Here is a 140,546-nt window from a genome sequence, read left to right on the forward strand (position 1 = left end):
CTTCTCTTGGGTCTCAATCTTGTGGACTACAGATTTAAGGATTTGTCAGCTCCTGTGATCATATGAGGCAATTATTTTCTCATCCTCCATCTTTTCCTCTCCTGCTCCTTTTGTCTCTTGAGGAGCTGTCTTGGTATGCAGGCACAAAGACAGGAAAGAGGTCCGAAGTAGATTAATGTATGCTTCACTTGACATTTAAGATGGTCAACATCTGGGTTAACCTCTCTTAGGCATTTGTTAGAGTAATGAAAACTTAGTGACGTTGGAGAACACCTCTGGGCCCTAGTATGGCACTACTCCTCATGAAGATCACGTGGCCATATTACTGACCAGTTGACTATAGTGGGTTGCCTTTTATTCTGGAGGGGACAGTGGTCCCTTCTCACAGTGGTAATCACCTGTTCTGAGTATTGATTTTCTTTTCCTACTCACAGATCTTCGAAGAACTGTTGCTGTAACACTTGGTATATTTGGAACTTATAGCATACACAATCCACAAAGCATAGGATACTGTGAAGCAGATTTTTGCTTTAGAATAAAAAAAGCTGTGATACAAGAGTTGGGCCCATGGAATCCACTGATGGTGCTACACGATGCAGGAGCCTTGCCTCATAGAGAGCTAGAGTGATTTTATTATGGTCAAAGTGAAGGGCTGCTCAGAGGTAACTCTGAAAGAATTTGGGATGTGTAATACATATTATGATCCCACTGAGACATGGAGACATGCCTGCTGACCAAAGACTGGACTTACCTTTCCTAACAGTGACCCACTATTCCAATATCTCAAATCTGGGATTGGCAGGACCGGTCCTCCTCCTAATTAGGAAACACGGCAAGTATCCAGTTGAGCTACAAGCAGTGCTGGGCCATTCTAAACTTCTTAAGTCCAGAGACTGGTTAGTAAAAAGAGGTACCAGTATCATGACAGAAGTAATTGACTCTGAGCAGTATGAGCACATAGGCCTGCTCAAAGCCCAGGAGATACATTGAAATGTCTCCTATTATTCCTATGGCCCATTGTAACTTAGGGAACACATGGAAAAATATCTGAGCAGAGAAGATTGGATTTGTTAAGATTTGGATCATATCACCACCTACTTCATCAAGACCTGCTGAGATGATACTAAGGATAAGGGGAATCTAGGGTGGGTCACACATGCTGGGCAGTGGTGGCACATGTCTTCAATCCCAGCATTTGGTAGGCAGAAGCAGGAGGATCTCTGTGAGTTCAAGGCCAACCTGGTCTTTAGTATAACTAGGGCTAAACAGAGAAACCCTGTCTCTAAAAACCAAAACAAAAAAGCAAAAACAAAACAAAACAAAACAAATCAACCAAAAAACCAAAAACCAAACAAAAAACTCAAAAAAAGAAAGAAAGAAAGAACGAATGAACAAAAGAACGAAAGGAAGGAAGAAGGAAGGAAGGAGGAAGGAAGGAAGGAAGGAAGGAAGGAAGGAAGGAAGGAAGGAAGGAAGGAAGGAAAGAAAAAGAAAGAAAGAAAGAAAGAAAGAAAGAAAGAAAGAAAGAAAGAAAGAAAGAAAGAAAGAAAGAGAAAGAAAGAAAGAGAAAGAGTGGGTCACAGAGAGAAAAACAGTTGTGTCCTCTGAGATCAATTGTTATAGTTAATACTATGCCAACTTTGCTCTAGAAGTTTCTGTCTTAAAAGAATAACCTATGAGAACCATGGAAATGTCTCTCAAAACCTGTGTGGAGTAGATCTGTGGATAGAGACTGTGGTGTTTATGAATATAGTTCTTTAAGATGCCTAGTGTGGGGTCATAGGTCACAGGTTATTTACCCAGAGGCTCGCTCGCTTGCAGAGTCCACTGTGTTTGCAATTGAGATAATACTTCCTATGAGTTATTACACTAGCCAATGACCAAGCATGCTAGAGTATAATGCAGACTCGTTGTTGTAAGACTTAGGACCCAACTAGTGTTCTGATTTGCTTAGGGTGGTTAGAAGGGTGTTTGAAGAAAGTGATAGCAATTTCTGTATTTTAATGTATTATGTTATTGTTTCTTTGAGAATTTTCTGAAATATATTTTTGATCACATTCAACCCTGTCCCTCCTCCAACTCCTCTTTGGTCCATCCCCTTTCCCCATTCTCCCAGACTCATGGCTTTTTTTTTTTTTTTCCTTTTTAATAACTCACCTAGTCCAATCTGCGATGCTAATATGCTCACAGATGAAAGGGCCTCTACTGCAGCATGGTCAGCCTACCCCAGAAGCATCAACTGTCAATAGCTCCTCAGCCAAAGGCAGGGGCTCATGGGCTCTTCCTCCCTCCTAAGAGCAGCAAGTTTAATGCACATAAAATAAAGGAAGTAGGGCCAGCCAGAAGGCTCAGTGAGTGCAAGCTCTTGCCAGGCAAGCCAGATGACCAGAGTTTGATCCTCAGGGCCTACAGTGGGAAAAGAGAACTGACTCCCCTAAGACATTCTCTGTCCTACACATACTCTGTAGCATGGGCCACTCACTCATAAACACACACAATAATAATAAATAAAAACATTTTTAAAAAACCAGAAACCAATGAAATAGAAAAACACAAACATTTATTTATTAAATATCTGAGAGAAAAACAAAAGCCAAAGCTTAACAATCTAAGATACTAAGGAATAAGAATAAACTACGAAGACTGGTCAAGAGAAAATGAAAAAATTTACTAATATCAGCAATAAACGAAGTGACATCACTATAGGTCCTATAGACGTTAAAACCTACAAGGATATTATAGATAACTTTGTGTCGATTTGACAATTCACACAGAATGAGAAATGTATTACAAAACAAAACTTATCAGGACTGACACCAGAATAAACAGAAAATCTTATATTCTAAAAGAACTGAATTCATAATTTAAACCATCCTACAAAGAAAACTCCAGATGGCTTCACTGGTGAATTCTTTCCAACATATACCCTGCTTTTAGAAAGACATAAAAGACATATTCACACTTTGTGATGCTTGTATATTACTCTATCTGTGCCCCACAGCTCCCATTCCCAGGCGTCTTTTATTGAGCACATCTATGGTCAGGGCTTAATTATGGTAAGCACTTTTAGAATCATTGGCGAACATGGGTCTTAGGGAGGGATGGGAGGAAGATCTTGTTTGCAGAAGTAGATACATAAATGCAATGGAGTAAGTGCTAATAAAGATATGTATAAAGCACTATGACAGATGGAGATGAAATCCAGGGAAGGCTTTGCAGGGTGGAGGAGGGACAGAATGGACGACAATATGTCTTGTGGTACAGGCATTAAAAATCTGGAAAATAGATGTTTCTTTAAGTTTTTTGTCCTCCACCTTTGCCCCTTACCCCTAACCATAAAAAAAAATTTTTTTTAAACTTTCAAAAATCTGTCCTTAGTTTCCATGTTTTATACATTCTTTCTAAATGGTTTAATCCATTCGCACGTAGGCTTTGTCTTGTGCAGAACCTATGCTTGCAACCTCTCCCTGTCTGCGGAGCATGCACCTGCTTGAGGACTGGCCCTCCTCTCACATCAGCAGCATTTCCTCCCTCCCTTGGTGGCCTGGGCCCTCCCTTGGTGGCTGTGCCAGTTTGCACACGGTGGTTTCTCTGCTTCCCTTCACAGAGTGAATGCCTCCCTTCCTTTCTGCTGTGTTGATTGTTCTTGTCCAGGCCACAAGTTGTCTTCATGCTGTCTACCCCGTTCTCATTTACTTGACATAAACAGCAGCTGGCGTGATGGCCACGTCTTTCTTAAACGACCTCCTTGTCTTCCATTGTCCTTTGATTTTCTCCTCATCTTACTAGCCACTCTTTCCCAAATTCTTCACTAGATCCCGACTTTTCCCGTAACTTTTAAGAATTTGGAATGTTCTAGTCTTCTGCTCTTGAACTAACACTTATTTTTTTAAAGCCTTATTTATGTGTACTTATGTGTGTGTGATGATTGTTTGCACCACACATGTGCTTGGTGGCTGTGGAGGTCCAAAGAGAACATCAGATGCTCTGGAACTGGAGTTGCAGATGACTGTGAGCCCCAAGCTCCATGCTGAGAACTGAACCTGGGTTCTCTGCAAAAGCAGCCAGTGCTTCTAATCAATGAGCCATTCATCTCTCCAGCCCAATACTTAATTTTTATGTTTATTTCCCAGAAAAATATCATTTATAGGTGATTGAGAGATGGTGCAGTAGTTAAGAGTATGCTCTCGCAGAAGATCCGTTTGGTTCTAGGACCCCTGTCCAGAGACCTATAATGTCCTGAAGCTCCAGCTCCGAGGGATCCAGTGTCATCTTCTTAACTTCTGAGTCACCTGCACCCACGTGTGTGTGGCCACACACATGATCAAAAATAGCAACAAACCAAGAGTGGTAATATATGCCCTTAGTGCCAGCATTTGGGAGGCAGAGACAGGTAGATATCTGTGAGTTCAAGGCCAGCCTGATATACATAGAAAGTTCCAGACTAGCCAGGGCTATATACATCAAGACCCCATCTCAAAAATAAATCAATGAAAATAAGGTAGGTGTGGTGGCACATAGTTTTAATTCTGGTACTTAAGAGGCAGAGGCAGCTGGATTTCTGCAATTATGAGGCCACCTTGTCTACAAAGTGATTTTTAAAAGGCTATCTGGAACTGCACATTGAGACCCTGCCTAACAGAGAATCATTTATATGTCATTGATTCTAAGAGTGTGTGTCTCCAACCTCAGCCTTTCCCTTGAAACTCCACTCATCTTTACTGTTCATGGTCATCCTGAGCATGCCAAACTCAAGATTTCCAAGACTGAATTTTGGGGGCTAGAGGGATGGCTCAGCAGTTGAGAGCTCTTGTTGCTTTTGCAGAGGAAAGACACCCAGCACCTACATTCGGTGGTTCCTACCTTCCTGTAACTCCAGCTCCAGGGGATCCAAATGTTCTTTTCTCTCCCAGGAAGCAGAGACAGATGGAGCTGGTGCTGACTTCCTTAGGCATCTGCATGTAGGTGCACACGCACGTACACCCACAAAAATATATATAAATAAATAACGTATTCTTAAACCCTGAGCTCCGATCTCCTGCTGCTCAAACCTTCTTCCCTTGCTCATCTCTTACCTCAGTGATGGTGATGCTCACTAGTCATTGTGAAGTTGACTGGATTTAGAAAGGCCTGGGAGACGCCCTCATGGTATGTCTGAAAGGAAAGGTGGCTGAGCAGTAACCGTCATCTGTCTTTGTTTCCTGGCGATGGACACAAGGTGAATAGCCACCTCATGCTCCTGACACCATGCTACAGCCACTCCTGTCTCCATCTATTTCCTACTGTCTCTATTCCTACTGCCCTCATCATGAGTCCAACCTGAGCCATCACGCCCCTTCAGTTAGGTTTCTTATTTTAAAAAAAAGGTGTGTGCGCGCATGCATGCGAGGGTGGGTGCACTCACCTGTGTAGACATGTGTAAAGCCAGAATGTCTTCTTTTTGTTTAAGAAATAGTTTTTGTTTTTAAGATTTATTTATTTTACAAATGAGTATGCTACCTGCATGTACAACTGCATGCCAGAAGAGGGCACTGGAAGTGGGAATTGAATTCTTGGAACTGAACTCAGGACCTCTGAAAGAGCAGCCAGTGCTCTTTGCTGTTGAGCCATCTCTCCAGTCCCTCAGAATGCCATTGTTGTTGATTGTCGTCCTTCTCCTTCTTCCTCCTCTTCCTCTTTCCCTCCTCCTCCCCCTCGCCCCCTGCTCTCTTCTTCTTCTAGATTTATTTATTATGTATACAGCATTCTGCCTGCATGTATGCCTCCAGACCAGAAGAGGGCACCAAATCTCACTACAGATGGTTATGAGCCACCATGTGATTGCTAGGAATTGAACTCAGGACTTCTGGAATAGCAGCCAGTGCTCTTAATCTCTCCAGCCCCAAGTACAAAAATTCAAGAACAAAGCCTGGGCTTCATTACTTTCAAGATAATGACTTAACTGTCCTTTGATGATGGCTCATTCATAGTGAATATCTAGCAGCAATTTGATAAACATTGCAATCTACTAAAAAGTAATCTAGCAGGCTAGAGAGATGGCTCAGCAGTTAAGAGCACTGGTGGCTCTTCCAGAGGTCCTGAGTTCAAGTACCAGCAACCACATGGTGGCTCACAACCATCTGTAAAGGGGTCTGATGCCCTTTTCTGACACTGGTGTTACATGCAGACAGAGCACTCATATACATAAGATAAATAAATCCTAAAAAAAAAAAAGAAAGAAAGAAAAGCAAGCTGTAGCTAAGAAAGATGGCCCCACCCAAGCAGTGGTAATTCAACAACGAAAGTTACATAGAAGAAAAGGTGGGTGCTTATTCTGAAGATAATGCAGGGTTCACTGTAAATAATAAAGACGAGATGAAAGGTTCTGCTATCACTGGTCCAGTTGCAAAGGAATGTGCAGGAGTGTGCAGACCTGTGGCCCAGGATTGCATCCAATGCAGGCAGCATTGCAGAACTCTCCAGTGAATTTGTTAAATATATTCATTAAAAAGTCTTCACGGGGGGCGGGGCGGGAGGGAAGCATAGTCTTACCCTACATATGCACTTACTGGATACAGGATATGACTACTAGAAGTGAGCGGCACATAACTAAGTTCTGCTTGCTCTATCTCTCAAATTTTTCTTTAGCCATCTCCTCTCCATTCCCACAATCTCCACCTCAGTTCAGTTATGATCACTTGCTTGGACTACTTTGGTACTCTATCCCTGAACCCCCACCACTGCTACAATGTAATAGCATTCTGGCTGATGTCTGTTTATATTTGTTCTTTACATAAAACTGTTTTGTGAGGGACCCCTGTCTTTGCATATTATGCAAAAAGAGGCCTCTCTTTCCACAGTATGCAAACCATTTCTAACAGAATCGTCTATTGTCTTAGTTAGGGTTTCTATTGCTGTGAAGAGACACCATGACTACGACAACCCTTAAAAAAGATAACATTTCACTGGGGCTGGCTTACAGTTTCTGAGGTTTAGTCCATTATCATCATGGCAGGAGCATGGCAGTATGCAGGCAGACATATTACTGGAGAAGGAGCTGAGAGTTCTACTTCCGCAGGCATCAAGAAGAAAGATCGCCACACTGGTGGCTTGAGCATTTGAACCCTCAAAGCCCACCCCCAGTGACACACTTCCTCTAACAAGGCCACACCTCCTAATAGTGCCACTCCCTGTGAGACTAAGGGGCCATTTTCTTTTTTCCTTTTTCTTTTTTCTTTTGGTTTTTCGAGACAGGGTTTCTCTGTGTATCCCTGGCTGTCCTGGAACTCACTCTGTAGACGAGGCTGGCCTCAAACTCAGAAATCCGCCTGCTTCTGCCTCCCAAGTGCTGGGATTAAAGGCATGCGCCACCACTGCCCGGCTGTGGGGCCATTTTCTTTCCAATCACCACACTCATTCAGCACCTCCTTCCTCTATTCTCCAGGGATGCCCAAGGTTTGTATCTTTTCTGTTTCTTGCCTCTATCCCTGGACATGCTCCTGCCTCTACTTCTGTTCCCTTTCCTGGCTCACAGAAATATAAATATTTTCCCCCTCTGGTGATACTTCTATTGCAGTTTTCATACTGTACTAATTTTTTTTTCAGGGGAGAGGTTACAAATATATGAATTCCTGAAAAGGAGAAGCCTTCTCTATACTCACAGAGCAGCTCTTATTCCATAGTTAAGTGGAGATAGGAAGATGGTACAGAGCATTCAAAGAATAAGGAGCTGTATAGATGGATGCTGTGAGGCAGGCACAGGGGAGCTTGACACGATGGTGAAGTAGAGAGGTCAGTTGTGTCTGTAGCCTGGTAAACCCAAGGGGAAACCACAGAATGAACTGGAAAGACTGGGTTGAAATCACAGGAGTCTTGTTGAAAGATTTTTTTATGTAAGACAATATCAAGATAACAATTCCTTTAAAATGCCATTATCAGATAAGTCAGGAGCAGGGATAGAATGGTGACTCCAAAGTGAAGAGCACTGGCTTCTCTTACAGGTGACCTGGGTGGGGTTTTCAGCACATATGGGAATTCACAACCATCTGTAACCCCAGTTCCAGGAACCGGCGTGCATGGTCACTGGGCACACACAATGCACACATGCACAGACGTACATACAGGGAAAGCATCCACACACACATTTTTTTAAAATATCATGTTTTTGGTGTGGTGGTGTACATCAGTAAGTAAATGCAAGAGGATCCAGTGTTCAAGGTCCTCTTCAGCTACCTATCCAACTGAGCCACAGGAGACTATCCCAACCCAACAAAACAGACAGGCAGGTGGTCCTCATAGGTTTAGTGACTTGAACATGGGAATCTCAGCAGGTGGGAGGCTGAGATGAGAGAATGCTATGAGGCCTTACATAGCAAGTTCTAGGCCAGCCAGGCAAGGCTCTGTCTCAAAGCACACACTACACAGGGCCAGCAAGGTGGCTCAGCAGATAAAGGCTCTTGCCAAGAAGCCCGACCACCTGACTTGGGTGCCTGGTAATTATACAGTGGGAGGAGAAAAACAACTACACAAAGTTTTTCTCTGACCTCCAAACATATACCTATCATATACATGTCCCCACAAATATAAATATATATGAATAAAATTTAATGAATAAATAATAAACAATAAAGTAAAATATCCATAAATGTAAAATTAAATTCACACTAATCACGATGGCTACTATGTAAAAAAGGACTAAAGGGATATAAGAATGACTGGGAAGCCCAGACAGCCGTTACTGTAGTAGTCCCAATAAGAGGTAATAATATACAAGACCCTAGGTTTTATCTCTAGGTAAATCGAGTGTATCCAGGGCTGTGGATATAGCTCAGAGATAGATTACTAGTCCTGGGTTCATCCCTCAACACTGTGCAGGGAACAGCAGGTAAAGATATAAGCCAAGACTGATATGGGCCACTGAGGAGGGTATCCTGGGAAATGAGGCCAGCACAGAGAAAAGCCAAGTGGAAAGAGAAAGACAAAAATAGAGAGGCAGAGAAATAGGCAGAGAGCCACACAGAGACAGAGAATCGGGATCTGATGGTGTAATTCGAGCTCTTAGACACAGCCATGATGAAAACACTTGGATTCTTCAGTTATACGAGGCAATACATCGCTTTCTTTGCTGAAGCTTGTTTAAGTTGAGAGTCTGCATTGACAGAATTTCGATGAGTTCACTTGGTGTTTTGATGCAAGCAGCTTTGAGGCTACCATAGAAGAGAGGGAGGGGGAGGAATGAGAATCCACATGCAGTAACTTCACTGACTTTTTAAAAATGTTACAAATTCTGCACATTTAACTAAATAAAACAGCAAAAGCAGGCTAAAGAAAACCTCACAATCCCTTTCAAAACAAGAAAGAAAAAGAAAAAGAGAAGTTCGCTCTACTGGTTATGACACATCTTAGAGTACAATATGGAACGGAGCAGGGCAATGTTTCTTTTAATTTAATTTTTATGTGTTATTTGTTATCATTATTATTATTCTGTGTGTATATGATGTAGGTGTGTGCACATACCACAGCATGTATGTGGTGGTCAGAGGACAGCTTTGTGGAGACAGTCCTCTCCCTTCACATTTGTGTGGGTCCCAGGGATTGAACTCAGATCATTAGACTTGCTTAGCAAGCCTTTTCTGGCCCCCAGGATAAAGTGTCTAATCCTAATAGCACTTCCTATTTTTATAACTGACCTCAACATTCCCTCACACTTAAAGTCATCTTTGATTTCCTCCCTCATGGAGTAGCTGGAATGCTATTACTGATGCTCCTGTTTTAGTCTCCTGCAAAACCAAAGCACCGGGCTTCATCCAGCTATATTCCACATGTCCAGCATTTATGCTTTTAAAACTAAAAACTAAATATTACTTAGCACATTGAAAGCAGACATCGTGAGTCTGGCATGGTGCTGCATGCAAACAATCCCTGCCCTTGAGAGTGAAGACAGGAAGGACGGTTGAGAATACAAGATGGCACTCAATTACATGAGACCCTGTCCCCTAACACACGCAAAAAAAAAAAAAAAAAAAAAAAAAAAAATCCGAAAACGTTAACAAAACAAGCTTTACAAACACGTTTAGAAAATACTCTCTGGCTGCTGCTAGCTCTGCTGTTTTCTAAATGGCCACCTTTTCCAGGCCAGCTCCCTTCCTCAGACTCCCCACCATGTTTGTCTCTGACATAGCTAGTGGAAGAGCTTCCAGACCTTGCTCCCAAGTGGAGCTCCCTATGGGACTCCAGGGGTACTGTCTCTGGCTGAAATGATATCTCAAATCTAAGATAGAGAGCCACAACTACTGACTGACACCTCTCCAGTCCCTGCAGATAGATTTCTTACTTTGAATCCTCCTTCAGCCGGGACCTTACTGGCTTGAATTGCGGGTGTGTGTGTGTGTGTGTGTGTGTGTGTGTAAGGGGAGGAGCAGGAGCGTAGTGGAGGAGGGGGGTGACTTTGGAAGAGGTGGGGAGCTAGTAGGAGCTGGAAGGAATGAGAGAGTGATGGGGGCTTCTAGGGAGTTCCTGTGAAAAAGGGTAGAGGGAAAGAGTGTGAGTGAAGGAAGCTGCTGGCCACTGTGTTAAATGATGGCATCGCACTACAAAATAACCAAACCTCAGTGCTTAAAAATAGCACAGTGTATCAGAAAGCTGACATGGAGAAATGCTGACATGCAAACATGACTGCATCCCTGATCTGCAGGCAGCGTGGCCTCGGAATCGTGCTAGTTTCCCTTCTGCTTTCTGAAAGAGTCTTGGTCTCAGCCTTGGCGGGCTCTGGCTCTGTGTTAGGGAAGGAAAGGCATTTGCTTAGCTCATACTGCAGCCGGATTAGCATTGCCGACTCAACTTGGCTGTTTCTTGCTAGATTTTAGGCACCAAGCTCTATATATGTTGTGTTATTTAACCTTCACAATAGCTGTTTGTAGTGAATAATATCGTCAGTCTCATTCTGGAGATTAGAAAAGTGCTTAGAAAAGTTACAGCTCTTGAAAGCAGATCTGAACATCAGATCTAGTTTAGTGACTGGATCTCTTAGAGCGCTTCAGCCTAGAGCCAGCTTCCCCCACCCCCCCCTCATGTTACATAATACATGTTCTGCTCAAAAATTAACAGAAGGCCAAGGCTCACTGATTTGAGGCCCATCTGGGTTACATAGTAAGAGTCCATCTCAAAACAAGCCAAGCAACCCCGAGTAGTCAATAAAACCTAGGAGTTTCTCATTCAGCGCTGTTACCCTTGAAGAAGTATAGCAAAATTCGAGGCTTTTGGGCCCAGGCTTGGGAGTGTAGCCTTTGTGGCTTAGTGCTCCAGGTGCTGGTCATAAAACAGATAGCAACATTCCTTCCTCCACCCACCTGCTTCCTGGGTTCAATTCAAAGAATGGCACCCTGACCATTACTGGAACCTACAATGCAAATGTGCTATCTTTAGGGGCTCTTAGATTGTTAGGGGCTCTTAGAAACTGTCTTGAGAGATAACCTGACACTTGTGACTTTATACTTCCTTGTGACTCTTAACTGGTATTTTTGGTATTTTCCAACAACGCCCTCCCCACCTCCTTGAGTTGTGGTTTCTTCCTTTAAATACCCCCTTACTCAGCTACTCGGGGCGCCATGGTCCTCTACCCCTGCGTGGTGTATGACCATGGGCCCAAGAACGCTCTCGAATAAAAATCCTCTTGCACCCTCAAGTACCATTCAAACCTTATCACTTAGCACTTGACTTTCCATACATCTCATTTCCAAGGCAAAGGTAGGTGTTCCCCCATCCTCAGTATACCTTACCTCATACTTCATGCCTTTGTCTACATAAGAATGTAGACAGGTGGTGGTGGTGCACGCCTTTAATCCCAGCACCTGGGAGGCAGAGGCAGGCAGATTTCTGAGTTTGAGGCCAGCCTGGTCTTCAAAGTGAGTTCCAGGACAGCCAGGGCTACACAGAGAAACCTTGTCTCAAAAAAAACAAAATAAATAAATAAAAAGTTTTCTCTTTCTCAGCTCAGACTACAATGGAAATACTTAAATCATGGCTTCCTACAACTATGGTCATGATTTTCATTACAGTGGGGGCCCAGGGAGAGAGCTCAGCTGGTAAAGGCATTTGTTGTTCAAGCCTGAAAAGTGGCCCCCATACACTCGGCTCCCCACTTCAGGCACAAATAATAAATAAAACTCTTAAAAGGTGTTTACTACATTAAGTACTGGTTTTCATTCTTGTATAGATATGGTTCTTAAACTATTTTTTTTTTCTGAAGTATGTATAAAGAATGGTTCAGGACTTTTAAAATGTATTAGATTTTTTTGTTGTAATTTTGTTTTGTTTTACAAATTATTCATAAGTGCAAATCTTACACAAGTAGGATTCCTGATGATAAAAGATATTTTGTCCAAAATAAGCCTTCTTTTTTTTTATTGTGAGACCTGTTAGCTTGTTAGGCATGTAGTCCAAGCTGACCTCAAATTCATGATTTTCTTGCTTTAAACTCTCAAGTACTAAAATTACAGGCATTTATCACTCTGATCAACCCAAGAGGCCTTTATGTTTCCTGGTTACCTAAATTTAAAGAGAGAGAGAGAGAGAGAGAGAGAGAGAGAGAGAGAGAGAGACTAACAGGCAGAAATTTGACACGGGATTCATCTCTTTTTCTAATTGCATGTGCCTCTACTCCTAACAGGCAGGCATGAACTTCTGCTGGAATATCTGTTATGGGGTAATTTCGTAGGTTTAATGAAAAGATAACAACTTGGTGGCATGTACCTGTACTGTGAGCTACTGGGGAGGCTGAGGTAGAACGATCACTTCGGCCCAGAGGTTTGAGACCAGCCTGGGCAGTAAAGATAGACTCTGTCTCACCAAGCAAACTACTAGAGAAATGTAAATGGAAGTCACAACTAGACAGCCACATGCATTTTAGAATGGTTAAAATCTCAAGTAAGGGGCTGGAGAGATGGCTCAGCAGCTGAGAGCACTGACTGCTCTTCCAGAGGATCTGAGTTCAATTCCCAGCAACCACATGGTGGCTCATAACCATCTGTAATGGGATCCACTGCCCTCTTCTGGTGTCTGAAGACAGAGACAATATACTCACATACATAAAATAAATAAATATTTAAAAAAAAAAAAACTCAAGTAAGGAATCCTACTGAGTTCTGAAGCATACATTGCTAACAGTGGGAATTAGTGGAGCCATTGTGGAAAGGGTTTAGTTGTCTAACATAAAGTTAAACTTACATCTACATATGACCTAGAAATCCCATTTCTGCCTATTTGTCTTAGACATAGGGATTTGCAGGCATACAAAAACACATGGATGTCTGCAGAGGTTCTACAAAAAAGAACAAGGGAAATGGCAGCAACCAAACGCACTCTCTTCAGGTGAATGGATAAACACATCATGATGCAGCATATTAAGTAGAATGGAATACTGTTCAGTAACAAAAACCTGGCACATTGACAATGTGAAGGAATAACAGAAGCACTATGCCGAATGAAAGAGGCCAGGCACAAAATGGTCATACTATGTACTTCTATTTGAAATCTATTTCAACAGTTCATTTCAATAAGATTAATCTACATAATTTCAAATTCTAGGAAAAGCAAATTTGATTTTTTTTGGAGTGAAGACTTTTTTTAATCTTTTTTTTTTATTGGATATCTTCATTTACATTTCAAATGCTATCCCAAAAGTCCCCTATACCCTCCCTGCCTCCCTCCCCCCAGTGAAGACTTTTTAATGAATATATTTAACAAATTCACTGGAGAATTCTGCAATGCTGCCTGCATTGGATGCAATCCTGGGCCACAGTTCTGCACACTCCTGCACATTCTTTGCAACTGGACCAGTGATGGCAGAACCTTTCATCTCGTCTTTATTATTTACAGTGAACCCTGCATTATCTTCAGAATAAGCACCCACCTTTTCTACTATATAACTTTCATTGTTGAATTACCACTGCTTGGGTGGGGCCATCTTTCTTAGCTACAGCTTGCTTTTCTTTCTTTCTTTTTTTAGGATCTATTTATCTTATGTATATGAGTGCTCTGTCTGCATGTAACACCAGTGTCAGAAAAGGGCATCAGACCCCTTTACAGATGGTTGTGAGCCACCATGTGGTTGCTGGTACTTGAACTCAGGACCTCTGGAAGAGCCACCAGTGCTCTTAACTGCTGAGCCATCTCTCTAGCCTGCTAGATTACTTTTTAGTAGATTGCAATGTTTATCAAATTGCTGCTAGATATTCACTATGAATGAGCCATCATCAAAGGACAGTTAAGTCATTATCTTGAAAGTAATGAAGCCCAGGCTTTGTACTTGAATTTTGTGGGCCAGACAGATGGTTCAGCAAGGAAAGGCACTTGCCACCAAGCCCGATGACCAAGTTTTATTCCTAGGACCTACATGGTAGAAGGGAGAACTAATTCCCTGCAAGTGGTCCTCTGACTGCCATACAGATATGTCACAAACACACCCAAACATGAATGAACATTAAAAACTTTTTAAAAATAACATTACAATAATATAATTTAGAAAAAAATAGAGTCTTTCAATGACTTTATGCTCCATAAAATTTAAATCTGCCTCATGGGATAGAAAAATACAAGTTTTTGCAAAATCTTTGTTTCAGGTTACTTTAAAAATTGTCTATGTGCCTGTTGTGAGAGTCTATTGTTTCCTTCAGCTGTGGACTCCAGGAATCGAACTCAGATCATCATGCTTGACTGGCAAATGTTTTTACTCCCTTGAACCATCTTGTCAGCCCTGGTTATACAACTAGGGTATGTGTTTGAACATACACACACACACACACACACACACACTGTTGAATACTCACTGCTGTGTAAAAAACATATACAAGAAGATGGGTACATCTGTAAAAGGAGTGTGTTTGAAGAGTGGACTTTGGAAACAAACACTCATGAATAAGCAAGTAGGAAAATACTCTGCTCGTTTGTGGTGAATTCTCTACAGCTAAAATGAAAAAACAAAAAACAACCTCCTCCCAAAAAACTAAAGCTATATGTATCAGGACAGATGATTGTCACAAAATAAAAGCAAGTCAAAAAACCATCATATTAATAGAATAAAGTTTAAAACAATTTGAAAAAATTATGGTGTAATGTCTATGTACTTCTCCTAGGTACAGTATAATGGGGGGGGGTTGGTACAGAAGACAGATGAGCAATGAACTTGAGGCAAACAAGGCTGGTCAGTAGATGCTGGTAATATGTATTATTTATTGTTCTTCTTCTTATTATTATTATTAATATTATTTGGTTTTTCAAGATAGGATTTCTCTGTGTCTGTCTGTCCTGATCTGGAACTCACCAGGCTGGCTCAAACTCAGAGATCAGCCTATCTCTGCCTCCCAAGTGCTGGAATTAAAGGTGTGTCCCACCACCGACTAGCAACAATATATATTATTTCATATCTGTGTGGCTTGGGTGTATACACCTCAGTACAGAAATGACTGTAGAACAGGAATCTAAGACAGCAGAATAACTTTTAAAAGATGTATTATTGATCTTTACTTTATGTATGTGAGTGTTTGCCTGCGGCGTGTGTGTGTGCATCTGATGTGTAAGTCTGGGGACCAGGGGCCAAATGGGGCCATGAATAGCCTAGAACTGGAATTGCAGATGTGTGTGAGTTGCCATCTGAGTTCCAGGAACCAAACCCTGGTTTTCTGAGAAAGCAATGTTCCTAACTGCTGAACCATTTCTCCTGTCCCCATGATTTATTACAGGCATATCTGTGGACTCAGCAATTCCTTATTCAGCCCAAATTTGCATGTAACTCCATGGCAGAAGTTTCCTTCAATTCCAGCCTTAGCTGGTTGCCTCCCCACACACTCATGGCCAGGTTTGGGAAGACATTTATCCAATAGCTGGATTGTATAAATAACAGCGGAACGTTTAATCAAAAAGCATTGGTTTTGAAATGCTGGAAGCATAGTGGCAGATCATCAAAGAAATGACTTTGATGGACCAGAGTTAAGAGCAAAGAAGGAAGGCTGGTTCCCTCCTGGGCCCGCCCATTGGCTCATTCAGCTTCTTTGGGTAAATGAAGTCATCTTTAATTACGTAGATTTCCACTCCTTGTAAACCTAATGTGTAATACTAACAACTGCTCACTTCCGGCTACTGCAGAATACTTTTCGAAAACGAGGCCCATTCAAAGTCAATCAAAACGCAACTCTGCCTAGTTTTCAATACAAACGCTAATCTCCACTCCCACGGTTCCTCGGAGACTTCATTCTCATTTAAATAGTGTTGGCGGTTAAAAGGAGATCGAATTCTTACTTTTTAAAGGTTGATAACTTTAAAACTCATTAACATCCAAACGCTGTTTGTTGTTAAAAAGTAAAACCCTGTCTGATGCGAAGTAAAAGTTCAGTTCTTTGTCTGTTCTGGCTGGTGGAGCACCGTTATTACAGCAGCAGGAGCACTAAGGATGCCTTAGGTAAATCTTGTGTGTGCTCGAGTCACTACGGTATGTATAGAAGAAAACCCTTCCACAGAACCCAGGAAAATCGGGAAAGCTGCACTAGAGCCCACGCATCCCGTGTAGGTTCCTGACCTTGGTCGTGGCGTTGAAGCAGCTGGGCTGTTCTAGTGGGGACCCATCCTGGAAGCTTCTGGCAAAAACCCCGGAACCTTCTGGCAGCCCGACGGCTAGCAGGCTCCACAGGTCCCTTTAAGGCGCCCTACGCGCGGAAAAAGGGGAGAGCAAGGGGCGGGAGCAGGGTTCGCGATCGCACGCCACGTGACTCGGCTGCCAAGTCCGCCAGCGAGTTTGACAGAAGTTTGAATCGGACTCGGGGGTTTTCTGCAGCCGGCGGGGCAGCGCGGCGGACAGAGCCTCCGAGAGCGCGAGCAGCAGCGCCCCCACGACCCAGCCCGCCAGCCTGGAGCCCGGCCTGCCCACGGCCTCGAGCCCGCCGCCCCCAGCGCCCCCGCGCGCCCCGCAGCCTCCCGGCCAGGGAGTCGAACCCTTGCACTGCGCCCCGACGCGCCAGCATGTCCTCGACGGAGAGCCCCGGTCGCACCTCGGACAAGTCTCCGCGGCAGCAGGTAAGCCCCGAGTGCCAGGCCTGTGGATTCTCATTAGTCCCTGTCCACCTAGATGTCCCGAATGTGTCCGATTCCGTCTCTCCCGCCCCCACAATGTGAGTAGACGGGGACCCACGCTTTCCCTCCGGGCCGGCCCGCCTTAACCGTCTGCTGGTTTTGTCTCTGCAGGTGGACCGCCTGCTCCTGGGGCTGCGCTGGCAGCGCCTGGAGGAGCCGCTGGGCTTCATCAAAGTTCTCCAGTGGGTGAGTCGGCCCTAACCCCGGGCTATTTCGGGAGCCTGGATTGTGACGCGGACCCGAAGCAATGTGGCCCCAGAGGAGGCTGGGGAGATGCAGCGGGCCCAGCCACCGCGGAAGGGTGGGGGGTGGCGACAGGTGGGCGGGGGAGGGGAGAATCCGGGTTGCTGCTCCAGCGCTCGTTGGAAGGAGGGAGAGGAGCCAGGCCTGCGGAGTCCCGGATTCGGACCTTCTATGTGCAAGGCGCCTTTGCCCAGGGCGCTCACATTTCACTCGGACGAGAAGACCCGGGTGTAACCTTTCCAGAACTCTGATCCTGCACATACCACTCCACTCTTCAGTGGCGGGAGGGGAGAGGAGGACAAGGAGAGTAAGGTCCACTTTGCAGTGAGAACAAAGCTACTACTGAAGGCACCAGGGAAGGAAATGGGTTACAGAAACCATCCTGCCTGGAACCTTCTAGGACCTGGATGATCCCTGGGGTGGACTCAGGGGACAGACTCCCAGCTGAAGTCACTGGAGCAATTTGGGAAACTGTAACCGAGTAAAGAAATGGATGGATGAATGAACAGTTTCCCAATCCAATGATTAAATAAAAAAAAAAAAAAAAAACAATTAAGACAGAAGAAAATGCGACAGCTAGCATAACAGAACATTGAGCCGGGAAGGAGGGATGGTAGGCTGCAGGCCTAGAGCTATCTGTCTCAGCTCTGTGACCTTGGACAAGTCACTTCTCTGGACACTAGTTTCCAACATTAGTCAAACATGGATCAAACCTGTCACCATTCTAGAGTATAGCTCAATATTAGATTTACCCTATGACCTTGAAACATTCACCGGCCCATGGCCTCAGTTTCCCCTTCTCTGGTCTAGTGGGAATACTGGCTTGTTTCACTGGTCCTTGAGATGCAGCCAGCGTTTCAAATCATAAAGATTTGGAGAACATTTTGTGCATTCTTGCAGAAAAGGTTTTGTTAGACAAGCCATATGCCAGATTCTATATGAAGTTATTACTGTGCCCTCAAGCACTGGATTCAGCTAGGGACCAATTTACCCTTCATACCCAAGAGAACCAAGTTCTAAAGACCTTTGAATTCACAGGAGATAGGACTTAGCACGATGTCACCAAATCCTAAGTAATTGTGGTTTGGATGGAAATCATCAAATCTGGAGGGCTTTTGGGATTGTCTCTGGGTATCTGAGATCCTAATGGGCTGCAGGCCAGCCTGGGAGTCCTCAGAGTAAATAAACTCTGAGACTTTCCGCTTTCTCTGCTGCCTCAAGAGTGGGGCCAATGTTGCCTGAACTCTTTCACCTCCTGACCTTCCCTGTTCTGACTTGAGTACCAGAGGGGACCGAGTAGGAAAGGTAAGGTTTCAAAGGACCTGGGATTCAGAAGCAGGGAGGCACTGAGAGATCCTGAGGAACAAGACGTATGTACTATCTAAACCAGACAAGTAGATCTAATGGAAAGTGACAGGTTGTCAGGGGGTGGGAAACAGTAGGAAAGACCATGGACTTATCCCCCCTGGGAAGATTCTAGAAAGCTTCCTTCTGTAATCCTGCCACTCTCCTCACTCTACTTCCTACAACACCCCTGAACACAGTGACTCCCTGGCTCAATGGTCCAGTCTTCTTCCAAAGTCATCATTGATTCCCTAAGAATTAAGACCGTTCTGACTTTTATGATCTCCAACTTTATTGGGAAGGAATTGTACAAAACAGGATCGATCTATTTTGCCCTCGTACCACTAAATCAGGTCTTTGGAGGATAAACTTCATTCATAGCAGTGCTCTCCGCCTGTGGGCTGAGACCCTTTTGGAGTTAAATGAGCCTGTAATAGAATTAGTCATGTAGTAGCATCAAAAATAATGCTATGGTTGGGTCACCACAACATGAGGAACCGTATCACAGGGTCACAGCCGTAGGCCGGTTGAGAAGCACTGCTTCACATAGTAACATTTTAAGAAGCCATGGCTTGCTTTTGGTGCTCTCTCAGGTAGCCTAGACTCAGGGTGTGGGTTTGGCTTGCTCAAATCTTTGCAGATGAACAGAAAAGTGCACAGTATCCGGTGTGAGAAATAGTCCTCACCAGAGGAGAAACAGAAAGCACAGATCTTGTAGTTACTATAATGGCAATTGAAAACTTTTATTATCACCCAATGGCAAGGGTTTTACTGGAATCCTTGTGAGAAGAAAGTGATGTAGTCAGGACTTAGAGTGTCTTTAAGAATTAGAAAAGAAGCCGGGCGTGGTGGTGCACGCCTTTAATCCCAGCACTCGGGAGGCAGAGGCAGGCGGATTTCTGAGTTCGAGGCCAGCCTGGTCTACAAAGTGAGTGCCAGGACAGCCAGGGCTACACAGAGAAACCCTGTCTCGAAAAACCAAAAAAAAAAAAAAAAGAATTAGAAAAGAGGCTGGCTATAGTGGCACACACCTTTAATCTCAACCGTCGGGAGGCAAAGGCAGGCGGATCTCAGCCTGGTTTGCCAAATCAACCAAACTAAGATTCAGAAATGAATCTTACTTCTGTTTCAATTCAAGAATTTTATCATGTCTATATCAAACTAGCCAGATAGCATGCTCTATCTAGCTGTCTGTCTGTCTGTCTGCCTATCTATCTATCTATCTATCTATCTATCTATCTAACCATCTATTTTAGGGTTTTTTTGAGACAGGGTCTTTCTGTATAGCCCTGGTTGTCTGGAACTCACAGGATTAGGCTGGTCTCCAGCTCCTAGAGACCTGCTTGCCTCCGCCTCCTGAGTGCAGCCACATAACTCCTATTATATAGACACATTATTGAAGTAGGGTTTTTAAAGCTTTTATATTATCATTAGTGTGTGTGTGTGTGTGTGTGTGTGTGTGTATGTGTGTGTGCATGAGAGAGAGGAGGGAGAGAGAGGGAGGGAGGGAGGGAGAGAGGGGAGGGAGAGTGGGAGAGAGAGAGAGGGAGGGAAGGAAGGAGAGAGAGGGAGGGAAGGAAGGAGAGAGAGGGAGGGAAGGAGAGAGAGGGAGGGAGGGAGAGAGAGAGAGAGAGAGAGAGAGAGAGAGAATGAGGTATGTGCACAAGTGGAGGGTCAAAGGAGTTTGATGTTTTTTTTTTGTTTTATTTTGTTTTGTTTTGTTTTTTGTTTTTTTACTCTTAATTAGATTTTGGAGATGGAACTCCTCACCAGAGCTACATGTGTCTTTGCTCACTGAGCCATCTTATTGGTCCCAAAAACCAGCTTTAAAAGAAAAGGAAGTCAAAGATTAGATGAAGATTAGATGGACTTTTACTTAAATTCAATCTCTGCTTTTTATCCCTCAAAGCTCAGATAAGGGGTGAAATCTTTTCGGGCTTCATTTTCCTCATTTGAGGCTAAGCCATGTCCTCTGGGCTTACTGAGAGGATTATGGGTAATAATGTCCACAAAGCATAGAGCATTCCTGAAGATCACAGTGAGAACTTTCATAAACCTGGGCTCCATCCGTTCTGTCTTATTCCCAAACCTTCCCTAACTTTCTTCCTTATGGAGACTGTCCTGCGTGACTTGCCTTCCAGTGAGATTGCTCAAATGTCACAGCCAACTCTTCAGTTCCAGTGGACAGTGCAAAGGAATCCAGGTGACTCAGTCATATGGGATTCCAGTTTCTTACAAATAATAGATCCCATTAACTTTAGCCAAGCACACCCTCCCAGTGGTTGCTGATGATCTTTGTGGGGAGGGGCATTCAGAGGTCTGTGATACAAGAGAGCTATCTCATTGGTGGGATTTGTTTTTATTTGCTTGCTGCATTTTTTTTTTCCTGCTGGAGATTTTGAATGGATACTGTCAGAGTCCATAGAACCAATAGACAGTGAGGCCTTGAAATCCCTGATGGTTAGTGCCCTTAGGGTTGACACAAGTGAATACAGTAAGCCAGCTGGCATCAAAGTGGAGCACCAACCTTAAGTGGAACCTGGGCAGGTTATTCTGTCTCTTCAAAGAGATGCAAAGGCAGGAGGAAGAAGAGGCAGAGGTGGGCAAAGTATGGCCATCACCATTTCCAGCATCTGAGCTCCGGAAATACTCTTGCTCTCAGGGACTCCATATTTATTCTTTATGGCCAATGTGCTATCTCATAGCCTGGATGTTAGACAAGGGTTTCAAGTTCTTCTCTTCTTGTTCCTGCGGATTATTTAATTCCCTTCATGGTCATGGCCGGAAGCAAATCTAGTACAGAGAAGTTGGAAGCTGTGAATGGTCTGGACAGGTATCCTGCTCTTGCAGCTTGGGGCAGAACACCTGCCTCTCTCCTTGTAACATGCACAGGAAAGACCTTCTCTTCAGCCTTAGGGACCATAGTGCAGTCTTACTCACCTCCATATCAATAGCATCAGGGCACAAGGTAGATGCTTAATTTCAAATGAATGAATGAATGAATGAATGAATGGAGCTCAGAACAGTGACTCAGAAGATGTGAACTTGAAGGCCAGCTCTCCCATTAGCTAAATGTGACTTTGAGAATGTTACTTTATCGGAGGAAAGAGGGCTTCTTCTGTTTCCAGAACTGGAATGAGACTTAGAATTTTAATAGACAGTGGAAAGGTTCTGCAATCCATGCTGGCCAGTAGAGAAGTGCTTGGCCATGCGTGGCTATCGAGCGCTTGCTTTGTGGCTGGTATGGCTGAGCAGCTTTTGTTTTATTTTATTTGAAGTAACCCAAATAGCCATGGTTGTTTGGCCGCAACATGATGGACAGTATAACTCTAAGGCATAAACGCCACGAGGACAGTGCCCCTCCCCCACCCCGCACCCCTCCCCCGCCTCCCGTGTGTGTGTTTCTCTCTCTCTCTCTCTCACACACACACATACCCACACCCACCCACACTGTCTCTCACTGTTAAAGTGCCTGCTACAGGCACATACTCGAGAAGTGTCTTTTTTTTTTGGGGGGGGGTAGATGTTCAACAGTGCCCAGGGTAGAAGAGGTTCCATATTGCCCCGAGTTAGGACTCTTTCCATGCACTTTTATACTCACCGACCAACAGCCAGTGAATAAAAACACGCCAATCCAACTGTGCTGCCCTTCCTCAATGGGACACCCTCAAGCAAAGAGGAATAAAGTCTTCTGGGGGAATTGGAGACCCGCAGAGTAAAAGAAGAAGAGACAGTCCCTCAGAGGAACAGCTAGTAGAGGGTCACTGCTCTGTGTGAGAGGCCAACTTTAGGTATGTTAAGGGTGATGATCCAGAGGCTTCTAGTGACGTCCCTCTGACACTGTCAGGAAGGTGGGCCAACAGTCCTCTACTGCAGCTTTCAGAGCTTAGTTTGGATGTGGAGGCTATGTAGCCATTGCAGGTAGATCACACTGTTTTCTTTCCTGGGTATCTTTACCTCCATAGATAATTATCACTCATTTGGAACAAGTCTACTGAAAATAGGGGCACATATGACCTTTAGAGAGCAGTCAATGGCTCCAGCACGGAGTTCTGCCAGGCCAGGCCATGCAAGGCAGGGCGGTAGCACTAGATACCACCCAGGGGCAGAACACAGCTGTTGCTAAACCCAGCCAAGAGCATGCTCTGCTGATACCATTAACTTCAGAGGGTGGAAGAATTCCAAAGCTGGACACAGCCTTTAAATTACCCTCAAGTCCTTCATTTTACAAATGAGGAAACTAGGACTCAGAGAGCCAAGTCACCTAGCGAATAAGTTACAGGGCCAAGACTGGGACCAGGGTTTCTTGATTCCTAATCTAGATCTCTCTTCACTCCAATCAGCAGTAGAAAAATAATGTACAATGCTATTCCTGCCTGGATGCAAGTCTGGAGTAGAGATTACTGTCTTCTTGCTTAATGTCCAAAACACTGATTGAGCCACAGATTAACTGATAGAAACAAACAATTAACAGAGTGTTTAATAAGAATACTTGTGTCATGACAAAGGTAAGTGCATAGAAAACGGGCTATGGGGCTGGAGAGGTGGCTCAGCAGTTCAAAGCACTGACTGCTTTTCTAAAGGTTCTGAGTTCAATTCCCAGCAACCACATGGTGGCTCACAACCATCTGTAATAAGATCCCATGCCCTCTTCTGGTGTGTCTGAAGACAGCCACAGTGTACTCATATATATAAAATAAATAATACTTAAAAAAAAAAAAGAAGAAGAAGAAAGGAAAGAAAGCAGGCTGGATGGACAACATGGTAGAGCAGGAGAATGCAGCTTCTTACTTTCGGTTTTAATTAATGTGTGTTCCCCAGGAAAGAAACGTGAGAGGCATAAGATGGGGACTTTTCAGATCACTCAAAACAGAGGTGTAGTCAGCTATGATGCAAGATGGAAAGGAAAAATAATTCAAGTGTTCTGACACACCCCTGCTCCCTACCACTGGGAAAGGACAGCAGCAGCAGATTACAAAGAGGAGCAGGCAGCAGTAGGAGAGAGTAGAGCTGATAAGGCAAGTGGAGGGTACTTTTCTCTGAGCTTGAGCCAGGTCTGTCAACATCTACCCAGCCAGCACTGTTTCTAAAGGGAAGAAAAGTCAAGCTGGCAGTACCATGAGATGGCTCAGTATCCTGGCTCCATGGCTCCGGTGAGGCAGGAAACTATTGCAAGTTAGCAATAAGGTAAGGGCAAGAATCTATGACTGCTCAAGGAGGAATGAAAATGAAATTAGCTGGGCGTTGGTGGCGCACGCCTTTAATCCCAGCACTCGGGAGGCAGAGGCAGGTGGATTTCTGAGTTCGAGGCCAGCCTGGTCTACAGAGTGAGTTCCAGGACAGCCAGGGCTACACAGAGAAACCCTGTCTGGAAAAACCAATAATAATAAAAAAAAAATAAAAAAAAAAGAAAATGAAATTAAATGAACAATGTCCCTTGTACACCTGATCTGGCTTGATAAAAGGGAATCTATTGGCCAGGTGTGGTGGCACATGCGTTTAATCCTAGCACTCGGGAGGCAGAGGCAGGCAAATCTCTGAGTTCAAGGCTAGCCTAGGCTACCCAGAGAAATTCTGTCTTGAAAAAAAAAAAATGTCTATTTCTGAACTCTCATTTGGAGAAAAAAAAAGTAAGTATAGCTTTGAAACAGACATTTCCATAGCCAGAATTATAGAGGTTTTATATTAGCCATTATCTTAAGAGGCCATGTGTGCTCAATAGAGAGATCTGGAAACCCTTTTTTCCCTCTGAGGAAGCACTCAGAGTCTACCTCCTTCACTTGGCTACTTGGTCCAATACTTTGTTCAGAGAACACAATCTCTGCAGTTGAAAGAAGAATGGCAGCGAGGGTCCCTACCAGGAAGAACTCAATGAAAGGAATTGTTACTCTGTGTCCACTGTGCACCTGCATTCCCTGGAGTCAAAGGGTGGTTCTTTGAGAGACCTTCAGATTCTCAAAGGGGCTTCACTTTCTCTCAGCTCTTTGCTATTTTCGCCTTCGGGTCCTGCGGCTCTTACAGCGGGGAGACGGGAGCCTTGGTTCTCTGCAACAACGAAGCCAAGGACGTGAGCTCCATCATTGTTTTGTTCGGCTATCCCTTCAGGTGAGTCGGGATTGGTTCTGACCCAGTGCCCTTTCTTTTATTACATTAGCAGGGCTTTCTCACGCCTCTGCTCCTACCAACCTCTCATTTATTTCTACTCAGAGGACACACAATCTAAAGACCATTTATTGTGTGCTGTTCTAGATTAAAATAAAACAAGACCTGGGTCATTCTGTCCATTAGCCATTTTTCAGACACTCTGACCAGAGTGAAACATGGTTATATCATTGTTATGGTGGTCCAGTCCAAACTCAAGCAATGGCAGCTCACCACAGCTTAGACGGAGGGAAGCCAGTCATTGGGAGGAAGGGTGGAAGGGGTCTGGGCCAGTTGGGCAGCTCTGCACATTCCTCTGTGCATATCTGACCCTCTGCATATTCCTCTGTGCCTTGAAGGAAGGAAGCTTATTAGAGTTTAGTTACTAAACAAGAGACATGGGACGCTCACATGATGACACCCAAACGTAAGGATGTAGAAGAGGGAGGTCTGCCCTGACCAGGAAGTAGAAGAGAATACTAATCTCTCAACGTCTGAAACTCTGGTTGGGAGAAATGACTCTTCAGAAAAGGATGGAGGCAGAACACATCTTTTCAGAGTGTCTGAAACCACTTCACTGTCCAACTTAGATTAAGTATCCCTTGTTCACAACAAGCTGTATTTTTTTCACTTTATTTTGTCCAATGTGCCCACATCAGGGAGGCCTAAATCAAGTCTGTGAATGGGTAACTTAAATTTGGCCACTGCTTAATATGGGTCTGTGTGTTCCCAAGGGCAGACTGAATCTGATTTGTCTAATGGCTTAGCTACCAGAAATAGTTGGACTGCATATATGTTACGACTTAAAGATCTGGAGTGGCTACTGAGGGGAACATGGGGTTTGGATGCAATCTTGGAAGAGGACTGTGGCCTAGTGGTTAAAGCACTTACCCAACATGTGTGAGATCCCAAGTTCAATCCTCAGTACTGCCAGAAACAAATGAGCAGAATCTTGAAGTATCACCTCTCTTAACTGCAAGATTCCCTCAGGAGTTCCTATCTACAGGACTCCTTTCCCAGGGTGAGCCCCAGACAGGAGCCCCTATTGGGCAGAGTAGGAGAGGCTAGCCCTATCTCAGCATGGCTTCCCTTGCCATCTGTAGGTTGTACCAGGTCCAGTATGAAATGCCCCTCTGTGATCAGGACTCCACCTCCAAAACCATGAACCTCATGGGAGACTTCTCTGCCCCCGCCGAGTTCTTTGTGACCCTTGGCATCTTTTCCTTCTTCTATACAATGGCTGCCCTGGTCATCTACCTGCGCTTCCACAAACTCTACACGGAGAACAAACGCTTTCCATTGGTGGTGAGTGAGCATGGCCCAGAGGGATGGGGACAATAAATGTCAGAGATGGTGGGGCGATCAAAAGTAATAGCTTCCCTGAGTCCTTGATACCTATGTGTGGAATAGAACGACCTCTCAGTGGTTTGTTTGCAGTCAGAGGAAGAAAAATAGTGTCTTTATAAAGCAGGCTCTAGAGCTGACCTAACAGGTTTAAATCACAGCACTTGCTCTCAGTAACTGTGTGACATTAGACAAGTTGCTCGGCCTCTCTGCCTTAATTTTCTTGGCTATAAAATAAAGGTGAAGTAATAAATACTTGTGTTCGTGTTTTGGGAGGATAGAATGAGTATGCATGTACAGTACCTAACATGCAGTTATTCTCTGAGCGCTATCTATTATTAGTATCATTTCATTTACTTCTTCTGTATTCTAGGCATTCAAGGTGGGAAGTGTACTTTAGAAACCTCAATTCTCTCCTGAATGTGTCTTTTTCATTCCTTACAGTTTGAACGATGGTGATTAAAAGGGAGTTGGGAGGAGAGAGTGAGGAGTTGAGGTAACTTGGGTTGCAAGGAAGGAAGGTTCCCAGCAGATTGATAATGTGGCAGGCAACTCATTGCCTGACCTTAATTCTTTAGGAAGGAATACGGTAGTCTGGGTGGCAGCATTCCTTTGGTGGCACTGAACAGAGTCCTCAGGTAGGATGGGAGTTAGGTAACGGTAGGATGAGAAGAGACAGCTTACTCAGGACCTCGGGATTCTTGTGTGAATTGGAAGAAGGAAAGGTAATCGATGATCACTGGGCCCCTCTGAATGTCTTCCTCCTTCTGCTCCTCCTAGGATTTCTGTGTGACTGTCTCTTTCACCTTCTTTTGGCTGGTTGCTGCCGCTGCCTGGGGCAAGGGCTTGACTGACGTCAAAGGGGCCACCCGGCCATCCAGCCTGACTGCAGCCATGTCTGTGTGCCATGGAGAGGAGGCAGTGTGCAGCGCCGGGGCCACGCCCTCTATGGGGCTGGCAAACCTCTCTGTGGTGAGATTTGTGACTATGGAGGGGTCTGGGAATGGTTCACTAGCCCAGCTGTCCAGCTAGCTAACTGGTTCTGAGAGGAACAGGGAAAGTGTGCCCAGAGACAAGATGCTCTGAACCTAGACTAGTAACCCCTGCATCTCATGGTGACCCGAGAAGATATTTTGGATGAAACGAATCTGAGTCACTCCTTCACCATCTTTTCTTTCTACATTTAGGGGCCCTGGTGGTTACCCTTTCCTGTCTGTTCAACCACGTGTTACGTGGGAGCATGCGTAGAAGGGGTTCATGGCTGTAGCTGGGCTCAGAGCTGTGAGTGGATTAGTATGAGAGAGACACTACCCCTTGTCGTTTAGCTTTCTCTACTGGAATGGTTTGGCAGGCAGTGATGGGCTCAGCTGGCAGGCAATCCAAGCTTTAGTCATCCAGTTGTAGCGTTGAGCTACTGTAGGACCCCCGAAGGGAGACCCTCACTCAAGTCTCAGGGATCTCGAGCCCAGAAAGCCACAACAGTCAAGCTTGCTGCAAACACACGAGGTTTTAATGGCACACAAACCAGCATGCTGAGGTCGAGACCCATACACCAGGCAGGGGTAGAGTAGTCTGACCCCAACCCTATTTTCCAGCAGGCTTATAAAGGCAAAAACCAGAACCTAGGGGGAGGATCGGAGAGGAAATAGGGGAAGTCTAGGAGCGGATATTTACTTCAAGGCACCTGGGACATTGAAACATTTTGTGGTTGTTTTTCCCAAAAGTTCTGGGGAATTAGGCCATCTGGCTGGCGGCCGGAGCCCATGTTCTCAGGGCAGTCATTATTTTATTTTTTTACTCTTCACTATATCTATATAAGCTTGTAAATTAACATAGCATTAAACTTCTCAAACGTCCCGTCATCTCAGCCGTCCCGGAACAACTCAGAAAATGTCGCAGGCCTCCCAATGGCCCACAATTGAAATGCCTGATGGCTAGTGCACCAGTGAGCCTTCTGGAACCCTGCAGAGGGGCTTTTTTCTTTCATATATATATATATATATATATATATATATATATACACACATATGCATATACTTGTGTATATGTTAGCTGTCTTCAGACACACCAGAAGAGTTCATCAGATCCCGTTACAGGTGGTTCACTATGTGGTTCCTGGGAACTGAACTCAGGACCTCTGGAAGAGCAGTCAGTGCTCTTAACTTCTGAGCCATCTCTCCAGCTCCTCCAATTTTTAATTATGAAAATTTTCATATATATCCAGAAAAGTTGAAAAACATTTACAGGAAAGGCCCACATAGTCACTTTCTAAAGTACAACCGTTCAACACACTTGGTTTATATCTATTTATCTATCTTTCCTTGTCTATTGTTTTTACTTGATTTTTGAGAGACAGGTTCTTTGTATATTACCCAAGTTGTCTTTGAACTCACTATAGAATCCAAGCTGCCTTTGAATTCACGATTCTTTTTTAAAATTTATGTATTTTATTTATATGAGTACACCATACACTGTAGCTGTCTTCAAATCCTATTACAGATGGCTGTGAGCCACCATGTGGTTGCTGGGAATTGAACTCAGGACCTCTGGAAGAGCAGTCAATGCCCTTAACTGCTGAGCCATCTCTCCAGCCCCAAATTCACGGTTATTTTGCCTCAGCCTTCTGTGTACTGGGATTACTGATTTGTGCCACTACACTCAGCTTTTCTGTTCAAATTGTGTTGTGAGAACCCAGACTAGTCTTCAGTTCAGTCCTCCTTCCTTAATCGCCTACGTGCTACAATACACAGGTGTAAGCCACCATACCTAGTTCATTGACCCCATTATTATTATTATGGATTGTTATTATTATTATTAAAGGCATGTGCCACAACACCCTTCTTTCTATATTGTCAGTTTTTCAAAATATTTTAATAAAGTTGGTGTGGCACACATCTGTAATACCAACAGCCTATCTGACAGAGGCAGAAGGGTTAAGGGTCCTGGAACAGGCTAGGTGCACAGAGAAAACAAAAGAATAATAACAAAAACAATAGATATTTGAATAAAGCCTTTGCTTAGTCTTTAGCCCTGGGGGAGTACCTTGGACAGCTCCAGCCACACTTACCTCAGGAAGGCAAGCACGCGTTCCTTGATTTACTTAGCATTCCCGGGGCCAGATTAGAGTAGTGACCCAGCTACACTGTGAATGAGTCCTCTGGACAGAGTTTAGACACTTTCACTAGAAAATCTGTTAGTAGACAGTGGCTTTGAGCCCTGTCTCTCTACCAAGTTCTCTGTGCTTCTCCTCCTCCCATTTCTCACGTAGCACTTTCCTGACTATTCTCACAGACTCTCCTGATTTCTTTTGTAGCTCTTTGGCTTTATCAACTTCTTCCTGTGGGCTGGAAACTGTTGGTTTGTGTTCAAAGAGACCCCGTGGCACGGCCAAGGCCAGGACCAGGGCCAGGGCCCCAGCCAGGAGAGTGCAGCGGAACAGGGGGCAGTGGAGAAGCAGTAAGCAGCCTTCATCTGCCTACTCCCCAACTGGACGGCACCTTGTCATCTCCTCCAGCTTCTACAGGACCTCCTCCTCCTCCTCCTCCTCTTCCTCCTCCTCCTCCTCCTCCTCCTCCTCCTCCTCCTCCTCCTCCTCCTCCCTTCCCCATCGTTCTGGACTTTAAGATTTGAGAGAATGGATGGGTGGGCATCAGCTGTTGGTAACCTCCACTGGCTTCCTATCCCTCATCCTGCTGGGGCAGCAAATGGCAGGATCTCAGCACTTCTTGTCTGCTGCCTGGACTGAAGCATCTTACTTGGGGAAGTTGACTGGCAACCTTGCCCTGAGTTCTGTGTGGAGGGCCCACCAGTGATTTTGTGGCATCCCTCAATAGCTGGCATCTAATCTGTATCCTATCTCTAGCCCTCCCAGAGCCCAGTGTGCTCCCACCATGTGTGAAGCAGGGAGACCCATTATCCTATCAGAGGTCCCTCTAAGGATCCACATGAGGCCCGGACCCAATGGGAGCAGAGAGAGTTGCAAGTGCATTGCAGCACCAAGGAAGAAAATGAGGAAAGTTGCTGGCAGATTAAGTTTTCTGTTCCCTCAGTCCTTCCTTTCCCTCAGCTGGAACACTTTCGGTAGCACCCTCTATGCCACTTACTCATGAAACCCCTTACTCCCTTCTCCTTCTCGGCCTTGGTTTTGTGGGCTTTGGGAGGGCCTGAAGGACCATCGTGACATGAGATGCCCAGGAGTCCCGGGACATGGATACATGGGCCCACCTGTCCCTTACTGTCTGTTCATTTTCTCAAGCCAGCACCTTTTCTAGTTCTTTCAAACCTTTCTGTCCCCATCTTTACAAAGAGGGTTATCTGTGCTTGTCTCTCACCTCCATGCAGTAGCCAGGCCCCATCCTTCCCCAGTCCTGGGCAGCCCGATGCTATTGGTGCTTCTTCATTTCGGGACCCAGTTCCATATTTGTCTTTGGTGTGTCTCCTCTCCCTGATTCCTCCTGTCATCCCTCTTTGGGCCCAAGGCCAGAGGGTACCAACTGGGCAAATGCCATCTGCCTTTTACCCAGATCAAAACCCCGTGATCTACCCTGGCAGTAGGGTTGCTTAGGGAAAGATGATAAAGAAGGAAGAAACCAGCCATTTCCCAATTTAGTGGCAATTGTCCCACTTAGCACCCCAAAGATGAATGTGCCTTATGCCAACCTGTCCTCAAGACATGGTCGACCCTCTCCAACCCCCTTGCCTTCCTCAACACTACCCACATCAAGATGTATTTCTTGAGGGCCCAGGGCTTAGAATCCTTAACTTTGGGCTGTTCATTTCTTCTTTGGGTTACAATTCCCCCACTCGTCAAAGGAAGTGGGGTATTTACACACTTCCACATGCTCCCGAGCCCTTCAGTAAAATAATCTGGAATTTTTGTTTTCTGCTTAAGATTTTAGGGAAAAGATTTAAGGAGGGGAAAATTGGATGAGGGTGAGAATGATCCTAAATCTGAAACTCTCTATGCTAAGTTATCCCCATGGTTACTTAAGGACAAGGGAGACAGTTTTGCCTCCAGCTCCAGAGGTACAAAGAACAAAAGAGTGACCACCATTTTTCTTCAAGCAAGTCCCTGTGGGGATCTGGGAGCAGCTTCGACTCAAACTGTGTTTGGATTCTGCGTCTATATTTATAATTTATTTGAACTGTGACGGATAAAGTGTTCTCATTTGGGGCCTAAGTTAGCAACTGGCCCATCAACTACTTTAGAAAAGGAGTTCTCCACTCCCACTGAGCATTCTTACTCCAGAGCTCGCTCTAGGGTTGAAAAGGCTCTTCCTCGGCCAGAGTCTGGGTATGGCCAAGAGAGTCTTGATTTAGGCTATGGTCTTTCCATGGCCGCCAGAAGAGGAAAGACCAGTTCACCTCATTACCTCCAGGGGGCTGGGCAGCAGTAAGTGCCAAGGGCAGCTCTGTCCTCATGAGATTCATGTCCTCTCCGACCAGGGCTGGCACCGCCACTTTGCCTAGTCAGGCCTGAAGTAGGAGAGGTGTCTGGTTTCCCTAGCTATTGCAGGAGGCCAACAAGCAGGGAACTTGCCCTTTGCCCTGGTAGACTTTACCATGTGGAGACGCCTATCCAGGACCTTTCTTAGACACGAGTCCCCTTCAACATCCTGACCATGGGTCTCCTGTTTCTGGGATTGCAGATCGAGGATGTGGGGAGAATGTTGCATGTTGTTCTGTGGTGCTTCTTACTACGCATTTGAATAAACAGTGCTGCGAACATTTGCCAAGAAGAAGCCAAGACCAGAGGACTTCTGGGGATTTTCCCCCCCTCTCCTTTTCCCTCGCTCTATGTTCTTGGACAAATTTCAGCATTTGTACCAAGACACTTTTCCTTGCACCTCTGAACCCCAGGCAATAGAGTCTGCTGGCTAGGCAACTGCTCCTGGCAAGCCCCAGTCTAGTGACATCGACTCTTTGGGCGGCACCCAATTAGTCCAAAGAAACCAAGACTCATTAGCAAACTTGGACCAAACTCAAAAGGCAAAAGACAGTGGTTTCCACAATGCTGCCTCCGTTTGCTCTCCTACCATCTGTGACCCAAAGGACGAATCGAGGGCCATATGCTTCCCTCTCCTCACTCTAGGGTTCACGCTGCACAAACTCGCACCTATCCATCTCCTCAGACAGTCACATGTCACATTTACATTCTCTAGAAAAATGTACTTGGGCACAGTTTTACATTTAATCTCATCAGGTTTCTCGGCCTCTTAGGGACTACCTCTGGATGGGTCTTAGGTTTAGAACTTCTGCCCTCAGATGTTATTCTTTATGTAGTTAAACTGCTCTTATATGGGAGGCAGAAAGTCACAGGCCTTGACTTATTTGCTCCCAAACTTGGCTTCATTTTAGGCAAAGGGATGCAATATGGCGTGATGGGTGAGGTAGTCAAAGAAAAAGAGGATTAATATTTAATTTCCAATGAGAATGGGGACGGAGATGAAGGTAGATTTTTGTCTCTTCTGTGAGGGTGGGAAGAAATATTATCAGCTGAGAAGGTGGGTGATTAAGGTACTTTCTGGGCCTTAGCAGAAAGAAAGAAAGAGAGAGAGAGAGAGAGAGAGAGAGAGAGAGAGAGAGAGAGAGAGAGAGAGAGAAACAAAATAAAGATAGATATGAGAAACCTCCCTATGCCAAGGCTTCAATAGCGGCTTTTCCAGCGGTGAAAAGATTCACTTGAAAAATAAGCCAAAATGATGAATGGAGTCAGGGTCCAGCCAGGATTTGGGAAGAGGCGGTGCAGGTTATCGATTGTAGTTCCCAGGAGGAGACAATCAGCAGAGACACTGCAAACACCAGCAGCCTTGGGGCTACCCTAGTTCTGGGGCTGGTTCTGGATCGGCGATAGCCTTCTGTCATACTGACAGGTGATCTTAGCAAGCTCAGCCAGGTCCTCCCAAACCTAAGACAACAGTACTCCAAACCTCCGTTCTGCATTAAGGCAGCGTGCGTTTCCCATAGAGGAACAGCACAGGAGCTGTGGCCCTCCCCCACCCCAAGCCCTGTGTCCTTCAGCACGTCCTGCACACTCCCTCCCCTTGCCCTTCTGATTCACTGCGCCCACCTCCTTGCACCTACCCTATTCGATCTATAGGGGTGCAGAGGCGCTTCGTGGCCGCCAGCCCTGGAAGGGGCGCCAGCCAGCTGGCGGATGCACGGCTTTAGAAGAGTATCTTGGGCAGAAAGAGGTTTGGGGCTCGGGTATGCGCAGTAAGTTTGGAAGAGTGAACTAGTGGCACAAAGGATGTGTACGGAGGGGTTGAAAGAGGATATCCCGAGGCTTTGATCTCTCCTTCCCCGCGTGCGATTGTGCATTTCGGAAGGGATCCCTCGGCTAGCTCCGTAAGCATCGCCACCCCTCCGCAACTACACTTCCCAGAAAGCTGTGTTGAGAGTGAGGTAGTGGCAGGAGGCACGAGCTGCGCTTGCGCAGAGAGTGAACTGGCAAGGTAGGGGGAGAGGGAGGCGTGCCCCCGGTCGGAGGGTGGGGGGAGGGGGCCGCGCGGCGGCGGCGCCGGGGCGGGCGCGCGTCCGCGGCGGTGATGGCGGTGCGTGAACGCGCGGTGGCAGCAATGGCCGCTCTGGAGCGGCGAGTGCCGAGTCTCGATGACTTCGCGGGACAGAGCTGGAGCTCGTGGGTGGAGCGGGCCGACCTGCCTGCGGCAGACGGTGAGTACAGACACATTAGAATCCGGGGACCCCATCACTATCTCCCCTCCCCCCCAGGGCCCCCTCTAGCTGAGGGGAGCCGCCGACTAGAGCCGCCGTCCGGCTCCCCGGCCCCCCAAACAAAGGACCCGCCGGGTCCTAGTGCCCGCCTGCTCAGACACCTTCGCGCCTCCGGGTCCTAGCGCCGGCGTATCGCTCGCAGCCCACCCTGCCCACCTCTGTCTCTGCGGGTGTACAGTACCTGCTCCCCACTTTACTTGCCTTTATCTTTCTTCTCGTGAGCCGTCCTCCAGCTTTTTTCGGTTCTGCACCTGCTCCGGCTCTACCCATCTGCAACAGTCCTCTCCACGTGTTTCCCACGCACCCCACTTCTGTGACCCCCTCCCCACCCACTTGATTCTTCGCCTTTTGCCCCGCACCTTAGCTTCTTTCAACGCCTCCCTGTCTGCTCAGTTTTCCCGAACCCCCGCCCCCTCTGCTTTAGTTCATCCATCCTCCATCCATCCATCCATCCATCCTCCGGACCTCCCTCTATCTGTCCATCCATACATGACTCCAAGCCTCCATCCTTTCCTGGGCCTCTTGTCCTGCCCCTTGGCTCTCTTCCTTGACCCCTATTTTCTGTAGGCCCTTGAGTGTCTTTGGTGAGCAGGCCTGCAGCCCCTTCTGATCTTTGTCTCCTGGGCCCCAGGGAGCACCTGGCCTCGTGGCCTTTCGGGGTGACAACAAGCATCACACCCCTGAAGAAGTTTGCAAGTGAGAAGAGGTGGAGGAGGAGATCTCACGGAGCGGTCTCTAATGCCACTTGTTCTCTTTTGAGACATCTGACTTCCAGCTCTGTTCTGTCATTCCCCACACTTGAATTTAAGGGACTTAAAATGAGTGGGAGCTGCCCCTTATCTTTTGCATGCCTAACCCACTACCACTTACATCTGGGTATTATGATTGCCAATAATCTTCTCATCCTAGAAAGGGGCCACTCTGTTAGTGAGCATTAGAGAGCCATCGTAGATGGGCGTACAGGCCACCCTTGGACTGCCCCCATGCTGAGTGGGCTAAGATGGGGCCCTCGTTGGGTCTAGGTGCACTGAGAACTGGAAACGGACTCAGATTTGGTGACTCAGAATTGATCCCCCACCCCCACCCCAAGGGACAGGGAGGGGGCTTAGAGGAGGGGGGCGAGGAGTAAGGTAGGGGGATGGGGAAAGAGCTGCTTTGCACAGCTAAGATGTTTTTGTCATTAACCCAGAAACTGAGGTACAAGGGCAACCCCTGGACAAAGCCCCCCTAAGAAGGGGAGGGGCTTGCGTAGCTGATCAAGGAGACTTTGAAGATGCCAAAGGGTCCAAAGACAACAGTTTCTCTACTCTATGGCCATCCTATCAGTGCAGGACCTGAGAAGCTGAGTGTAACTTTGATGATACTATGGTAACTTGGGTGGAGCAAAATGAGTTTATGGGGGTGGGGATCTGGGAGGGCATTTGTCTGGGATGCCACAGAGTAGAAGAAAGGACCCATGCAAGCAGTCTCAAAAGGGACCCGTAGAACAATTTTAGAACCATTTCCCTTTTAAATGGGGGAAGCAAGGCCCAGAAAAGAGACATTTACCCATAGTGGCCCATCTAGTCAGCCTTGGAACTAACTCTGTACTGTACCCGGGAGTGAAGGGTCACTGTGATCCTTAATGGGGTCATCATAGGCATTTGTGAGTGACCCGTGGAAAGTGTCTTCAGGAATTCTGAGTGCTTGTCTGGGAATGTGGGCTTCATACCATTGGGCTGCAGGCCCTGCTGGGTTCTGGAACTTGGGTGGGCATCCTCAACTGTGCTTCTCCTCCAGGGGCTGAACTAGAGGAGAGCAGCAAAAACACGAAGAAGCTGGATGCCATGACCCTCATTAAAGAAGGTGAGAGTCCCGCACAGAGGGCTGGGTGTTGGGAACGTGGACCAAGCTTTCCCTCTCCCACTGGAGGAAGGAGCTTGAAGCAGCAGCGGGACTGCTGGGGGAAGAAGCCTCCTTTTGATAAGTCTGAGTCAGTCAGTTGTCCTGGCCCCTGGGACCTGTTGGTGGTGATCCTAATCACGTGTGGTTGGTGCCCACACACAGGAAAGCCCATACACTTTGGATCTGGTCAGATTGGACGGGGGAGGCTGGGAGCGTCCAGCAGAACTATCAGTTGGAAGGCTGAGCGTCCTCTAAGTGGTGGCGTGAGAGTGTTCCTTGAGCTAGGAAAATCCGGAGAATTTGACCTGAGTGATAAAGGGTTCTGTCGTTGCAGACATGTCCATCTTCGGGCACTGCCCTGCCCATGATGACTTCTATTTGGTTGTATGTAACCACTGCAGCCAGGTGGTGAAGCCCCAAGCCTTCCAGAAACATTGCGGTGAGGGGCGCCCTAGGGAGGCCATAAGGGGGTGGGCAGGCGGGCGGGATGGTAGAACATGGACCTCTTAGGACAGTGTCAGTCTGGAGGTCATGTGGGCTAAAGGAAGATGGTGCTGGGGACAGCTTGAGTGTTGGAGGTGTCGGGATTATTGTTGGAACAAGCTTCTAGCATCAAGTGGAGTTAAGAGGTTCAAGAAGCTTGGTCTAGCATTTTGACTCTTGAAAGGCTCAATCTTAAATGGGAAGGAGAGAAACTCACAACCCAAGCGCTAGGGATTGGCGGGCTGGTTAGGAGATGGGGAAGGAGGCACTCAATACCACTCACCTCAGTTACTCTCTCCACCTCCTGGTGACAGAAAGAAGACATGGGCCCCTCAGCAAGCTTTATGCCCGGGCCCCACCCCCACCTCCAGCCCCTGCCAGCTCTCAGAAATGCCATGTAGTGAATGGGCAGGGCCCAGCTTGTAGAGCCCCAGGTTCCACCAAAACCTCCTCCAGGGAGAAGGGCCAGGGGTCCCGGAGCCGTGGCCATCAGCCTCCTGAGAAGACCCAGAAGGACAGCCTCTGGTAAGAAGAAGCTGGAAACCCCTAAAACTAGCCCTGACCCTGACCCAAGAAAGGGTTGACACTTAGCCCTGGTTGCAGGATACTGCTCACAGCCAAGAAATAGCTAACCCCATCTGCAGCTCCTTTCCATATATTCCAGGGAACATGGGCTCCCCCTTTTTTTCCACGCCTCTCTTGGAGTTCACCCAAGCTCCAGAGCTAGGGAGGAGATGGCTCTGGGCTAGAGTCCAGACCCCAGTCCCAGCCTCCCCGCCTCCCAGCCCATACCCTCTCTCCACGTGTAGCCTTTTCGTGCCTGTGGTGAATCTGGAGAAGATGTCCAGTCTCCCGAAGCCTGATGGACATGGAATCAGGGTGGCCCCACCCTCTGCTTTCCTCAGTCAGCCAGGAGGCCTCCCCAAGGACTCCCCTGGAAAAGTCCCCACGGCCCCCTCTGCTAAAGAACCTCCTGGCAGAGAGAACATCGAGCTTGTCCCTGGTGAGGGCTCCAGTCACCGCGCCGAAGGCAGCCCCCCGGAGAAGGAGGCCAGTGGAGCCAGGCTTCCTCCTAAAACCCACCGAAAGATGGCTCGTGAGTAGTTATGGACGTGGGACTCAGAAAGGCGGAGTGGAGACCTCACTGGGCTTCTCGGTTCTTGGGTCAGGAAGGAGTGAACCTGTCCAGGTCTGACCATTACCGCTTGGAGGGTGTGGCAGCCCCATTACCTCCTGTCCTGCTTGTTCCCAGGAAGCCTTGCTGGTCCAGGTCTCTGAGGTAGTCTGAGAGAACACGAGGCTAAGCCAGCAGAGTCACTCACACCTGCCTTGACCATTCTCTCCTTCCCCACATCCTACAGCTGTTCTTCCTGGCATCTAAGATGTGGGTAGCCGCTTTTGCTTCTTGGTACCGACTGCCCTGCTTTGGGCTTCCAGTCTTCCAAGAGTGCCTGGGCCAGGCATAGGGCTGAGTTGGTTTAAACCCAAGGGTGGGTCTAAACCCTGTCTTAGTCCTACTGCTTCTTGGGCCCTTGGCAGGAAGAGGCCAGATTCTTCCTTGGCTCCTCCCCCAAATGGACTTGCGATTCATTGGAACCTCTTTCCCCCACAGGAAAGGAGTTCGACCTCAACAGGCAGTGCGGGGTCATAAATCCAGAGACCAAGAAGATCTGTACACGCCTGTTGACTTGCAAGGTAACCCCGTCTCTCTGCATGATGATGGGAGGCAGGTTCAGCCCAGACATGCAACCTTGGAGAGGAGAGTCCAGAAGTTACTGTGAACGCAGTTGAAGGGATGGAGCTGGGCCTCTACCAGGGAAGGAGAGAAGAGGCTACTTATAGTGGGCACAGGGTAGACGCAGTAGACAGGGAGTACCTTCCAGATCCCCTTACCCAGAGGAGAGTTTTCGTCTCCTGAGAGTAAAATGAACACACAACCGCCCCTCACCCACAGCACACTCTGTGTGTGTCAAAGAAGACCGATCCCTTTCCCTCCTGCTCAGATCACACCTCTGTACTGCTCTGCTGTGTTCTAGATCCACTCAGTGCACCAGCGCAGGGAGGTCCCAGGCAGGGCCAAGGACTTTGATGTGCTAGTGGCCGAACTGAAGGCCAGCTCCCGAAAAGGAGAGTCTCCCAAGGAGAAGAGCCCAGCACACAAAGAGCCAGTTCTGGAGCGCCCATCCCAGGAGCCTCCCACTGCAGTCCAGGGTGTGGCAGCGGTAGCTGCCCCCAACACCACCTTCTCTTCTCTGTCTAAGCAGACCTATCCGTACTGTGCACTTCCCAGGTACGTACAGAATCTTCAGTCCACCTAACAAGGGGATATTCAGCCCCTAAGGTACCAGGAAGTCTTGGAGACAGGCCCAGGGAACGTCCTGACGATGGACTCACTTGCCCTAAGCACCCAAGCACGCTGTGGCACTGCAGCCCCCGTGAGGTGTGCCAGACCACAGCACCCAGGGTGTGAACGTCTTTCTCGCTCCTCCATGGGTTAGCGCTTATCATCAGAGAGCTAAACGGGCCAGGGTCCTGGGTGAAGCAGTGTCACTGTGCAGTCATCCACTGGTCCCTTTGTGTGCAGAGGCTGCCCTGGGCTGTGGGAAAGCCTGCTCCTGTGCACTTCCGCAGGGGGTAGGCGTGAAACACAGGCTCAGCTCCCAGGCAGGCTCCCAGGAGTATGTGACGGAGAGAGTTGACTAGGCTGACCAGCGCTGGGTGTAGTTAAGCTGGGAAGGTTTTTCTGGAGGAAGGAAATCTGAAGCAGATTGTCTGCTTAAAAAGACAAAGCCTAGGAAGGGGCTAAAGAGAGAATCTCTTGGAGGCTGTGGCCCTTGGTTCTGCCTCACTCTGTGAGCTATATATAGTACTTTCTTGTCTTTTCGCCCTTCCCTCTCATCTGAGTCCCCAGAAGGGTGTGTCTGCCCTGGCTGTTTGAGCGAGCTCGGACACCCTCCCTCTACCCCGAATCACTCACATCATCCTTCCATCTCCCTTGGCCCTTTAGGTCCCATGCCTCCTCTGAGAGTGAGGTGGATGACGAAGGTCCCTGTGGTGGTGATGGGGATCCAGGCCTATTCCCCTTCCCTCTGCCCCGGGGTGGAGCCCAGGCCTCCAGTGAGGAGAGTGAGGAGGAGGGGACATCTGATGACCTCCACCTTTCCCCTGACTGCCATTACGCAACTCGGCCCCCCAGGCCACAGGCGGTAAGCGGGCAGGACAGGGAGCTGGGGTGGAAGGTGGCTAAATCTTGTATCTCAGGCCCTCCCAACCACATTCGTCCTTTCTTCTGCCTCCAGTTTTGCACATTTGGAAGCCGGCTGGTGAGCCCAGGATGCTATGTGTTTAGCCGCCGGCTGGACCGGTTTTGCTCAGCACTCAGCTCCATGCTGGAACGGCATCTCAGCTCTCACATGTGGAAGTAAGTTTCATGTTCTCAGAACTTCCTTCCTCGGGCTCAAGTGTACTTGGGCTTCAGAAACCCCAGTCTGGTATACCAAGGCTGATTGCTAAAAACCCAAATGGGGTGTGGCCTGAAGGAGTGAGACTCAGTAACCTGGAGGAGGGCATGAGTGGGTGATCTGGGTGAACCTCGAGGCCTGCCCATCATTTCCAGTACCTGTTAGGTAATGTAGGACAGGGAGGGCCCAAACTGAGACCAAAAATCAGGTGGTTAATGTGTCTACATGTAGCTCTGGCTTGTTCTGATACAATGACCATTCCTCCTCTTGTGCCTTCCTCCGCTTAGTTCCAGTGTTTCCCAGCAGGGGGCAGCAGTCTGGGCTTTGCTGGCCATTTGAAGGTGCAGAGACTGGTGTATATTAGGGCAGCCCTGGTGTTTGCTCAGTATCACAGTGGGCCTTTCTCTTTGCTACAGGAAGATCCCACCAGCAGCCGAGCCTCCATCCCATCTTGTCAGTCCATCTTTATCTGATCCCTTGAGTCCATCCCCTATGAGCAGCTGCCCCCGACTTCCAGGCCCACCCCCCCGACCTGCCTGTCCAGCCTCCATACCCCCCGTCAAGGACAGCCTTGTCCCTAGCTATCCTGCAGGCTCCCCCAGTGTAGCAGCTGCCTGCAGCCAGGCAGAGTGCATGGGCGGTAGCCAGGCTATTACCTCACCGCTGCCTGCCAACACTCCATCTCCGTCCTTCAGCAAGCTGCCACCTTCCAAGGCCAGCAAGTCATCCAAAGGCAAGGAGGGGGTGGAGATGGAGGCCCCTTCTCGAAAGCGGAAGTTATCCCCTGGCCCCACAACCTTCAAACGGACCTGCATCCTGGAGCCTGCTGGAAAGGGCAAACCCTCTAGCTGTCGGGGTCTCTCAACCAAGACTAAAACAGCCCTGAACTTGGGGCTTAATGGAACAGTGGGGCCACGAGTGAAACGGGCCGGTCCCCTGGACTGTCGGGGTTCCCCTCATCCATCCCCCATACCCGTCAAGGCTTCTCAGCTAGAAAACCGGGGAGTGGCCGGACACCCAGCTAAGGTCCTGCCAACCACCTGCCTCTCCGAGGAGGAGGTAGCCAAGAAGCGGAAAAACCTGGCCACTTACTGCCGGCCAGTCAAGGCCAAGCACTGTCAGGCTGGTGTCCCTCCTGATGGGACCTGCTCTGTGCGTCGCAAGAAGCCAGGTCCAGCCCTGCCCTTTGAGGAGAAGTGCTCTACACTGAAGGTACCAATCCAGCTTCCTGAAGACCATAGGCAGAGAGGGGTTGGGAGGGCTGAGGCTGGGGAGCACAGTAGGTACACGACATGGAGAAGGTGCTAAGGATGCTAAGGGGGGAAGAGAAGGGGAACTGAGAGAGCTCCTGGGCTACCTACTTTGGGGAGAGGTTGGTCAGTTCTTTCCAGGGTGACCCCAGCTCTTTCCTGAGGGAACTTTCCTATGCCCAGTCTTTTCCTTTGGGCCTAGGACATGCTGTCTCCTCCTATCTTTGCTTTAATGAAAGGACCACTTCTTTTTGAACTGGCTGTGACCCTCCCTCGAGGACTTGGAGCTACTTTTCCTTACGGGGAAAGGCCCCAGCATGTAGAGTAGCCGGGTGGGTGGGCTGCTCTAGTTCTCTGGTTCTCCCACTGGCATTAGGACATTGAAAAACAAGTCCACAACTTCGGGTCCACCGAGTCATTTCAGATTGCAGCAGGTTCTCCAGGTTCTGGCAAAGCTTGCAGCTAGGTTTATTTACCTTTCCTGTTGAAGCCTGCTTTGCTTTGACCCTGTGACCTCTCTAAGGAGGGACTTCTGGGAGGCTAGGCAGGGTAATATTCTTCTGGGTTAGGCATGGCTTACGTGCTGCCAGCTTTCCTGGCACCTGTAAGGGAAACCTGATAGTTACTGACAGGCCTGCTTGTGTGTGTACAGGTGTGTGCATGTGTGTTCTCCAGCTTCATTACCCAGTCCTCTGTTAGGCTGCCATTCCTTTTCCCTTACTCGGTTGTATTTATTAGGCCAGCTGAAGGAATCCAAGGGTTAGTCCAGATGTTCAGTGGGAAGGATAACAGGTAGGCCCCTAGCCTGACCCTGTCTCTTACCTCTTGTCTCCCTGCAGTCAAAAGCTCATTAACGAGAAAGTGCCTGCCCACTGCAACGGAGCCGCCAGCACCTCCTCCCCTCCAGATCTGGGCCCCAGGCTGCTGCCGCTTTTTATAACTTTATATTATTTTTTTTAAGAAAAAAAAAAACTCTTTAAAATACCTCAAGACTGTCTCCCTGTTCTGTTGCTGCTAAGAAAATATAAAAAACCAGAAACATAGAAAAGGATGGAAACTGATGTAGCCAAATGAGTGAGTGTCCTTACTCTCTGCAACCGCAGCCCCAACCCAAGAGGCTGGGATGACAGGCAGTGTACACCCCAGCACACACACACTGCACACAGAAACCTGGAGCTGCTATCCCTGGGAATCTTCTCAGAGAGGATGATAAGGCATATGACACTGAGTGAGCAAGGCACCCCAGAGGCTTAAGAGAGACAACTGTGGTTCCACTGGGAAAGAACTGAGAGGGAAGGGGGTCTCACACTTGACGCCATCCTTGGGTTTTTGTCCTGAGGGTTTGTGGGAGTTAGCTTATGGCCCCTTTCTGGTTTTCTAGCTACTCTGGGCTTCCATCCCTCAACAAATGGCTGCTCTTGCCCTTCCCATTTCTTAAAACCAGCCTTAGTTCCTCAGCCATGCAGAGGTTGAGCTTGGCGATCACTGCTCTAGAAGTGCTGGACAGCTTTTTTTTTTTTTTTTTTAAATTATGGTGTCTGTGTGTGGGTATGTGCATGTGATGCCTGCGGAGGCAAGACGTGTGGGATCCCCCGTAGCTAGTTACAGTCAGCTGTAAGCCCCCTGATGTGAGTGTTCAGGCCCTGTGCAAGAGGAATATGCACTCTTAACCACAGAGCCATTTCCCTACCCACTGGACAGCTCATTCTGGTCTCTTCTGTGAGTTTGCCCTGAACGGAGTAAAGCTTCTCCCAGATAGAACTCTTTAGGTTGCGTCATACCTTTCTGGAGGTAATAGTGTGGCAGAACTTGGGGTTTTGGGAAGCTCTGGTTCTTCTAGACCAAGGCTGTGCAGCTACTGTAGTGGCAGCAAAGGCTGAAAGTGCCCTATGGCTCTGGAATATTTTGAGGGAGGGGATGGGGAGCAACTACGCCTGTAAGCAGGGATGAGATGGCTTCTTTTGCTTTTCATACCTGAAGTCATCAGATTAGATCACTAGGTTTTGGCTTTTCATTTATGTTAACACAGGGAGAGATCTTGTCTCTTGAACAAGCCAGAAATGTCTGAGCAGTAAGCAGTCCGGGGAATCCAGTACTTCTAGAAAGCTGCTCAGAACACTGGTTTCACGCTCTTGGGTCAGAGAATCAAGTGTGTGATTTGGGGTTTCGCTGGTATCAGTTGCTACCGATGTAATTTTCACAGGCCTCTTGAGATACCCTTATAGACACAAAGATAGAATGAAGGTGGGTTGGGAGCTCGATTAGGTCAGTGGAGGTTTCCGGGAGCCGCCCTTTGGGGCCGAGGCGCTTCCCCCCCACTCTCCAGAGGGCGCTGTGGGCACCTCCGCCACACGGCCCCGCAGCTTCCCCGGGGAGGAGCCTCTCCTGTAGCCGCCGCCGCCTCCGCGATCGCAAACCCGGAAGAAGCCTCTGGTAGCTGGGTTGTGCCGGCCGGCCTGGCACTGCCATGCATCCCATGGAGGTAGGTCTGGTTCCCGCTCCAGCGAGGGAGCCGAGACTGACCCGCTGGCTGCGGAGAGGCAGTGGGATCTTGGCGCACCTGATAGCTTTGGGCTTCACCATCTTTCTGACTGTGCTGTCCCGGCCCGGAACCAGTGAGTGTGCGAGGCGAGGTGGGGCGGGGCCAGAGAAGGGGGCGGAGCCTAGGCGCTGGAGGGGCCGCTTTGGGCGCACTGGGAGACTTGAAACCCGGACCCTCAGCTGAGGAGGGGCGGGTCCTGGAGTGGTTGTAAAAGCGTAGTAGGCGGGTTCCCGGAACTCCAGGGAGGGTGGGGCTTGAAAAGACAGAACTGATACTTCCTTAGAAGGAGGCCCCACATGGAAAAGCATTAGGGGGTCCTGGGCAGGCTAAGGTACTCTAGGGACTGGGCTGCAGCAAGTGCAACCCCCAGGCCAAGGTGGTGTAAGGGCCCCTTGACTCCTCCCTTTGTGGTGAGTTCCTGATTCTTGTTTAGGTTTAAGATGATATGCTGACCTTGTGGCCAGGTCTTTGTCGTTTACAAACCACGGGACAGTATCAGTCAGCCCAGCCGTCAGCCTATTCTCTTTGATTCTTACTTAGGTCTTTTCTCCTGGCACCCTGTGTTCATGGCCTTGGCGGTGAGTTCTGATATTCTTAGATTAACTCTTGGGGAGGCATTCAGTTTTTCAGCCCAAGGGTCAGAGAGGTGGGTTTTAAGAGGGCTTCATCTTTCCCTAAAACCTATAGGATTGGGGAAAGTGGAGTAAAGTGTCAGGTGGCTGAGAAGGTCAGGGAAAGGGGAAACAGAAGATATTTCTCCTCTGGTGCCTAAAAGGAAGACGCAAGAAGGATGTTTATCAGGCTTTGTCCTCAGAACTCAGTAGAAAGTTCAATGTTTGCTGTTCTGTGGTCCAGAAAGGATGTGTGTGAAGCTGCAAGTCCGTTAGCTTCCCCATGTCCTTTTGGATGTGTGAGAAGACCTCCTTTTCCTTGGGCTCCATGTAGACTAGAGGCTCACTGGCCTTTTCCTGTGATTACAGTTCTGTCTCTGCATGGCTGAAGCTATCCTACTCTTCTCACCTGAACACTCCCTGTTCTTCTTCTGCTCCCGAAAAACCCGGATTCGACTCCACTGGGCAGGGCAGACCATGGCCGTCCTCTGTGCTGTCCTAGGCTTGGGCTTCATCATTTCCAGCAAGATCCGAAGTGAGACGTCCCATTTGGTGTCCTGGCACAGCTGGATAGGAGCCTTGACACTGTTAGCCACTGGAGGACAGGCACTGTGTGGGCTCTGCCTCCTCTGTCCACGAGCAGCCGGGGTCTCAAGGGTGGCTCGCCTCAAGCTCTACCATCTGACGTGTGGCCTGGTTGTCTACCTGATGGCTACAGTAACGGTGCTCTTGGGCATGTACTCGGTGTGGTTCCAGGCCCAGATCAAAGGTGCAGCCTGGTACCTGTGCCTGGGACTACCATTGTACCCAGCCCTGGTGATCATGCACCAGATCTCCAGCTCCTACTTGCCAAGGAAGAAGGTGGAGATATGAATGCCTCCAAACTCTGAATCTAGGTGGGAGTCTTGCCTTGGATTTCAACAGTTCCTTGGTGATCTTCACAGGACCCACTTCAGAAGTAGATGAATTTTTGCACTTAATGGCTGAGCCACAATGTGCAGAAACCCTAGCTGCTACTGTTGAGGCATGATACAGTGGGCTCAAAGGGGGAGATGCCCTACTGTGTACAAGTGGAAGGTTTGGGAGAACCTGAAACCTCACTCTTGGTGGGAGACAGAAGTATTAGGTGGTGGTAGTGGTGATGGTGATGGTGATGGTGGTGATTTCTTGCGTGCCTGATGAAGCGTTCTCGTAGGTTATGAATGACAGCCACAGATGCTGGGGTCCCTGTTGAGAAAGCAGTGCTATGGAGAGCCTGTAACCTCTCAGGCAATGACAAGTTCCATATCTCAGGACCTCACTTTCTGTCAGCTGAAGGTCCCTTATCTTTAACATTGGTGTCTGACAGATTGATGTCGCTGATACCCTCTTAGCTCCGGACCACGTGGGCAGCTCAGGATGTAATTCTCTCATCCATTTTCCCTCTACTCCCCTAAAAGGACCCTTCAGAAATCATGCCAACTTGGTTCCTGAACCAAGAAACAAGGGCCACGCACAAACTGTGGAAAGAAGGGACCCAGGGGAGGTCTCCTGGACAATAAGGTAGTAAAGGCACTGAAGTCACTTTAAAGTTCTTTAGAGGAACTGAAGGCAGTACCTTACCAAGCCCTTGCCTCCTGGGCTCCTTAGCTGAGCTTAGGACTTCCTTCAGGCTACCTCTGGGTATGCTCCTGCCATTCATTCTCAGGGCAGAGTGGTCCTGGGCATCTTACTCGGCACGTTGCTCCATGGAACTATTCTTAAGCTTTTAGAACAAAATAAAAACCAAGGAGTAGGCCCCTCTTGACCTAAGGAAGACTCTCTCCCTGTTGCCCATCTTTCCTTGTCGTTTCCTAAGCTTTCCTTAGTTGCTGTCTCCGGCCAGCTGGGCCTAAGAGTAGGATGATGTCGATAACTGTGCTCTTCCCTGCCGATATACCTCCTTGATCTGGGTTCCCCAGCACATCCTTGGTTGTGAGGGCTACATGTTAGATTAGTAAGCTGTGGTGTAGGTCAGTCTAGGAGATGGGCTCTCTATAGATCCTAATAAGACTGAAGACTGCTGAACCAGGAAAGGTATCCACGCAGCTTTCTACCTCGGAGATAGAGCCAAACACTCTGGGAGGCCTGCAGTATAGGGGCTGGAGCACCAGTTTCAGAGACAAGGTGTCTCTGCTTGCCTATCTCAGATCCTCTGAAAATTTAAGGCCTCTTCTCCCAATGGCTCAGAAACAAGGCAGGTGGGATTCAGTAGAGGAATGGGGACTAGGGGGCACAAGTATTCTCAGTGGACCTCCCCTGGGCTTTCCTCAGGGAGCTAGCATGACTCTCTAAATACAGCTTGATGAACAGAGGCCCCTGCAGTGCAAAGGGGAACTAACTGTTCTTGTCTTTTTCAAAGCCCTTTCTCTGGCTCAAGCCATCCAGTGTGCTGTGAACTTGGAGGGGCATGGTTACCCGGCCACATGAAAGAGACCCTCTTACTAGGGTCACTTTGATAAAGGGCGCCCATCTCCTTCCCTCCTTAAGGCCAGTGCTGGGGGCTCCCTAGGGTGGGCCAGGTAAGGTTCAGCAGCTTGTTCTCAGAGCACAGAGGCGATGCCAGAAAGCCTGAGCCTGCCTGAGGTGTTGCCTCCTCCCAGGTGGTGCGGGGGCTGGTGGGCGGGCAGGCAGGCGTGCTGACAGCCGGCAGTTTGCGTGGGCTGTGCCATCTGATGTCTATTCGCAGCCCCGGGAGGAAGGGGAGTCATTTATATTCTGCAGGAAGAAAGGCCCCAGCTGTCGCTTCCTCTGACCAGTGGGCCTGGAGGGCATCGGTGCAGGGCACAGAGGAAGAGTACAGGTAGTGGTGGTCTCCTGCCTAGGGATCTGACCGCAGTGTAGGGGGCAGGGCACCAGGAGGAGCCCTTCTTCCTGTTAGGCCAGATTGGGGCGGGGCTTCCCTCCCTCCCGTCTTTCCATCCTAGGGCAGCAGCTGGACAGCCATTAGTCCTCAGTGCCAGGGTGCGCGTCCTCCAGCTGGGATCTGTGGCTGCCGGCTGCGGATGCCTCCTGGCTGTGTGCTCCCTCTTCCGCACACCTGCCCCCTTTTGTATCTTCTAATGTCAGAATACTACCCGGGCTTCTCAGTAGCAAGGAAGGGGCCTTAGCAGGAACACAAATGGCTGTCCTTTGGCCATGTTCCTTGACTAGGGAAAGCTAGTAGTAGTCAGCCTGTTTTGCTTTTTTTTCAAGGGGACACTCAGGATATTCAAGATTTAAAAAAAAATTGCCAATCATTTGCACAAATTTCCATATCATGCTAAGTTCTGATTCCATATTTGATGGTGTTCCAAGCTTGACTATATTCAGACTCAACCTTGAGGGCATTAGAAAGATAGTTTTATATCAACCCCAAGTGGGCACACTATCTGTGGAGTCCTCTCAGGAGCCCCTTTGTCCCTGTATCCTCCCATTGGGGTTGGGGTGGCAGTGAACGAATGACAGGAGCTCTGCATCTGAGAACTCTTGCTTCCCTCTGGCTGTCGCCCCATCCACGATAGGCTGCTATCAGTTGCCAGCCTATTCTTGCTTTCCCCTTCAAAGCAGGCCACCCTCGGCCCATGACACTGGCGTGCCCCATCTCTCAGTGTCCCCACCTTTTCCACTCCCATGCATGGCTGCTGTGGGTCTTGTTTTTTAAACCTCGCTGTGGGAGATCCAGGCATCCTCCCTGAGCCAGCTGGCTGCCGTGCCAAGGCCTGTTCAGAGTTAATAATAATCATTAGTTGAATGGTGCTGGGGCCTTTCAGCTCCAGATCTCTAAGCACTTGCAGGCTGAGTCAGCCAGTCACCTTCCCCCTCTTCCTGGGCTTTGGAGTGTAACAGCATGGGAAGACACTGTGGGAGAGGAGGGGATCAGGATTCTTGCTGCCTGGCTATACCAGAGGCTTTTCTCCTCTGAGAGGAAGCAGTCAGGCCAAGATACACAGAGAATACAGTGTGCTCAGCTGAGATGGCTGTGGCTGTGGCAGCTGATAACCCCAAGCCTCTAGTGCTCCTGTGTACTTGCCTTGGCTTCTGGGGGCACCCCACCCAAATGCCCTTAAGCAAGTCTTGAGAGCAAGAAAGTGTCTGAGTTTGTACCCCCGAAATGCCCTGGTCTGTGGCTGGAACAAAGAACCTGTGTGTTCTGAACCGGAAGGTTTATCAGCCTGGAAAAGCTACTTAATGAGTGTCTCGGCTCCTAACACTGGGTGGCACAGGCCAACTATTTGCTTCTTATCTTACCTCACAGGGATGTTGTGAGGATTTCACAAGAGAACAAGGCTCAAAGCATTAAACAGATGGAAAACAGATGCTATGCTCTGTCCTTTTCTCTCCGACTCTGGCTCTGGCCTTTATGCTTCCTACAGAGGCAATAAACTGTGAGAAATGATGCTGAGGAGGACCCAAGTCTCAGAGGGGCTTTGGGAGCCACATAATGGTCACAGTTTTTACTTTTGGATGTAAGGTCATCTTTTATCGCTCCCTGCAAGAGATGCCACCAAGGTCATGGCTACTGAAGTTTGTCTTATGTGTTGCTTACCTCGTGTGGTCAAGCCACAACGGGGGTGATGGGAGGTCTGAGTCAGTATAGCTTCCTCCAGGTCAAATCTGGAGGGTCAGGTAATTTATCTAAATCTCTCATGCCTAACTCTGCCCTTCTAAGGAAAGAATGGGCACAAAGAAAGGGAGGATCAGTATTAGTGATCATGGTACTGCCACCCTGACCCTGTGTTTCCTCTCTGTAGCTTCAGGCCTATGGTGCTACGATGAAGGGCATGGCTTCTGGCTTCCAGGGGTCCACAGCTTAAAGTTCCCTTTGCTGTTTCAGGTCTCTCCTTTCTTCCTGAACTACCACACACAAACAAGTGAGCATACACACACATGTCCGCACGCACACACGCACGCGCACACGCACACACACACACACACACACACACACACACACACAAGCAATTCTGTGTAAACTTTCAGTTAAGAGGAAGGATACTTTCCATTCCATTTGTCTGAGGGCAGGCAGCATTTGGCCCAGAGTGGGTGAAGGCAAGCAGAACCAACGGCAGCATGCAGGCTTGAACATTTGTCTCTCTTTATCTTAATTGCTTTTTCTGTCCCGGGATCCAGGAATGTAATGCTAGTCTAGTCTCAGCCATTCTTGCTGGAATGGCACAAAGAAAACAGAAGCTAGAGGTGGGGGTGGGGGGGCAGTGGCCCAGAATTGCCGTGGAGAGGGGTTGGAAGTAGATGGTCAGCACTGGGCTGGGCAGGGCTTAATACAGATTACCTCTGGTGGAATGGCCTTAGCCCAGATGTGGTCAGAGAACAGCAGCCAGTTATTAATTGGCCAGCTATTGTCAGAATTTCCCCAAGAGTTTTTTTGTTTTATTTTTTGTTTTTTTTTTGTTTTTGTTTTGGTTTTTTGAGACAGGGTTTCTCTGTATAGGCTCTGGCTGTCCTGGAACTCACTTTGTAGACCAGGCTGGCCTCGAACTCTCAGAAATCCACCTGCCTCTGCCTCCCAAGTGCTGGGATTAAAGGCGTGTGCCACCAACACCCAGCCCCAAAGAGTTTTTTAACCTGTCTTTGAAGCAGGTGAAGGAACCATTTCAGGCTGTGGAATCTGGGGGTTGACTTTGTGTTACTGGTGACATAAGTGGCTCCAGGACCCTATCTTTTAAAAAGTTCTCAGTTATCTCCCAATGTGTCCTAGCAGTGATGCTTAGACCACACCTAAAGTAACCGCACCAAAAGAGGGAGCAGGTGGAGGGGAGGGGAGGGGAGGGGAGGGGAGGGGAGGGGAGGGGAGGGGAAAGAAGTATCAGTTCTACCTAGACACAGTCCTCCACAACCTTTTTGCACATTATCTATGCCAGTGCAGAAGGACACCCAGAAGTCGCCTGGTAGGATTGCATGTCCTGGTTCACCAAGGATGGCTCTCAGGCCATAGTTCTATGCCCTCTGTGCTCCAGGGACAGTAATGAGGCTGACACACACCAGAAGGCTTCAGGTGCATCTAAGGATCCCAGCCATTTGCTATCTTCTACCTGTCAGTGTCTGAGCTTGATGAGCATGCTTGATTGGCGGCTTTAGCCTTCTTTTTCAAAGCCCTGGGAGAGGAAGCCACGAGCATAGACTCCATGCGGCCTGACCAAAAAAGCCAACTGTCCTTACTGCAGGGCCTGAGCTTTTTTTGCCATGTGGGTGGGGAAAATACAGCATCACCACTGGTTGCCTAGGAGACAAGATAAGTGGTACAAATACAGAAAAGGGAGGAGTTGAAAGGCCAGGTGGAAGAAAGACTGGGCTAGCCCATGCACTGCACCCTTACCCTGTCACATCAGGCTTCTGTTTCCCTCAAGTGCTGCCCGAGAGGAATGATGGAAAGTCTTGTCAAGACCCAGCAGACAAACTGCATAGCTTGTCCACGATCCAGGGAGCTTGTGGCTTGGGAGTGGGGGGGCACAAACAGCAGAAGAGATACAGCCTCAGAGAACTCCAAGCAGTCTGCTCGGCCTGTTCTCTACCAGGCAGTCACCCCAGCAGAGGCAACTTTGTAAAGATGAGGAAATCCAGATGCGGACTGTGGGAGAGCTCTGACCTCACTCAGCATCTGCCTTTCCCTGACTGGTCTGATAGGCCTGGCAGTGAAGTGAGACAGGCAACTTCCCAGACAGAACAGGGCTACAGCAGCTCAACTCCATACACATAAGGGCTATGGTAATTACATAGTCTCCCTCTTTGGTCTCTCGTTCAAGTACACACCAGGACGGACCCCACTCACTTAGCTTCTGAGATCAGTTGAGATCTCACACATAGGATGGTACAGGCCTAGGCCTCATCCTCTTGGGACAGTCCTTTCCAGAAGCCTCAAGAACCTAGCCAGACTTCACAGTCTAGTCCAGTTTCTGGAAGGGTTATGTCTATAAGAGAAAGTAAAGATTCTGCTTTTTTTTTTTCTTTCCATTCCACAGACTACTTAGTGCACATGAAACAGTCACTGAGTATTAACATACCCATGAGATGAATATGCTTTTAGCTCAAGATGAAAATATCCTGGTAATAATCAAAATTTTATGAAAGTGAGCTGTTTCCCACCATTAAGGAGAAAAAAAAAAAAGCAACCTTCCAACCCAAGCGTTTTGCCACTGTACCATTAGAAAGCTTGATCTAGCCTTTTAAGAGAACCCTGTAGGAGACAACCCTTCTCCTCGGGGACCTAGCAGATCATCATTATGTGCAAGCCCTGGCCCAGGCACCTTGTCTCTCCCTTGCTATAGGCACTGTGATGCTGCTTTTAAGGCTATCTCAGAAGTTAGAAAACTCGTCTGTTGGGCAGATCAGCCCCTGCCCGATTTTGTGTGTTCTGAAAGAATAATAGCTTTTACTTTTTTAACGGGTTGAAACAAAACTGAAAAGACATTAACATTTTAGTGCCCACAGGTACATTTTCATTGGATACTCTGTGTTGGCAGGGATTTGAATATATACCTCAAAAGATTCATGTCCTAGAAGCTTGGACCTCAGCGTGACACAGCTGAGGGGTTCTGTAACCTTTAAGACATAAGGTCTAATGAGAGATAGTTAGGTCACGGGGGCATAGTCCTCTGAAGACAGTAATGTAGTTACCAGGCCCTGGTTTGTTCTCACAAGAACAAGTTGTTATAAAAAGGACAAACAGACCATGGAGCTGGTCTTTCACCCTGTCTCTTTACATGATCCCTTCTGCATTTCCTCCATTATTATGACACACACCATGGCCCTCACGACATGAACAACCAGTGGGACCACCGGATATTCAACTTCCATCCTTCAAAACTGTGAGCTACGCAAACCTCTTCTTCCTTATAAAACGCTCTGCCTTGGGCATTTCCCTCCCGCAAACAGACTGCTATACTGAGACAGAACCATGGTGATTCATCTGTACACTGTCTGTGGATGTTTGCCTGCTACGGCAGTGCAGTGGAGGTCTAATAGATGGTGAATCCTCTATGGCCCAAAATATTTACTGTCTGGCTTGAGAGAAAAAGTTTGCCATTCTCTTCTCTAATCTTAGTGCCTGGATGATTCAGATTTTTTACTTAGTTTCCTAGATGATGCAGATAACAACACTTAGAAGAGACTCTCTTCTAATTTGATTTGATGTCACACCCTTTTTAAGTATACAGAACCCACCCACATGCTAAGGTAAATAAACCAACCACAAACTGTGCCAGAGCAGAGACTCAAGCCAGGTTTAATGGTCATTGTCTAGTTATAGAGCCCATGGGCTCTGAGGTTTGCCAGCCTGGTGTACACAGTGGGGGGAAGAGTCCTAGACACAGAAAAAAAAAAAAGAATTACAAGGCAGGAACAAACACAAACCCGGAAAATTGGCTTTGTTCTCCTCAGACAGGTCTACCCTTTCCTGGCCTCTTTCAGGGGCCCCATAGATAACAGCAAAGGAAAAAAAACCACAGGTAATTACACAAACCGCAGAGCCCTGTCACATCCTGTCTCCAGAGAATCCTGCTTTTCCTTTCTGGGTGATACAGTTTATGGGTACAGATGAGGTGAAGGCTATCCTTTCTTTCTATCTACACGTGGCTGTTTTCTTCCCAAGGTCTAATGGGATCATATATGCGGAATACGGATACACACATACACCCCACCTACACCTACAAGGACAAAGCTACCATTGGGTTATAAGAACTGAAATCACAAGGAGAGACCAATCAGTTAAATGGTTTTTTGGTGGAGCATCCAGACATGTCCTGCAGGTGTCTTGAACTAGGGTCCAAGTTAGTGGATGTAGTAGGGAGAGTTAGGCTGCGGAGTAGGACTTAAAAACAAAATGACCCTCCTGGTCCTCGGGAGCTCAGCTAGAATGCCTCAGAAGGCAAACTTCATTTGACCTCCATTTTAAAGTCTCACAGCCCGCGATGGTGTCAGGCGAGGATTCTGCCACCTAGAAGATTTTCTTATTCCCTGAGGAGTTTGAGGGTGGAGGTCTGGTTCTTTAACCTCTGGTGACAAAGTCCCCAGAAGTCTTTGGAATACAACCGGTTCCTCTCCAACCCTTGTCTATTAAGACACAGGAAGAACAACTCAGAGCTGCTTAGCCTCTGCCAGCATCCTTTGGAGTCCTCATTACTCTGGCCCTAGCCCCCTGTCTTATAAGAATGTAGGTTTGTAGGAGGGTTTCGGAGGAGTCTGATGAACTAGCTAGTACCTCACCCCCCTTCTCCCAAAGGCTCCAGCGTGTGGTCCCCCTAACTCCACATCTGCAGAAAAGTGGTTCAGCTCCATGGAGATATGGGCAAAACAGTTCAGGGTGTTCGGAAATTAAAACTACAAGAGATTGTGCATTTGAGGAGCCTGGCATGGTCACTGTCTCTCCTGCAGTGCAAGAAAACTGTGTGTGAGAGGTTGTGCGCTGGGGTGGAGGCCGTTCTAGAACCGGTGGCATCAGAGGGGGCCGCAGACTCACTGTCCTGGTGGAGTTCAAGGTGCTGGCGTGCATGCATACCTACGACGAGCATGCATACCTACGACGAGCATGCAACTACTTAAGGGGAATCGCTGCACCTCTCTCTTGACAAAACTAGGTTACTAATAAAGGATGGACAGCAGCCTTGAGATCCCAGGAGCAGACAGGGGACAATGTTTACTTCCGTTCCTCTTCCCCAGTCCTTATAAGCAGCCTGACAGGCCCTCCTAACACTAGGCAGCCCTCACCCACAGGTAAACAACACCCCCTTAAGAACCCCAAAAGCAGGTCAGGAAACTGGAGGACCTGGATGACTTCCAACCACAGGAAACAAGGGAAAGAAAAGACACCGGAAAAGACCAACACTGGGGAACATGTTCACCTCTGCCCTGCCCACCCCTCTTCCAAAGCTCAGAACAGCTGCCTCTGGGGCCTGCAGTATGCTCACAGGATGCAGGGCACGGGCATCTCTGTACCCAAAACATTTTTCGAGCCTGGATGGAAGCTAAGGCTGGGTTTGTTTTTAAGTGCCTCTGCTCTGACAGCTACAACTGCCCTGATGTCCGACTGACTTTTCAAAGTGTAGTGCCCCTTCTGCCTTCCAGTCTGGTGGGGGAGCACAGAACTCTAAGCCACACTCTGTATCGCCATTCTGGGACAGAGACCACTAGGTTCCAACCCTTCAGATGACAAAACCCCCACACTCTGCAGGAGTGAGGCAGCCTTGTTAGCACAGAGAAGATAAATGTGAGGTCCTGTGTATCTCCAGACCTATTCTAACAGAGCAGGACCAGGCTTTTCCGACTTCTCCTTTGCAGAGCAGCCTTCTATGGAAGGCACAGAACCCCACCTGAGCTGATTAGAAGGTTGACAGAAGGGATAGCCTACATGGAAAATCAGGTAGGTCTGGCTGGCTGCTACATCAAAGAGGCTGGTTTCCCCGTTTTTCCAGCAAGTGTGGCAGCCCTTGTGCCACAGTGGTGGCAGGCATCACAATGCTCCTTCCTCAGTATCCCTGACTCTTGTCCTGACAGACAGACACTGGAAGTCAAATACTAATTAAAGCTTTCCCCCAGCCAGGGAATTAGCCTACCTGGAATTTATGCCCTATCTACAAGTTGTATGCTATGACAGGGACCTATTAATTCATTCTGTACCCATCTGTGCCACCTGCCCCAGGACAAGGCACAGACACAGTGTCCTACATTGCTGCCATAACTAACAGGCGAGAGGCCAGGCTCCTGCAGAGATCCACCCACTCAGGACTCCCAGGGAAAGAAGACAGCTCTAGTGAGAAGTCTCCCAGCAGCTTTAGGGAGTGTTATTGATCCAGGTCTCAGCCTTTTCCTGACTCATTTCCCAAAGGTTTCCAGTTCTCTAGCTATGACTTCCCAACCAGAGAAGACACTGCAGCTTCCCAGCATGGCTCCCGTGGAGGCTCCCCCAAACACACACAACCTCACAGGTGTGGGTGGGCAGAGACAGAAAAAAAAAACATTGTTTTTCAAATGGTTTTCTCTTAAGGAGCTAGGGATGACCTCAAAAAAGTTTAGGGAATCTGCTCCTCCCCTCAGCCCTTTCCTCGTTCCTGTCCCCGTCTCCCACACTGAGAATAGCCAGGGCTTTGGGTAGGGGTGTGGCATCTGCCTGAGGATATCCATAGGTGAAACTCGCAGCATCCACGCCCTCACTGGGGTCTCGCCTCCTCGGGCGCCCGTGACCGATTCCCTGGTGGTCAGGAGGAACCCACTCCCTTGGGCATCCAGCCCTCTCCTCCACCCCGTCATATCCCTCAGGGGTACACTACCTCTCCTGGGGCAGAACCTCCCCATCAGCCTACGCTGCTCACACCACAATGGGTGTATCAGAAAAGACCGAGCTGACCGACTCTGGATCGGACATCCTCCGTTGGCCCTTGCCTGTAGCTTCGGGCACCGGCAGAGTGTTGCCTGGCTTGAGTTTGCCATTTTGACCCTGCCCGGGTCCAGCAGGTTCCAGGAAGGCCACCCGCCGGTCAAAACCATCATCTTTGTCCCCACCAGCCATAGGGTCGTGGTTGGGTGTGGTACTGAGCATAGAAGAGCTGAGGCTATCTCCTTGGTGGCTGGAAGGTTTCTCCACACCCCGACACCAGCAGCGGCAAGGGGTGAGGTACAAGTATATGAGGACCAGAACCACACTGAGGATACAGCCCACCAGGGTAGTGTAGGCTGTGTTGAGGGTGTCATGGTGTCCGTGCAAGGTGAAGTTATACACTTTCAACTCCACAGACAGCGTCTCGTTGAAAGTCTCCCCCATGGCGTAACAGGTATACACACCCCCATCCTCGACCTGCACCTTTTTAAAAAAAAGGTCGCCATTCCTCACGCTCACCGAGCCATTGGACCCCTGACTTAGCACCTGTTCATTGCTTGGGGACACCCACACTTTGGTCATCCCTTGCTGTTTGGTGTCACACCTGATGGTCAAGGTGTCTCCCAGGTGAGCCTCCCAGGCACTTTCCTTGTACTCGCTGCAATTGAAGAAATCCAGGCTGAAGACATTGTGCAGCTTCTTGGAGTGCATGCAGTACAGGTCCTCCTGGAAGTCCATCACAGAGCTCAGCTGACGGTACTGCCAGTGCGAAAAGAGCTGGTAGAGCTTGCAGTCGCACTCCAGGGGGTTATTATGCAGGTATAGCCCATTCTTGACCCAGGCTGGCAATTTCTGCAGGTCAGTCAGGGGCAACTTCTTCAGCTTGTTGGAGGACAGATCCAAGAGCATCAGTTTGGGTAATTTGTTCCCATCCTTGATCAGTTCCACAGGAAAGCGAGAGATCTGATTCTGGCTTAAGTAGAGTTTCTGCAGCTGGGCCATGTCCTCAAAGGCATTCCGGTCCACCACCACAATGTGGTTATTGTAGAGCAACAGCACTTCCAGCGCCTGCAGGTCGCTGAACAGGAACTCATCCAGCGTGTGAAGATGGTTGGAGGAGAGGTCCAAGTACCTAAGGTTGGGTACGGGGACGAAGGCCTCGGAGGAGATGAAGTTCAGGTGGTTGTGGCTCAGCAGCAGGGAGTGCAGGTTGGTCAGACGGGTGGGGGTCCACTCGGCCCGCAGCCGGCTCAAGTTGTTGTGGCTGAGGTCCAGCAGTGCTGTGTAGCTGGGCAAAGATTGGGGCACATTGGGCAGCTGCTGCTTGGAGCAGCTGAGGATGTTGCTGGCGCACAGGCAGTTGGCGGGACAACTAACCACAGATCGGCCGGCCCTGGCTACCTCAAAGAGAAGCAGGAACAAGGAGAGCAGCAGGAGCCAGAGGCCTCGCAGGTCACGCTGGGGTTGCATAGTGTCACTGGGATGAGCGAGGAAGGCCACAGGATCTGGGAGGGAGTCACCCCGGCATGTTCTGGTGGAGTATGGAAGGGTCACTTTCACTACAGGCTTGGGAGAAAGAGGATGGGTATGTAGTCACCAAGACTCAGGAGGAAAAGACCACCACTCCCACTTTCCTCTCCCACCCTTTGGTGAGCAGAGAGGGGAAGCTATCCCGGGTAGTTCCCAGGCACAGTGAGGCAGGCTGTGGGCTCAAAATACTAGGACATCAGAGGCACTGGCGCAAAGGCCCAGTGGGCTAGGGTCGCGGGTCTAGAGTGAGGGTGTGCACAGCGTGTCCCCTGTGGTAGCAGTGGTGGGGTGTCACCGGGGATTGCACGCTCGGGGTTTGGAGGCGGGGTCATCAGGGCCTTTCCCGAGGAACCCAGGGAAGGTCAACAGGGTACTAGGCTGAGAAGGGCCGAAGGTTCCCGGGGCCTGTGGCGCGGGTCCCCTCCCTAGACCCTCGGGTCACTGCACCTGCTCCGCGAGGATGCGTCTCAGCCCATGGCCAGTCCGGGAGCTCCGTCGCGGCCTCCCCCGTCCGCGCCTCCCCGGCCGGCCTGTCACGGCGCCCGGCGTACGCAGGGGCCCGCGCCCGGCGACATCGCCTGCGAGGAACTTGCTGGGTTCCGCGCTGTCCACCCGCGCCGCCGCCTCGCCCGGACCGCCGCGCCCGTCCACCCGAGCCCACCTGGCACGACTGCCGCCTCCGGAGCCACGGGCCAGGCGAGAAGCAGTGCGGCGAGCGGGAGACGCCGCGATCCCAGCCGAGGGAGCAGCGTGGGGGCAGCGAGCACCGCGCGCGCGCCCGCCCGCCCGTCGCCGCCGCCGCCGGAGCCTCGGGGCGCGTGCGCGCGGCGGGGGCGGGGCGCACGTGCGTGTGTTTGTCTCCGGCTCCCGGCGGACGCGCAGGCTGCGGGCTGCAGTCGGGGTCATTTCCTCTGCCATCCCGGGCTGGGCCCAGAGCTAGCGAGCTTGGCCCCTCAAAGCGCCTCTCTTCCCTAGCCTCCCTTTCTCCATTCTCTTCATGCCCCAGTACCGTTCCTCCTACCCAAACCCCCTGTCCGGAAAAGTAAGTCTAAGAGTAGTGAGTTCGCTGAAACCAGTGAACTGACTCCGGGGCAAGAAGCGGCACGCGTCTTTTAATTTTCCAAATTAAAGAAATCTGGCTCGTCTCCCGCTGTCAGTGTTGGCGGGAAATTCATTAGTCACGTTTTTTTTTTTTTTTAACGTTCCTTCTGCTTTCTCTGCGGAGCTGTGAAGTCACTAAAATTTGGGAGAAGAGCTTTATTTTGCTTTTTTGTTTTTGTTTTTGTTCTTCCCTCTCTATTTTTGATGCCACTGGTCTATACTTCTTGGAGTACCATTGAAGAACACAGCTGCTTAGCCTGCAAGCTTGCTAGTCACGACTGGACTTGGGAGGCGTGTCCTTCCACAGACAACCTACTTTGCCTCCCCACTTCCCGTCCTATCCAGCTCTCCCATTTATCTTCTTCCCGAAACAGTACCTGCACTTCCTGGTTGTCAGATCTTGATACTTTCTCTATTAATTCTCAAAGGTGAAGACCAGTGGTGGGCGTTGAGGTGTTTTCTGTAAGATGGCCTCCCTAAGCACAAAGAAGCTGGTAATCAAAGTATGAAAATTGATGATTGGGGGCAAGGCCCAGGAATGACCAAGACCATGTCATCCAAGAATTCATTCTTGAGATAGTGGGCACAGAGGGAGAAATTAGCAAGTTTTTCTTTCCAGTCTTTTACAGTAGCAAGACCACACCTGAAATTAACCTCTCAACAAATTAGCTTGCTAAGAGTTTAAAAAAGAAAAAAGCTAGATTTCTCCCATGAGAAATCTGTGAATTTAAGTGACTGTATTATCTCTTCTAGGGGTATTAGCACATTAAACTTATGCAAGATCTGAAAAGATTTTTTTCCCCCTTTCCTGTTTATTCCGGGCATGGTGAAAAGTCGAGAAGGGTGGGTAGTCCTTTTTGGAGGAGAAGGAAAGAGGAATCAGGAAATCAATGGCTGTGAAACACAATTTCTGTTGGCCAGAGATACCAGAGACGCATGCTAGGGTATTTCTCAGTTGCAGGTACATGCCATGTGGAAGCTCGTCATCAGAAAACTTGACTGGGACCGGAGGGTCAGCTTTCACAGAGGGTCACATGAGTCCCTCAGATGGTTGGCCGTTGTTGTCAAGAAACTCTCCAGGTCAGGTCTCAAGACTACTTAAGTGCCCTAATGGGACAGCTTCTGGCAGGTGAGAGATTCAAGAGACTGCAAGACAGAAGTCACAATGACCCAGCTCTTTCAAGTCTTGCTGCCATCTCCACTTTGTTCACAAAGACAGATCCTGATGGAAAGAGATCACACAAGGGCATAAATTCCAGTAGAAGAGGATTGCTGAGGGACCTCTTGAAGCTGTTATCATACACATGGTCTCTGAAGTTGCATCTTTCTTTCTTTCTTTCTTTCTTTCTTTCTTTCTTTCTTTCCTTTGGGTTTTTTTTCGAGACAGGGTTTCTCTATGTAGGCTGTCCTGGAATTCACTCTGTAGACCATGCTGGCCTTGAACTCAGAAATCCATCTGCCTCTGCCTCCCAAATGCTGGGATTAAAGATGTGCGCCACCACTGCCCAACGCATTATTTATTTATTTTTTGGTTTTTCGAGACAGGGTTTCTCTGTGTAGCCCTGGCTGTCCTGGCACTCACTTTGTAGACCAGGCTGGCTTCGAAATCAGAAATCCGCCTGCCTCTGCCTCCCGAGTGCTGGGATTAAAGGCGTGCGCCACCACGCCCGGCTGCATCTATTTTTTAATTTTGAAAAATTTTCAATCATACTGAAAGTATGCAATGAACGCCTATAAATCCACTATCCTTATTCAATAGCTGACAAGGAAATACTATCATTGTATTTTATGCAAATATCCCTGGAAAAATACATGTTCCTCCTACTCTGTTTTGCCCTCCCCTACACTTCCTTCAGACTCCAGCATTCTAGGCCCTCATCTATCCGTCTATCCTTCTATCTGTCTATCCGTCTATCCCATTCCTCTTTCTACTGTGTTTGAAGGTAGGGAAAACAAGGTAACAAAAAAGAAAAGGGCCCTTTGAGCTGGACATCAGTTTTAAGGGTTGGTACCTAAGCCAGGTGGTTGTGGTACACCCTTTTAATCATAATAGTTGGCAGAGGCAGAGGCAGAGAGGCAGAGAGGCAGAGGCAGAGAGGCAGAGGCAGGTGATCTCTGAATTCTAGGCCAGCCTGGTCTACAGAGAGAGTTCTAAGACAGCCAGGACTACACAAAGAAACTCTGTCTTGAAAAACAAACAAATAAACAAACAAACAACAAAAGAGTTGGTATCTGTAATTTGGATAGCTCTTCAGTCTCTTTTAATCTCAAGTACACATAAATTTTCAAAAATATGCATACAAACCACTGAGGACTCTTGTTAATAGTGAGATTCTGAATCACTAGTCCAGAGAGGGGCCCAGTAGCCTGTGTTTCTAACATGCGAGATATTAGTGCTTTGGATCCACAGACCATGTGTTGAGTCACAAGAGGCACAGCCATTACTCAGCACATTTGACTATTGGAATTAATTACAAATAAATAGCATTAGAAACCACATCTTCGGTTTTCCTAGCCACGCTGAAAATAGCAGTGACATGTGGCCAGCTACCCAGTGGAACAAGGCATTGTCCCAGGAAGTCCTTTGGGTGGCACTGTATAGAGAATTGACTCATAATAACTCTCCCACAGCTGCTTTTGAGGCCAAACAACTATCTATTAATTCACAACAAAAGACAACCTGTGCAGGATAAATAGCAACAGGTTATTTATAGTCTGCATTTATTTCCTCTTGCTGGAATAGATCAACTCAGTGTTGCTAACTACAATTTCAAAGGTTATTTGTCTAGCTCAGGGCTTGAACAAAAGAGGCCGCATGCATCTACTAGCTTATGAGACTGGATGGATTGAGTCCCTCCACACTAGGAGTATTTTTTCTTCTGTTGGACTGACTGATATTGACCATTGGAATCAAAGTAGAGAATGGTGGGGAAAGACACCCTTTAAGGATGCTAACTTTTGGGTCTGGAGAACACAAAAATTTGGGGTTGGGGATATATTTAGTTGGTAGAGTGCTTGCCTAACATTCAAGACACCTCAGTTTGATAAGGACCAGCATGGGTTATATAAAGTCCCACCTTAAAAATTAAAATTAAAAATAATAAGCAAGAATCCAAAATCTAGTTTGTGTGTGTGTGTGTGTGTGTGTGTGTGTGTGTGTGTAGGGGGGTGTACCATGTGTGTAGGTGCCCTTGAGGGTGTTGGATCCTGTGGAGCTGGAGTTTGTGAATGTCTGATGTGGATGCTGGGAACTTAGCTCCTCTCTGCAAGAGCAGTAGATGCTCTTAACTGCTGAGAGTCTCTCCAGTCCCAGTGGGTGCTTTTTTTTTTTTTTTTTTTTAGATATATTTATTTTATGTATATGATTATACTGTGGCTGTCTTCAGACAAACCAGAAGAGGACATCAGATCCCATTACAGATGGTTGTGAGCCACCATGTGGTTGCTGGGAATTGAACTCAGGGCCTCTGGAAGAGCTTAATCAGTGCTCTTAACCACCGAGCCATCTCTCCAGCCCCTAAACTGGATATTTTAAGTGTTTTTTTTTTTTCATTTTGTAGAGTAATAGCTGTAACATTTGTGTTCTTACAGCATCTCCAGAAAGCAGGACTTATAAAAATTTGAGGTTATCTTGGAACAGTCAACTAAAAGGACATAGGTCAAGAATTGCTTAAAGGGATGGGCGGTGGTGGTGCATGCCTTTAATCCCAGCACTTGGGAGGCAGAGGCAGGTGGATTTCTGAATTCGAGGCCAGCCTGGTCTACAAAGTGAGTTCCACGACAGCCAGGGCTATACAGAGAAACCCTGTCTCGAAAAAAAACAAAACAACAACAACAACAAAAAAGAATTGTTTAAAGGGATAAAAGTTTAGCGCTCACTGTTGGTGTGCACTCTTCTTATATCAAGAAGTTCACATGCATTTTGCATTTCCCGTTTTGTTTCATTTCTGATGGCTCTTTTTATAAGGGAATTTCTGCGACCACTTCCCACCTTATAAATTATCACTTGTTTTTTTTGTTCTGTACCTTACTCGGTTCTGAACATACTCATACATTGATGTCTTTCCCATCCTAGGGGTGAGTAATTCCTTCTTTTTAGACAGTTGGTGTCACACTCCCTTTTTGTCATTCACACTTGCCCTTGTCACCTCAACCATTCACACTTCCTGAAAGCTCTGGGTGGTCTGCAGAAACCACAAGGATGAGCAAGTTAACTGGAGGCTGAAAATGGATGGATGATGTGGGCCAGAGGAGGTACCATAGACAGTGTACAGTGCTCTGGGCTCCTTGGATTTATCAAACCTATCCAACAGTGTTTCGTTTAATCTATAGCTGCCCTGACTTATGGAATGATTGTTCCAGGCAGCTAAATGATGAACATTGTCTTGACTTTTGATACTCACATAGTCCTGCACTGAGTCACCAAATGGACGTTTCTTGGAAATATATCTGACAACTTCATAGTCCAAACTGTTATTTCATCCTTGAAGGACAGGATTCTGCTACCACAGTCTCCCTGTACCTGACCAGGATCATTTCTGAGGCATGGTTACAAACAAGAATCCCCTGCAGCTCCCTCCCCAAGTGCGATCTTTTTAAGGGGATTTGGCTTTTTTTTTTAAGTTTTTTGTCATGAACCTGAACATATTTTCTTTTCCTGTTCATGCAACCCTCTCTTTTGATTTTTAAAGGCTTTTAAGTCTAAAATTAAATTTTAGCTAACTCTGAGACTTCTCAGCTAATTTTCATACCATACAGATTCTTGACTAGTTTGCATTGTATCTGGAGAGCTTAATATTACAGTTTAGAACGTTATGGTTTTCCCACTTACAGACGAAAAATTGTTAAATGAGTAGCTAAGGATTTCTCTCTCTGATCTGTGGCCGCTTGACTAACTCTTGGGGTGAACAGGTCTTTCTCCTCTATCCTTTCTTTCTTTTTGTTTTTTGTTTGTTTGTTTTATTTTTCTTGGTTGGTTTTTTTTTTGTTGTTTTTTTTTTGTTTGTTTTGTTTTGTTTTTTGTTTTTTGTTTTTTTTGAGACAGGCTTTCTCTACATAACCTTGGCTATCCTGGAACTCATTATATATAGATCAGGATATCTTCAAACACACAGAAACCCACCTATTTCTGCCTCCCAAGTGCTGAAATTAAAATCATGTGTCACCATGCCCAGTGTTATTATGCTTTCTGCATCCAGTTCAATTAGGTTTGAGGAATTTCAGGCATTTATACTGTTCTTAATTAGTTATGTTAATTATAATTTTGGCTGATCTGGCCCTTACCTATAATAAGAGAGCATCAAACTGCCTGTGTTATAAGAGACGTTAACAGCCAAGTTCACAAGCTAGCTGGAAGAGCAAAACAGGGCTAGGGAAGAGAGTGTCCTTTTGTGGTTTAGAGTGCAGCCTCTGCAACCAGGCTTCCTGTCCTTGCTCTCCCTCACTGTGACAGAGGCAGGTTACTTAACTTACACTGCAGAGACAATAAGAATACCTGCCTAATTGGGTGCTGAGACTTTAGCTAGCTTATCCATTCCAATAGAGTGTCTTAACAGGCAGTAAGCAGTGCACACATAGGAAGTAGGAGCAGACTGTCTGCGTCTTTGGTTGATACACTTTTCTTAAATTTATTTTTATTCTTTCCCAGTCTCATACATGTGCACAATGAATTGCAGTCACTCTCACACACCCCATTACTCTCTTTCACCACCATGCTTCCCACTGAAATCCTTCTTCATAGCAACTTGCCTCCCCCCAAGCCTCCCGTGTGTGTGTGTGTGTGTGTGTTCAAGTTTAATCAAGCCTTCCTGCACAAATATAAGTGGGGGCTTATTTAGTGGTGTACGGGAAGTTTATGAAAGGCCACATCACTAAAGAAAGCCAAATCTCTCATCCCAGCCACAATTAACTGTCCATTGTCCCTCAGACAAGGGTGGGGCCTTGTGAGCTCTTTCCCTGTCCATAATAGAATGCTGATGGACCTAATGTCCTTCAGATAACCACAGCTTCATTGAATCTCCGTAAGACTTTTGGGGACAAGTCCAAACACACAGAATAGGGGGAAGCTGTGATCTGCGGTCTGTTCCAGAGCCCAGTGCAGCTTATGAGTAGAACAGAGTTGTAATTGTTAAAGAATGGGAGGCTAGGGGCTGGAGAGATGGCTTGGAGCTTAAGAGCATTGACTATTCTTCCAGAGGACCCAGGTTTGATTCCCAGAATTACACAGAGGTTCACAACCTTTTGGAATGCCAGTTCAAGGGGATCTGACACCTTCTGGCTTCCACACTGATTGGGAAGTCATGAGGAAGCCAAAATAAATGCTGAACTAGCAAGAAGGACCAGGTATCAGTAGCCCGTCCTGCCAGCTCCTAAGAGGGCTCATGTCATTCCAACAGGTCTGGACCCCAGCACAGGCAGCAGTTCCTTTAAGATTGCAGGAGCTCTGCTGTACACAGTTTGGGTCAGACCATAGCTGCAGTATCCAGATCAGTTCTGGGAAGCTCGTTTACAGCCTGGAGCACAGCCAGAGGTCGCTGATGGAGCTGTGCACAGTCCAGTAATCATATTATATGCATTTGCTCACAAACATCTGTTGAGTCCCTAGGGCAGAGCACTATGTTACAGGCTTCAGGGTGAGGCTGGGTAAAGTGGAATGTAAATATCCTTTGGAAATAGTTCTTCCCCTGTGTGGGGCCTAGAAAGTAAGATATGTACTTTAGCAAGCACCTATCAACTGCCTACGTTCAGGAGTCCCTGTATGGTATGACTTTGGGGTCTAATAGGAAGATCACTGGAGTGATTCCAAGGCAGCTGGACTCTAGTTCTGCCCCTGTCAACCAGGTGTGAGACTATGGAGACATTACCCCAAGTCTCAGTTTTCTCATGTAGAAAGTAGAAGTTATAAGATCTTCTTTATTAACAATTCACACTGGGGAGGGAGGAATGGCTCAGTGGTTCAAACAACTGGCTGCCCTTGCAGAAGGTCCAGGTTCCATTTCTAGCACCCACATAGAGGTTCATAACCATCTGTGGCTTCAGTTCTAGTGCCCCCTTCTGGTCTCCATGGGCATGGCATGCATATGGTACACATACCTACTTTCAGACAAAACACCCAGATACATAAAATAATAAAAGTAATTACTTAAAAATCGCAAATTGCAGAGCTGCAGACCTACTGAATCAGAATCTTGTTTTTTTTTTTTTAAGATTTATTTATTTATTACATGTAAGTACACTGTAGCTGTCTTCAGACACTCCAGAAGAGGGCGCCAGATCTCGTTACGGATGGTTGTGAGCCACCATGTGGTTGCTGGGATTAGAACTCTGGACCTTCGGAAGAGCAGTCGGGTGCTCTTACCCACTGAGCCATCTCTCCAGCCCCCCAGAATCTTGTTAACTAAGATCCTGAGAGGCTCTTGGACCAGGGAAGTTGGGGAACACTATCTGAGGTGGTTTGAATAGGTTTGGCTTCCGTAGACTCATGTGTTTGAATGCTTGGCCTATAAGGAGTGGCACTATTAGGAGGTGTGGCCTTGCTGAAGGAAGTGTGTCACTATGGGGTGAGCTTTGAGCTTTCTTACCCTTGAGCTATGCCCAGTTTGGCACACTGGCTCCTTCTACTGCCTGCCTATCAAGATGTAGACCTCTCAGCTCCTCCAGCACCATGTCTGCCTGAACACGGCCATGCTTCCCACCATGACAATAATGGACTGGACCTCTGAAACTGTAAGCCAGCACCAATGAAATGTTTTCCTTTGTAAGAGTTGCTGTGGGGCCGGAGAGATGGCTCAGTGGTTAAGAGCACTGATTGCTCTTTCAGAGGTCCTGAGTTCAACTCCCAGCAACCACATGGTGGCTCACAACCATCTGTAATGGGATCTGATGCCCTCTTCTGGTGTGTCTGAGGACAGCTACAGTGTACTCATATAAATAAAGCAAGTAAATTTTTTAAAAAGTTGCTGTGGTCATGCTGTCTCTTCACAGCAATAAAACCTTAACTAAAACACTGCTCTTCAGGACAATGTTCTCCAGATGTGGGCTCCACACTGACGCCATCAAAACGTCAAAAGAACTTGGAAAGAAGATTCCAAAGCCCATCTCCAGACTTACTTAGAATGCTGGGGTTTAGGGCCTGTACATCTTTATTTGATGTGATTCTAGCTGATTCTTTGTATCCTTAGATTTAAAAGCCATTATTATAGAATTTGGCAGGATTAAGTGAGGACTTTTGGGGAAATGTTGGTAGCTCATGCACAAAGGATGATGGAGCATGAGAAGATGTCATCATAAGCACTTTTGAACAATGTAGAGTGTTTGAAATCTGCAGAGAATCAAACAAGAGTCTTATGTAGTCTGGGTGTGGCAGTGCACGCCTTTAAACCCAGCACTTGGGATGCAGAGGCAGGCGGAGCTATGAGAATCTGTGGCTTCTGTGATCTACATAGTAAACTCCAGGCCAGCCAGCCAGAGATGCATAGTGAGACGGTCTTGTCTCCTTCCACCCCTCCTCCTCCCCCTCCTTCTCCCCCTCCTCTCCCCCCTCCTCCTCTTCTTCTTCCTCCTCCTCTTCCTCTTCTTCCTCCTCCTCCTCACCATCACCACTATCATCATCATCAAAACAACAACAACAATAACAATAATCTTAGATAGCAGGCTTTGAGGAGAGATTTGCTGTAAGACCCCAAAAAGGTACTAGCTGCAGAAACCGTGGGCCCAGAGCCTCCACAGTTTAGAGAATTGCAACAGTGTTGTGAAATGCTAACGAGAGGCTTTGGGGGGGGGGGCTGGAGAATTGGCTCAGTGGTAAGGGGCACTTGTTGCTCTTGCAGAGGATCAGGGTTTGATTATCTCCACCCATGAGGAGGCTCACCGTTTTCTCAGGTACCAGACATGCATGTGGTGCCCAGACATGCATGCAAGTTGGGCTCTCATATGGATAAAACATTTTTTAAATCTTAAAAATAAAAAGAGGCTTATAATCCAAGAGTCACTTACTTTTGTTGTTGTTTCTACAAGGGCATACTTACAGGTCTTGAATAAGTCAAATTGCTACCATCCAGTATATGAAGAACTCTTGTAGAATTTTTATCAAGTGCTTTCCCTTGGCACCCCAAACCATTCATATTTAATTTTAGTATGTTGACCAATCTCCATTTAATCGTGTTGATTAGTGGAACAATTTTGTTCATAATGACTGGATACATAATACTTGGAGTCTGCTTTCTTTTTAGAAAAGTAAGCAGGGAAAAAAACTTAAAGTAAGCATAGGGCTGACAAGATGGCTCTGCAGTTAAGAGCAGATTCTGTGCTTTCCAAAGGCACTCCTTCAGTTCCCAGTGCCCACACCAGGCAGCTCACAACCACCTATACCTACAGCTCCAGGGAATCCATAGTCTCTTCTGGCCTCTGTGGACCCCGCACTCATGGGCCCAACTCCTTCCCACTCCCATACACATAATTTTTAAAATGTTATTATTTATTCACTATACATCCTGTGATGGTTTGTATATCCTTAGACCAGGGAGTGGCACAATCTGAAGGTGTGGCCTTGTTGGAATAGGTGTGACCTGGTTGGAATGGGTGTGTCACTGTGGGTGTGTGTATAAGATCCTCACCCTAGTTGCCTGGAAGTCAGTCTTCCACTGGCAGCCTTTGGATGAAGACATAGAACTCTCAGCTCCTCCTGCGCCATGCCTGCCTGGATACTGCCATGCTCCCACCTTGATGATAATGGACTGAACCTCTGAACTGTAAGCCAGCCCCAATTTAATGTTGTTGTTTTTTTTTTTTAATAAGACTTGCCTTGGTCATGGTGTCTGTTCACAGCAGTAAAACCCTAACTAAGACACATCCCAATATCAGACCCCACATAATTTAAAATAAACAATAAAATCTGGTTGGGGAAGCAAGTCCTTTATTTGTCTAGAATAGACGTTTATGAAAAACAGGAAAGAAAGAAATGAAGTGTGTTTCAGAAATTTGGTAGTTCTATCCCTTTTGTGAAACTAGAGATTCCCTCCTGCTAAGCACATGGGCAGGCATACATGCAGCTTCATGGTCATTTCCTAGAGGTATAGACTCCACGCATTGCTAGATTGGGAACATCTATTCTTCTGGGCCTTTAAATGATGAAACTTCACTATTGGGTAGCAAGGGTCAAAGAAACAGATTTCTACTCCATGTTCAGAAATATCCTTTTGTCGTTTCAGTGACGCATCATCTCCATCATGGGTTGTGTGCATCCCATCCTAGGAGGCAATCATGTGCGTGACCGGTGTGCACAGATGTCCATTCATTTAGTGTTTTCATTCACTCTTTCATACACACCCTCACTCACACACAGTAAGAACTCTTGTGAGTGTTTAGGAGGGGTACCAGAGCGGAATACAAAAGTACACACAGGAGTAACTCTCTTCTCAGTGTTACCACTCAGTAAAGGAAACCAAGATACATGCTGCCATCGGACATGGTGGTATAAAAGGCTTAGAGAGTCAGGGAAGAGAAAGACATCTACAGATGGGTCCTGCCCAGCATCAGAGAGTGAACCGATGGCCTCTAGTCTCATTACAACTCTGTCCAGTGCAGCAACAGGGCCAATGGCTAACTGGCGTTGGAGAGGGCTTCAGCCATGTCCTTCCAGACAGATGTATTGTTAAAGCAACAATGCAAGTTCTTTACTAAGAAACTTCAGGACAAACCTTCTATCCCTACCTCCTGCCTTTCAACCAACTGGCAACCTCTTAGCCTGTCCTATGTGGAAATTCTGGAACCACCATTGACCCTAAGTCCTGAGCCCATCCCCATGATTAGTATTGGGATGGAACATCTTCAATTTGCTGTTGAGGTGGAAGCCAGAGAGGACCTGTGAGCACGGACTGGTGAGGATGCTGAAGTGGACAGAGGAGAGTGTGCGGAGCACAGATTGGCTATGCCCAAACCCGGGACCAGCTCCCCATAATTGTTCCAACAACTCTAAGGTTGAAAGCATTTCCTTCCCTGCAGGTTTTCTTCATTTTCTGTGCCTGCTTCCACAGACAGTACACCCGCCCTTCCTCCCTCCCACCAAGGTCACCACTCAGCAGGCTTTGATAAATGTCATCTTTTTTTTTTTTTGAAAGTCCCTTGGAAAAAGGCAATTTGACTGCAGTGAGGCAGAACAGGGAGCTGAACACCAGCAGCCCTTTATCGACCAGAGCCCAGCCTAAGAACAAAATGAAGAAGAGCATGGCAGGCCGTGGCCCTGAGCTCCTGGTGAAGCTTGGACTGGCTCTCCCCAGGGACCTGTGTGCTGAGCAGAAAGCCTTGCCGAGGAGCTGGAGCCTGGGGGTCCAGGTCTCCTCCTCCCCCCTGTCCCTCTCTCGAGCCCTTTGTCTTCTGCTGCTTGTTTTCTGGCTAGTAACTAGAGGTCCCCGAGACCCCCCCCCCCCCATAGCTCTGGAGGCGGGAGCCCTTTCCACTGTGCAAGCAGTGGGCCGCTGATTAGTGCGGGAATAAATAACAGCAAGCTAATTATCTCCCTGATTGCGGCTTGCCTCACTAACAAGGCTGGGCTGGAGTGGTGATGCGGCAGTTGATACTATTCCAAGCTTGCTTCTGGGCTCGGGGAAATTTCCATGCCTTTCCAGTCTGTTGCTGCACTCCCTTCCCAGAGGCCCTGGAGCTCTAAGTGGAAATGTTCACTCTTCTGCTTCACCTTGGAATTGAGAGACTCACCCCAGACAGACTGTTTATGTTATTCCCTAGTGGGTGCTGGAGCCGGCTTCTCACTGAAGCCGGCAAAGGCTTTCAGAGGGAGGCTAGAGGTTGGCCAAGGGCATGGAGGGATGGGTCCTTAGGGACCACATACTCCAGTACTTAGTATCCTAATTACATCTGTTACTCTGACTCCTAAAACTGAGTGGTTTCCATTAGGCTCCCAGATAAAAGAAGGAAAATGTAAAGAAGGGTCTTGGTCCGGACTCTGGCTGGACCATGACTACCTCTTCGACCTTAGATGTGCTCCATAACCACTCTGGTCCCTCTTTCTTCTTTATGAATGAAGTATGACGACTTTGGAACTTTGTTTCAGTCTGGAAACACAGTTTTGTGATTATTCCTCTGAAATCTGATTGCAGTGTTGTCTTGGAGCTCCACACTGGAGAAGCTGCCTGTGCCTCTGATGGCCACATCCCCAGTAGGAGATCCCCTTCTGTGCTGCTAACTTAGCCCTTCCTCTCCAGCGGATCTTGAACACAAAGGATGAGCGGCACCTGACTTCAGGAAGAGTTTCTTTTCAAGGTTTATTTTTATTATTTTGTAATTCTATGTACATATGTGTGTGTCAGGGGTATATGCACAGGAATGAGGGCCCCCGAAGAGTCTGGAAGAAAGTTGCCGATGCCCTGCAGTTGGAGTTAGGCGTAGTTGTGAACCTCCAGGTGTGGGTGAGCTGGACGCCTCTGCAAAATGCTCTTAACTGCTGACCCATCTCTCCAGCCCCACAAGAGTCCCAGCAGCCTATACTGTGCTAACTTTGCAGAGCCTGCAGTAGTTACCAGTCTGCAAAAAAGATGTGGAGGTGCCTTCTATTGGAACAGAACTGTTTCTGGACTACTGTGGACAGAAGAAAAAAAATCAGTTTGCCTCCTAGGCATTTTGGACCATCCCTGGTGGGATGGGCCTATTAGCACCTTCACACCAACTGCAAAACCCACGTAGGAAACTGAAGGCCCATCCACTTCCCCACAACAAAGTGTGTGTGTGTGTGGGGGGGAGTAGGGGGTTGAGAGTTGGGGGCAGGGTAAAGGGATGATGGGTGAGAGAGGTCCGAGATGCTAAGACTATCTCTACTGGAGGGCAGATGTTACACAAGCCAGATGCTTTCATCTTCTGAAGATTAATCTAGAGACAGCAAACCTGGGGAAAGGATGAAGAATGACATGTGGGTCATACACCCCCTTCAAAGGGAAAGGAGAAAGGGGGAGAACTGGTGTTATACTTGGACCAAAGAGAAATGTGCGTTTGGGGATAGCCCCAGGTACCAAGTCTGTACTACCTGGCCTGACCTGGTGGGGATGCTAGACTTCAGCACTTCTTATGTTGTATCTGGATAATTTGCTGACTTCTGAATTGGGTAATCATAACCAGCTTATCATAGCCCCCAGCATCTCTGGCTTATCTCAGCAGAAGGTGCAGTGTAAGTGTACGGTGACTGCTCTACCTGGTGACACTGGGAAGCTGCACTGTCTATCAGAAGTCCTGTTCACTGTACCTGCTTTAGAAGTCTCTCCTGGACCTTCTGCCTTCAGTTGGCAGGAAGAAACAGGGAGCGTGCCTGATTATATGGAAGGTTTTAGAAGTCAAGCTCGCAACTGGCGTTCATCATTTCTGCCACATTTCCCTGTCTAAGATATGAGTACCTCTGACCAAAGGGGACCTTGGGAAATGTAGCCAAGCTATGTACACAGGAGGCAAAGAAGAAACTATTTGGCAAACAACAAGTCAGTCCTTGGAAGACATAGCTTGAGCTTCTGTTTCCGTGTGGCAAGGAGCCTATATTTTGTCATCTGAGCGGGTAAGACATGAAGCAGGAGAGGATGGTGACCTTCAAAAATGGGGAGCAGAGAGACAAGCGTGTGTTTCTCAGATCAACATATAATTAACCAGTCTAAACCCTGGTCTACAGAGCAAATGCCAGGCCAGCCTGGGCTGCATAGTGAGACCTTGTCTCATTTTTTTTCCTTTAAATTGATCTAGCATTAACATTAAAATTACTGGCTCTATTAGAACCATTAGAGCTCTCTGTGGTTGGAATGCATTTATTTGAACTAGAGAACGTGTGTTGGAATGATGGAGGGACTGAATTCATGCTGTGATGGAAATAAACTCTCCGATACATTCAACTCTTAAATTGTAGAACTTGTCCTTCTTCTCGCCTTGCCCTTGTTCTGAATGGAAGACTCAACCAGCGCAGCTGGCGGGGCCAGTGTGCCTGGGATTGTGATTTGGCTGCCTCAAACTGGATACTGGAAGAGCCTGGGGCAGAGATGGTAGCTGGCGTGGTCAGTAGATGGCCTTGATCAATGAGATTGAATAAACAAATGATTTATTGATTTATGCGAACAGTGTTTCTCCTGTAGTAATCTTGGAGTTATAGATGTGAGAAGCCACATATGTAGGTGCATTGGTAAGAAGGAGGGGATTCATTTCCCCTTCGTGTTTGCAATAGGTGTCGCTATATGTGTATATATGCAATCCTATCTCTTTTATCTATGGTGTAGGTGCGGTAATGTGTGTGCTCATATCTGTTCATTTGCTTGTGGAGGCCAGAGGCAAATCGTGTGTCTTCTTCAATTGCTCACCAATCGAGCAATTGAGACAGGGTCCTCTCTGGACCTGGAGCTCACTGACTCAGCTACAGTGACTGGGCAGTGCGGTCCAGGGATTCTCCAGGCTCTGTTTAGGGATCACAGGTAGCAACTACCAAGCCTGGGTTTTATGTGGGTTCCCAGGATCCAGACTGAGGTCCTCATGCTTGTGTGGCAAACTTTATTGGCTAAGCCACCTCCTCAACACAGTACAATTATTTTTCTATTGTAATCTAAGAATTCACTTATGTGCCTTGAAAGATATGAAAAGCACTAGCAGCAAGCACCACAGCCACCCAGATCTTGGCTTCTATCATTTCACACACACACACACACACACACACAGCTGATGAACCTAGAGATTATTCATAAACCTAGGATATCTTACAATAGAAATGAAGAAATATCAAAGAATGATGTTCACTTCTCGAGAGGATAGGAAGTTCAACCTTAAGGGGTGCTCATAGGTCAAATCTGAGACAAGTTCTACAGCAAGACAAATCATTTTGGTATTAGTTTATAACCCATTGAGTAAAATATGAATGGATTGGTCCATGCATTAATAAATAAAAGGGAAGTGTTCATCTTACAACAAAATGCCAATATGAAAAAGGAAAAAGTTAGAAAACTCACCACTTGGCAACAACCGGCATAGTAATAAATAATTTAGGTGAGACTTATCTTTGGATGTTAAAACCGCTGGGTAAAACTTTGATGAAGAATTAGATGTTTGCACAACCTCAAAATGTCTCCCTACAAATACTTGCTAATTGATAAGTACATAATACCTATTGACTTTATAGTGGAAAAACTTGGCTGACCTCAACCCAACCAAGTGACAAAAACTAATATCCCAGATAACAGGACAGATGAACACAGTCACCTCTGTGTGAAATAAACTGAGAACAATAATGAACACCATTGCTTCTGTAATATTCCTGTCAAAGCCATAGAACCTAAGCCCACTCACTAAGGCTGCATCAGTCAAACCCAAACTGAGAGATATTCTACAAGGTAACACATTCTTAAGAAAAAAGAACGTGTTGGCGCACGCCTTTGATCCCAGCACTTGGCAGGCAGAGGCAGGGGGAATCTCCTTGAGGTTGATGCAGCCTGGTCGAGAGAGAGAAAGAGAGAGAGAGAGAGAGAGAGAGAGAGAGAGAGAGAGAGAGAGAGAGAGAGAGAGAGAGAGTTAGTTCTAGGATAGCCAGGACTACACAGAGAAATCCTGTCTCGAAAAACAAACAAACAAACAAACAAATTAACAAACAGACAACAACAAAACCCAAAAAAGAATGTGTGTATATGTGTTTGTGTGTATACACAGACATCTATATTGTTCCATATTGGAAGAGATTAAAGGACAATTCTAAATGCCACACACATCATTCTGGATCTGATCTGTAAGCAATGTCATTAGGACAATAGAGGAAATTTGAACTGAACATTGTTCTGCATCAAGGTTAGTTTCCCAGCTGCAATGCTGTACTGTGGTAATGTTGGAGAACATCTGGGTATTTTTTATTAAGTATATACTGAAATATTAAATGATAAAAGGATATTATATCTGCAATTTACTGTCCAACGTATCAGAAAATGTACATACATATGCATACACACACACACACATATACACACAAAGAGAGAGAAAGAAATACAGGGGCACAGAGAGAATAGAAAAACTGAGATGAGCCGGGCGTGGTGGTGCACGCCTTTATTCCCAGCACTTGGGAGGCAGAGGCAGGCAGATTTCTGAGTTCAAGGCCAGTCTGGTCTACAGAGTGAGTTCCAGGACAGCCAGGACTATACAGAGAAACCCTGTCTCAAAAAACCAAAAACAACAACAATAAACTGAGCTGTAAAACAAACCAAGGAAACTGATTGAAAAGGTCATTAATGCAGGAGTTCTTTGAAACTTTTCTACAAATTCAAAACTATTTCAAAATAAAAAGTTGGAGCTGGAGAGGTGGCTCTGTGGCTAAGAGTCTTTTTGCTCTTCCAGAGGACCCAGGTTCAGTTTCTTGAGCCCACATGATGCTGACAACTTTCCTGTAACTCCAGTTCCAGAGGATTCCGTATCATCTTCTGACCTCCCGGGCACACATGCACATAGCACACAGACATACTTGCAGGCAAAACACTCTTATACATAAAATGAAAATAAATAGAATTGCAAAATAATAAAGTAAAAATAAAAAACTGCACACAGTGAGCAGAATGCTTTTGGACTCTGGCAAGAGAGACACTTAAGAGGTAGGGTTAAGTAGTGTGGTGGTGGTGCTCCTCTTTAATCCCAGCACTTGGGAGGCAGGGGCTGGTGAATTTCTGAGTTCGAGGCCAGCCTGGTCTACAAAGTGAGAGAAACCCTGTCTCAAAAAAACAAAAAAACAAAAAACAAAAAAAACAAAAAAGAGAGAGAGAGAGGTAGGGTTAACAGCAGTGAGGAGGAGGTAGTAATGTCAGGGAGTGAATAGACTTGGGTTTGATGAGCTAGATTGGGTTCTGATCTTGCCTTTTGCCAGTCAGGGGATCTGGAAGAAACCATTTATTTTGCCTCCCTGAGCCTCAGCTGACAGGACAGAGCCCCTCACGAGTACCAGGCAGCATTAAATATTAACATAATAATATATGTGGCAGAACTCTGTGAGCCATGAAATGTGGCAGCAGGCATATCACAGATACTTTGTTTCTCTCAGGAAGCTACAGCGCGCTGCCCCTCCCCCCAGGCCTCTCAGCTTCTCACCTGGGACTCTCCTTGTGGTCACTCTCATGGGGATGGTCTCTCTTATGGACAGAAAACTAAGGACACCTGGCCCCCAGAAAGAGGTGGCTGTTGGTACAGCCACCAGAGCTTGGCAGTGGTGCATATATTTGTGTTCATGTGTGCAGCTGTGTAAGTGCACATGTCTTGGTTTCTGACACTCTCTGTGTAAGCAGAGATGCTGTGGGGACTGACGTATGTCGTTACAGATTCATAAACATCTGCTTGAGTGGCCTGGGTAGTCCCTCCTTTCAGTAGGAAAGCCCTCTGCTTTTGTCCCATGTGACAGAAATCCTCGGGCGCACAGTGTTGTATACTATCCAGCTACTCTGACAGCTAAGGAAGCAGCTAAGGTTCTAATGCTGCCTCCCACCCACTGGCAGACAGATTGAAAATCACTGCTGAGGTCTGAACCCTTGTAAAAGCCTTTCCCCCACATTCCTTCATGTAAGCCTCAAGGCCATGGTGGCGGACTTCTTACAGATCAGAACTTGCCCTGATCTGGTCTAGGATTGGCCATAGGCCACCAAGGGAACAAACTGGGAACTTTAGCCATGTTCCTCCCCACAGGCATCCTTGTCTCCCTTTGTTCACCTTCCTGGACTCCTTCTCTACTTGGAGAGGGGGCTCTCTCTGGTGTCCCTGATTCTCAGCGCTCTGTTTTTCAATCACAAGACTTCCACTGCTAGATCTTAGTCCCTGAAATACCCTGCTCTGGGGCTCCCGCTCCAGCTGTTCCAGCCATCCCTTGCTCCCCAGCCCTCATCTTCCAGCTAGAACCACAGGGATTTAACATCTAAGTCCCTGATGCTGAGGCTGTCACTCCCTCCCTCCCTGTTCTGAATCCAAGAGAAGAAAACAGAGATTAACATCCTGTGCACACAGGAAACAAAGATGCCAGTGGCCCCAGGAAGCCCCACTTATGTGCCCCCTGCTTCCCGGTCCTGTTGCTATGTCAGCATCTATCTCCTGTAGACAACCCCTTCTCTCCCAATGTTAGAAGGAAGAGCAACCCTGGTTTCTAGTCTATTCCTGTGTGCCTGGCTAGAGAGAGTTCAGCTGAGGCAAAGTTATCCCCAGACTCTGTCTGCCCTGAGCACTGCTTGACTGCAGACAGACAGATGGCTCGCTGTTAGAGTGGAACCCAGTGGTCTCTGCTAAGCCTTTTAGGTAGTCACTGCTCCTTTCCATTACTGAAGTTCATCTGATAGATGACTCTGGTGGTATGACCAACATGCCCGTGACAGTCCTAGATCTCATCACTGTTCTAAGAGCCCTGAGCAGAGGTTGGGGACTGGGAGCAAGGGTTAGGGGTGGGGATGAGGGTAGGGGGTGTTTTATGGTTTGGTGGAGAAGATCTCAGAGCTAGGCCATGTGGTGAAACCTACCAATACGGACCCAGTTGGAGTCTGGAAATCTGATCCACATTCAGGCTGTGGCCATCCTTGAGCAAAGCCTCTTCCCAGGGACACAGCCTCCTCATCTGTAACACACATTCCCAGTGCCCTTCCCTTCCATGTGCTTCTACTTAGAGCCAAGTGCCGGTTTCTAAGGGCTGGAGCTCAGCCTGGATAGAGCTCAAGTCTAGAATTCAGACCACTGTCTGTCTGTGCTTCATTCACGACTGACTCTTCAGGGGCTGTCCTAGCAGTCCGGAGAGCAGAGGAGGCTGTATGTAGCTGGCCTCTGTTCACAGGGGCAGGGCCGCTGTCTGGCACTGCAGCAGCTGGGGCTCTGAGAGGCCTAGGGACTCTCGCGATTTCTCATGGCCATGCTGTGTGGGAAGAAACAGGTCCTCTCCTCTCCCACCTCTGCCAGAAACTCGAGGACATGAGCCTGGGAGACTTCAGGGCTCCATGAAAACTCAATGTGGGATGCTTGCGAGGGGTGGCTGAGGCCCGGAAGGAGCATCTGACAGAAGACGACTCAGGCAGGCACAGCAGAGCTCAACACTCAGCCCCACCATCTCTCACTAAATCAAATGAGAGAGAAGCCCATGATTTTTCAGAGGTTCCCCCCCCCCAGGTTTGACACTTTAAGACTCTGAAAGTAAAGAGTCAGTTTACTAAGCAATTCTGGGCTCCCTAGAACTCCTGGGGTCAGGTAGCTTGCCTCAGGTGTCACCCAGCTGAGCCTCAGGCCAGGGACGGGGTGTGGGGGGCAGGGGAGAGCTGTCATCTCTTCCCTCCAGCCTTCCATCACCCCTATTCCCTAAGGATCAGAAGAGCTGTCATTTCCCCATCTCACAGGAAACCAAACCCAACTGAGCCCAGGGGCACACTGAAGTGGCCAGGGGCCAAGAGAAACAGCTGCCTTGGGTGTCATCTTGCTGCAGGAGTGGAGAGGACCTGGACTTTTAAGGTCCCCTTTGAGACTGGGTAGGTAATACGAGTCTTTCCCCTCCCATTGCCCTGGGAGAGAAGGTTGGAATGATCCCCAGAACTGGGCCAGCACTGGCCCCAAAGTGTGTCTATCTCACCAAGCTCCCAGATGGTTAGAGCTGGGTTTCCATGTGTGAACTCGAAGCTTGTGCGCAGGAGGCAGCCTTTGAGAGAAACACAGTCCAGAGAGCCAGGGGAGGCAGCCACCAAGCTGTTTCCCCCACACACAGACAGGGTATTGATCCTGCTCGCTCACCCCCCCCCCCCCCGCCTTTTCTCCACTTCATGGCGCAGCTAATGGCCTGGAAAAGACTGGCCAGCTGTTCCCCAGCTGTGACATAATGAGCCCAGGGACGATCAATGCCGTTCCGGTCTCTAATTAGGCCGGGAACTGGCTGGGGTGAAAGTGTGGCCTGTTTCCTGAGGGTGCAGCTTCCACTCCAGTCCCCAGCTGCATTTTGCTGGCAGCCACCTGGGCCCCTACATCTGCACCCTGGAGGAATAGACAGGGCCCTCCAGTGGCTGTTGGGAGGGTTTCTGGCCCAGAATTCTGTCTAGGGAGGCAGAAGTAGAGGCTACAGAATCTATCTCTCTCTCTCTCTCTCTCTCTCTCTCTCTCTCGTGTGTGTGTGTGTGTGTGTGTGTGTGTGAGAGAGAGAGAGAGAGAGAGAGAGAGAGAGAGAGAAATGGCTTCCCCTTGCTTGCTGTCATATCCTATTCTCTGCTTGCAGTCACTTGGTGCAGTGGTCTTCAACCCTGGTCCCCTCCAGCTCCTTAGGCCTGAGGCTCTGTCGAGGACTCTCTCAGACACAGGTCCCAGATGCCCAAGCCAGAGGCTAAAGGCAAGTCTGGCCGCTGGCCCAGCCTTCCTCTGCTATTCCTACCCTCGTCCAGGGTGGCAGGGACCAGCACTTCAGTGTGCTCAGTGCAGGGGAGGAAGAAAAAGGTGTACATTCAAGCAGAGACAGGAGGAGAGTGGAGAGCTGACCCAAAGCCTGGAGCCAGAGAGGAGGAGGGAGGGAGGAGGGAAACAAAAGAGCCAAACAAGAAAGGCAGAAAAGGCGAGAAAATGGGGCAGTCAATCGAAAGAAGCGGGAGCTTAGGGAAAAGAACCAGGCCACGCCTTGTGCTCTGTGCTCGGAGGGTCAGGCCCCAAGCGCCGGATCAGATGCCCCACCAGGGAAGCTGAGGTGCCACAGAGACTCTCCAGGGGCCTGGTGTGTAATTTCAGGACCAGGAAGAGAATGGTTGGGGTCAGAAGGGCACAAGGCAAGAGCAGGGGTGTGTGGGCGAGGCTGCCTTGAGGGCTGAACAGGCCAGTGAGCTGTGCTCTCTAAGTAATGGGGGCGCTGAGAGCAAAGTCAGAAGAATAGAGGAGGAGTTATTTTAGGATCCCCAAGAAGGCTCTGGAGGGAGGGGGCCTGGGATTTCTGCAGCCTCTAATTCAGAGCAAGTCAATATGGCCCCGTGGTTTTTAGGGGTAGCCTGGGTTGAAGAGTATACATTGCCAGCCCTAGCACCATTTGAAACTTCAAACATAAACCGATCAGACCCAATTGATTATGGTTATCCCTTTCTTGGGCCATCCCCGACTCCTGGGCACTCTTTCTGTCTGGCTGTGATTCCAAGAAGAGACCCATTTGGAGAGACCAAAGTGTCCAGTTTCGATCATCTTCTATCCCACCTGCCCAGGCAGTGAGCCTTTGAAGCTGTCAGGGCCACGGATGGAGCCCGCCAGGAGCTACCCAAAGACCATAGCTGTTGGCTCAGATCAAAATGCACACAGGAAACGACATTCCCCGGCCAGCAGTCTCGATTCAACTATTCATCAGAAGCCGAGGCTTAGGGAAGGTAACCTGTCCACACAGGGAGCTGCGGGGACATCAGTTCATCAAACCCACCACAGCCTTTTCTCTTGGGTGATCTGTCCTTCCCGTCCACCCTTCACAGCCGAGACTGCAGCCATGTGGAAAGGTGCCCGAGAGACCACAAGCCCGCAGGATAAAGAAAGCAGGTGTGGGGTTGGCAAAGAGAAGCTGTGTAGCAAGACACTGCAGTAACTCTTCAGAGCTCTGTGGCCAACACTGCCCTCCTGTGGCTAAAATGTACCAGTGCAGGCGGAGGGCCCTGAAACCTCGCAGATTGGTTGGTTCTCTTTTCCCATTTTGAGCCTTCTTATCCAGGGTCCCCCTGCCTCAGTATGAAGCTGTAGATGCTCTTTAGATTATTCCTGAAAGCCAAACTGTAAGAAAGACAGATTCCACATAGCACTCTTTATCACGCACTCTGAGGGGGCACTCGCAAGACATCTCTCAATCCCAAAGGAGTCGGTCAGAGTTAACGGTCTCTGAGTGTGGTCAGATGGGCATGAGAGCCAAGTAAGGCATGGTTCTTTCTGATCGTGGGTATTCCAGAAGTACAGGGAGAGAACTAGGACGAACGAAGAGTTGCTAAGGAGAAAGACCATGAGGTGGTGGCCAGCTTGGAGAGGGAAGAAATAGGTTTCCCTTGTGCACACCCGGGCCTGGCTGGGTTGGGCTAACCACAAGACACTTGAACAGTTTCCCCCCAGAGACACAGAGCAGAAGTGGCTCCAAGATGACACCCAGGGCTGGTTTCCTTCTCTCCAGAGGGGAAATCAGCCCAGCTCTTCGTTCATAGGCCACGGCTAAAGTTGGTCTTCAGTCGGGCATCGGAAGCTGGCCTTGGGTGCCACACCCCCATGGGTCAGCCTGGGCACCGTTTTAGGACATCAGGAATCTAAATGGGGGATTTCTGGTATCCAAACTGCTCCTGTGTCCCTGTTCATTTCCTCCCCAAAGATCAGACTTGCAACCTGCACACATTGCCTGGCCTAAGTTCTAAAGACTCCACTGGAAATCAGAGGAGCACTGATCTCCGCGTCTGCTCCCCTCTGGCCTGGCCTGTTCTCTGTGTTTCCTCTGGCCTTCCTTTTCCATCGGTCCCACATCCTAGCTCCTTCATGACATACACACTTTATGCTCCTCTCTCTGGTCTCAAAACACAAGGAAAAGCCAAAGTGTCTAGTTTAGCTCCCTTTTCTCTGGAACTTGTAGGTTCAGACATATTTAACCATTGACTCTCAAAGATCACTGGGGATAGACCCTGGTTTCCCTGACCACAACATTTTGCTGTGTTGTTGTCCAAGTCTGATCCCTCAGCCAGGCTCACAAGACCCCTGCAACCCCATAGAGCTGCCTGTCTATTCTCCCTTCTTTCTTACATGCGAATTATTTTCCTGTCAAGTGAACAACTCAAGATGGATATCTTGATAATTCCTTTTCTTCATCTTCCTTCCTTCCTTCCTTCCTTCCTTCCTTCCTTCCTTCCTTCCTTCCTTCCTTCTCTGTCTCTCTCTCTCTGTCTCTCTGTCTCTGTCTCTCTGTCTCTCTCTTGCTGTGTGTGTATGCATGTGTGTGTGTGTGTGTGTGTGTGTGCGTGCGTGCGTGCGTGTCCCTGCATCTGTGTGTGAGCGGTCATGGATGACTAGGGCATGTGCATATGTCTGTGAACGCATGTGGAGGCCACAGAGCAAGCGTGGGTGTCATCTTTGGAAACGCCTTATGTCTCTCTTGAGACAGGGTCTCCATGGACTAAGAACTTAGCCTTTAGGCTGGACTAGCTGCTCCAAAAAGCCCTGGGAACCCTGTCTCTGCCTCCCTGTACTAGGGGTGCATGCACCTGCTATCACTACTGCTATCTTTATGTGAACTCTGGGGATCAGGCTCACATCCTCTTGCCTGCACCATAAGCGCTTTAACCCCAGCCATTGTCTCAGATCTTTCCTTTCTTTGAGACAGTCTCAAATGTAGCGTTAACTAACCTTGAATTCATGATCCTCCTGCCTCAGCCTCTTGAATGCTAAGATTACAAGGGTGTATATCCATTCAGGGTTCCTGATATTTTTTTTCTTTATTGAAAATACATTTGTTTTTAATACAATTCATCCTGATTACAGTTTCCCTTCCCTCTACTCCTCCCAGTTCATCCCCACATCCCCTCATCTGGTTCTATCCTCTTTCTGTCTCTCATTAGAAAACAATATGTAATATATATATATATATATATATATATATATATATATATATATAATACAATATAATACAATATAATCAAACACATCAGAATAGGACAAAACAAACAAACTAAAGGAATGAATCCAAGAAAACTCATAAAAAATAGATACAGATGTGGAGACCCACTTACACACTCAGGAATCCCTTAAAAACACCAAACTGGTAGCCACAGAAGATACGCAAAGGACCTGTAGGTGAGAGGAAGAGACAGAGAGACAGAGAAGTTTAAGAAACAAAAATCTCTGACATTACATTATGGAACAAGAGACCACCAAAGCTGCTGCTGAATTTGTTCTCTGCTGGCCAGTACTGCTGGACACACAGCTTGCCCTTAAGCGTAGTTTGTTCCCCCAGGGAGACTCCCTTGGAGGAAATTAAATTTTCATTTGCAAGTAATTATCACTTGGAGATAGCCAACCCACATCTGACACTGTTTGGGGGACCAAGAACCTGAGACTAGATGGCTTAGGGGCCTAAGGTAAAGCCAAGTGCTACTGCTCTATTAAAAGAATGTAGCAAAAACTCCCAATGACATTCTGCTCTGCTCATAGATCATCAGAGAAGGTTACAGGAACAAATTCAGAGACACACGGCCAGACAATATGCAGAGAGTGAGGTACCTTGAAATACTCAGCCTGCAACAGAAGTCTCCATCAAATCTCTTCCCTCGGGACTCAGGGAATCCTGGGAGCAGAAAGAATGTAAGAAGGAGAGGGGATGGAAGACCCCAAGGAATAAAGATCTTCTACACAACAGAGTCGATGCTCATGTGAACTCAAGGCAGCGAATGAGGCAGCATGCAAAGGTTTGGGGTTTTTTGTTTTGTTTTTGTTTTTGTTTTTTTGAGACAGGGTTTCTCTTTGTAGCCCTGGTGTTGTGGAACTTGCTCTGTGGACCTGGCTGGCCACAAACTCACAGAGATTCACCTGCCTCTGCCTCCAGAGTGCTGGGATTAAAGGTATGTACCATCATTGCCCAGACTTGATATGTGTGTGTGTGTACATATATATGTATGTATTACGTATATGAGTGCTCTTTCTGCATATACACCTGCATGCCAGAAGAGGGCATCAGAGCCCAGCATAGATGGCTGTGAGCCACCATGTGGTTGCTTGGAATTGAACTCAGGACCTCTGGAAGCACAGAAACCACTGAGCCATCTCTCCAGCCCCCCTGATATGTTTTTAGACTCAGCGTTCTCCATGATTTGCTAAGCCTGTGCCTTTCTCTTGAACCACCCACTCCTCCTCAGCTTCCTTCTATCACTCACAGTCAGCATCACTTCCAGAAGGAGCTTCTAATTTCCTACAGCACAGCATGGCCACTGTGGTCAGAAACTAATGGACTCTTCCAAGAATAACCCGCAGAATTGAGCATGGAGATTGAAGTCTGCAATCCTGGTTCTTGGGAAACTGAACTACAAGGATTAGGAGTTCAAAATCAGCCTGAGCTACATAAGGATCTGTAGCTCACAACTATCCTTTACTTTAGTTCCAGGGGGTCAGATACTTACTTCTGACCTCCATAGGTACCAGGCATTCATGTGCTATACAAGCATAAACACAGACAAAGCACCCATATACATCCAGACAGTGGTGGCGCATGCCTTTAATCCCAGCACTCGGGAAGCAGTGGCAGGCTGTTCTCTGAGTTCGAGGCCAGCCTGGACTACAGAGTGAGTTCCAGGACAGCCAGGGCTACATAGAGAAACCATGTCTCGAAAAAACAGACAATCCCGCCCCCCAACAACAACAAAATATCCTACTTATATACATAAAGTAAAAAGATGTAAAAGAAATAAGTGATACAAGTGTGAAGTGATGTTAATTACTCTGATCCAGCAACACATTGCATACAATTGTGCCTCGTGAAAACATACAATTATTATGTGAGAATTGAGGATGGAGACAGCTCAGGTAGTAAGAAGCTTGCTGTGTGTGAAGGAGTGAGTCTGATTCATAGAATCTTCACTAAAAAAAAAAAAAAAAAAAAAAAAAGCAAGGATAAGCTGGGTGTGATGGTGCATACATTTAATCATAACATTTGGGAGGCAGAGGCAGGAGGATCTCTGTGAGTTCAAGGCCAGCCTGGTCTACACAGTGAATTCTAGGGCAGCTAGAGCTAAATAGTGGATCACTGTCTCAAAAATCAGAAACAAACAAAAGCATACAGGCTTGCTGCATGTGCCTGACCTCAGGAGTGGGAGGTGGAAAAGGTAGATCCCTGTGGCTTACTGTCCAGCCAACGCCACAGCACGTTCTAGTTCCCGGGCAGAGACCAGTCTCAAACCCACCCAACCACAACAAACACCAGATACGCGAGAAACAAAGTGGGACTGGACCAGGCCAATCAAAGGTTGTCCTCCCCCCCCCCGCCCCCACTATCTAACTCTCCCTCCTTCTCTCCCCCTTTCTCACATATACAAACACAAAGAAAATAAATGTGTTTAAAAAAATCAAAACAAAATGGGGAGTCAGATGGCTCAGTGGGTAAACTCTTGCCACACAAACCTGACAACTTCAGTTTGATCCCTGGAACCCATACAAAGGTGGAGGGAGAGAACCAACTCCACAAACGGTCTTCTCGTGTCCGCATGTGCAGTGTGGCATGTGAGTGCCCACACATACACGTCGCATGAGCATATGCATGAGCTCACGCACACACATGCACACACTCACATGAACACATACACAAGCATGCACACACATGCATATACTGACATGCACACATACACATGCATATACTCACATGCACACATACACATGCATATACTCACATGCACACATACACACACACACACACATGCACACATACACACGCATACACACACATGTGCACATGCATGAATGCTTTATGTGCATATGAATTGTTGGATGCTCTGTCTCAGGGACTACACTCCACCCATGGCCAACTAATGCGTGCATGCATGTGTGCATTCATACATGTGTGCATGTGTATGTGTGCAGCCTGCGGCATATATGTTCCCCTCTGGGCCTATTCACCTATAAGATTGGAGCTGGACGTCCAGGACTCTTTCAACTCTGTCAGCTTGCTCCCCAGGCCTCAACACCCAGGGGGCACGGGTGGGGCTTGTGTGTGATGTGTGTCCTGGATAAGCTGTGGTCCAGCTTGGAGGAGGCAGACATGGAGGCAACACCCTGATTCATAGCAAGCAGGGGCAACTGGAAAGGCCCCAGGGAGGAGTTTTGGATGGCCCCCCTCCCTTTTCCTCTACTGTTCTTCCTGTCCTCTTCCATCCCCATTCCCCATCGGAGTGATGCTGAATCCATGTAACTCAACTATGCTGCTTGGGAAAAGCCACTTAACCCCTCCCTCCGGGCCTCCGTTCTGCTTTTGGAGATTATCAACACTGACCCAGAAGACAGGGTGAGTGAGGAAAGTGCATGTCCGAAAGGCCCAGCATTGTGCCTGTTTCCTGGCTGGGGAAGAACAACTGGTACTTCTTTTCCCCCAGGTCCCAGGCAAAATGGTCAGTGATACTCAGCACTGAGCTCTGGCATGGGGTGAGGCTAGGGGTGGGGTGGGGGCAGGGAGGCCGATGAGGGTGGTGGATGGGAGCTCCTGATAGAGAAGTGAGGCTCGAGCTGTTCCTGATTGCCACCGAGATGGCCACTCAGCCTATAAACCTGTGTGTTGTGTTGTGAGGGAACCTGACGCTGTCTGTGTGTTTTCTTCGGGGGTCCAGGGCTGAGACTGGCTGCTGGGTAGGAAGCAGTCAGCATGGCCAGGCCTGCTCATTCACTGTGGATGCTCCTGCCGCTCTTTCAAGCCTGGTTCATCCGAGGCCCCCAGTTTCTAATCTGGTTGGGAAGGATTTATTTTTGGGTCCCTGTAACCTAGCAATGGGCTCACATGACCAGTGGCAGCTGCAGGCTGAATATACTGTTGGATCTCAGCTCCTGGCAGGGGGTGTGGGCCAGACTTGTGGGGGGGCAGGAAAGGAATGAAAGGCTCTCACCTCTGTCTTTCTTCCAGCCCCTCAGCCCAGCCCACTCAGATGGGGACAGGGGAGGTGGATGCTTCAGGAGCAGGTGCCCCGTACTGATGCTCCTGGAATCTGGACAGCTAGGGCCTGAGTCACAGTGGAGAGGCCCCAGCTGAAGAGCCTGCTGTTTAGGAGTCTGTGTGGGGTGGAATGGTTGGGGGTCCAGTGGATGGACATAGAAAGGACCCAGTGGTGGCGTGCTGGGGGGAGGCCAGATGAGAAGCAGGCAGCTTAATGGGCCCTCGGTATGTAATAATGAGATGTCAGGGACATTCCTGGTCATTGCTGTAGTCTTAACATTTTGCTCCTTCCCTTTGTTTCCTGTTCAATTGTTAGTATTCCTCAGAGAGAGAGAGCACGTGAAGCTACTCTCAGCCTGCACAGATTGATCAAGTCCTTTCCTGGGCTCTGACAGAAAGCAGAGGGGCAGGGAAGGAAGACAGGGATACCACTACGCAGAGGAGGTGCTTCAGGAGGTGGGAGACGACATCCGGAAAGCCACTCAAAGAAGGAAAAGAATCCTGCTAAGCTTCTTCATCCTGGGCAGAAAGGGTGGATGGGATGGAAAAAGCCTATCGGGGGTGGGCAAAGATGGGGTGGGGCTCTTGAGGAGTTAGGGCAGAGCAAGCCGTTCTTAGCACTCGACCTGACCCTAAAGAGAGACATAGCCCTTTGAGAAAGGGGATCTTCCCCCAGTTCTGTGGCACACTGGACCAAGGAGAGGCATGGCACTGTGGGGGGGGAGGTCTTCCTCCCCCCATCCTGTGAACACTGGACCAAGGGTTGTTGGTGGGGTCTGAGAGGTCACATCCAGCGTCTCTTCCTTGGTTTTCTCACATCCCCCATTGTGCTGGAGGAATTGATCTGGCTGCAGTGGCTCTGACCTGTAACCTCAACACCTAGAAGGCTGAGGCAGGAAGATCACACACACACGGTTAGCCTAGGTTACACTGCCAGATATTTTCTCAAAAAAAAAACACCCCACAAAACAAACAAACAAACAAACAAACAAACAGGGCTGGAGAGATGACTTAGTGGTTAAGAGCACTGAATGCTCTTTCAGAGGTCCTGAGTTCAATTCCTAGCAGCCACATGGTGGCTCACAAACCATCTGTAATGGGATCTGATGCCCTCTTCTGGTATGTATGAAGACAGCTAGCTATACCTTATATTACTCATATAAACAAACAAACAAACAAACAAACAACAGCCTACATAAGCAAATGGATTATAGTTGGGGTGTAATATTGACAGCTACTCTGAATTCGCGCAGAACAGAGGCAATAGCAGCCCCTTTGCTGTCACCAGCATTGTTCTAGCCTTAAGCACACAGCCCCCTCCCCTGCCCACAGGTCTCTTTCTCTCTTCCCTGAGCCAAGACAGCTTCCAGAACCTGAGAAGATGAGCTAGAACCTGCAATCTCCCTCATACCCTTTTCCCAATAGTTTTTTAGTAGAAGGCTCATGACCTTGCCTTTGGCCCCACTCCAGCTTATTGGCCAGCCATGATAGCTGTCCTAGCTCCCTAGGAAGCAGACTCTGTTCTAGAGACTCTGTATCACGCTGGGGAGTGAGGAAGTTTGACTTTTGCATCTATGGAAGAACTAATGCACATTGATCTCAGAAGCTGAGGTCTTCCTTTCGACCGGCGAGCACACCCCAAGCTGAACCCAGTCTAGTGCTTTCTGTCTGTAGTTTTGTTAGAACAATGGTGTCTGCTCTATCTCTCTCTGAATCCCTGGAAGGGGTTCTAGGTCCTATATCAATCTGTGCTATTGTCCCGAGTGCCACATCAGGGCCCCAGAAAGGCATGGGACCAGGAAAGATCCTATATTCAAAACACCTTATATTCAAACTGAATGGGGTTCACATATTGGCTCTGGCTGTATTTGATCTGGAGAAGGTCACATCACCTTGTGCCCTCTTTTCCCTAGAGATGCTGCTTTAAACACTGATGTGAGGATGGAAGATGTATGTCATGTCTGCCGCTCGTTAAGAATTCAGAGATGGTGATTGCTGGAGTCAGTCTCCAGCTGTAGGCTAATCAGTTCTCATGGTTGTTGGCTTGGGGCCTAAAGAAGCCAGCCTATTCTGAGTTCTCTGGGCAAGTCACTGGTTTTATGGCTCTTTGTCTGGATCTAGTAAACAATTCTACAATTCCCTTTTGGAGCCAGAAGGAGTTGTTGACTATGCAGGTCAGTCCCCCACAAGGCTGTGGTGTCAGCTCTAGATCTGATCTAAATTCTCTGTTCAGGCTCATGGCTCGGCTATGTGGGGCTACGGACTTTGAGCAATGTCTTGACCTTAAGAATACAGGTACCAGCAAGGTAGTAGTGGCTCCTGCCTTTAATTCCAGCACTTGAGAGAGAGGCAGGCATGAGATCATGGCTACAGCCATGGTTACAAAGAGAAACCCTGTCTTGAAAAACCTTTAAAAAAGGAAGAAGAAAAGAAGGAGAGAAGGAAGGAAGGGAGGGAGGGAGGGAGGGAGGGAGGGAGGGAGGAAGGAAGGAAGGAAGGAAGGAAGGAAGGAAGGAAGGAAGGAAGGAAGGAAGGAAGGAAGGAAGATGGCTACCTTGGAGCTGGAGAGTCAGCTCAGCATTTGTGTCTCTTGCAGAGGACCCAGGTTTGGTTCCCAGCACACATATGGTAACTCACTTCCATCCATAACTCCAGTTTCAGGGACCTAACATCTTCTGACCTCCGTGGCCAGCACACAGGCAATACACATACATATATGCAGGCAAAGTACCCATACACATACATACATGCAGGCAAAACGCCCATACACATAGAACAAACTTAAAAGATAGAAGATAGAGTCCATGGTGTGTGGAAATTTTAAGCTGCTGTTTTAGGATCCTATCCTTGGTATCAGTCACTGACAAGGCTTTTGATAGCCAACAGGAGGCCAGACCCCTTCTCTCCCTTCTAAAGGTTTGTCATATGGTGGTGACATTCGGAGTGATGTTCCCAGCTCTGTCTAGCCCTACAAATGCAGACCAACCTGAGCCTTCCAGAGAATCTGGTTTCTACTCTGCCTTCAGGGAGCAGAGGTGTGGCTGTGTGGAAGGTCGTTCAGGAGATATTAGATACCCCTGTCTCCATAAGCCCCCAGAGCTTCATTCCAAATAAACATACAGTTTAAGCAAATAATAGTGATGTGTTTTGGGCAGCAACAAGTGCCAGGTCAAGATAGGGCCTTTGACTCCTCTTCAGATCCCACTGCTACCCATTAAGCTGTCTGCTATACAAATGTGTTGCTTTCTTAAGGGGGCCAAATCATGGATCGGCTTCTGGAACCTCAGCTTTTCCCAGGTCTAATCTTGGAAGTTCTGGCTGTGCACTGATCTGACTACTACAAAAGTACCTTGGTTCTGGTATCGTACAGAACCAGGCAATAAACAATAAAGCTGCCAGAAATCTTGGGAGGTCATCTACCCTGTAATCCTATTGAACATATAAGAAACAAAGGCCAAATGGAAATGATTTGCCCAAGGTAACTCAGCTATTAAGTGCCCAAGGGCTTTTTCTTTAACCAGGCTGACTGGGAGGGTTTCCCCTGCCTCCTTGCTGTCAGCTGGCTCCTGGAAGCTTGAGATGCAGCCCAGAATCCTGAAAGAAGTATGAGGAGCTGGGCTTTCTGGACACTCTTGTCTGGGAGCCCCAAGGCCCAGCTGTATGCTCCAGAAGTGGCTCAAAGGGGCTGGCAGATAGCAGGAGGCCACTAGGACCCAGAAGCTCTCAGAGCATCCTGCTCTGCTGGCTGCCTCTCTCCGCTCACTGCAGTGGTTCAGGCTTCAGCAGCCTTGGAGAGGCATCAGCTGAGAAGAGCTATCACATAGGCGCTGGGAGCTGCTCAGCAAAGGTAGGAGTTGCCGACTAGGCCAGGGATGCGGGGCAGACCCAGGGCCTGGTGGTGACTGCTGTCTCAGCTTACAGAAGGGTGGCATTCCAAGGGGCAGCCCACCCTGTCCTGTGGTGGGCAGTTCTGTCACAGGATGGCTCTCGGGTGTCCCAAAGGTAGTATTGGCATGTGGGCATCTCTAAATCCAAGAAATGGGAGATTGATCATCTTCTGCTGGCCAGAGCAACTACATCCTGCAACAGACAGCATTCTCTGTCTGCCTCGCTCAGTCTCATAGAGATAGGTCCCCACATCCCTGGATAGGCCTTTCGGCATTCCAGGATGATGGGTATCTAAGTCCTGGGCGTGGGCAGCTCTGCTAGGAAGAGGTGTTAAAGGTCCCTGGAAATCTCCCCTGGCCTAAGAGGCCCGTGTTCTTGCCTCAAGGCAGGCCAGACTCTGATCCTTGGCATAGAAGCTCTGGATATGAGAAACAGGTACCTGTGAATCCCAGCAACACCTATGTGGCCTTGGCTAGGCACGTGTGCACATCCTACATCCTCAAGTGAGGATACCTCTCCCTTGACCATGGCCCTGCCAGAGGCCAGACCTCAGACGCTGTAGTGGCAAAGCCTTCCAGGTGCTTGCAGGTCTTGAAGATGAGGAGGTGGCATTGAAGGAAGCAGTGGGAGGATGCGAGCATCTATTGAGGCATGATGACATGAGCTAAGAGTGGAGTCAGACTCCTTGGGTTTCCCCCATGAAGCCATTACACCATGGCCCTCCCCTCCATAACCCTCCATCAATGAGAGAGTACTAAGTAGCCAACTCTGTTGGTGTGTCTGTTACGAGGTACATTGGAAACCATGGAAATTGAAGTCACTGTAGAATTTTGGACAAGACTGGGGCGGGGTGGGGGTGGGGTTGTTGGGGAAGGAACTATAAGAAAGAAAGATGCCCAGTGCCTGCCTGCCTAAGGCTCCATCATGGCTGCATAACACCCTTCCGTGTCCATTGTCCACAAGAAAACCATGTCTGCTTTTCTCAGTCAGGGATTGTATCTAGGTATTGCTGGATTGGGCTCCTACTGTCCATCTGCACATGATGGACTCTTCCTTCTTTGAGTACCATATCTTTTAGGCCCCACTCCCAGGTAGAATGGATGTGTGTGTGGGGGGGGATGGGGTTAAAGGGTAAAGATATAAAGGGTAGGATTTCTTTTAAACATTTTATTTTTCCCTGGTAGACTGTCTTATGAGAATCTGACATCTCCCTGGAGAGAGGCAAGTCTCTAGGCAGTTGTCCAAAGTTAGGGAAGCCGAAAATCCAGGAGCCTGGGCTATCCTCCTCAGAAGAGAATCCCCTGGCTGGCACACAGATGACTGACTGAATATTTCAGGAGTTTGTACTCTGTGGCCAGGATTCAATTAGTCAATTTGAGTCTAATTCAACTCACAAGAATTGCACTGAACACCTAATGTATGCGTGGCATGTTAGAAGTTGGATTAGTGCAAGCTTTGTGGTAACACCGCAAACCTATGGTGAATATAAGATAACTCTGAGAGGAGTGGGGCTCTGGCAGGCTATGTGGTTCTCGTCACTGCAGTTATAAAGAAGACAGAGTTTTTAAAGTGGAGCCACCATCAGGTGCTCCCCATCCCAGCTCACAGAGTACTAAAATGATATACGTAGGCAGCTTGATGGTCTCCTGGTCCAACCCTCCCATTTCATAGATGCAGAAAGTGTGGCCCAGAAAACTTTTAACTTGTCTATAGAACAGCCATCAGACTTAGCACTATGGCTTGTCTCTAAGCTGTGTAACTCAGCACACTGTATGGAGGGGATATATATTTACATATATTAATATATAGCAATATAGTATATTATGTATACTATATATAATATATAGTATAATATATAGCACATATATATTTCATGTATATATGAAAGTAAGTTGATTACACTGGGGACAATCTATTTTAACTAAATGCAAACTTAATGTGATGACACATAACTCAGATGGGGCCTGCCATTTTATCAGAAGATATGGGAGGTGCTGATTGAGTTTGGTTTTCCCTATTTTATGTGTACCTAGTTCTATAATGGCAGTCCTGTACTCTGCCCCACACCACCTTCACCCTCTCACATGGGTATTTATTTACCTGCACCCTTTGTTCTGTGACCATGGGAAGAGGTCAGAACCAAGAGGGCTTTGGGATAGGCAATCCTTGGTGAGTTGCAGTGACCAGCTACATGGGAAGCTGGGGAATGGGAGGTTAGGAGCTGCTGTTTCTCTACCAGCCAGGACACTGCAGACCCGAGAAGCTAGAAAGTAGGTAGAGAAGGACAACTTTAAGCAGCATGTGTCCTCTGGCCTTGGGAATTGAGGAGCCAATGAGCTGGCGGGGCTCGCGGCTCTTCTCTGCAGCTGCTCATGAGTCCCAACATGGCAGCTCTTTGTGTGGGGAGTGATGATGTCAGTAGGGACTAAGGTACAGTTGACCTTTCCAGGTGATGGTGGGAGACATTAGTAGGGTCTGTTCAACAGTGATTTCCTGAAAGCCTACTAGATTCTAGTTGATATGGAGGCTACTCTCCTGCATAGAACGACATAGTCCCTGGAGTTCAACTACACTGAACTGTATGACCCAGGGCGTGCTCCTTGATTTCCCTGGGGCGCAGGTCTGTCTGTGGAGACATGGAGATCATATCATCTCCCTCCTAGAATTGCGTGAGGAGGAGGAGGAGCTGATGGACTCGGGGTGCACAGGCCAGGGTCTGGAACGTGTGAGCACAGTGTGACCATTGTTGTGCATGATTGGTGCTATTCACAGACCAGCCCCAACAGTTACAAACTAGGTGTTCTTCCTTTCTTGTACAGATGCCTTCATGAGGAAACTGGAGTCCGGAAGAGTTGCAGAGTGAGTAATACCCAGACCTGGAACTAGAAGCTGAATCTCATGCTCCTTCTACTCCCCATTCTGATGAGAAAATCAGAAATTTCACAAAATCAACCCTAAAGCCAGAGCACTGTCTTAGAGCAAAGCAGAACCCTGGAGAGGGGAGACAGGAGGATTTAGAATTGCCCTCAGGAGGGAAGAAGAACAAAGAGAACTAGGAAAGAACGAACATGGAGAACTAAAAAAGAAAGCGAGAAAAGAGGTGCCAGAGGTCACTCGGAAGGCCACTGCAGAGTATGTGAGGATCCTACACAGTGCTTCCCATCACCGGGGCTGACCCTGGGGCTACCTTCTGACAGAAACTGGACATGACCTACTGAGTTTGGAGCAGCCTGGCCTGGTACTCTGTCTACATAGGAACCCAGCTTGGAAGGCTGGCAATTAGAGCCTGCCTTACAGGCTCCAGAAGGCCCCCCAACAAAATTGGGAAGCCTGGACCTGGGCTTACATCCCAGGGTTGTGGAGTAGGATGGGGGATGGGCCTGTAACAGGAAGTGCCCTGGGTGTCCTCTTTCGGCCCCATGGAGTCCTCACCCATCCCCCAGTCATCAGGAAACTCGTCCACTTTGGGAAGGGCCCTTCAAACCCCAGGTCCCTCTACTGCCAGCGGGGTCCCAGAGTTGGGATTACGGGACGTGGCTTCAGAATCTGTGGCCCTCTTCTTCATGCTCCTGTTGGATCTCACTGCTGTGGCTGGCAATGCTGCTGTGATGGCTGTTATTGCCAAGACACCCGCCCTCCGAAAATTTGTTTTTGTCTTCCATCTTTGTCTGGTGGACCTGCTGGCTGCCCTGACCCTCATGCCGCTTGCCATGCTCTCCAGCTCTGCCCTCTTTGACCACGCCCTCTTTGGGGAGGTGGCCTGTCGCCTCTACCTGTTCCTGAGCGTTTGCTTTGTCAGCCTGGCCATCCTTTCGGTGTCTGCCATTAATGTGGAGCGCTACTATTATGTGGTCCACCCAATGCGCTACGAGGTGCGCATGACACTAGGGCTGGTGGCCTCCGTGCTGGTGGGCGTGTGGGTAAAGGCCCTGGCCATGGCTTCTGTGCCAGTGTTGGGAAGGGTCTACTGGGAGGAAGGAGCTCCCAGTGTTAACCCTGGCTGTTCTCTCCAATGGAGCCATAGTGCCTACTGCCAGCTTTTTGTGGTGGTCTTTGCTGTTCTGTACTTCTTGCTGCCCTTGATCCTGATCTTTGTGGTCTACTGCAGCATGTTTCGAGTGGCTCGCGTGGCTGCCATGCAACACGGGCCGCTGCCCACGTGGATGGAGACGCCCCGGCAACGCTCTGAGTCTCTCAGTAGCCGCTCTACTATGGTTACCAGCTCCGGGGCTCACCAGACCACCCCACACCGGACGTTTGGGGGTGGGAAGGCAGCAGTGGTCCTCCTGGCTGTAGGGGGACAGTTCTTGCTTTGTTGGTTGCCCTACTTCTCTTTCCATCTCTACGTTGCCCTGAGCGCACAGCCCATTTCAGCAGGACAGGTGGAGAATGTGGTAACCTGGATTGGCTACTTTTGCTTCACTTCCAACCCCTTTTTCTACGGATGTCTCAACCGTCAGATCCGGGGCGAGCTTAGCAAACAGTTTGTCTGCTTCTTCAAGGCAGCTCCCGAGGAGGAGCTGAGGCTGCCTAGTCGTGAGGGCTCCATTGAGGAGAATTTCCTGCAGTTCCTCCAGGGGACCTCTGAGAACTGGGTTTCTCGGCCCCTACCCAGTCCTAAGCGGGAGCCACCCCCTGCTGTTGACTTTCGAATCCCAGGCCAAATTGCTGAGGAGACCTCAGAGTTCCTGGAGCAGCAACTCACCAGCGACATCATCATGTCGGACAGCTACCTCCGTCCGGCCCCCTCACCAAGGCTGGAGTCATGATGGACACCAGGAGGGAGATAAAGCTTGGGACTGGTTTATGATTTCAAGGACTGCTTTTGCGGCTGGCTGGGGTCTGGGCTAGGGTCTCTGGACTTAGCTTTTGCTTGGTGTTTCCTGGGTCAGGCCCAGAATCGACAGGATGGACATGTGGCAAAAAGCCTTGGACTTGGCTGGGATCTTTGACTATTGGGGGAGGGAATCTGGGTATGGTGAGACGTTGATGAGAGAAAAGGGTGACAAAGGTGAGGGGAAGCCTTTCTTCCAGTGCACTCTTCATGCCCCGGGAGACAGGGAAACTTCCTAAGGGTAGGCGGTGGAGCAGCAGGCTAGGAACAGTTAATCTGGGGACTGTTGAGGTTGACCTCTTTCCAGAGTAGTAGTCCAGACCAATGCTTACACTGAGACAAGGTAAGAAAACGGCCCACATCTTCTCATTTGCCATCTCGGCAAGTGTCTCATGAGTTAACAGATCCCTTCCTAAAGTTAATGTCTAGACTGAGAAGACCTGTAGGGGTGAACTCTTTCCTGGATTTGGCCAGCAGCAAGGAAAAATTGCAATCAGGGTAGTGGAGGAGAAGTCAGAACAACTCTGCAGCTCTCTCCTATTCTCTTTCCTGCACATATGAAATCAAGTGTGGGTCCTGACCTCAGCGAGATGAGCAGGAGGCAGGATGCCCTTTCCCTCCTTGTCTTTTGAGTAACTAGGAATGACTCGGGGGTCAGAGAGCTGAGGGTGGGTGTTAGCCTTTGAATTGGTAACGTGGCTGGATACAGAAAGGCCAGGTAAATTACTCTGATCAATAATACTGCCAATCTTTTCTTTCCAGGACTGGCCTCCCCGATCTATCTCCTCATGGCAGTGACCCACTTCCAGCCCCCTGGACATTCGGGTACAAGAGACTCAGGTCGGGCAAGGGAAGGGTGGGATTTCCATTGTCCATGAAATGTCTCCCTGTTCCCCTTCATTGCTCTCAAAATTAGCTTCTGTGACAAAGACTTAAATCTGTCTCCTACCTGCAGCCTAGGTTGGAGAGAGAGCAGAGAATTGGGCCTTGCTCTTATTGATTAAGACTATAGGGACTGTGTTGGTTAGTATCACCAGTGGTATTTTCAGTGGAAAGGGATTAATTGCAAGCTGGACAGGTTTCCCCTCTGGGTCCTGTTCATTCCATTTCCCTCAACTGAATACTAACGGGTCAAGGTAGAACCAGACGGTGATGTGGGCTATAGCTGAACAAATTTCTGGTTCACTGAACATGAAAGGGGGAAAGTGGGTTGGGGTGAAGTAGTTTCCCCTTTGAACAACCAATAAATTTTATGATAAAAAGTTATATTAATATCAACACTGACTCCTTCAGTTCTATTCAATGCATGAATAGCTGAACACCAACATCCCCTGGGGCATACACATATGATGTGCCACCTCTGCCTTCAAGGACTTCACAAGCTAACTCGACCAGATTTTTAAAATAATTTTTATTTATTTATTTATTTATTTATTTATTGTTTTTGTTTTGTTTTGTTTTTTTGAGGCAGGGTTTCTCTGTGTAGCCCCGGCTGTCCTGGAACTCACTTTGTAGACCAGGCTGGCCTCGAACTCAGAAATCCGCCTGCCTCTGCCTCCCGAGTGCTGGGATTAAGGTGTGCGCCACCACGCCCGGCGATATTTATATTTTTGTAGAGCATTTAGGTCTGATAAAGTTATACAGTAAGGAAAAATTATATCTATGGTTCTGACCTTTGAGAATATATTGAAGTTTATACATAAGAGACTCCATGCAGGTGTGGAAAGTGTGGGGAGTGTAAGCAAAACTCTCTAGGGAAGAAAATAATCTACTAAATAAAACTGGGCAAACAGCTTTTTCCCTCTTTGGCTTAGGTACATTTACAGGTTTCTGTCTTCCTATCGTTGGTGTGTTCTTCTAGTCTAGAGCCTATTACACTGAGGAAATCCTTTAGAAAGTAGCACACGGCAAATGGGAGTCCTTCCAACTTTAGACCCCTTTCCCTTCCTTTTGAGATAAAGTTCATGCTGAGAGATCGCCTTCCTAGTGCATCATAAGGGAAAAACTTTCACATTCTATTACTCCACCAATCAGCTAGTAGGACCCAGAGACTGCCAGTAGGTGGCACTGTGAGCCCAGTAGACAGGAAACGTACACATGTAGGGTGTGTGTGTGTAAGTGTGTGTGTGTGTGTGAATCATTGCTTGGCAGCCATTTTGTTAATTTTTCCTTTTTTAACTTTGCCCTTCAACCCTTGCTTCACATTAAAAGGAAGTTTTAAGAGCAAGGATATTTCTAAGTCATATTGAAATAAGCCGACACTGAGATCTTGTTGCCATTAATTAGTAAGCTGCCATGTTTTCCCTGGCTGTAGGGACAGATCATAAAGGAAGTAAAACTTCCCTTGTATTGTTAAGAGAACTTTCTCCACAACTTTTGCTATGGCCACTGTCCAGGAATTTTCTAGTCACTGAGACGGCCTGGTAAAGTTCAATATACAATCCTTACCTCCTGGAGGCGGTTCCTGGACACAATCTCCCTTACACGCCGAGGAAGCCACCGGGTGAGATGATCCATCCTGTCAGTTGTGCCAACATCTTGGTATCGAGGTGACTGCCATCCAAAAACCTTAGACGCTCTGTTGTCAGGGGTCTCCCAGCTATACCTTCTAGAGGTCTGGTAGAAAGATGGCGTGAAGCTGAAACTAGACAGATGTACTTACTGTGTGTGGACGTGGGAAAGCAACTGAATTCCTCTGAGCCCGTTTTCTCATCGGTGACAATGGGGATCAATGTTATCTACCTCACAGGGTTGTTGTGAGGATTAAGAGATGAGACATGGAAGTGCCTACCTGGCAAAAAGGTACTCAATAATGTTGTGTTTTCCCCTTTCCTCTTGAACCTTTTCCCCCTAGAAGTGATCAGAAAGGAAAAGCAGCCTGTTTCTTTTGGAAATGAGTGGGAGACTTTCCAGACTTGGAATTGGCAAGCATTATGGGTGACATGGACGAGGTTAATCTAATTAGATGGTTCTAATTAATTAACTTTCACTATAGACCTTTCTCTTGGGAATCTGTAGTTTAAGTTACCTCCTACTAGAGAAATGTTTTAAATTCCAGGGCAATGTTTCAATGGCTGTAAAAAGTGTCCCTTCTTAAAACGGGTGTTGAGTCATTGTGGGGCTATTTAGCAGCAAAGGGACTTTAGGATATTCTTCACAGAGCCAATATTCAGGAGATAGTAGAAAGACAACTTTTACCAAACTTCCCCCTTTCTGTGGCTATCACAGAGGAACTCTTGTTAGATTAGAGATTAGCTCGTTTACTTCTGGGTATGGAACTAAGTCCTCAGGTTTACCTGGGAGAAAGGCAAGCGTGGAAATATAAATGAATTACACCTATTTTCATATTCTAATACTTACTACCTATTTTTCACTCTCTATTACTTGCTGCAGTCGAGTGATCCTCTGCCAACATAGGAGTGCCAGGCATATGTACAGCTCACAGAAATCCATACGTTGTAGCAGAAGGACTAAGATATACTTGGCATAATGGGTGTAGCCAGAGGAATGGGTGAACATCCAGGCTGGGCAGCTCAAGGATCAGACCGAGGAAACTTTGGTTGAAGTGCCCAACACGCGGCTCTGGGCAGAGACCCGGGCTCCAAATCACAGATGAAAAGGAAAAAAGTTTTTTTGTTTGTTTGTTTGTTTTCTGGGGAGGGAGGCTTTTTCCAAGAGCAATTCCCAAAGGGCTGTGAGCTCTCATTTGGGAATCTGATCCTCACCGCCAAACCTCCAGAGCACACCACGTGCTGGAAGTCCCGCTTTTTCTACACTTGGAATCCAAGTCCAGGAGCCCGAGAAGTAAAAGGGTATTAAGGCTGGGAGGTGCGGAGCGACGGCTCGCCACCACTCCACGGGGACAGTCAGGTTCCCGGGGACTTCCGCTCTCCGTACCTCCTCCGCCTCCCACTGGCACAGCGCTCTAAGTAGTAACGGCCGCTGGGCGTCGCCGGAAGTGTCGTAAACAGCACACATCCGGTTCTTCCGGGAGCTAGGGGAGCTGACGGAGAAGGCCACCGCCCAGCAGAAGACGCGTCTCCGCCGGTGTGTCGCGATTCCCGCGGTGTGTGTGAGTGAGCCCGGGCCCGGTCCCCTCTCTCGCCGCCGCCATGGGCTGCACGTTGAGCGCCGAGGACAAGGCGGCGGTGGAGCGGAGCAAGATGATCGACCGCAACTTGCGGGAGGACGGGGAGAAAGCGGCCAAAGAAGTGAAGCTGCTGCTGCTCGGTGAGGGGCTGGGGGCGGAGCTGGAGCGCTGGAGCCGGAGAGCCCGGCCCCGGGAGCAGCCGGAGCTGATCCGGGTCTGGCCAAGGCCGGCAGAGAGGACCCCAAAGGGACAAGGAGGGGATGCCCAGCATGGGGCGGGTACTGGGCTTGGCGATTGAGGCCCCGGAAGGCGTGGGGATTTCAGGTTGGAGAGGGTGTAACCCGGCTGGGATGGTACTTAGTAGAGTTGGGGAGTTTGGAGCCCTGAGACTGTGCTGGGAATCCGGGCACGGCTCTTAAAGGGAGGGACCGAAATTAGGGAGGTTTCACACTGGGCTGGAACGTGTTGAGGAGGATAGTGTATGGTGTCTAGTGGGGCCTGTCTAGGGTTTGTGTGAGTTTGATACTTGATGTCAGGATAAAGCTGGAAGGATTGAATGATTAAATAGTGAAGCTAGTACAGAGAGGTCACATAAAGAACTTGCTCGCAAGACTTTTTGTGCTGTTAGTGAGGTGGGTTGTCCAGGAACACCCAGGAGGCGGGTGAAATAAATGACAGGTTCTTAGGTATAAAAGAAAAGACCTTGGGTGCAGAGGTCACTAATACTTTTTCGACTTTTTAAAAATCTCTCTCTCTCTCTCTCTTTTAATTCTCTTGAGCTTCTGTGATTCCTTTTTTAAATTAAAGGGCTAGGGATGGTGTGAGCTGAGGAAATTGAAAGAATGCCATTTTTGAGGTTTGGGGTAGAGGACAGTGGGTCCATGTGTGTCGGGAATAGTATAGGATAACATATGGACTGGGGCAGACTTATTGTAAAGATTGTGATACATTTGGGAGGGGTTGATTTTTTTTTTTAATTGGGTTTTTCAAAATAAAAGTATTGGCTTTCAGACTACAAACACCTTCTGGTCTTATACTCAAGTGGGCTTTTTTTTTATCTCTAGTCAGACATGTTTCAGTCAGGATAATTTCGTTTTAAACTTTGATAGGCCCAGTAAATCATATAAACTTCTCTCGCATTAGCTTACCAGTAAATCCAGCTGTATTCATTATTTATATCTTTGAGGAATCTGTTAGATGAGAATCATTACGAATAAGTCACAGGTTCTGTAAGCAGCAGAGCTTTTTAGATACATACCGTTCTGAAAGGTCACTTTAGAGCACCAATTTCACTTTGTAGAGCTCCAGAGGACGGACACCACTGCCATAGTCTTAGGCCGACTTCGAGCTTTTAAGATGGACTGGCTGCTTGCTTATATATTTTGGAAGCTCTGAGTGGCAGCTTAAATATAAAGAAAACGTTATGCAGTGGAGTTTGAGCTTCCAACAGATAATTCATAGCATAGCTCTGGACTGCCAGTGCCTGTATAACAGGTATCTTTTATGGATGAACGTGGTTTCTGGTACTTAGCAGGGACTTAAGTATTTACTGTTAACCAATCAGTGTTTAAGAATGTTAGTTCCTGGGGACCTTTCAGAGTCTGGTAAAAAACACAACCCTTGTTAGTTTTCTCCCCTAGCCTAATTGCTGTTTTCAGACAGTGTCATTCTGTAGCCCAGTCTGGCCTTCCGTTCTCCATCCTCCTGCAGTTGGCTTCCCCATTGCTGGGATTGCAGCATCTATTAGCACACCAGTGACATTAACATTTTTGGTAATAATCAAATGTGAAATCAAAGATGCATTCTCATATTCTGGGATTTGATCTGTATTGACCACTGGAAAAACGTGGGTAAGCAGAACTGTCCAAGTATCTGGAAAAAGCTTTACTTAGGGTCTTCAGTTCCTTTAATTAAAAAAAAAAATTAAATGCAGGATAGCTTACAGAATTTGAAAAGTTTAAGTAAAAGTCAAAATACTGATTTGTTTTTAATATTTACTAGCTTTTAAAAAAATGGTTTTTTGTTTTGTTTTGAGACAATATTGGCCTCAAAATTCATGAGTTCCTGTAGCTGAGATTGTAGGTATGTACCACACCATGAAACTTTTTTCCCCCCTCTCAGGATTTTTTATGACCGTATTTTGAGCAAATTAAACCAGTAAGATGAAGTAGTTGCGGAAACAGCTGGTCTTACCTGAGCTGTGTCATGATGCATATGCGAAGTTAAAACAATCTTTCATGGGACTAGAGACTTGTCTAACAGTCACAAGCACTTGCTGTTCTTACAGAGGACCTGCATTAGGTTCTCAGTACCCACATGGCTCACAATCGTCTGCAGCCATGTACATAAACGTACATGCAGATTGAACATCCAGACACATAAAATTAATAATTCTAAAAACTTTTTAAAATGATATTTCATGATATTTCTTTAAGTAGAATTTACCTATGTGGTATATAAAAACCCTGTATGATATTCCAGTTCTCCCATTCTTCCCCTTTTTTTGGCTGCAGAAAGTTTCCCTTGGTACACGTAAGCCATCTTCCTTCAGCACTATGAGACTATCCAATTTAGTTTACATTGAAATCTACCTCTCTTGTCTCTGCTGGTTCGTGTCTTTTCTTTCTTATGTGGCTGTAATTTCATGTAGTGATTTGCAGCATGGGCTTCGAAGTCCGAAGGCTTCAAATTCTCATTCATGTTTACTAGCTGCAACTTAGGACAGTCATTCCCATTTGCTTCAGTTTCTCTACTTTTCAGGTGTAGAAAGTAGAGAGCCTTCAGAATGGCTGGGAGGATTAAATGTGATAATAATATAAAGCAGAACATATCCAGTGAATATTCACTGTTTATTATTGGTAAAAGTCAGCATTGTGGATTAAAATAGGCATAGACATTCGAATGACTAAGTTAGTATAGGCTTAATTTCTAAGGAAGACTTCAGTATTATAATTCCTCCCTTGGTTGGAATTTCCTCTAGATATTATTGGGAAGATCTTGTTGTGTCAAATTGCTGTTTAATAGTTTGCTACTGTGTCATAAATATCCCAAACTAGTATGTATAGGGTGATATGAATGTGTGCTACTTGGAATTGTATGTTCAAATTTCAAGTCTTGTTTTGAGACAGGGGCTTATTGTGTATGTAGCTCAGTTAGCCTGTAACTGTCAACCTGCCTCAGCCTTCCAGCATATATGATCATAAGTGTGCGACACCATACCTAGGTCTGAAATGATTGTATAGCTTCAGACTTTACAGCAGCAGTAGTGTTTGGACAGTTTTGGTGTGATTGGTGTGATTTTCTCTGCAAACTTTTTCAATTTGATAATTTGAAGAGAACAATTATTTACAAGGATTATACCAGTTGAATGTTTAATAACCTGTAATATTTTACATTGCTTTTTTTTTTTTTTTTTTTTTTTGGTTTTTCGAGACAGGGTTTCTCTGTGTAGTCCTGGCTGTCCAGGAACTCACTTTGTAGACCAGGCTGGCCTCGAACTCAGAAATCCGCCTGCCTCTGCCTCCCGAGTACTGGGATTAAAGGCGTGCACCACCACGCCCACCTTACATTTCATTTTCATGGCATAATCTTGTAAAGAAAAATTTCTTCTACTAAAATCCTCTCCAATATGTGTTATGATGTCACAGATGTTGGGAGGTGCTAATGTAATCTATAATGACGCTGCTTTTGGATTCAGAGAAAACCACATTAAGTCCCCACCCCCACCTACTGGTCGTGAGACCCAGATCAAGTCATTGAACTATGTGGATTATATTCACATATGTAAGTAGGGAGAGTTTTCCTGCTTCATAATATAAGGTGACATAACTTATGTAGAATGCTTAGGGTAGTGTCTAGAAGATAACAATCAGTAAATGGCAACCTGTCTGTCAGAGTGTTTGTGAGGCATATCACTTTAGTTTCTATTTTTGAGGGGTGTTTCAGACACTTGACATTCTTCATGTTAATATGCAAAGATCTTCAATGCTTAATGCTGTGCTGATAATTTGTGTTTTATGGCAAAACCTAACTTCTAGACAAAGAATTGGAATATTGCATTTAATTTATACTATACAATTGGTTGGTTATTCATATTTAACTTGTAAGTTACTAATGGAATGTGGTTAATGAAAATAAGTGTCTCCTTTGATCCCTATGCAGGGTGATAGTTGTGGTTTTTGTTACCTCTTTAGGATAAGGTTTGTAGGACTTAAATTTCTAGTAAGAATTTATCTGTCATACTTGGAGAAAAGAAAGAAATTGGAATAACAAGTAGAAATAAACATTGAAAATAAAAGATTCCTTTTAATAACCTTATTTTTTTTGTACCTTAAAAACATTTTTTAGAAGCCAGGTGGTGATAGTGCATACCTTTAATCTCAAAAATTCAGGAAGCAGAGGCCAGTGGATCTCTGAGTCTGAGGTCAGCCTGGCCTGTAGGATGAGTCCTAGGACAGCCAGGGCTACACAGAGGAACCCTGTGTTGAAAAAGAACAAACAAACAAACAACAAAAATGTTTGAATTCATATTTTTACGTGCAAGTGTTTTATCTGCAAATTTGTAGGTGAACTGCTTGTGGGCCTTATGCCCACAGAGGTCAGAAGAGGGTTTCGGACTCCCTGGAATTGGAGGTAAGGATGGGTATAAACCACGTGTGGGTGCTGAGTCCTTTGCAAGAGCACAGATGCTCTGAACTGCTGAGCCATTAGCCAGCCCCCTCTCTGAGCCTTTTATGTGAGTGTGTTCATCACTTTTGCAGCATGAAAATATAGATAGCATCTTTCCATATCCCGCCATGACTTTCTCTGTTGCAGTTGTAGACAATGATAAATAGGAAGTAAGTGCCCAGTGCTTTGAAGATTTACAAGGCACCTGACTTCTGAATCAAGGGTACATCTTTTAAAAATAATTTCAGCTGATCATACTTGGACCGTTATAAAATGGTCTTTAGTTTGGGGACAGTTGTTTCTGTTGAGAATGTTTTTTGATGTCGAGATCAGTTTCAGAGGTTAGTGAAACTGACTTTCTGTTCTTACTAGTATTCTGAACCTCGTTTTGAAACCTCGTCCTGTTTTTATGTCACTCTTACTGAATACACACACACACACACACACACACACACACACATCCCTCTCTTGCTTCTAACTGTATGGTTGGTCCTTTAGGCAGGAGGACTAGGGCTTTCTCTCTGTCTTCTGTTGTAGGACATCATCTAAGGGTCCATAAGGAACAGGAAATGGTCACACTGGTGCAAGTAAAGGAGAGGTTGATTGACAATGTGCTACAGTTGGCATCCAAGGCTAGGCAAGCAGTGAAATGTGAGCAGGTTGCATGCTCGCGAATTGCAGTGCCCTCCTCACTGCTAGAGCAGATCACTAGTAAAGCTAAGTCACATCTTCATATCATCTTTCTATGCTCCTTGTAATACTCCTTGTTTCCCACCACACACCAGCCTTCAACTTTGGCTTACCTTGCACATTTTCTGGCTCACATACCTGGTACTTAAGTCTTGTTATCCAGATTCCTAGAAAAGCATCAGGTTAGTCTAACCTTGCCAGGTACCTACCATAATCCAGTTGTTTGTGGTGGGTGTGTGATAAATTGATGGAGTATCCCAAGTTCTATAAGGCGGACCCTTTCAAGTGTCAAGGTAGGCCAGGTTCTCTAGTAAAAAGGCCTGGCTGGAGAAATAGTGACTAAGGAACGACAGTGTCCTTACCTACTAGACATTCCTGTCATCTGAGTTGGACATAGTGGGGTGAGGTGGAAACACTGGAGAACCAAGCACATCACCGCTTCAGTTTCTCCCTCATTCGAGTCTGATCATTCTCAGTGTTAAGCTGTCCTTTTGTGTAGTTGGCAGATAGGTGTAAATTCACCTGGAGGTGGCATGTCCAGGTCTCAGCACATCTAACACAGAACAGTCAATATCACCAGGGCTTAATTACCTTTCATTTAAATTAAACAGAAAAAACAAACAACCTGCTTTTTTTTTTCTCCTGGGACTGTACTTCATCACTTCTGATTTCTGTCTACTGCTTTTTAAGAAAAAGTACTGGGGGGTGGGGCCATCCAAAACTAAGGAAAGAGCTACAACAGACTGGTTTATTACTTAAACTTTGCTTACAGGATTTGTTAAGAGGGAAGTAAAAACATTTGGTAATGTAAATTTAAGTGTATGGATAAGTTAGCGTTCTGTGTTGTCCTTTTCTGTCTAGTTTGGCATAGGTTTTTTTCTCAAGTCTAGCTTCAAGGGAAGTGAGGAGAAAGAGGCTTCAAATACTCAGGAGTTAATGTATTAATAGAAAAGACCAATTTGAGACGGGGTCTCACACTGTGAACTGTCTAGAGCCATGGGCACTAAATTTGTCCTCATTATGAATTTTAAAATGTTTTCTAGTCAGCAGAATTTAATACACGAGTTTCTGTAGATCTCTCAGAACTAGTAACTCACTCAGTTCAGACCTAGAGACACTATATGATAAAGAGGTGGAGGCTGAGGAGGGTGAGTGGCTCTACTCTCTAAGCATCATTCTCCCTCCTTGAAACTGAGGCATTGGAATTGGGTCTTGGGACCCCTTGGTTGTAAATTGTATATATACTCTAACAGTTATAAAGAGGACTGGTTTGTGTCATTTTTCTTAGTCAGTTTGGTTGAAGTTAGTTGAACACCACAGGGCTTTAGTTAAAAACTAAAGATATGCGTCATAAACACCTATGGTGCAAAGGTTCATGGGGCACAGAGAAAATAGCATTGTTTCAGTGTTCGATTTTCTGTGTGGTCTTCGTTTTAGAATAGCTCTTTTGTAGGCTCTCGGAAGTTGGTGTGATCTTTAAGCTTTGATCTATCCAGGTTATCCTGTTACCTGATTAGTGATCAGCTGTATCATTGCTGTAATTTAACCTGTTTGAACTGAATAACACTGCTGGGAACAGGGTTCAGTTGCTCTAGTTGGATATAGTGCTCCTTGTGACTGGATCGTCTTTTGTCCTTTGGCTGTAACAGAAATTAATATACTCGATGCTAACTAAGCAAAGGAGGGGGACGCTTGAAAGTCCACAGTTGGATGTATATGAACCTTGGTTAGAGCTTAGAAACTTTAGGAGGAAGTGGGTTTTAGACCTGAACTTCCTTTGACTTCCACATTGAACATAAGGTTAAAAAAGCTTGTTAGGAATTACCTGAGATAGTTTCATGTTTTCGATATTGATACATCACTATGAACATTTTATTACTAAGTTCTATTTTCAAGTGGACAGTTTTAATATTCATATAAAAGATTTTTGAAGGAAGGTAGTATTATACATCTTAGAAAATAATTGTTAACTTAAAAGCAGTTCTCTGCCAGGTGTGATGGTGAACTCTTTAGTCCCATCCCAATACTTGGGAGGCACTGGGAGGTAGATCTCTTGAGTTCAAGGCCAGCTTGGTCTTGTGAATTCTTGGTCAGCCAAGATTACAAAGAAAAGCCCTGTCTCAGAGGGAGGGGGAGGCGTGTAGCTTTCTGACTACCCCTTTCTTTTTGACTGATTGACTTATTTTGTGTGGGGTATGAGTGTGGGTGTGGATGGGTGTGCACACCACAGCACACATGTGGAAGTCTTGTGGGAGTTGGTTTTCTCCTTCTCCACTGTGGGTGCCAGAGCTGGAACTCAGATCATCGGGCTTGGCAGCAAGAGCCTGAGCCATCTCTTGGGCCCTTGACATTATTTTCCTACATACTCATATGAATCCTCCATGTTTTGCTACAAGTGTATTTGCATGTTTAGCTGTGCTCACATCTTTTATTCATCTGGTTTGTTGTTAACACTACACTGGCCGTGTATAGGGACCATTTAAATTGGGATGATTTAAATTAGTAAGGTAGCTTGATTGCTGTCACCTTGTAATTAATCATCCTCTAGTGGTTGCGTAGCCTGTTTATAGTGGGCCAAATAACAACAACAAAATAATCTGTTTTTCAGTTTGATTTTAAAATTTAAATAGTATTCTCCTAAATCCCAGGAACTGTGGCGGTGCTACCCTGTGCTGCACTTTGATTTGTTTCAGTCGTGTGCTGGTGTCAGGGGCAGTGTGTGGCCCTTACATGTGCTAAGGTGCACATGTAATGACTGCTTCCGGATCCGAGGCTTGCTTTCTACCATGGTTGAAACAAGATCTGCTGTCCTGCCATTGTGCTACACATTCCAGGGTCGTTGGCCTGCAGGCTTCCATGATTCTCATAGGAATGCTGGAGTAAGATGCATGTCTGATGGAATGTCCAGTTTCTGTGTGGATTCGAGATCTGAACTAAGGTCATCAGAATTTTATAGCAAAGGCTTTTATTAAGCCATGTCTTCAGCTTCCCTAGTTTGTTTGTTTGTTTGTTTGTTTCCCCTTTTCTTTCTCCCTCTTTCTCTGACCCCACTCACTCCAACCTATAGGGTTTTTCTTTGTTTGTTTCTCATTATAGATGGTTGTGAGCCACCATGTGGTTGCTGGGATTTGAACTCATGACCTCTGGAAGAGCAGTCAGCTCTCTTAATCACTGAGCCATCTCACCAGCTCGTATATTTATTTTTAAAAACAAGTGAGTATATTATATGACTAGGCTTACCAATATGTCTTTGGAATCATTAGATTAAGAGTATTTAAAAATCACTGGTGAAAAGGAGGGCATGGTGGCATATGCCTATAACCCCAGCACTCTGGAGGCAAAGGCAGGCAGATCTCTGGGAATTACAGACCTAGGCCTGGTCTACACATAGTAAGTTCTAGGACAGCCACATAACAGAGAGTTGTCTCAAAATAATTACAACAATAATAAGTGAGACAGCAAAATGCTTCTCTGTTTAAAGGGTATTTATGACGATGGACCGGGGAGATGGCTTAGCAGTTAAGAGCTTCTCTTCCAGAGGACCTGGGTTTGATTCCCAGCACCCACATGGCAGCTCACAACATCTGTAGCTACAGTTCAAGGAGTCTGACGCCTTCTTCTTGTGAATTCTCTGAGTACTAGACAGACACACTGCAGTACACAGATATGCATGCAGACAAACATGCATATGCATAGAATTAAGTGAATGAAAACATTTAGGATAAATATTTTAATAAGCTTTTTATTTTGGATTAACTTGACTCTTCTGCTAGTTTTCTAAAGAATGTTACATTTGTCATCTCAAGAAATTAATGCTGCTATATAAATGTTGATTTAACTTTTAAATTTTATCAGTTTTCCCATTAAGGTTCTTTTTAGTGTCTAGGATCAATCTAGGATGCTGCATTGTATTTAATTAAGGTTTTATGAGCTTTCTGGTTTCCAATATTGTACTCTAGCAGTATGCTCATGTATTATTTATGCATTTCTGACTGTCTTTCATAGACAAAGGGTTTCTCCTTCCCCCTTACACCTTAGAATTTTTTGAGACAGTTTATATAGCCAGGGTGGCCTTGAACTTGTGGTCCTCCTGCTTCAGCTTCCCAGTGGTCACTTATGTGGAATGTGATTGATGATAGGCATCAGTTTTGAAAGGAACATATCATTTGAGACAAAGAAATGGAAACTCCTTTTGATGAGGTTTGTGGTTCTGGAGATGGAATGCATACTGGGGAAGGTTTCTACCATTGAGCTGTCTGCCAGCTCTGAGAAGTGTTCACAGAGGCTCAGAGCACAACAGCAGGGAGATCTGACTGGAAAGGATTCAGGGGATGATCTTCTTGGCTTTGCCTTTGCAGTGCTGGGATCACAGCTGTGTACCACCACATCTTGCTTTATTTGAAACATTTTTAAGATTTTTTTTTTTTCAGTGATGAGCGTATGTGTGTCATTGGGCATTGCACCCCCGTGCAGGCCGTTACAGGTGTTCTCCACTGCCTGACGTGGATGGCGAGAACCAGACTCACCTGCAAGAGCGGCAAGTGCTCTTTAATGCTGGGCCATCTTTCCAACCCGTATTTGAAACATTAGAAACGTTTCAAACGTATTATAGTGTTGGCGTGAGTAACGGAGAATTTGAATGCAGGTGGCATAGTGCACCTGTGGAGGTCAGAGGGCAACTTCAGGAGTTGGTTCTCCTCCTACCTGGGTTCCACAGATCATGCTCAGACCCTCGGGCGTGTACAGTAGGTGTTCTTTACCTCCTGAGCCATCTTGCTGGTCCTTTATTGAAAAATTTAGTAGCTATCTTAAGCTATACTTTATTATACACACAAGTGTGCATGTTTCTAGATTCTAGAGACTTGCATTGTTACCAACTTTTTTTCTGGTGAAGCCACCATAATTAGTACTGTCGCAAAAAATTAAATGGAGTTGTGAATGCATGTAGGGAACCCAGACTCCTGTGAGTTTTGCTGAGCATTTATATGGTAAAGGAAATTGAGATCAAGTACTGGTATTTTGTAGGCCCTTACTCATGTTTCAATTTTTACTGTAAACGACGCTAAAGCGTGCTGTTTACATTTGATTAAATAGGCATGCAGACCTGCTCTGTGCTGCCATCATTTGAAGATTTGAGTTGAGATATGATTCTAACATTTCAAAGTATATGGGTTATAATGGATGCATTTAGCATTGCTATTAGCTTTGAAGAACATTTCCCACTATAATAAAGAATTATTTTATGAATTAAAATGAGGCCTTTTGACTGCTGACACATTACAGTTGTTGGTGGCATTTCTGTTTTCTTTTTATTCCAAATGAAAAATAGGTTTAAGCCACAGCATAAATACCATATAATTTAGCATCAAAATGGGGTTTTGTTGCTTTGCTTTCAAAGAAAAAGGAAACTTACTCACCATAGGCCAAAATTAGAACTCGGAGGAAGTCAGAGCACAGTCTGGTTCCTGGCTCACAAGTGACTGCTCCCAAACATTCTTATGCTCTGCAGAGGTGAGGAATGAAGCTGCAGTCTGCCCGTCACTGCGCATCAGCGGCTTCTGCTCACGTCATAGTCAATGGGATACCGTGTGGGTAATCTCTGGGGAGCTGAGGGAGCTTCCCTTTTTTTTTTTCCTTGATTTTTTGAGACAGGGTTTTTCTGTGGTTTGGCTGTCCAGAAGTGTACTCTGTATACCAGGCTGACCTTGAGCTCACAGAGATCTGCTGCCTGCCTTGGCACAATAATTCGGCAACCCCACCCCCACCCCTACCTTTTTTTTTTTTTTTTTGGTAACCAAACTAGTGTCTTCGACTTCGGTGATTTATTGGTGTAAGCTGATTGATCTTTCTGTTTTTTTAAAAAATCTATTTTTTTTTTGTCTGTGTGGATTTGTGTGCATCCCGGGCTAGTCTTGAGTTTTCTATGTAGCTGAAGATGACCTTGAACTCCTGATCCTTGACCTATCAATCAAGCATTGGGATTGTAAATGTGTGCAGCCATACTCAGTTTCACACATATGCAGTGTGAAAGCAGGACTCACATATGAAATATATAAATATATATTTAAGTCTAGACTCCAACCAAGTATGAGAGAAAATGTTTTCTATGGTGTTTTCTCTCCTCTCTTGCTATCTTGTCTCCCCTCCCCTCTTCAGACCCTTTTCTCATGGTCCCTTTCTCGTTTCATGTCAACATACATACATATATATATGTATGTAAAGCTAGAGTTTTCTTATGACCGAAAACATTTGCCCTTCCAAGTCAGACTTACTGCATTCAACATGGTGATCCCTAGTTCCATTCATTTTCTTGCTTATTTTCATATTCTTTATGGCTAAATAAAACTCCATTGTGTATTTATACACAATTTATACAGTTTTCTTTATCCAGTCATCTATTGAAGGGCATTCTGCTGGTTCTGTTCCTTGGTTCTGTGAATGGTAGACATTGATACGTAGGTGTTTCTGTGACGTGCTGACTTAAGTCCCTTTGGTTATGTACACAAGAGTGGTGTGGCTGGACCGTGGTCCTTCTATTTTTAGTTGTTTGAGAAACTGCCACGCAGATTTCCATAGTAGTCATGCCAGTTTACATTCTCACCTGCATTCTATAAGGGTTCCTCCTTCCCACATCCTTACCAGCTTTTTGTCGTTGTTTGTTTCTTGATGATAGCCATTCTGACTTTAGTGAGCTGGGAATCTCAATGTAGTATCAATTTGCATGTTTGTGATGGCTAGAGAGACACTTTTTTTATATATATTTATAGACTATTTTCTATTTCTCTTTTTGAGAACTGTTTGTTCAATTCATTTGCATGTTTATTTGCATATTCACAAATCAGTTTTAGGGCATTTAATTTTGTGAGTTCTTTAAAGATTGTACATATTATCCTGTTAGGTATACAGGGGGGCCAATATTCTCCCATTTTCATTTTTACACCCCTGAACGATTGGACTTCTGAAGTCTGTGTGTCAGTGTGTTGAAACACTGTCTTTACGCTTTTGTATGGCCGTCTGGATGATTCAGGTCTTACATTAAGGCTTTGATCCATTTCTAACTGGTTTTTATCCAGGATGAGAGGGTGGGATTTACTTGCAGTTTTCTACCTGTGGATGTCCAGTTTTCTAAGCATTTGTTGGAAAGGCTGTCTTTTCCAATATGTACTTTTGAGACTTTGGTCAAAAATTGGATGCCCAATAAATATTTTATTAAAAACTTTCTCACAATACCCTTTAAGCCTTTTTGGTGATTGGTAACTTTTTCAAAAAGCAGACGCCCATGTTCTCTGCCTTAATTACAAATTCACTGCCTTATTTTACACTTGCTTATTCATCCACTGGACAGATACTTGTGAGTGCTCACTGTTTCACATCCTCATGTGTTGCAATGGATGGACAGAAGATTGACAGCAGTTTATTCATTAGAACACAATAGTTGTGTGCCAGAAGAGCCAGGAGAGAGGGTTAGAGGAAGTGAGGCAAGCACTGAGTCCAAACTTCCTATCATGTGGTCCTAGGCTGAGAGCTGAGAGCAGAGTCAGGAGTGGGTGTGCACCCAAGTAAAGATAGCAGGGGAGTGGGCATTTCTCTCTTAACTGCCCACACTGAAATTCCAGCCATTGCAAGTAGCATTTACAAAATGTGATTGGGCAACCGCTGAATATCATAGCCGCTTAAGTCATTCACCCACAGTTAATTGCTAAGTGTCTCTGCCCTAGACTGTGCTCTGGGGTTGGAGGAGTGGGCCACAGAGAGAAGGCACTGTTTGTACTTCCCAGGACTTTATATCTGAGTTTAGGGCTGGTACAGTTCTGAACAATCACAAACTCAAACACTTAGAAGAATTTGACCAAGCACTAGTGTTCCGTGTTTAACTGTCTTCTAGGGCCAGGCTAAGCCTGGGTAGGATGATTTTAAGGGAGAAAGAAGTATACAAGCATGGAGGGTTTTCAGGTTACACTGAAAAGGGCTTTGTAACTATGCTAATCAAACCAAGAAAACCAGTTAACAGATTATGGAAAACCAGATGAGAACCGAGGAAGGTAGTCACTCACACACGTGCTTTAGAGCAGCAGGCCAGGCCAGAGCTGCTGATGAGAGTGGTGAGAGGAGCAATCTGAGCTCATTTCAGATATCAGCTGACAGGGAGGAGCCTTTCCTGGCCACCAGACATTGACTGCTGTGCCTGGGAGAAACCAAGAAGGGCTCAGTGAGGACTAAAGAGTGCCTTTGCCTTCAGTAGGGTTCGGGGTGTTCATACACACAGAGGCTTAGCCTGCTTAGAGGGAAGTAGGCTGGATGAAGAACTATTTTTATGCTTTAGATCAAGGAAACTTTCTAATTTCACAAGAAAACTCTTACCTCTCCTGGCTCCTTCCTGAGCTGAACTGACTGTCCAGGAGGTCCAGGCATGCAGGATGACACATTTATTACATGGAAATGAAGAACAAGTTTTGCTTGTGCAGAGACATTTTTCCTTCTGTAATTCAACTGATCTTTTGGTTATTTCTTTCTTAGTTTGTAGTTTATTTTATGTGTGTGGATGTTTTGCCTGCATGGGTGTACCATGTTCATACAAAGCCCAAAGGCCAGAAGAGGGTGTCAGATCCTCTGGGATTGGATTATGTGGGTGCTGCTAGTTGAACGTGGGTTCTCTGGAAGAGCAGCCTGTGCTCTTAAGCATTGAGCCATCTCTCCAAGCCCAGTTTTTAGTCACATATTAACTAATGTGTGTGCGTGCACTCCAGTGCTCATATAGAAGTAGCTGGCGCTCTCTTTCCATCACGTGGGTCCTGGAGATTGAGCTCAGGGTGCAGCTTTGTGGTCAGTGCCTTTACTCACTGAGCCATCTTCTAACTCTCTTCTGAAAAAAGATTATTTTATGTGTGTGTCTTTGAGGCTATGTAGATGTACAGGTACCTTTGGAGGCCAGAAGTGGACATTGGATCCCTTGGAACAGGAGTTACAGATGCCTATGATCCACATAGGTGTTGGGAACCAAATATGGACTCTTTGCAGGGGCAAGTGCTCATAACCACTGAGCAGTCTTTCCAACCCCATCTTCTAACCTTTGGATAAGTTAGGAAGCTATTCCAGCATTTGAGCCCCTGAGATAGGAGGATAATGAATTAAAGTCTGAGCTTTATCCTGTCAGAGAGAGAGAGAGAGAGAGAGAGAGAGAGAGAGAGAGAGAGAGAATGAATGGAACCACCAACTGGATTTTGTAATAAGTATAGTGTGTAGAAAAACATTATGTGAAATGTTTTCAACTCGATCTAAATTTTTACTTTTAGCTACATGTTACTGAAAAAGAAATCATGAGGCGAAGTTGGGGAGTGGAGGGTGGGTGGCCTGAGAGATTACTCGCCCTTTAAGAGCATTTATGGCTTTTTTTTCCTCCCATGTTTCAAGATAGGATTTCTCTGTGTAGACTTGGCTGTCCTGGAACTTACTCTGTAGACCAGGGTGTCCTAGAACTTGCAGAGATCCATCTGCTGGGATTAAAGGGGTGCACCCCATCCCCCAGCTCTCTTTACTGCTTCTTATAGAGGGCCAGAGTCTGCTTCTTGCACTCATGTCAAGTGACTCACAGCCACCGGTAACCATAGCTCTAAGGGGCCTTACAGGCACCTATGTGCATGTACATGTAACATACCCCGGACAAACGTATAGTCACAGGCATAAATTTTAAACAAATGAATCACAGGGCCAACAGGATGGTGCTTGTTGCCAACCTGATAACCTGAGTTTGATTTCCAGGACCCTCATAGTGAGAGAATCTATGGAAGCCATAGGTATCCCTATTGGAAGCAGCATGGGTTATGTTCTTTTGATCTGTAGTTGTTGGGATTTGTAGTTCACCTCTCTCCTTCCATCTCCTTTCTGTGCTGCCACCGTCCCCCATTCCATCCTAACAGTAGCAATGTAAACCTGAATGTTGTAGTAGATAGGGTACTTCCAAGAAGGAATGGAGGAGTTGGCATGCCAGGCACACAAAGCTAACCAATATTGGTGCCTTCCACTGTCCTGACCATAGACCTGTATTACGGTAGCTATTTTGAATTGTTTAGTTGTTAGGATGATGCGGATTTGTGGTTTCATTAGAGTCCTGTATTAGAATAAGAAGTTAGTTAGCTTTGTGTGTAACGGTAGAGCATATCTGAGCCAAAGCTCTTGGTGTTTTATAGATAAGGAGGCCGTAGTTGCAGTCAGGTGACTTACCCAAGGTCATACAGCTAGACATGGCATAGCAGCACTGACATTTACTGTAATGTTGAGTTTATTACAAGATGGTTTTAACAGCTGGAAAATTAAGCTAAAGAAATCAAATTTATTTGTTAGTCAAACTTTCATTTTGGTGTTTGGGGCAGGGGACTGTCTTTGCTCATATATGTACCAATAGGTCTTAAAGAGAGCCCTGGTCTGGTACTGCTAGGTTATCTGTGGTGTCATTTTAGGACTCAGCTACACAGGAGTTACTAGAAATTTCAAGATATCTCTATAGAAGCAAGTCTTTAAGAGGAAAAGGGGTCTCTGGTGCCTCTGGAATGTCTGCCTACCTGGGATAGACCTGTGGGGACACTTGGAGGGAAAGCTCTGAAGCCAGGATGGGTGACAACAGTGTGAGAGCAGAGATGGCAGGCGGGGCCACAGATACACCAGGAGAGAGGTTTTTGTTCCTTAGGGTAGGGTGGAGAGAATGACTAATGGACGCACTGACGCCGTTTGCTGCAGTTTTAGGTTTACAAGTTTCTTTTCGTTTTGTTTTGTTTTAAATGTGTGTGAATCCAGATCCATCTAGAGTTTTATTGCTTTGAAACAACTTCTGAAAACAATTGCCATTTCTGTAGAAATTTGCACCAACATTGATATCAAAATAGTTTTAGGAAATAAAATCCTTTGAAGCCCTAACATCAGTGGGTAGTGTTCTCAGCAGTGAGGATATCTTGACACTCAGTAGCTGGGTGACAGTCACTAAGCATTACTGCAGACTGGGGGCTGTCTAAAGCATACTCTACTGACCCTGTTTTATATTGTGGAAATCCATCTTGCTTCATGGCATACAAGTAGAAAAAAGCATAGTAAACTTAAGACCTTCTTTGGACTGACTTTAGTTAGATGAAAGGAAAAAGAGAAAGCAGGTGGTGACCTTGCCAACCTTTCTCCCTTACAGTCTCCCCTCCCCAGGCTGGCCATTTTTACAGTCTGCAGGGTCATCTTCAGTTCCTCCTACTCCGAGCCACTTTCCCTCTGCTGTAGGCTCTAGCTGTTCCAGTTCTTATATCCTATTATCCTTGGTAGATTGAAGATAGGCAAGGAAATGTTCCTTTTAACTTACTGCTTTTTGAAGTAATGTAGGAAAAAAGATGTAGGTGAAGTTAGGAAGTTCAGAATCCATCTATGTAGTTGGAGAGAAAGGGAGGGCAAACCCTAAGAGCCACGTGTTCTGGAAGAGAGCTGCTGCTTGAGTGATAGATCTCAGAGGTAAGATTGGAGCCCAGACCTTACGGGGAAAGAGGTGGAAAAGGCTTGAAGACTTTGAGAGTCATAAGCTGATGGTTTGTACAGTGGTGCTTTTTGGAAGTGGTAAAGGAGCAGGAGCCTTGGAGTGTAAGTTTAAGAAAATTACAGCAGTAACATAATAGGAGCAGTGTAGGCTCAGCCAGATGTGGGAAGGGGTGAAGAGGTTACGTAATTTGAGAAATATTTGAGGAGAGAGAAAACTATGTTCCAGCTTGGTAAGTTTACCATGCTTGCTAGTTTTATGCCTGCTTCGCACAAGCTGGAGTCATTGGGAAAAGGGACTCTCAATTAAGAAAAAACCTCCATAAGATCCAGTTGTAGGCAAGCCTGCAGGACATTTTCTTAATTAGTGGTCACGGGAAAGGCCCAACCCATTGTGGATGTTCCCACCCCTGGGCTGGTGGTCCTGCGTTGTATAAGAAAGCAGGCTGAGCAAGCCAGTAAACAGTATCCTCCAGGGCCTCTGTCTGCATCAGCTCCTGCCTCCAGGTTTCTGCCCTGTTTGAATTCCTGTCCCATCATTCCTCAGTGATGGAGTGTGACCCGAGAGTTGATGCTAGTCATGATGTTTTATCACAACTAAGATATCTAGAATAATGAATGGATTTCAAATCCAAATGACTCTTAGTCTCAGAATGTACTTGGAAGATGGGTAAAATGGTGGTGGCACTTTTCATGAGAGTCTGAAAATTAAATGGGCCAAGGCCTTTGATATAAAATGTGATTCACTCTTTATATCTATAACACACGCTGAAAACAAATCCTGTGGCAATAAGAGCTGCCTTCCTTTATGAGATGGACTGAGTGCCTAATAAAGGCTAGGGGAGAAGTACAGAGTAATAGAAAAGGGAGGGCAGCTGGGCGTGGTAGCACACGCCTTTAATCCCAGCACTTGGGAGGCAGAGGCAGGCGGATTTCTGAGTTCAAGGCCAGCCTGGTCTACAAAGTGAGTTCCAGGACTGCCAGGGCTATTCAGAGAAACCCTGTCTTGAAAAAAACAAAAAAGAAAAATAGAAAAGGGAGGGCAGACAGACATTTTCTTTTTACAAAATAGAGGGTGGAACCAGGGCCTTGCACAGGTTAGGCAAGTGTTCTACCACTGAGCTGTATTCCCAGCTCCCAGAATGATATTATTTAGAGAATCTTTGAGAAATATAAGAGAGATAGAATAGAATAGAGGTAGGGTGTGTAGAATAGAATAGAGGTAGAGTTTGTGTGTGTGTGTGTGTGTGATATGTAACACTTTCAAAGAGTAGAATTAAATGAGATGGGTAGAAATTTGTGACTTGATTAAGAGATTTATTTATAATTTTTAAAAAACAGTCTGACATGAGCAGTAGGAATACCATTTTCAATATTTAAAGGAGAGCATCCAGTACTTCATTACACTATTGCTCATATAGAATGGTTTGGGAATTTTGAATTTAACAATTTTTTAAAAAGTCAGCATGAATTTCTGTTTTCTTCCCCCAAATTAAAATGCTTTTCTAGGTATGAGTAGTGAAATTAATATTTTTGACAGTCTTAGAAGACCCTCAGCTACTTGAATATTAACTGTGTAGTCTACCCAGTTACAACTCTGTAGTAAGAACAGAGATAAAGATATAGATACACTTCTTGATTTTGCAAGAATGTAGTTATCTTCAATTTTTATATTCAGATGTTACTTTAACTAGTTTTTGTTGATAAAGTTGAGAAATATTTAGTGTGTTATCATGCTTATTAAATGCACGTGTGTTCAATAGTTATTTGATTAATTATTTGACTAAGTGATGTTGGGTCCAGTTGAGGACTCCAGGATACAGAGAAGAACAGCTTGGTAGAGCTTTTGTTTCAGTGAAGAGACAGAAAGTGAGTGAGTGCCGTGAAGATTTGTGCTGCAAGCGAGTGGACAGTGTAGGGTGGGAAGTGCTCAGGTAACTTCATCAGGGATGCTCTGAGGGCAGAAGGTGAGTGAAGAAGAAAACCTAGCAGACATTATTTCAGTCAGCCAGCAGGAGACTGTGAGTCAGAATCCAGCCCAGCAAGAACCAGTTTTGCACCTTAGAGGAAACAGAAAAAAGCTGGTCTGACAAGAACACTGAGGCTAGGCTAGAGACCAACAAGAAATGAGGCTGAGGAGGTAGGCAGGGACCAGAGTGTATTGGACGTTATTAGCCACACATTATAATTTGGGTGTAAATGGAGGCCAGGTGGAAACTCCAGTCAGTGTTGTGACATGGTCTAGGCAGGCGTGTTGTATAGGTGTGATTCTAGCCAATGGACTATTGGGTAGAAAAAAGAAGAGGATCCTTGTAAGTTCAAGGCCAGCCTGGTGTACATAGACTTCTCATACTTCCAAGATTACATAGCTAGACCCTATCTTAAAAAAGAATTATGGAAGTTTTGCATGTATTAGGTAGACTGTGGTTTCCAGTGTATAAGGACCAAGCTGTTAAGATTATAAATTTTACTAGTCTTTAACATGTATTAATGCTGGCGTCCCTATTCCACCTCTTTCTTCCTTTTATGTCACTTGCTACTTTTGACCTTAGCAAGTTAGGTAAATGTTAGTCCCATTTGCTGAGATGAGAGACTGAGGGAAGAGCAGGTTTGTTTGAGGTGGAAGTGGGAATGAATACCTGTCATTCATTGTGTTGGGCATTAAGTTTGAGATGCTTCTGGGACATCTGCTGTGCTACAGACGGTAGGAAATGAGTTTGAAGTCAGCCCTGGAAAGCAAGGTTGGCGAGCTAAGTTTTGGAATCTAGTACATGCCAGCTTTGAAGTGAAAGAGTGGAAATTTCAATTTTGCCACTGCTGTATAACTAGACAAATTACTTGACCTTTTTGCTTTATTTATCTCATTATAAAATGAGGGTAATAGGGTCTACCTTACAGAGGTGTGAGGGTTGAATGAGTTCATATTACCAAGATACTTAGAATGTCCTGATACACGTTACTCATCGCTCTTTAACGTTTATTCATGAATAGTGCCTTAAAGCATCAAGTTAGGCAAGTTAGAAAAAAGCATAGGGTCTGGAGAGGAGGCTCAGTGGTTAACTGAGTTGTGCTTCCAGAGGTCCTGAGTTCAATTCCCAGCAACCACTTGGTGGCTCATAAACATCTATAATGGAGTCTGATGCCCTCTTCTGTCATGCATACATACAGGGAGACAGAGCACTCATATATATAAATAAATAAACTTAAATTAGTATATGTAGAGAAAAAGACAAAGATCAACTTTGAAAAAAGCTGTCTTGAACGGCAGGGGAAGGCCTAGAAATAACCACTGAGCTGTTTAGAAATGGTTTCAGTGGAGTGGTGGCTATGAGCTGGAGGTTCTTAATTAAAGATTGTAAGTATGGATGACAGGCTAGGGAAATTTTGCTATAAAGGAACACAGAGAGGGGCAGCAAAGATAGCTCAGTAGGTAGAGTTGCTTGCTTTTTAGTCTGAAACCTCAGTTGATCCCTGGGACCTTCGTGTGGAAGGAGAAAACCAACTCCTGTAAGCTGCCCTCTGACCTCCACACCTGTTCATGTGAGTTGTCACTCTTCCCCCAACCCCATAAACACAATCGATCTTCTAAAAAGGGAGGCACAGGGAAGGTGGAATAGTAGATAGAAGAAAGTGAATGTGTAAGGGGATGTCAAAGAATGGTACTGGTGGGTTGTGTAAAGATGGTAGAACAACAGCCTGTGTGCTAAGACTATCCGAGTAAGAAGAGAAAATAGTGATGCTTTGGTGACACTAGAAATTGCAACAGCTACAAGTCGAGCTGCAATGAAGTTAAGTATATAGTCAGAGCGATAAGGGCATTGAGACACTGAACCTAGAGAATGTTAATGGAGATACATACAGGTAGACTAGTAGATTTGGTTATGGGAAGTGGGGTAGTGCTCTCCGATTGCCTTCCACTTTCTCTAAAAAGGAGGAGCAGGACTGTCATTTATGAGTCAGAAGTAGCATTTGATGCTGGGGAGAGTGGTAATGTTACAAGAGGCATTTTGGAAAATGGAAGAATTACTAATCAGGGAAGACCTAGCAGGCAGACTGTCAAGATCTGAAAGTTTATTTGACCTTTGATCTTTAGTTTAAGAGTGATTTCAGTCATCAAAGGAGGCTGTGTAAATCCGCCCCCTCCCCCCCAGAAGAGCTGACTCATGAAAGGTAAAGGCAACAAGAGTTCTGCTGATATTGGAACTTTTCTAGCTCTGTGACTAGGAGGGTTGCTTATGGAATATTCTTCAGGTCCATGGCAGGTTACAGAATTACTAACTATGAGTAGGCCATAGGCCTATTTGTTGCCTGTGTTCATTGAGTATATCATGTTTTATGATGTTACTAAAAATATTTGTGTTGCTATCCTTGAGTAATGTCTGTTTTGCACAAATGGTATCAACATTAAACAAAAGCAAAATGCTCTAATTGAAAACCAGTTTTCCTAATAGTCATGAAAGCTCACCAAAATTCCCATTTGGACCTGAATCCCCTTAAGCTAGACTTCCTAGTTGCATTGCTTACTCCACATCTGTTTGATTACAAAGAAATTCAAAATCTGTTTTTTTGTTTTGTTTTGCTTTTTTTAGGCGCTGGAGAATCTGGTAAAAGTACCATCGTGAAACAGATGAAGTAAGTTCACCCAGGGCCTTCTAAGACTGAATTTCCTTCTCTTCATAAAAAGTTTATAATGTTTTCATTTTCCATTCATGGTATTGACTTGCGGTTTTCTCCTTTTTGAAGAATCATTCATGAGGACGGCTATTCAGAGGACGAATGTAAACAGTATAAAGTAGTTGTCTACAGCAATACTATTCAGTCCATCATTGCAATCATACGAGCCATGGGACGGTTGAAGATTGATTTTGGGGAAGCTGCCAGAGCAGTAAGTATTTCTCATTTCCTCTTCCCTTGCTGCTCTTCAGTAGGCACAGTTAAGCCAAATTTGTGTCATGTTTTAGGGAACAAGAAGATAAAATGGAACAAAATACCGTGTGTCTGTTTTTGAAGTGTTAGGTCTGACTCAGGAGACAGTAAGTTACTGCCGCATGCAGAGCCCTGGAAATGGAATTCTGTAGATGGGCTGTGTGATGGCTGTGTTCAGTTGCTTCCTTTGCAACACCATTGACATATATTTTATAGTAGTTGATGATGCTAAATGTTACTCTAAAAGACAGGTTGTATATGTTGTATATTTAGTCTTGCTTTCAGAGCTGTAGGGGGTCAAAGGGAAAAAAATTCCCAAAATAAATTCTGTAAGGACATAAACACTAACATCCCAATTTTAGAGGTGATTTTAGGTGTTCAAAATATCTTATCACTGTCTTTCATTGAATTCAGGGTTCAATTAGAATTGGGTTGTTACTTACTCTAATATAACTCTTTAATGCTTTAGATATATCAGAATTTAAAAGTCAGTTAATAACACTTAGTACACTTTGGGGCAGTTTGTGAAGTAGGATGTTTGAAGCCAGTGGAGAAAGGACCAAAATGAAGACAGGAGGTCTTATGTTGTTTCCAGCTCATTTTCAAGAACGTGCTAGAGAAGTATAGAGTCCATCAAAGGGTGCCAGCCATGTTCCGTGGTGCAGTTCTTAAGTGCCCTGGGAAATAAATGGAAGGGGGTTGGGAGGGGGAGGGCTTTGCCCAGAAAGACAAAACCTATGTGCTCGTGAGCAGCCTAGGGATGGCTATGAGCTGCTCGGTTTATCAGCTGCAAGTTAGGGTTGATAAGTGGGAAGTGAAAAGGAAAATATTCAGAGAGCTGCTGTGGCTTTGACTTGTTGAGTAGAATATATCTTGGAGGTGAAATAAGGGATCAGGACCTAGTTAAGGGTTGTGGGAGAAAAGAACAGTAAGAAAAGAAGACTAGGGAGATATGTGAGTGACTTTTACTGTCTCGTAACAGAGTTCAGGGCCTCTTCTTCCTCCTGGGGATGGTACTCGGTCTCAGCTGTGCTGGGTGAGTCTGTGGACAACATTTAGCCCTCAGGCTGTTTCCTGCCCCTTTTTTCTTTTTCTCTTTTTTAAATTTTGTTTTTAATTATGTGTATGTGTGTGTCCACATGTGCATATTGCATGTGTGTGGATCCCCTTGAAGGCCAGAGGTGTTTGATTTTCCAGAGCTGGAATTATAGGGAGTTTGACACTACTTCGTGTGGGTGCTGAAAAATCAAACTCTGTCCTGAAAGAGCAGAACATGCTCTTGACTGAGCCATTGCCTCATACCCCGTTTTTGATTTTTAAAGACTGTCTTACCTAGGAGTCCAGGCTGGACTTGGATTCACAGTAGTCTTGCTGCACATGCTAGTTTTTTATTCTTAGGGAAATTTGTTAGTTCAAGTAAAATCTAATTTTTAGTCAAATCTTAGCTTCTTCCCATTTGAGTCATGCTGACTACTTCTTTGAACTAGAATTCTTTTATGTTTTTTTTTTCCCTTCATGTCACCTAACTACTTCTTTATAATATTGGTTGTATTTTATAATTGGTTAATTATACTGTGTTTATTCGTTTTTCTTCTCTCTGTTGACTTTTTCTCCTGTTATTTATTCCTTGGTTTCTCACATGTTTTTCTTTTGCCCCTTATTTTGTCCCCATCCTCCATTCACCTCTGCTTCCCGACCGTTCCTCTCCCAACTCATTTCCTTCCTTCAGATGTCATCAGGTTCTGAGAGTTAGAGCAGTCGGGAGCACTGGCTTGGCGTAAAAACACGAGTTTGTTCTCTAGAACTCACTAAAAGGCCAGGTGCTCATGGTGTGCATGTGTTCTCTAGTGCTGGGGACACAGAGACAGGATCCTTGGGGCTTTCTGGACAGCTGAATCATTGAGCCACAGGCCAAAGAGAGACCCTGTCTCACACAAACAAACAAACCAAAGGGCAGATGGCTCCTTAGCAACAGTGCCTGAGACTGTCCTTTGCTCCACACACATGCTAATGTTCACGCACAGACACAGCTATTATCATCAGTACTCCTGTCACCCGATGGCCCTGACATTCTCAGTCCCTCTCAGGGCTCCTGAGTCACCTAGCTTTACAGCATCTATGCAGCCTACTCTGAGAAGGAACGTGTAAAGTTTTAAACTCTTTTTCTCTCCTAGGTAAGGGTTTATATTTGTATTTATCATTCTGTTCCTCTAGTTTTAAATGGTTGCTAAGAGAATGAAAAGAGTAGAGCAGAGTAGGAGACCATTTTCTTTCATCTCTGCTAAAGTGTAGAAGTATGAAGTTTGTTGTGAAGAGGGGACTCTAAGTCTATAGAGCAGGTTTACTGTGAGGACGCTAGGGCAGGCTGATGAGCAGTGAAGTAGGAGGGGAAAATGTTTCTCTAAAAACTCTACTCAGAGCGGTGTCAGTATGTGCTAATAATCCCTGGATTTTCAAGTTTCTAAAATTTGAGCAACATGGTATTAAAAAAAAAGAAACAAATAATTTTTTGTATACCTGCTTAAGTATAGGTCAAATTTCAGGATCTGTGTAGTTTTAAATGTTAGATAAAGCAGTATACAATATGTGGAAAATATCGTATTTGTCATTTAGTGGTTTGGGCAGTTTGTTTAATGCTTAACCATTTCTTAATCATTCGCTTTTTTATTTAAAAAGACGATGGTGGCGGTGATGGTGGTGGTGGTGGTGGTGATGGTGATGGTGATGATGATGATGATAAGAGGGGCTGGGAAAGTGGCTTATGGCTAAGAGCGCTTGTTACATAAGCATGAGGACTGAGTTAAAACTCTAAGTACCCTCATTAAAGGAGAATCAGGTATGCAGCGGTAGCCTCAGTACTAGGAGACAGAGACGACAAATCCTGGGAGCTTATTGGCTACACAGTCCAGATAAATGACAAGCCTTGGGTTCAGTGAGAGACCGTGGGGCAGTTGACAATGTCTCAAGGGAATTAGGCAAAGAGTGTTAGAAGACGTCAGACTTCTTTCTCTGGCTCTCTTGTGTGTACACACCTGAGTGTGCATATATACACACATACATACAACACTCACTCCTCCCACACCAATGAGAAAGAAACAAGAGGGAGAGGAAATACTGATCACACATGGAGTTTGCTACAAGACGAGCCACAGTGTTACTAGAAAGTTTGGACAGAGCCTTGATTGATGCCAGAGTTTGGCAAAGTTAATTTGAATGCAGCATGGTGATTTTTGTGGGTGGGAGGTAGGTGGTACTGCATCTGTGTTCCACAGTGCCTTTGCTTGCTAGTGGTCATTGTCTTAATGACTACTTAAGATATAAATTCTCTTCTCCCTTCACTTTTTAGTTATGTATTATGTGATTTTTGTTGTTATTGTTGTTTTTGGTTTTTTGGGGTTTTGGGGGGGTGTTTGTTTGTTTGTTTTGAGACAGGGTTTCTCTGTATAGCCCTGGCTGTCCTGGAACTCACTTTGTAGACCAGGCTGGCCTCGAACTCAGAAATCTGCCTGTCTCTGCCTCACAAGTGCTGGGATTAAAGGCGTGTGCCACCACTGCCTGGCATATTATCTGATTAAAAAAAACTTCATCTGTATAGTTATTTTAATTTTTAGGTAGATATTAGATTCATATAGCGAAATCTTTGAGCTCAGTATTTAGTTTTGTTGTTGTTTTGAGACAGGATTTCTCTGTGTAGCCTTGGCTGTCCAGGACTCATTCTATAGACCAGGCTGGCCTTGAACTCAGAGATCTACCTGCCTCTGCCCTCCTGAGTGCTGGGATCAAAGGTGTGTGCCTCCACTGCCCTGCTGTCTTCAGGTTTAAATACTGCACGTGGATAAAATAAAGAAAACTACCACAATTCCTGCCTGAGAGTCATGCCCTTCTGATCCTGTCACTCTTGCTGTTCCCCCTCCAGCACCTCTTCCTCCTGTCGCAACAGAACATTGTTGGTGTTGCTTTGGGGGAAATCTAGACACTAAATATTTTCCCTAAGGGGTCAATTCTTGTTACTAGGCTTTCTCCTTCTTACATGCCTTCATTTCCTCTTCCATTTCTGCTGTCTCCAATGAAGGGGAAGGAAGAACAGCCTTTGCCTCAAACTCGATTAATGTTTTAGTCCCTGTGCCATGGTTAGACTTACTTCTTTTGTACAAAACTTTTCATTTCTATGTAGTAGTAGGTAAGTGCTCTACCACTGAGATGCACCTTCAGCAGTTCTGTGAAATAAAAATTCAGACATGGGGCTGGTGAGATGGCTCAGTGGGTAAGAGCATCCGACTGCTCTTCCGAAGGTCCAGAGTTCAAATCCCAGCAACCACATGGTGGCTCACAACCATCCGTAACGAGATCTGGCGCCCTCTTCTGGAGTGTCTGAAGACAGCTACAGTGTACTTACATAAAATAAATAAATAAATCTAAAAAAAAAAAAAAATTCAGACATGTGGGGGGTGGGCATATGAGTGTGTGGAAGGTGGAGGTTGGCTTCAGGTGTTTCCTTCTACCATTTTTCTCCTGATGTTTGGAGAGCATCTCTCCAAGTCTGGAGCATGTCCTTGGCCAGATTGGCAGGCCAGGGATGTCCAGGATCCTTCTTCTATCTGCTTCCCAGCACTGAGGGAACAGGTTTGTACCATTGCATCCAGCTCGTACATGGATCTGAACTCAGGTCCTCATGCTGGCACAGCGTGCAGTTTATCTCCTGAGCCATCCTCCCAGTCCTCAGTAAGGGCTTACCTTAGCGTTATTACATATACTTGTCTCAGAGCAGAGTCTCCACCCCACCAGTGTCATAAATCATAAGTCATCAGGGTAGAGGGTTGCAAGTCCATCAAGAGACCTTTTCTGAGGATGGTGGTATGACATGGAGAATTAAGAGGAAGGCAGATCATTATTCAGCTATCTGTATTTAGAATTGTAGTGGGAGGGTGGGCTGGGGATTTAGTTGCTAGTTTTCTCATGCTACCTTGTCAGGAAAGGTCTCTATAGCACCTCTTCTAAACTATGATTCTGCGCGCGCACATAACTGTGTGAAAAATGAAACTCATTTAGTCTGAAGAAGTGGGAACTCATCTGTCCCTGTCTTAACTGTTTTTCTCAGGATGATGCCCGACAGTTATTTGTTTTAGCTGGGAGTGCTGAAGAAGGAGTCATGACTTCAGAACTAGCAGGCGTGATTAAACGTTTATGGCGAGATGGCGGGGTGCAAGCATGCTTTAGCAGGTCCAGGGAATATCAGCTCAATGATTCTGCTTCATAGTAAGTGATTTTTTTTTTTTTTTACTTTGAAACTGTGATAGACAATAAGTTGGTAACTAAGCAGTGGTGGTGCACACCTTTAACCCCAGAACTCGGGAGGCAGAGGCAGCCCGATCGACAGAGTGAGTTCCAGGACAGCCAGGGCTACACAGAGAAACTCTGCCCCGAATAAATAAATAAATATATATATATTTTGGTGACTCTAGAGAATGTTCATTGCCTATCCTTAAGGAAATGTTTAAGTACTGATGTCCAAAAGTTTGTAGGGTCCTGTGCTACAGTTGTCTCACTTTAAGGTTATCTCAGACATCTATTTATAATAAGCAAGTAAAGTTGAGACATCTAGATGCTCTCCGTATAGGACAAAGCACTGATAGCTAGAGGGGTAACGCCCCCTACTCACTCTCACACACACACACACACACACACACACAGAGCTGCCCCACCCCTTAGTTATTATTGTACTTGAGACTGGATCTCACTGTGTAACTCTGGCTGGCCTAGAACACACAGAGATCCCCCTGCCCTGCCTTACATGCTAGGATGAGATGTGCAGCACCACCACGGGTGTGCCAGTCCTTTTATACTCTCTGTACTGCTGTACTGTGAGGTTTTCTGGTAGTAGTCATTACACTTAACCTTTTTTTTTTTTTTTTTTTATGTATATGAGTACACACTTTAGTTGAACAGATGGTTGTGATCCTTCATGTGATTGTTGGGAATTGAACTTAGGACCTCTGCTTGCTCTAGCCAACCCCACTTTTCTCCGGCCAAAGATTTATTAGTATAAGTTCACTGTAGCTGTCTTCAAACGCACACATTTATATATTCATTGCTGTATTTTTAAAGTTTACTTTTTGGGGGACCTGGTGAGTACTTGGCATCTGTACCTCCTGCCCCCCCACCCCCTGCCCCAATCAAGATAAAGGACTTTTGGTTATTAAGGTATTTTCTCTAGCCTTATATTTTCCCATTTTCATTCTGTCACAATTGTTAAAAGAAATGGTATATATAAATGCTATTTATAAAGCTTACTTTTACTCTTTCAGTAGAAATAATTTGACAAACAATAAAAGGATTCTTGCCGTCTTTTTAAAACTAAGATTGTCTTTATGTGCGTATACTGGTAGTTTAAGCAATTCAGTGGCCACCAGAGGTAAATTTTTAATCATTTCTTCTGTCATCCATTGAGTAAGCTCTGACTCCCCCAACTACATGTTATTTATAAAGTTGGGTCCCTCTGTCACTGTTCATCCAAGCTCAACTCTATGTTAATGGTGGTATTTGGTTTGTAGACGATCTGAATGGCACACTTAAAGTAGTGCATCTGCTCTTCTTTTTTTTTTTTTTTTGGGTCTGGAATCAGCCTTTGTCTTTCCCCTACTCTCTTCCCCCTTTTTTTGAAATGGGGTCTTGTTACATAGCCCAGGCTGGCCTGAAACTTTGTATCTTCCTGATTTGTCTCAAACATGTGGCATCTTGCCTCTGCATCCTCAGGTTCTGGGTTTATAAGCTTATACTCACATATCCACCTATATTCTCACTGAATGTAGTTCTTCTCATTTTCACATCAAGTATCATTCTTTAAGAAGCTGTCAGAGGGCATATATCCAGAAGATGTCCCAACCGGTAAAAAGGACACATGCTCCACTATGTTCATATCAGCCCTACTTATAATAGCCAGAAGCTGGAAAGAACCCAGATGTCCCTCAACAGAGGAATGGATACAGAAATTATGGTACATTTACACAATGGAGTACTAATCAGCTATTAAAAAGAATGAATTTATGAAATTCCTAGCCAAATGGATGGACCTGGAGGGCATCATCTTGAGTGAAGTAACACAATCACAAAAGAACTCACACAATATGTATTCACTGATAAGTGGATATTAGCCCAAAACTTAGGATACCCAAGATATAAGATACAATTTGCTAAACGCATGAAACTCAAGAAGAATGAAGACCAAAGTGTGGACACTGTGCACCTTCTTAGAATTGGGAACAAAACACCCAGGGAAGGAGTTACAGAGACAAAGTTCGTAGCTGTGATGAAAGGATGGACCATTTAGAGACTGCCGTATCCAGGGATCCATCCCATAATCAGCTTCTAAACGCTGACACCATTGCATACACTAGCAAGATTTTGCTGAAAGGACCCAAATATAGCTGTCTCTTGTGAGACGATGCCGGGGCCTAGCAAACACAGGAGTGGATGTTCACAGTCAGCTATTGGATGTATCACAGGGCTCCCAATGGAGAAGCTAGAGAAAGTACCCAAGGAGCTAAAGGGATCTGCAACCCTATTGTTGGAACAACATGATGTACTAACCAGAACCCCGGAGCTCTTGTCTCTAGCTGCATATGTATCGAAAGATGGCCTAGTCGGCCATCAATGGAAAGAGAGGCCCATTGGACTTGCAAACTTTATATGCCCCAATATAGGGGAATGCCAGGGCCAAAAGAATGGGAATGGGTGGGTAGGGAAGTGGGGGGCGCTATGGGGGACTTTTGGGATAGCATTGGAAATGTAATTGAGGAAAATATGTAATAAAAATATTAAAAATCAAAAAAAAAATAAAATAAAAAACAAACAAACAAAGAAAAAAAAAAAAGAAGCTGTCAGATAGTTATGTATGCAGCTGACATAAACTTAAGTATCCAAGAACTTTTAACTTTTTGTTATTCTATTTTCATATGGGTCTTGCTGTGTAGCCCAGACTTGCCTGGAATTCATGGGGTCCAGGGTTACAGGTCTTTGTCACAATCCCAGTTTGTTTTTTTTTTTTCTGCTGTATAGTGCATAGCTCACTTCATATTAGATTTCAGATTTTTTTTTTTTTTTTTTTTTTAGCAATAATACAATTACCATGTTTTTAAAATTTGCTTTTGCGGTATATTTGAAACCATTCTTGTTACTGTGTCTACGTAGAACCTATTAACTTCCCTATACTTGATTCACTTTTTTCTCTCATTGTATGATACTGAAGATTTAATATTTTTCTGCCCTTCAGTGAGTTTCAGGGTACCTTTGTTTGTTGTTTGTTGGCACTTGGGATTGAACCTAGGCCTCACACGTGCCAGTACTTAGCCAGTCCCAGAATTAACTTTTGCCAAGCTGCTAGTTTAGTCTGTTGATTTGTCATGTCCATGGTTGACTTTACCAAGTAAAAACCAATATGCATTTTATTTAGCTACCTAAATGATTTGGATAGAATATCCCAGACCAACTACATTCCAACTCAACAAGATGTTCTTCGGACAAGAGTGAAGACTACAGGCATTGTGGAGACCCACTTCACCTTCAAGGAACTCTACTTCAAGTAAGTCATAGCCTGTTCCTGCCTGGGTCTGGCACAAAGAACCAAAAGTTTTTTGCTTTTGTTTTTGAGTCAAGATCTCACAATGTAAACCTGGATGACCTAGTTCTTGCTGTGTAGACCAGGGTGGCCTCAAGTTTGCATCTTCCACCTCTGCCTGCTGAGTGCTGGGGTTGCAGGTGGATACCACATGCCTGGCTTACTGACTCCCCCTAGTTAGCCTCTCTGTCTGGGGGTAAGATCTTTGTAAGCAGTGTTCCTTGGTTTAGAAACTTAATATTTAAGAGCCATTAGCTTAATGTTTTATCTGATTACACCCCACACATTTATTTATTTTTCTCCTCCAGATAGCATCAGTATTTAGAGGAAATTAAATGTAAAATTAAATAATAGTTTACCTACCATTAGAATTCATTATACAATTATCAGTTTGTATTTGTTTACATTTTCAGCACGTTTTTGTTAGTTGCCAAATAGGTATTGACTATTGCTAGAAGGATCAGAACGTACTAAATAGGTAGACAATAACGTATGGATGGCTTCATCCTGATGTGCTGACAGTAAAACAGGACTATTTCTTAGCAGTACCACTCCTCTCAGACGGCTCCCCTTCCCGTTAAGGTTAATGGGCCAGAGCTAAGCTCGGGGGCCTTGGGTTTGTACATGCACAGCATCATGCTCAATTAAGTTTGTAGTGCAGGGCAAAATAGGCCTGGGATTGAGGTGTTTTAGAGAGGTGATGATGACATAGACAGTAAAGGACATTCTAGTGTTTGCAGAGAATTTTTTCATAGCACCAGCAATTCCAAGAAAAAGCCTCTGCTCTTCTTTTTGTTAGTAGACTTTAAAAAAATACTAAAACTGGTTTTGGTTCCTTTTTTCTGTGTTTGTAACCTTTGAGGTCAGCAGTAACCTTTTCTCCTTTAGTGTGTGTTCAGTGTTTAAGAAGTTACCTGGTGCCGGGCACGTCTTTAATCCCAGCACTCGGGAGGCAGAGGCAAGCGGATTTCTGAGTTCGAGGCCAGCCTGGTCTACAGAGTGGGTTCCAGGACAGCCAGAGCTACACAGAGAAACCCTGTCTCGAAAAACCAAAAAAAAAAAAAAAAAAAAAAAAAAAAAAACCCAAACAAACAAACAAACAGAAGTTCCCTGGTTTATGTTTGTGTGTAATATGTGACAGTCAGCATTACTGCAGATGAAGGGAGCTACCACCTCAGGTCTTCAGTGAGGCCACACGGGACTTAAATACTAGTACCAGCTGAAGTATTGGGATCTTAACAACCTAAAGTGGATTTGAAACCTGATGAATGGTTTCGGGTAAACGGGCTGCTTATCTTAAATACTGATGAAGTTACTTAACAAAGTCTGCAGAAGCTATATGGATTACCCTGTGAGGCCATAGGGAGGAAGTTTCTCTGTACACTGGAAAATTAGTAATTCAGTTCTAATTAAATACCAAAACCATTTTTCATTGATGTCATAGGCTGATCTTTAGCTAGGTAACTATCTTTCTATGCCAGGATCAGTAGCCAAGATTAAAGTGCCACAAGTCCTTTGTATTGGCATGTAGATGTCTTAGTATGAAGTACTGTCACCTCTTCCTTTTCTTCTTCTCTACGCAAAACCACTATCCATTTATGCAAACATTTACTGAAGTATTGCAAGGCATTGTGTAATTGCTTTGAGTTATGAGGAAATGTTTATAAAATATTGATGTTATTGAATAATACCGTGTTACTAGGTACTAAAAGCCAGCTTTGGGACTTCATTGCATCTCTTTGTCTTATGGACTTTATAGAAAATGGGGATGTAAACTAGAATTATTAGTGTACTAATGTGCCTGTCTTTGAAAGATTTTTATGGTGAAATGTTAGCTTTTCTAAAGCCTACAACATGACCCTGGATTAAGGCCAATCTGTGATTACATCGTTTAGCTGTCATGCAAGACCAAAGGTTGCAAAGAACAGCAAGATCCCCGAAAGGAAGGGTTGGGTCAGGAAGAGATAGGATGCATGCTCACGTCATCCGGGAGGTCACGTGGACTTTCCTTCTCCTCATCTGTGGGGGTGAAAAAAAATCTCTGCAAATTTAGATCCCAGGTTACTGAAGATTTCACTCACTAGAGCAATGTAGCAAAAAGCTTTATCATTGCTATCAGATACAGATCTTGAGAGAGTGTGAGCATTTGAGTACTGCCCCCATCTAGACCCAGGTATTGACTACAAGACAAAGTAGGACAGCTGTTCCTGTCGATGTAGGAAGTAAGGATGGACACTGTTGGTACAAACTTAGCAATCAGGAGACTAAAACCAATCCAGATTAGAACATAGCGTGTGAGCAGCTTCCCTCCCCGCACCCGCACCCCTGTCTCCACGCTGCTGCTGCTGCTGCTGCTGCTGCTGCTGATAATGATTAGGCCCAGGCAAGCTTTGGTGGTGTTGGGGAATACTTGGTTATTTAGTTACTTTTAAGACAGTTGCTGTGTAGTGCAGGCTGGTCTTGAACTTGCTGTTCTTCGATCTCAGCCTCCTAAATGCTGAGATTATAGTCATTCTTCCTAAACCTAGCACAAGATCTCAAATTCTTAAAGCCTGATATCAAATTTAATTTTTTTTCCATAATTCTCTTCATATGTTTTTCATTAACACAGGCAAATAAACTTTGAGCTCAGATGCAAGTTGGGTATTCAGAACAAACTAGTTTAAGAGTCAGAGTGAGACTGTGGAAAGTATATAGAGACAGGACTTAGAGTGCCACACGGTCTAGGGTAATGCCTGGCACCATGGTAAACACGGAACACATAGTAGTTGTCATGGCTACCGTTCTCTTAAGGCTCACTGTTGAGCTCTTCTTCCTTTAGTCCTTTTCAGTTCTTAACTCTGCTGACTTCGGCCCCTCCAGCACCTGTGTAGAAAGGGGGAGGTTCAGCTTGGCCTATACTTTTAACCACTGACAATGGTTTAGACACGATTTGCTTCTTGTCTTTGTTCCAATGGGGTTTGAGTGTGTGATAATGGGGAGGTTCTAACCACGACAGTCTCGAGAGAAATAACTATAAGCGTGACGTTACTAAATCTGTGCTTTTTCCCCTTACTCAGAATGTTTGATGTAGGTGGCCAAAGATCCGAACGAAAAAAGTGGATTCACTGTTTTGAGGGAGTGACCGCAATTATCTTTTGTGTGGCTCTCAGTGATTACGACCTTGTTCTGGCTGAGGATGAGGAAATGGTATGTTGACGCTTTGGGTAGAAAGTCCATCTGATACAGCTAGGAAGTGAGCATGACTCAAGGAAGACGGGTGCCACTGATGGCTCACGGAACCAAAACTTAATGCCCTGTATTTTCTTGTCAGTGGAGCTGGAGTTCCCAAATCCTTGTTCCATTACACATTTGCTCTTGGTAGCCACATTGTGTGCACAGGATTGCATCTTATCATCTTCTTAACCCCTTGCCCCAAGAATTATGCAAATCAGGACTGACTTGGCTTCAAGTCACGTTAGTACCTACTCTAGTTCCATGAATTCACTTTGTTGTTTTAAAACTTCTTGGTATGTGAACTAATCTGCTTTTTATTCTTTTTTTTTTTTTAATTACGTATTTTCCTCAATTACATTTCCAATGCTATCCAAAAAGTCCCCAATACACTCCCCCCTCCAGTCCCCCCCCCCCACCCCCACCCCTTGGCCCTGGCATTCCCCTGTATTGGGGCATATAAAGTTGGCAAGTCCAATGGGCCTCTCTTTCCAGTGATGGCCGACTAGGCCATCTTTTGATACAAATGCAGCTAGAGTCAAGAGCTCTGGGGTACTGGTTAGTTCATAATAATGTTCCACCTATGGGGTTGCAGATCCCTTTAGCTCCTTGGATACTTTCTCTAGCTCCTCCATTGGGGGCCCTGTGATCCATCCAATAGCTGACTGTGAGCATCCACTTAATGTGTTTGCTAGGCCCCGGCATAGTCTCACAAGAGACAGCTATATCTGGGTCCTTTCAGCAAAATCTTGCTAGTGTATGCAATGGTGTCAGCGTTTGGAAGCTGATTATGGGATGGATCCCTGGATATGGCAGTTGCTTTTTATTCTTGCTGCTAATCTGTCATAACCATGTTTGTTTTTCAGAACCGAATGCATGAAAGCATGAAATTGTTTGACAGCATTTGTAACAACAAATGGTTTACAGACACTTCAATCATTCTCTTTCTTAATAAGAAAGACCTTTTTGAGGAAAAAATAAAGAGGAGTCCATTAACAATCTGTTATCCAGAATACACAGGTAAAGGGCGTGAGGTGCTGTTGGAGGTGTGTATCGTAGGTCAGTGCTTCCCAGCTGCCCATCAGCTGTCCCAGGACTCGTGCGTTCACTAACAGTGGGCTCAGCAGTAAGCATCTGAAGAAAAGCCCCTAAGTTTCGAGTGTGGCTTCAGAGATCAGTGTCCTCACTTTGGAGGGAAATGAAATACAAACATGAAATTTTGGCATATGTCCAAAGAGATATAAAAACAAACTTTTTTAGTGGAAGTCATTAGGCAGAATAGAGGCACTTAGAGAAGAGGGTTGCATGTAAGAAATGGAGAAGGGGCATGTGGCAGCTGTGGAATTTAACATACTAGCAGGAAGAGGCTGGCCCTGTGTCGAGCTAGTGACAAGTGGCCTTGGGCACATGGTGTATGACCAGCAGTCTAACAGCAGTGTAGTGAGGACGGCAGTAAGGACTGCCTCCAGATGCAGATACAGCCTTCAGTGAGAGCCAGGATAGCATCTTAAAAGCCAAGGACAAGGATATGGGTGGGGCTAGGAGTGAAAGTCAGACTGTGAAGTCAGTTCGAGGGAAGCACCTCTAAAGGAGGTCCCATCATCTCTGTCTCTTTCCTCGGTTCCATGTCTATTCTTCTCTGTCCCCACTAATGTCCTTTACTATTCAGTTTATAAGATGAAAGATGGCATTGCCACCATTTCTGTGTCTCTTCCATTAAAACAATGAGGTCATACTGGGTTTGCTTGACTTCCAATTCAAGTTTCTCTGGGAAAGAGTCTGGTTATAGCTAAAGAAGGTAAAACGCTGTGGGCCAGTCAGCTATTTGAAATTAGGGATCACAGACAACGATGGCAGACCTGTGCCATTATGAAAGCTGTGACCAGATGGCCAGAGTGAGAAGGGGGACAGTCTCTCTGAGCTGTTTCTGTGGATGGGGACTCTCACTATCTGATACTCTGCTTTCTTTTTAGAATACAGTGAAAGGTTCAGCAAACAGTAGAAAGTCAAAGGTGTCTTCACTCAAGTCTCTCAGTTGGATACTTTGCTGTGATCTGAATTTATATTTAGGAATGTTGTTTTAGAAGTATCTGTAGAATAACCAGATAGAGATGTCTGTCCGGTAGTGATCCTTACAGTATGGACATAAGGAAAGGCTAGGTTAGATGTATAAATCTGAGAACAGCAGTAATTAACTTATTGGAGATAAATGAAGTTACCAGAGAGATGACTATAAAATGAGGTGAGAAAAAGATAAAATGAGACAAATACTAGCTACCAACAGGAGAGAAATAAAGGTTTATAAAGGATATAAAAGAAAAGAACCAGAATATCTTAGAAAGTAAGGGGAGTGGACAGTGAGGTGGCTCATCGGATAAGGTGTGTGCTTCCAAGCCTATGACCTGAGTTTAGTTCTTGGACTTGGATTACAGGAGGGAACTGACTCCTGAAAGATGCCAGCCTGGTGTAGAGTGAGTTCCAGGACAGTGAAGACTACACAGAGAAACCCTGTCTTGAAAAACCAAGATGGGATGGGGGTTGCGAGCTCTAGGCACCTAACAAAGTAGTCTTCCTTTAGTTCTGTATTTCATGTGTTCTTTCTTTCTCCCAGTCTTCTCTATGTACTTACTTGATATTTCTTGCCATGCTTGATCTCACCCAAAATAGGCTCTAGTTTATGAAAACAAGTGTACATTGTTTTGACAGTGTCCTTGATGCTACAGGCGGTTTCTAAGACCGTGTAGAAAGTGGATGACTGAGTGTTAATTATATATATTAAAAAGAAGGCTTACTGTTGGTCTCCTCGTGCCCCTACTCCTTAGAAAGCAGCTGCTTGTGGAGACAGACTTATCCTTTAAAGTGTGTTACTGGCTGTGGATGAGCACCATGGGCATCCCAGCACTTGGGAGGGCAAGGTAGGAAGCCAGGAGTTTAAAGGCAGTGCTGGGTGAGGAGCGGTGTCAGAGTCTGTAACTGGGGTCCCACTTGTTCCCCATCTGTTAGTTTGCCTTTGCTGGTGCCTCTGTGGGATTGGAATGATTTTTAAATAAGTGCTCTACCTGTTGGGAGCCCTTCTTTCAGGATCACTCCAAGGTCAGGCTGTGAGATTTTAAGTGGTCGTATTCTCTAGAAACATACCTGCCTACTTTTCTAGTTCTTTTGTACACTTTCTAGATCTCAGAGGAAGTGAAACTTGTTTTCCTCATTCCTTGAGCATGATGGTTTGGTTTTAGTTTCAGTGTGAGTCTTTCTTATGAAAAATTGAATGACTACAGAAAATCCTAATGATAATAGAAACAGAGGCAGAATTCTGTTTGTAGTCAGTTGTGTGGTGTTGCTTTCCTTAAGTAAATACTGATGGCCTAACTTAGCTGGGTGCAGGCAGCTGTTACAACTTGACAGTGTTGGTTGTCTGGCTCAGGTTCCAATACATACGAAGAGGCAGCTGCTTACATCCAGTGCCAGTTTGAAGATCTGAACCGAAGAAAAGATACCAAGGAGGTCTACACTCACTTCACCTGTGCCACAGACACCAAAAATGTGCAGTTTGTTTTTGATGCTGTTACGGATGTCATCATTAAAAACAACTTAAAGGAATGTGGGCTTTATTGAGAGGATGGCATAGTAAAAGGTAAAACTTCAGACTGTTTAGTTACCACTGGGGGCGGGGGTGACTCTGTAAATGTTTTTCTAATTAACAATGTCTTTTTCTTTTTTAGCTATTACAGGGAGGAGTGTTGAGACCAGACGTCATCTACTGTCTCTTGGGTCAGCAGCAAGCATGACAGGACCAAGGAATGGCAGCAACATGCAGAATCTTAGCGCTCTCCAGCACAGTCTTCTCCATTAGGGAATGTTTAATTGGCATGAGATGTTCAAATCAGACCTGGGATTGGACAACTGTAAAGTATGACTGGATCGTCAGGGCGTCGCTTGGACTCTGTAATCTAATGTTTAGGGCATATTGAAGTTGAGGTGCTGCCTTCCAGAACTTAAACATGTAGCTCACTTTCTCCCGTCTTTTTGACAAATGGCCTGTAGTTAATTTCTAAGGTTTTTCTCATCAAGAAAAGAATACTTCAAAACTCTTCCTTGTTTGCAAAAGAAACTTCTGAGGACTGAATCTTAACTATGCACACAATGTCACCAGACATCTTGAAAATATTCCTCTTAGTAGGAACTGTTTGTTTTTAACTCTTGGAATGGTCGGGAGTAATATTTCCATAATTAAAATTCTTCCTGGTTATTGGGACTATATTAATAGAGCTTTTCGGAATGAAATTTATGTTACTGTCATGTTTAAAGTACCACAATGGTTTCTAAACAGCATTCACTTTGGAGAGTTCTACAGTACGATTCCTGCTCTCATTGCTTTACGCTTACGGTTGGAACTTGTATTTGTCAGGGTTGACCTTGTTTGTGCTGATTACCAAATTACTAGATGAATACTGATGTAGTATGTTAAACTGCTTCTTGGATACACACGCAGGATAGCTGTCAATTAGAGATGCAGACTGCTAAATTGAGAACCAGTGACTTGCTGCTACAGACCTACTAAGTTGACCACATTGATTCTTGCCTGTTTGTCTCAGTCATGGGGAGGCTTTGTATAAGATGCCCCTTGTTTTCCATCTTTGTGGCCTTTTTTGTTAGGAGACATCTAAAAGTGTATTCACAGTGCATGCTTTTCCTTTGTAAATGTGGTGCCAAATCCCTGTTTGCCATCGTTTTTTACTGTAGCAATGTTAGCTGTAGTAGTAGTCCTTGCTACACTCTTTTTCTAAAACTTGCATTTTGGGACTTTTTCCACCTTGTCGTGTACAGATTTGAATCTGTTACAGTTGGCAGCAGTATTAAAACAAACGGCGAGTGAAGAGCCTAGGGTTGCTCCATGCATAACTAGTTCTTTCTGGGGATCCTGTCTGTCTCTTTTTCCCCTGACCTCTGTCTGAGAGTGGGTTTAGGTAGAAAAGTGTCTTTGAAAGTCTTGTTCCTTGATGTACTAGTATTATCAAGTCTAGGACTGAGGGCTTTATGTCCAGTCTGTGTACAAGAGGAAAGTCACAATCCGGCTTTCGGATGTGTACAATGAGAGCTACAGTCCTTTTGTACAGTATATATCAAATGTCATTAAACACTGAGTGGACCACTGAGGGAAGCAGACAGTGCATTTGGAGCATTTCCGATCAGTAGTTTGATCAGTGCCTTTTGAGGTCCAGTCGCTGTGGCTTGGATCCATTCATCTCTGTTACCTCCTACTCGTTTGAAAGAAGGTTGGTGGTCAGAACTGCTTCAGAAAGCAAGCCACAGTGATCAGTGCCTTTGTTGGCAGCTTTTACAATTTTTAATTCTTAATGTTTTGCAAAATCATTATGCAGACAGTATAACTGTTATCTTACAAATATTTCGTTAGGGCTAGAAAAATGTCACTTGAAAGAAAGAAAAGTATTGATTTCAATTGGCGATTGACTCAATTCCCACAATGTAGGGGTTAATAAGTCTTACTCTGGATTTATCTCTCCTTTGTTGTATTCTGTAATATAAGAACATCTGGTGAAATATTGTTTTCATAATTTTTCTATACTTTGGGTTTAATAAAATGGTGTTGATAATCTAAAATATTGATAATCCAAATTTAATTTTACTTCAGAATGCATTTTGTATTTTCATTTGAATCTATTTTTTAAACCTTTCTGTTAATTAAAAATAGAAGTTCTTCACTTCTTTGCCTCTACACACCACTTTTATTTGCCTTGTGTTCACATGAAATCATTCTTACCTTACCTAATCCAGGTTCCTTCCTTTAGAAGTCCCTGAAAGTCTGAAGAGGATGTTTCTTGGCTGGTGGGCTTTAACCTGTAAGGTCTAAAACGGCTCTCTTCAGGTAGGCTTTCACGTCACTAATGTTTATTTTGAAGAACATTTCTTAGGCAAAATCTAAATGTGGGCGGTTAAACATCGTATTAGCCTGGAGGGAAAAAAGATTGATACTTAAAGAAGCCTAAAGTTAGGTGTTTTCTCTGGAAAACGCTGATGTTTCATGATGGATATTATTCATATTGAGATGCCAGATCTTTGGACCACCTAGAAGTCAGCTAAGAAAATTAACGTTTAATTAATAAAAAAACAAAACAAAAACAAAAACAAATTAATAAAAAACAATAACTAGACCTTAGTTGGGAGAATGGCAACAGTAGTCTTTGTTGGTGACAGCTCCATTTTGTTCTGAGTGAAAGTGTGGACAGATAGGAGTTCTTCTAATGGACTCTCCCCTTTCCTTATCAGCTTGTACTACAAGCCTTCTGCCATGAAGTTCCAGAAACTACTACAGGTGTTCGTCAGTGGATCTTGTCACAATATTTTCATCTTGGATAATTTAAATTCTAAACTGTACAGCTCTGACTCACTGTATCATCTAACCAGTGGCTATTTACTGGTTACTGTTTACAAGGCGCTGAAATCATACAATCAGTGGACCGATTTTAAAAAGTCTTAAGTTCTCATATAGATCACTGTACATATATTTTAGGCTCTTTAACCAAAAATAGCTACTGGCTTTTCTGATCAATTCCCTCAACGCCTGCCCCTTCCCTGGCACCTGCTGCTGTTTGTACTCGTGGTGTTAGGCAGCGCTTCTTTGGCCTGACTTCTTGTGTTCAGATCTCTAGCCATTCGTTTAGCACTTGTTGCAGGGTCCTTGGTGGATTGAAGGCACATAGAAAGTCTCATTCTAGTTAAAAACCTTCCTTTCCCTCTTCCAGATGGTAAGGACGTTGATCACAGTCCTCTAGTCTAAACCAGTACTCTGGTTGGTGAATGTCAGCACCTGGGAACCTTAGAGTTCGTATATACTGCTGACTGTAAGGAAAGTGTGGTTTTAGATTGCCTCTGCTGTCCGGTAACTGTTGTGTTCTTCCTCCAACTCCATAGTACAAACCAGAGACCTGAGCCCGATCAGACAGCTCTCCATGTGACTCTATGACCATCATGCATTATTATATTGTTCCCAGTATGCACAGGAGAAAAGACAGGACATCTACAGGCTTGCTGTGGAAACTTGGATTTTAAATGAACTATTAGGAAATGAAAATAAAGATTTTTTTAGATGCTAAGAAACTGATTTCCAGAGTGGTCAAGGTCTTCGTTCATTTACATTCTCTCTCTCTCTCTCTCTCTCTCTCTCTTTCTCTTTCTCTCTCTCTCTCACACACATTCACTCACTCACTCACATTGTTTTTGAGTTATTTTTGCGGTGGAAGACCACATACTTTAGAATGAGTCAGGGTAGCACAATTTTTTTCCTTAAATACCATGTCTGGGCCTGACACAGCTGAGATCTCAGGAATACAAGATGACACCCCAGGTACATGGCTAACTTACATAGATCCTCTGGCTAAACTGAACTAAATTAAAACTCACAAAGGCATCCTGGAGAAGTGTGTTGCTCCCCCTATACCCATCCTGAGGACTTAAATTGGAGTCGGTACTGAATTTGTTTATCCTGTGAAGCAGGGTAAAGGTCTTAGATTTATATTTTAGCCATCTTTATTTTCCATTCACACTGGTATGCTCGCTCCCTTCCTCTAGCTTAGTATGCCTATCTTATCTCACAGAGACTTCATGTTGTCACCACCAGAGGCCCTGGTGCTTACAGTCCCTGCTAGCATCTGTGCTGGGGGCTGTGCTGGGCAGAGAGGGCAGTGGGAGGAAAGCACTCTTCACCCTTGACCCCTTCTCCTCCCAGCATTGCCAGCACACTCTGGTCAGAGGCCTAGCTCCAAGTAGAGAGTGTGCTATTGTCACACCTTGAGAGTGGCAGGGAATGCTGATTCAGACAGTGTTTTATGATCAAAGTAGGAACTGTTAACTATTAAGTGTGTCTTTCATATTACTTTTTGTTTGTTTGGTTTTGTTTTTGTTTTTCGAGACAGGGTTTCTCTGTGTAGCCCTGGCTGTCCTGGAACTCACTCTGTAGACCAGGCTGGCCTCAAACTTAGAAATCCACCTGCCTCTGCCTCCCAAGTGCTGGGATTAAAGGCGTGCGCCACCACTGCCTGGCTCATATTGCTCTTAAACTGGACGGCTAAGGATGCTTTGTGCATCATTCCTTTACCCTCAGAACACATAACAAGAAGTCCCAGGTTTTATAATAAGTATCCAGTTGACTAGCATCAAGCACATTCCTACTGTTGTACATCTGTCACCTCATCCATCCCCAAAATTGATTTCCTCTTTTAATTGGAAGCTCTACCTCCTAAGCAGTAACTTTCAGTTCCCTCTTCCTTCTGGGGCCTGGTAACAGTTGGGCCTGGGGACAGGTAAGTCACCTAAGCCAGATCGCAAAAGTCAGCTTAACCAATGCCAATACACTGCAATAGTGTGTCAGGAATTATTTATCACTTTTGCTACCCTGTGAC

General features: G+C 46.0%; 6 protein-coding genes and 1 long non-coding RNA gene across 15 annotated transcripts; 5 read left to right on the forward strand and 2 right to left on the reverse strand.

Moving 5' to 3' along the window:
* Positions 1-16,671: 16,671 nt before the first annotated feature.
* Positions 16,672-29,692, forward strand: Sypl2 (synaptophysin like 2). Its single transcript, XM_021158766.3, has 6 exons — positions 16,672-17,043; positions 17,212-17,286; positions 24,668-24,792; positions 25,932-26,133; positions 26,953-27,144; positions 29,486-29,692. The coding sequence occupies exons 1-6, from the start codon at positions 16,990-16,992 to the stop codon at positions 29,630-29,632; spliced, it is 795 nt and encodes a 264-aa protein (XP_021014425.1). The 5' UTR covers positions 16,672-16,989; the 3' UTR covers positions 29,633-29,692.
* Positions 29,693-33,702: 4,010 nt separating this feature from the next.
* Atxn7l2 (ataxin 7 like 2) lies at positions 33,703-41,967 on the forward strand. 3 transcript variants are annotated; one of them, XM_021158203.2, is made up of 12 exons: positions 33,778-33,846; positions 35,096-35,274; positions 35,686-35,751; positions 36,125-36,229; positions 36,588-36,798; positions 37,083-37,369; positions 37,886-37,968; positions 38,310-38,563; positions 39,281-39,479; positions 39,573-39,694; positions 40,151-40,946; positions 41,824-41,967. In XM_021158203.2, exons 3-12 carry the CDS (start codon positions 35,733-35,735, stop codon positions 41,836-41,838), a joined length of 2,091 nt encoding a protein of 696 aa, XP_021013862.1. In that variant the 5' UTR covers positions 33,778-33,846; positions 35,096-35,274; positions 35,686-35,732; the 3' UTR covers positions 41,839-41,967. The 3 variants fall into 3 exon arrangements, with proteins under 3 accessions (XP_021013861.1, XP_085691701.1, XP_021013862.1); XM_021158202.2 differs by lacking the exon at positions 35,096-35,274 and having other exon boundaries at positions 33,703-33,846; XM_085835575.1 differs by lacking the exon at positions 35,096-35,274 and having other exon boundaries at positions 33,703-33,846; positions 37,179-37,369.
* A 1,014-nt stretch (positions 41,968-42,981) lies between these two features.
* LOC147005470 (uncharacterized) lies at positions 42,982-43,590 on the reverse strand. Its single transcript, XR_015046680.1, has 2 exons — positions 43,545-43,590; positions 42,982-43,202 (listed from the first exon to the last, which is right to left on the reverse strand). It is a non-coding gene; the product is annotated as an uncharacterized LOC147005470 (long non-coding RNA).
* Cyb561d1 (cytochrome b561 family member D1) lies at positions 43,228-48,451 on the forward strand. 3 transcript variants are annotated; one of them, XM_021158100.2, is made up of 3 exons: positions 43,231-43,466; positions 44,067-44,104; positions 44,507-48,451. In XM_021158100.2, exons 2-3 carry the CDS (start codon positions 44,093-44,095, stop codon positions 45,008-45,010), a joined length of 516 nt encoding a protein of 171 aa, XP_021013759.1. In that variant the 5' UTR covers positions 43,231-43,466; positions 44,067-44,092; the 3' UTR covers positions 45,011-48,451. The 3 variants fall into 3 exon arrangements, with proteins under 3 accessions (XP_021013758.1, XP_021013759.1, XP_021013757.1); XM_021158098.2 differs by having other exon boundaries at positions 43,232-43,599; XM_021158099.3 differs by lacking the exon at positions 44,067-44,104 and having other exon boundaries at positions 43,228-43,466.
* A 3,904-nt stretch (positions 48,452-52,355) lies between these two features.
* On the reverse strand, positions 52,356-57,791 carry Amigo1 (adhesion molecule with Ig like domain 1). 4 transcript variants are annotated; one of them, XM_085835578.1, is made up of 3 exons: positions 57,438-57,791; positions 55,526-57,026; positions 52,356-52,451 (listed from the first exon to the last, which is right to left on the reverse strand). In XM_085835578.1, the coding sequence occupies exons 2-3, from the start codon at positions 56,928-56,930 to the stop codon at positions 52,381-52,383; spliced, it is 1,476 nt and encodes a 491-aa protein (XP_085691704.1). In that variant the 5' UTR covers positions 56,931-57,026; positions 57,438-57,791; the 3' UTR covers positions 52,356-52,380. The 4 variants fall into 4 exon arrangements, with proteins under 4 accessions (XP_085691704.1, XP_085691702.1, XP_021013796.1 ...); XM_085835576.1 differs by having other exon boundaries at positions 55,414-57,026; positions 57,438-57,790; XM_021158137.3 differs by having other exon boundaries at positions 52,356-57,026; positions 57,438-57,790.
* A 31,683-nt stretch (positions 57,792-89,474) lies between these two features.
* On the forward strand, positions 89,475-95,993 carry Gpr61 (G protein-coupled receptor 61). 2 transcript variants are annotated; one of them, XR_003836163.2, is made up of 3 exons: positions 89,475-89,548; positions 92,409-94,600; positions 95,186-95,993. XR_003836163.2 is itself a non-coding variant. In XM_029474908.2 (2 exons), exon 2 carries the CDS (start codon positions 93,009-93,011, stop codon positions 94,356-94,358), a length of 1,350 nt encoding a protein of 449 aa, XP_029330768.1. In that variant the 5' UTR covers positions 89,475-89,548; positions 92,409-93,008; the 3' UTR covers positions 94,359-95,993. The 2 variants fall into 2 exon arrangements, 1 of the variants encoding a protein (XP_029330768.1); XM_029474908.2 differs by having other exon boundaries at positions 92,409-95,993.
* A 2,409-nt stretch (positions 95,994-98,402) lies between these two features.
* Positions 98,403-137,849, forward strand: Gnai3 (G protein subunit alpha i3). Its single transcript, XM_021157518.2, has 9 exons — positions 98,403-98,653; positions 119,966-120,008; positions 120,120-120,261; positions 125,401-125,558; positions 128,752-128,880; positions 131,976-132,105; positions 132,996-133,149; positions 135,551-135,760; positions 135,849-137,849. Exons 1-8 carry the CDS (start codon positions 98,536-98,538, stop codon positions 135,739-135,741), a joined length of 1,065 nt encoding a protein of 354 aa, XP_021013177.1. The 5' UTR covers positions 98,403-98,535; the 3' UTR covers positions 135,742-135,760; positions 135,849-137,849.
* The last annotated feature ends 2,697 nt before the right edge of the window (positions 137,850-140,546 follow it).

Source organism: Mus caroli, unplaced genomic scaffold (assembly GCF_978045245.1).
Source record: "Mus caroli unplaced genomic scaffold, Mus_caroli_1 scaffold_3, whole genome shotgun sequence".
Taxonomy (NCBI): Eukaryota; Metazoa; Chordata; class Mammalia; order Rodentia; family Muridae; genus Mus; species Mus caroli.

Coding starts and splice junctions, on each gene's coding strand:
- Gnai3 (XM_021157518.2), top strand. CDS start 98,536: ATGGGCTGCACGTTGAGCGCCGAGGACAAGGCGGCGGTGGAGCGGAGC. Junction 98,654..119,965: donor AGTGAAGCTGCTGCTGCTCG/GTGAGGGGCTGG, acceptor TGCTTTTTTTAG/GCGCTGGAGAATCTGGTAAA. Junction 120,009..120,119: donor ACCATCGTGAAACAGATGAA/GTAAGTTCACCC, acceptor TCCTTTTTGAAG/AATCATTCATGAGGACGGCT.
- Amigo1 (XM_085835576.1), bottom strand. CDS start 56,930: ATGCAACCCCAGCGTGACCTGCGAGGCCTCTGGCTCCTGCTGCTCTCC.
- Atxn7l2 (XM_021158202.2), top strand. CDS start 33,720: ATGGCGGTGCGTGAACGCGCGGTGGCAGCAATGGCCGCTCTGGAGCGG. Junction 33,847..35,685: donor CGACCTGCCTGCGGCAGACG/GTGAGTACAGAC, acceptor CTTCTCCTCCAG/GGGCTGAACTAGAGGAGAGC. Junction 37,969..38,309: donor CACGCCTGTTGACTTGCAAG/GTAACCCCGTCT, acceptor GCTGTGTTCTAG/ATCCACTCAGTGCACCAGCG.
- Cyb561d1 (XM_021158098.2), top strand. CDS start 43,452: ATGCATCCCATGGAGGTAGGTCTGGTTCCCGCTCCAGCGAGGGAGCCG. Junction 43,600..44,066: donor GCTGTCCCGGCCCGGAACCA/GTGAGTGTGCGA, acceptor ATTCTTACTTAG/GTCTTTTCTCCTGGCACCCT. Junction 44,105..44,506: donor CTGTGTTCATGGCCTTGGCG/GTGAGTTCTGAT, acceptor CTGTGATTACAG/TTCTGTCTCTGCATGGCTGA.
- Sypl2 (XM_021158766.3), top strand. CDS start 16,990: ATGTCCTCGACGGAGAGCCCCGGTCGCACCTCGGACAAGTCTCCGCGG. Junction 17,287..24,667: donor TCATCAAAGTTCTCCAGTGG/GTGAGTCGGCCC, acceptor ACTTTCTCTCAG/CTCTTTGCTATTTTCGCCTT. Junction 26,134..26,952: donor ACAAACGCTTTCCATTGGTG/GTGAGTGAGCAT, acceptor TGCTCCTCCTAG/GATTTCTGTGTGACTGTCTC.
- Gpr61 (XM_029474908.2), top strand. CDS start 93,009: ATGGAGTCCTCACCCATCCCCCAGTCATCAGGAAACTCGTCCACTTTG.